This window comes from Pinus tabuliformis, chromosome 7 (assembly GCF_031772625.1).
Source record: "Pinus tabuliformis cultivar Carrire ecotype Pingquan chromosome 7, CPIR1, whole genome shotgun sequence".
Classification (NCBI taxonomy): Eukaryota; Viridiplantae; Streptophyta; class Pinopsida; order Pinales; family Pinaceae; genus Pinus; species Pinus tabuliformis.
In genome coordinates, this window is record NC_142293.1 from 1,613,345,148 (window position 1) to 1,613,489,326 (window position 144,179).

The 144,179-nt window shown below is 38.0% G+C and overlaps 1 protein-coding gene across 3 annotated transcripts; it reads right to left on the minus strand.

Annotated features, from left to right (window-relative positions):
- Positions 1-16,876: 16,876 nt before the first annotated feature.
- On the minus strand, positions 16,877-73,026 carry LOC149254375 (uncharacterized). Of its 3 annotated transcripts, XM_089460141.1 has the most exons (4): positions 72,604-72,739; positions 71,640-71,750; positions 19,630-19,688; positions 16,877-18,600 (listed from the first exon to the last, which is right to left on the minus strand). In XM_089460141.1, exons 3-4 carry the CDS (start codon positions 19,659-19,661, stop codon positions 17,205-17,207), a joined length of 1,428 nt encoding a protein of 475 aa, XP_089316267.1. In that variant the 5' UTR covers positions 19,662-19,688; positions 71,640-71,750; positions 72,604-72,739; the 3' UTR covers positions 16,877-17,204. The 3 variants fall into 3 exon arrangements, with proteins under 3 accessions (XP_089316267.1, XP_089316265.1, XP_089316266.1); XM_089460139.1 differs by lacking the exon at positions 71,640-71,750 and having other exon boundaries at positions 72,604-73,026; XM_089460140.1 differs by lacking the exons at positions 71,640-71,750; positions 72,604-72,739 and adding an exon at positions 71,017-71,122.
- Positions 73,027-144,179: the final 71,153 nt, after the last annotated feature.

The window sequence follows — 144,179 nt, forward strand, 5'->3', positions numbered from 1 at the left end:
AACTTTTGAATATCTGATTTAAGGCCCTCCCCAAAAAATTCCTTCTTAACCCTGTGGTAATTTTTTAAAAATCCTGAGTGCCCTTCTAAGAGAGAAGTGTGCAATTCCCTAAGAATCTTTTGTTTTAGCTGGGAATTCTTACAGAGGTATAAGCGATCTTTGTACCATAATGAATCATTTTGCCAGCTAAATGTATCAGACGTACTGGAGTCTTGTTGTAACTTTCGAATAAGTGCCCACACTTCTTCGTTGTTCTTTCATTCCTCCCTTGCTTCGTTTATCCAATCTGGTTGGATAATAGAAATGGCGCACAACGATGCTTCCACATCCTCATCCTTTCTTGAGAGTGCATCTGCCACCACATTTTGCTTCCCTTTTTTGTAGATGATTTCAAATTCATAACCCAACATCTTTGTGACCCATTTCTATATATATTTTTCCTGACATTTACAAATGTTGACAAACTTTCTTACATTACACCTATACATCTCCCCGATACATTACACCTACACATCTCCCTTATACTAGGTTGTAAAGTGTCTTTGGGCATAATCACCTAGGTATGGTGTTGATCCAATACCCAACATGAATCAGAATTTGAGAACCATGGATCCGTTTTGAACTAGACAATTTAGATTGCTCAACAGCGAATGTTTGAAGGTCATTGAAAACAGTTTTATTTGCATCTCAAGATATTTGATCCCTCTACGCACTGGTAAATCGGGATTTAATATGGATCTAAACTTATTTAATTATTAATTATAATTATAATTATTAATTTTATATTTTTTACTTCATTTTATTTTATTTTATTTTATTTTTAGTTTTTTATATAAATTGGCGTCAAATTGTTTTTTTTAAACAAAAATGAGAAAGTTTTTATAAAATTTGGGAAGAATACATTGGATACAAAGATGTTGTCTATAACGAGTATATCCTTGATGAGGATTCAAAAAAGTGCCACCAACCAAAATGGCATTTACATGGCGCTATCATGGATCAATGTGGTGGATGGATAAACAACTTATTTGTTCTCATAGTTTTGTGATCCATCTTAGTTTTTCAACAAACTTTCGGATTAATCACATTACCAATGTTTGATGTTCAATGCGTTGAACCTTCTAATGAGGTTCATCCTCAAGACCAAGGTGAACCTCATTAGAAGGACCATCGGACCATCAAACATTGGTATTGTGATTAATCTGAAAGTTTGTTAATATCATAGACATCTTGTCAGATGGTCCATCCTCCATCTGGCGCACTGCTAGTTGTGTTGTGATCCTCGTCTTCGTTCCTCTAAGCTTGCAAATCTGCAAAGTGACGACATAACCATTCCAGTTCATCTGTTAGTTGAGCTATCTATGCTTTATGTTTCAAGAACTCTTCATGGAGAAAGAGAATGTTATTGGCATGTTGGTTCATCTTCTGCTTGATTTCAATTATCTCTTAGTTTCCAACTATTGGGGGATGGGGACAGAGAGGGCATTGGAATCAACCCTCAGAGCTTGAGGAGGGAACGTCTCGGCTAGTCATTATGTCCCAGCGAACGATCAGCCCTTCGCACTATGTAACCAACAAAGGGATAATCGTTGTGACGTGATGCTTTCGATCTGCATGAGTGCTCAACTTGGTGGGGGCTCGGACTTTTCCCCAGGGGACGAGTTTTCTCATAGGAGAATTTTGTGAAGAGCCAAAGAAAATTAGGGGAGGACAGCCTTCACCTGTGGTGGAAAGAGACAAAATTACAAACTCACCGCACTGAATTTCCTTTCCAACAACTGCGGATCCAATCCCCAGGGCAAGCTTGATTTCCTTAAGGTCGAGAGTTTACACATCTCGAGCTTAGGGGAGCGAAATCATAGCGCCTTCAAATTCTGAAGAGGCGAGAGCCACTTGCCTCATCTAGAGCCACCATCCTAGGATCGAAAGGGAGGCACACCACATAATTCTGATGCCAAAACTTTGATTACTACAACGACTTTTCATAATGCCTGTGAATTTAACATAAGCGCTCTCCTTCTCGAAAAAATTTCTCGGATAAGCCCAATGCCATGTATCTGATCTTTCCATTAATGATGACTCCGTGTAGATCATTGATATCTTTTGATTCCTCTTGAGATGGCAGTGGACAGTGTAGACTACCATAGATTACTAGCAACTTCATGGGAGAGGATTAGGGGCTAAATTGTATTTGTCCTTGTGACATGAGTGCCCTCATCCTTCAAGTGCCCGGACTTCAACCATTTTGTCATCCTATGCCATCAACCTGAGGAGGTAATGAACACGAGATGGATTGTAGTCAATAGATACAAGCGGTGCATAAGTGTCCTATAACCTTGATTCCATACATCCCTTTGGGAGAAAGGGATCGAACAAGTTTTATTAACTTCTTCATGGAATAACAAGTTGTTCAATTGACCCATTCATCTCCCATTGTCTAGCATCTAGTTGGCATCCCTGATTAGCTTGCAAGTCAGCCTCTTTATTTTGTCCTCTCAGAACATGGAAATAAGACTTGGAGGAGAAATCATTCAATAAGTCCTGGATTCTGCAAAGAAGTGAGATTTGGTTATTCATCAGGTTAGAACCTTTGAAGAGGTGTTGGATAGCAGTGAGAGAGTTGCCAATAATTAAGATCAAGGAGATCCTCTTATTTTTGGCTATCTGGAGCCCGCCATATAGTGCATACAACTCTGCAAGATTGTTGGTTCTTTGCCCTAGCCCCCAAGCATACTTGACTTCTAATTTTCCTTAGAGATTGAGAAGAATCCCTCTCCCTCTTACCACCCTGACCAAGTCAAATTGCTTTATTATTAATAATAATTATAATTATTGATAATTATAATATTAATTGATAGTTTTTTATTTTATTCTATTTTGACCCAATCAAAATGGGACATTACAACATCTCTACTATACTGGGCTAGAAAGCGTCTCTCAGCGCACTAGCCACGACGGATCCATACATGTCAAAAGATTTGTCAAGTTGCCTACTATCTGGCACTCAACTACAACCCACCACTTACTAGTCATGTCGCTTCCTGCAACAACTTCTGCAACAATAAATGTTTGTAGATCCTCTATATTGACAGTATCAGTCGGGGAATTCTCAGTGAATAAAAGAAGGAACATTTTCATACTTTCTAAAGCTCATTTGTGGATTTTCTACAACGTAGTGTGAAGCTGATGGCTCTTCCCCTGGAACCATTGTTTATTTTTTTACAAACGCTTATTTGCCTATGTTTTGGGGATTGGGAGCTTCGTTATTAAATCTCTGGATGCCTTGTCTCTTCTGTGAAATAAGTAATAAACTTCTTAGCATTTCAATCTTCATGCCATGGCTCCATTAAATGGAGTAATCCAAATTGGATCCATGAAAATTATCAGAGTTCTATGATTGTATCAAATCATGACAGACTTCAAAAACTTGTGAACAATAAGCTATCAAGAAAGACCTCTGGATAGTGGCAGTTTGTCACTGGCACGGAACGACGAGGACCTTGGTCAAAGCACGCTGACCGAGGCCCATGGAGACTGCGCAGTGGCGCAAACTGGCAATTGCGAAGTCCAAATCAGAGAACAGAGGCCATTTCTGATGCGCAATTAGCGCAAACGCTGGGCAAAACCCCTCGAAATGGAATAGCCCCGAGCGCACAGTCACAAGGGAAGCCGGAGAACCGTGGGAAAATCACTAAAACCAAAGGCGAGTCCCACGCTCCAAAACCCGCAGGATATTGGAGGCGTTTCGGGCGGTAAGCGGGTTTTTCAGGAGAACAAGCGGTTCCATACATTGGACGACGCGTGTCCAGCGAATGAGAGAGAAAACCGCTCTCATCGCGGGCTAATATCCGAACAAGTCAATCATGCGATAAGAGCGATAACTGTAGGATCTGGAGGCCCCAGATCTAACGGCGGAGATTGCACCCGATGGGAAACCGGATTTGGAGGAGAGAATAAGCCAAGGCATATAAAAGTTTGAAGTCCGATTTGACCGCTGACCTGGCGGATGAATCATTTCACAGAGTAACCGAAATAACGAACCGTTGAGGAAGAGTTGGCACTCAGTTCGTGAGAGGACAAGTGGCCACCTCCCTGTGAAACGTTACACAGTGGCGATGACGCAGAGGCAGGGAATTCCAAGCGGACAACAGCAGGCGATCCGAAGAGACGAAAGAGGAAGCGAACAGTCAAGGGATGGATTGGATTTAAGCCTTGAACAGACAAAGAACAGAGAACAATGGGAGGAGAAGAGACAGAGAGACAGAAGCAGAGAAACGAGCTAACCTGCAGAACTAAGGCAGCATCGAGCAGACATAACTAGGCTTGAGAGGTTCAAGCAATCCCTGTGAGGATATCTGTCATGGAACTGAGTACCAAATTGGACTCATCCCATTAAGACCAGTGGAGGTCGAGACTTGGTAAGGGGGAGTCTGTGCACTCTAGTGGCTTGGGGAATCCAAGAACCACCCTACTAAGAATCATCTGTTTCAGGAGACTCAAATGGAGCTCCTCATTGTAAAAAAAAAACTCTGCTTAAAGACACAATAAAAGAATGCCACCATTGAAATTTGGACCGGAGACATAACCCAGGAGGATTGGGTGAACTCCTTATTAAATTTTGTTGTGTTCTATTTTGTTCGCTATGTTTCTCTTGTTGTTTTCCAGTGTCTGTGTATTTTGCAATCTTATCGATCTGTTGCCTAAGGGAACATAGACACACACCAGCACATGAATCTGTGATACCTTCATTAATTTAATTAACTGAGATCACTCGAGTGATTTTCAGATCAAGTGGTATCAAAGCTCTAGGCTGTTAAAGTTAGACAAGCTTGTGTTGGATTTAGCTGTTGAATGCTAACTAGGTCAAAGCTCAAATTAGGAGAAGGAGAGTTGGTCAAAACTAATCCTGAAATTGGGAGAGTCTATCCTTAGAAGACCATGTCAGAGGAAGGTTCTGTGGGGCCAGACCCTCAATTCATAGATAGTTTCCTAGCCATAAGGTCCATGGTAGAGGAAATGTATAAGGATTTTAGAAAACACAAGGATGAAGATGCATCAGGCTCCAAACAAGATAAAGGAGAGGAAGAGCCTTTCCTCCATGACCACTCAAAAGGCAAAGGGAAAGAAGAAAGCTTTCTCACACCTCCTAATAGCCCTGAACATAAAAAGAAGGCATCGTTGATTAAGCTAGATGTTAAATTTGATTTACCTATATATGATGGAGAGTTGAATGCAGAAAAGTTGAACAATTGGATCAGACAAATTGATGTTTATTGCAGAGTGCAGAGTATCGATTCAGACAAGAGCAAGATTCAGCTGGCAAGCCTACGCCTTGAAGGCACTGCCTTGGTTTGGTGGGAATGCAAAACCCAAGCTAACATGAAGAGACATGGTAAGACTATTTCTGTCTAGAGTGAATTTGTTTCTGCAATCAAAAAGTAGTTCTATCCATTCGCCTACATGCAGCAAGCCATGATGAGCTGACAAACTCTTCGACAGTTGAAAGGGCAAAGTGTACAAGGATACACCCAAGAATTTAGGAAAATAGCATTGATTCTAGGAATCTCATTAGACTCACCTGAGACTCTGTTGAAGTACATCGATGATCTACACAGCTACATGAGGCACATTATCCTCATGTTTATTCCACTAGTATAGATGAGGTATATGTTCAAGCTACTCATCTAGAAGCTAGAGGAAAGAATGGAAATCCAGAAGTTGGGGGATCATCCCAACCCACTGCAAGCAAAAATAAGGAGCAGAAAACAGGAATGGAAAGCAAGGAAGGCTAACACTGCACAGAAAAGCAGGTCTTCATGCACTCACTGTAAGAAGGATGGGCATGATGATGAGCATTGTTGGATTCTGCATCTAGCGTTGAGACCTAAGAAATTTGAGGGCAAGAAAAAGAAGAAGATTGTTGCCGCTATTCAGAAAGATTTGGGGTCAAACTCAGGAGATGAAACAACTATTGCAGCCACAGGTATAAAAGGTAAGAATTTTGAAGCATCTACTAGTAATTTTGCACAATCTACTATTGATGAAGAAAATGAGAGAAAAAAACGTGAGCTTTTCCATATTCGAGTTATTTCCAAACATCACAAGATTGATACTTTGTTTGATAGTGGCTCACAAGTAAATTTAATTTTTGAAGCAATTGTAAAGAAGTTGGGATCACTGATTACACCTCACAAGAAACCATACCCATTAAGATGGTTAAATGATAAAGCACAACTACAAGTGACTAGACAATGCAAACTCAAGTTTTCTTTTGGGTCAGTGTTTGTAGATGAGGTTGAGTTAGACATAATTCCTTTGGATATATGTGGAATTGTATTAGGAAATCTTTACTTGTATGACAGAAAAGCTATCTTCTATAGAGCTGAGAACAAGTATCCACTCGTTAAAAATGGAATCGAATACTTTGTAAGAGCTCATAAGCTCAAGAATTATTATACTCTCATAAACTCAGGGTAGATGAAACGAATGATAAATTCATGCAAACAATTCTTACTGATGGTTGTAAAGGAAAAGAAACCTGATAACACCAATGTATTTGAAGGTTGTGATGCTAAACAGCAAGCTGATTTAGAAAAAGTTGTTTCAGAGTATGATATCTTGTTTCAAGAACCTAAAGGTCTGCCACCCAAAAAGGAAATAGTGCATGAAATTAATTTGCAGCAAGATGCTCCATTGCCTAACATTGGAATGTACAAGGTGTCCGCTTTAGAGAACGTTGAAATCAAGAAGCAGGTGCAGGAGTTGCTCGAGAAGGAGTTTATCAGAGCTAGCACATCACCATGTGGATCTCCAATTGTTTTGGTGAGAAAGAAAGATGGTTCATGGAGAATGTGCATTGATTACCGAGCATTGAATAAGATAACAATCAAAAATCATTACCCCCTTCCTCGCATAGATGATTTCTTAGATCAATTGAAAGAAGTTGTTTATTTTTTCACGTTAGACTTGCATAGTGGATATCATCGGGTCAGAGTTGTAGAACAAGATGCATGGAAGACTGCTTTCAAAACAAAGCAGGGATTGTATGAGTGGCTAGTTATGCCTTTTGGCTTAACTAATGCTCCTGCTACTTTCATGAGAATAATGAATGATGTTCTCAGACCTTTTCTTGATGATTTTGTTATTGTATATCTGGATGACATTCTAATATTTAGCAAAACATGGGAAGAACATTTAAAGCATGTTAAGCAAACACTAGATGTTTTGAAAAAAGAAAAACTTTATGTTAAACTCTCAAAATGTGAATTTGGCAAAACATCTTTGAATTATTTGGGACATATAGTAGGGGGTGGTGAATTGAAGATAGATCCCTCTAAGGTGGCAGTCATTGTAAACTAGCCTAAACCCAAATCTGCGACAGAAGTTAGGAGCTTCTTAGGAGCAGCACAATATTGGAGAAAGTTCATTTCTAACTTTTCCTTAATTGCAGCTCCCTTACGTGCTTTAACAGGATTGAACAAAGTGTTTCAGTGGGGAGACAAACAGCGAAAAGCCTTCGACACCTTGAAAGAAAATATTAGTACAGCACCAATACTAGCACTGTCTGATCTTCAAAGACAATTTGAGATCCAAACAGATGCCAGTGACTATGCCATGGGAGCAGTGTTGACACAGCACGGTAAACCCATATGTTATCATTTTGAGACTTTTAATTCTGCAGTAGTTAACTATCCTACATATGATAAAGAATTGTATGCATTAGTACAGAGTGTGAAAAAGTGGAAACATTGTTTAATGGGCAAAGGGACAGTAATACATACTGATCATCAACCACTTCAATATCTACACTCCCAAACTAAGTTGCAGCAATCAAAACACTATAGATGGATGGGTTTTCTACAACAGTTTCATTTAGTCATTAGATATAAAAAGGGCATACACAGTAAAGTTGCAGACATGTTATCTAGACCCATTATAAATGCATCTACTATACTTGAGCATAATTCTGTGTTACATGAGAACTACATTGAAAAATATGCTCAAGATATAGACTTTAAATGTATATGCAACTTTGAGTCAAGGCAAACGAATAGAAGAATTGGATTATCATGTAAAGGACCGACTCCTATATCATTGTGGGAAGCTATGCATTCCACAAACTAAAAGAGTAAAGATAATTCGAGAAGCACACACTTCTCTAATATCATGTCACTTTGGGGTAAGTAAAACAGTGGCACAGCTGCAAAGATTTTGTTATTGGCCAAAAATGAACGAGACAGTTTCTAGATATGTAAGAGGTGTACTATGTGTGCTAAAAGCAAGCCCAGCAATAGAAAACTAGGCTTGTACACTCCATTACAAGTTCCCTCTCATCCTTGGGAAAGTGTTTCCATGGACTTTGTTGGAGGACTGCCTAAATCTAGAAAAAATCATTATTATCTATATGTTGTTGTGGATAGGTTCAGCAAAATGAGTATTTTGATACCTTGTAGTAAACAGATTACAGCGGAAGAAACTGCAAAACTGTTCTTTCAACATGTATGGGTTCATTTTGAATTACCCACTTCCATTGTATCTAATTGAGACACCCGATTTGTGTGGAAGTTTTGGTCAAATCTGTGGGAACTAATGGACACCAAACTGAAGAAAAGCACAACTTTCCATCCACAAACTGATGGCCAGACAGAATTAGTCAACAGGACAGTGATCCAGTTGCTCAGAAGATATTGCAGTAAGCATCCTAGGCTTTGGGATGAACATTTGTGTTATGTGCAGCGTGCTTACAACCGAGCAAAACATTCTTCTACACAGAGATCTCCTTTTGAGACCTGTTTCGGTTTCACACCAAGGTCTCCTTTGGATTTTGTCTTTGGTAAGGACACAACAGTTGAGGGACACAGTGATGTGGACAGGGCAATTAAGTTCATTGAACAAATCCAAGAGATCCACCAGGCAGTACAGGAACAACTGAAAAAGAGCCAGACCAAATACAAGGCAAGGCATGACAAGCATCGGAGGGAGCATAGTTTCCAAGTTGGTGATCAAGTCTAGCTGTAAATCAGCAAGGACAGGATGCAAGGTGAAGGTAAAAAGCTAAAACCTATCAGGTATGGACCCTTCAAGATACTTGAGCAAATTAGTGAGAATGTTTTTCGCCTTGATCTACCAGCTTACATGCACATCTACTCAGTCGTAAATGCAGATAGCTTAAGATTATTTGAGCCTTCACTAATTGAGGATCCCGAAGAGCAGAGTCAATTGCCTTCTATTGATGACCTGCTACCTGAATATCTTAATGAATTGCAGGCAGACACAGTTCTGGACAGGAAGGTGCGAATGACACGCAAGGGAGATGTTGAGTACCTCATAATTGGGCTAAGGGGTTGAAAGTCAAGCAATGCAAAATGGATAGAGATTGGACAGGTGAGAAAGTTGTATCCTCACTTAGTCGATGCTTGAAAACCAACTTTTGGTGGTCCAAAAACTTTTTCAGTGAGAAGGTTGTGATCCGAATTGGGTCCATGAAAATTATCAGAGTTCTATGACTGTATCAAATCATGACAGACTTCAAAAAATTATGAACAATGAGCTATCAAGAAAGACCTTTGGACAGTGGCAGTTTGTAGCCGGCACGAAACGACGAGGACCTTGGTCAAAGCGCGCTGACTGAGGCCCATGGAGACTGCGCAGTGGTGCAAACTGGCAATTGGGAAGTCTAGATCAGAAAACAAAGGTTGTTTCTGATGCGCAATCGCATTTTCGCTGGGCAAAACCCCTCGAGAAGGAAAAGCCTCGAGCGCATGGTCACAAGGGAAGCCGGAGAACCGTGGGAAAAGCGCTAAAACCGAAGGCGGGTCCCGCACTCCAAACCAGCAGGATATCGGAAGCGTTTTGGGCGGTAAACAAGTTTGTCAGGAGAACGAGCGATTCTATACATTGGACGACGCGTGTCAGGGGGATGAGAGAGAAAACCGCTCTCATTGCGGGCTAACATCCGAACAAGTCAACCGCACGATAAGAGTGATAGCCGTAGGATCTAAAGGCCCCAGATCTAACGGCGAAGATTGCACCTGATGGGAAACCGCATTTGGAGGAGAGAATAAGCTAAAGCATATAAAAGTTTGAAGTCCAATTTGACCGCTGACCTGGGGGATGAATCATTTCACAGAGTAACCGAAATAACGAACCGTTGAGGAAGAGCTGGCGCTCAGTTCGTGAGAGGACAAGTGGTCATCTCCCTATGAAACGTTACACAGTGGCGATGATGCAGAGGCAGGGAATTCCAAGCGGACAGCAGCAGGCGATCTGAAGAGACGGAAGAGGAAGCGAACAGTCAAGGGATGGATTGGCTTTAAGCCATGAACAGACAGAGAATAGTGAGAGGAGAAGAGACAGTGAGACAGAGAGACAAACGCAGAGAAGCGATCTGACCTGCAAAACTAAGGCAGCATCGAGCAGACAGAGCCAGGCTTGAGAGGTTCAAGCAATTCTTGTGAGGATATCTGTCATGGAACTGAGTACCAAATTGGACTCATCCCATTAAGACCAGCTGAGGTCGAGACTTGGTAAGGGGGAGTCTGTGCACTCTAGTGGCTTGGGGAATCCAAGAACCGCCCTACTAAGCATCATCTATTTCAGAAGACTCAAATGGAGCTCCTTATTGTAAAAAAAAAACTCTGCTTAAAGACACAATTGTTGACACCTAATCCTTGTGATTGGGTGAATTATTGTAAATAGATAAATAGGAAATATGAACAGTCATCGGGAGACGAACTGAACAGTGTCTCCCTCATGTATATAATGAAGACCTACCTGATGGAATAATACAGTGAAATTATTTCTGCCTTATGGAGTTAATTATTGAATTAAGGCTTCTGTGATCCATAATAGTTGTAAGAAGAACTTCGGCGTAAATCACATGAGGAAAGACCTTTGTCGACGCGTTTCGAACCAACTAGTGTGGTTCATCGTGGAGTTACTGCCTGGCCTAACATGGTATCAGAGCCAGCGCCTTTTTTAGCTCTTGTGCCTTGTAACTCCCTTGTCGGCTCTTCTGCTCTCCATATAATTCAGTGACTGAGTGTTGTAAGCCTGTCTGATACTGCCTGCGTTCTGCCATATTCTATTTATAAGACCTGCGCCCTGTTCATCTGAATACATTTAGAATCCATACGTTTCATAATTTTTGAACGTTGTCTATCAGTCACATAAATTTTCCATAATTTTTGAGTGTCTGCCATTACCTGCGCTCTGCTCCATACGTTTGCTGTAATTATGACTATTGGTTTGTTGTAATTATGTTGCGTTTGCTGTAATTATGAATGGTCCATGAAAAGCGTATGCATTGGCTCCGTTGATTGCTGGAGGAAAAAATCGTTGTCACATTGAACGCTGGAGGAAAAGAACGTTGTCACATTGAGCGTGGTCCTGTTTGGAGTCTGGTGAAAACACTGCTCCATTTTTTCAATGAAAATGCCATTCAGTTGAACGCTGCTCCTGATTTGAATGCTGCTCCATATAGTTGAACGCTGGTTACAGTTAATACGCATATAGTTGAACGCTGCTCCTGAGTTGAATGGTAACCCTGTATTGAATGCTGCTCCGTTCTGAAGAACACTGGTATATTTATGTTGAATATGTTTTGGCTATACGCTGTCTTTTGGCATATGCGTTAAATACACCGCCCATTCTACCTACGGATCTTGGTATTTGCTGTTATTACCTGCGGTTTTGATATTAATACAGTCACAATTTTATTAATATGCATATAGTGTTCTCATCTGCCCCGAAAGCTTCCATATGTTCTGCCGCTCCTGCGCGTGAATATTTAGGGAGACAGCATGGCTATGCGTGGATATGGACGGGATACACGCTTTGCTTTGGCCATATTTCCGTAATTTTTCACCACAGTTTTTATGATTGTATCAACGCAGAAGGTTAAAGGAGTAATAGTTTATTTTTGTGTGGTAGATGTTAAGACTGTGAAGGTGTTTGCAGTATCTTGGTAAACGCTGATATATACGCCGTTGACATAACGCTGGTCTGTTGTTTTATGAGGATGAGTTGTGCCAAGCCGTAGCTCAAAATACACTCCGCTGAACAGAAACGTATTTTGTTTCAAGGGCCTTAGTGCTTCTCACTCCTTGTGAGAGTTTCTTTTGTATATTTACAAGCATAGACAACAAATTCTCTTTGTTAGCATTTTATACATAGATTGTATTCTATGGTAAGCCGAGATTTTGCTATAACTATAGTTTTTGGCTGCTAAAGTAATAAGACTGCTCTCTATATTGACTAACTAGATTGCGCCTTTTCTGACGGCCTGAGCTAGAATGCGGCGAACAAAAAGGTCTTTTCATCTGATCAATCTATTGTCCGAACTTTAAATGAAGACATGAATCATTCCTTCATCGAAAAAAAAAAAGGCTTTTAATTTAGTCAATCTGTTGGTCAAACTGCAAAAGAAGCCATGACTCATTCCTACATCGCAGTTTTGAATGGATGAAGTTGTATGAAATGATGGCATTAGGGCTTATGTTGTTTGTTGATGACATGAAATATATTGCAGTTGATTCCATTTTTTGGAAAGTCATAGCAAATTATTGTTAGTGTTTTGCTACGAATACTGTAATTATTTTTGGGCTCAGTTCAAATTTTTATAATGGAGAAGTTTGTTGAAAAAGTGAAGGGTTTGGAAAAGAAGACAACTCTTCTTGCACATAGAGAGGATAATCTTGATCAAGATTCTTCCAGAGCAAGAGGTAGAAGAGATTTTAGAGGCAGGGGGGGCAGAGACTCTCAAGGAGAAAAGGCATATTTGCACTGCATACGCTGCAAAAGAAATGGATCACATGATGTCTCTACATGCAAGCTACCATTGGACAAAATTGAGCAGAAAAGAAACCAACAGAAAGGTAAAACTGATGATACAGACAAAGGTAAAGCCCCTGAATCCGCTTACTATGTTGTGGCACAATGTAACATGAGTTGTTTGGCAGTTGCGGATTGACCTGAAAGCGGGCATAAGGCATACTGGGGATGGAGAAGAAAAAGTGACTGGATGGACAATGCGTTACATACGTTAATTCACCTGTTGAGGATCATACTCACCCATCAGAATGAGTGAGTGACTCCGTCCCTCTCCTTAACAGTGGAGGAGTAAATGAAGATTTATTTAATGCTTCACTTGCTTCCTGGAAAAATGATTGATTGCTTAATTCAGGAGCAACCTGCCACATGACTCATAGAAAAGATTTTTTTGAAGATTTCACTGACAATGTTGATGGAGCAGTATACTTTGCAGATCAATCAAAAATCAAGTCATCAGGGCATGGCACAATCAGGCTTAAACTGCCTGGTCTTCCAAACTTTCTTCTAGATCATGTTCTATATCTCCCACAACTCAAAAGAAACTTGTTGTCCTTGGTCCACATCCGCCAGCAAGGTCACTCCATTCATATGTTTGATGGCAAGCTTGAAGTAAGAAAAGCATCTGACCACTCACTTGTCATGAGGGGAATAGAAGAAAGGCTTCTCAAACTGCAAGGAACCTCTGCTCATGCACAACATTTCTCATACAATTCTCATCATGAACAAGGTACACTTCCATCAAGTTTATTATGGCATGCTAGATTTGGACATTTGAACTATGACAGTCTCCGTTTATTGAAGAAAAATGGTGTCGCTGGTTTGCCTACAATTCCTAGGAAACTTAAGCAATGTGATGCTTGCATTCTAGGAAAGCATAGCAAATAGTCTTTTCATGATTCACATTCAAGAGCACATAGGAAACTTGAACTCATTCATTCAGATTTATGTGATCCAATGCCTATTCCTTCCGCAAATGGAAATAAATATATCATGACATTTATTGATAACTACACAAGAATGTGTTGGGTTTATTTATTGAAGAACAAATCTGATGCTTTTCAAACATTCAAGAATTTTCATAAATGGATTGAAAATGATGCACAATCTCATATTGGGTCTATTCGCACTGATAATGGAAAAGAATACACATCAAATGAATTTGAAAACTATCTTCGTCAACTTGGGATCAAACATCAAATAATTGTGCCTTATAATCCCCAACAGAATGGTGTAGCTGAAAGAATGAATAGGACAATCTTAAATATGTTACGATCCATGCTCTTCTTCAAAAATGTAAAGATAATGTTTTGGGCTAATACTGTTTTATGTGTTGCATATATAAAGAATAGATGTCCATCAGCGTCTTTGGTTCCACCTGTTATGCCTTGATACCAAAGGTACATAGAAACAAACTTGGTGCTAGAAGTCGTAAGTGTATCTTTCTGGGGGTGTTCAAACACCTCCAAAGCATACCGTCTCTATGATGAAGTAAATAAGAAGTTTGGTGTATCTAGAGATGTAATTTTTCTTGAATCATCCAAAACTGACAATGTTGTTGAGCGGCAACTTGATCGCTTGGATAGATTCGCAAAAGCAAAATCATTTCAAGAATTTGATAATCAGATTCCACATCTTGAAGGGGGGATTCCTATTCTAGATCAACATGTGGAATCTTATTCTGAAGAACACTCTCCCCCGCATGAAACTCCAACAATGGATGATGTTTTAAGTGATGTAATTGATAGAATTGGGAGACTCAATCTTGATTCAGTCCCAACTCAATCAACGGAGCAGCGTGGACCATCTAAGAAAGGTCCCCCAAAGTGGCTGACAAAGACACTTGAAAGTGTTCATCCTGATGAAGTTGGAAAGACAGGGACCATAAATTCAAACCGGCAAAATGGAAGTGATGTAGATGACTCTAATTCACCTGTTGATATGGATGTTTCTTATGATTGTGAATTGAACTTGTCTTCAGATTTTGAACCAACTTCCTTCAAAGAAGCTTCTTCTCATGACGAATGGAAAGAAGTGATGCAAAAGGAGTATGATGCTCTCATAAAGAACGGCACTTAGAAGCTGGTTGATCCTCCATTAGGAACCAAACCAATTGGCTGCAAGTGGGTCTACAAGAACAAGTATAAAGCTGATGGCTCACTTGACAAGCACAAAGCTAGGCTTGTGGCAAAAGGTTTTGCATAGAAGGAAGGGGTCGATTATAAGGAGACTTTTGCCCCCACAGCAAAATGGGCTACCATCCAGACACTCTTTGCACTAGCAGCTCAGAACGGTTGGAAAGTCCATCAAATGGATGTAAAAATTGTTTTCTTGAATGGTGATCTAAAAGAGAATGTTTTTATGTCCCAGCCTGAAGGATTTGTTGTGAAAGGACATGAATATAAAGCATGCAAACTTGTGAAGTCTTTGTATGGCCTCAAACAAGCACCGCGAGCCTGGTATGAAAAACTAACTGAGCTTCTTCTGAAACTCAGTTTCAAACATTTTGATCTTGATGATGCAACTTTATTTGTCAAAAAAGTTGGCAAAACAGTTGTATATCTTGTGGTGTATGTAGATGATCTTTTGATGACATGGAACGATGAAAGCTACATTGCATCCATAAAGAAGAAATTGGGGAAAAGTTTTGAAATGACTGATTTGGGCTATGTTCATTACTATCTTGGCATTTAAGTAACCCAACATTCAAAGTCCATATTTCTTTCTCAAAAGAAATACATTGGAGATTTGTTGAACAAGTTTGGCATGACAGAGTGCGATCTTCTTGCTACTCCAATGGAACAAAACTTAAAGCTCACATCTATTGAAGGAAAATAATTTGAAGATGCAACAAAGTATAGACCACTTGTAGGAAGTCTCAACTACCTAACTACTACTAGACCAGACATTTCGTTTGTTGTTGGAATCCTCTCCAGGTTTATGCAAAAGCCTTGTGAGAGACATTGGTATGCTGCAAAAAGAATTCTAGTTTGATTGGATACTCTGATTCATACTTCAATGGAGACAAAGAAACTGGAGTATCAACTTTAGGATATGCTATGAGTCTTGGATCAGGAGCTGTCTCCTGGAGATCACGCAAACAATCAGTTCCAGCAGATTCCACAACAGAAGCAGAATATGTGGCAGCTGCTGAAACAACAAAAGAAATTGTGTGGCTCAGGCAAATTCTTGAAGATTTGCAGATAAAACAAGTACAATCAACTCCATTCATGATTGACAATACCTCTGCAATAAAGTTGGCCAAGAACCCAAAGTTCCATGATCGAACGAAGCACATCAATACTAAATATCCTCTGATTCGACATCATGTTGAGGCCAAAACAATCCATCTCCGTCATTGTTCCACAAATGAGCAAATTGCAGACATCTTCACCAAAGCACTTGGAAGGGAAAAGCTTGAACGATTCAAAATGATGCTTGGACTCACCAACATTCCTTCAGATTAAGGGGGGGAATGTTGACACCTAATCCTTGTGATTGGGTGAATTATTGTAAATAGATAAATAGGAAATATGAACAGTGATCGGGAGACAAACTGAACAGTGTCTCCCTCATGTATATAATGAAGACCTACCTGATGGAATAATACAATGAAATTATTTCTTCCTTATGGAGTTACTCCCTGGCCTGACAACAATAAAAGAAGGCCACCACTGAAAGCTGGACCGGAGATGTAGCCCAGGAGGATTGGGTGAATTCCTTATTAAATTTTGTTGTGTTTTGTTTTGTTTGTTGTGTTTCTCTTACTATTTTCCAGTCTGTGTGTATTTTGCAATCTTATTGATCCATTGCCTAAGGTACCATAGACACATACCAGCACATGAGTCTGTAATACCTTCATTAATTTAATTAGCTGAGATCACTCACAAGTGATTTTCAGATCATGGAGTCACTTGGCTTAGGATCATTTTAGAGATTATAGCATGGCATTTCATGAAAAACAAATAAAAACCACAGTAACATATGTAAATACTAAATATTAATGAAATTTGTGTTTTGTTTCTAATCCAAAAGGGTACTCGAGATATATCTTTAAATTTTGAAACTTCATTTGCATGAATGTGCTCCAATTCGACCATGGAAGAGAAGACATTCCTATTCACCCTGCTTCTCCCTGATCCTAAGCTCATATACAGTGTTAGAGCTAACTATGAGAAATAAAGTTATAACGAATAACAATCGAATGGATGAATTTTGCACGGTACATGGGAATGTTTTAGAGAAGATAACATGATAAAAAATTTGACCCAATCCATGTACTAAAGCATTTTATTAGACCCAAAAATAGATATTCATAGCAATGTACATGAATGAGCCAGAAAAGATCTATGCGCCACAAAATTTTGCACATGGTGTTAAGAAGGCCCTGACCAGCTTCCATAGCCATGGCCTCCAAAATTTGGTCTGCCACCACCCCATCCATAACTAGCTCCAGCATCCATATGCACAGGCATATTGTGATACGTTCTATGATTGGGTAAAGGGGAAGGCATTTCTGGACCATGCGCAGGATCCTGGAAATGTGAAGACTGATCAAAACCAATTCCCATACCCTGTGGTACCAATTGCATGGGCATGCCGGCTGGAACCTGCCCTAAATCACCTTGAAAGTGAGAAAATGGGCCTGGCCTATTTGGATGCATATACACTTCCTGTGGCCCTGCAATTACAGATGTGCCCTCATTGGATACAACTGCATTTCCTGCATGCTGGGTCATCTGGCAACCATCTTGCATTTGTGGAATAAATGGTGACTGCATTGGCATTCTTTGATTATTTTCTTGCACATTTTGCATACTAGCTTGAACAGCCACCTCATCGACAGGAGGGCCAGATCTTGTTGGGTCAAACTGAGGAGTGCTCTGTTGAGGTTGTACTTCTGGTGGCATAGGATAAGACATGTGATATGGGTAATTTGGGAATGGAGGTATCCCTGGTTGATTTGCAGACACAAGCATTGGTGGCCTCTGTGGTAACACCTGATATGCTGGATTATGCTGATAAAGTCCATCCGTTTGTTGCTTTTCTTGCTTCTGAATATATTGTTGTCCTGAATGCGGGCTTTGATACAGCTCTGAATTTGTATGATGCCTTTCTCCATGCAAATGTCTTTGATAGTAATCTCGAGGAGACTGATTGGGCTGTTTTTCAGAAACTTGAGGCATCACCTGATTTTGCTGCTGTGGACTAACACTAGTGTTTCCGTGATTATCAAACTGTTGCTGGTAACCTGTCTGTTTATGCTCTGATTTTTGTTCTTGAAAATTTGCTCCAGAAGATGACCCGATAGACTGATTAAATTGAAACTGTTTTTCAGGTGGAGATGTTACTGGTGTCCCAGTAAACCCTGTAGACTGATTCAGTTGGGGCTGCTTTTCAGGTGGAGATGTTACTGGTGACATTGACACGCTATTGGGTTGAGGCCGGAAAGATGAAGATTCTGCTGCATGTGGAACTTGTTGCGAAGGATGAAGAGAAGGGGCTGACACAGAGCGGCTTAGTACTTGAGACTCCACATGCAATGGTTGTTGCTTATATTGGGTCTCTGATACACTTGGCTTAGCTGTTGAAACATCCTTCTGTTGCACTTCTTTTTCAGATTCCGGCATAAGTAAATCAAAATGCACATCCTTTAGATGCTGTTCAAAATCATATTTCTTCAAGAATGACCGCAAACAATGTGGAGCCCCGCAAATGAATATTCCGTCGAGCATTTTTATTGTTTGTATCTTTTGAATCCTTTCATCACACCTGAAATAAAGTGAAAATACCAATTAATTATATTTGCTGGGATAAAAATGCTTTTGCATGATACTAATGTACCTTTTAAGAGCTAATTGATATAAAGCATTAATGCATTTAATTATACTGATTTACTTATCGCCTTATTAGCTAGGTGTGAAAAGCTGCAAGGATAACAAAGAACAGGCAAATTAGAGAGGCAATCAAAATGCCATCCCAGTATTCTGGAATCTATACAAAAGCGATTAATAAATAATATAATACAACCAGCTGCTCTTGAAGAAACATGACTCCTTTCAAGGAGGCCTGACCCTTATCTTAAGATGAAGTTCGCATATACACCAGCCCAGATCCATCTTAACTCCGGATCTACCAAGCACTGAGAGAGATCAAATCTATTTTCACTCTAAAAAAAGTTTGCATCTCAAGAGATTTGATTCCTCTCTACACTTGGTAGATCCGAAATTAAGATGGATCGAGGCTGGTTTAATTATTAATTATAATTCTAATTATCATTATAAGTATAATTATTAATTTTATGTTTTTTATTTTATTTTATTTTATTTTTATGTAATGTTAAACAGGATATTACATTACAACATCTCTACCATACTGCGCTGGAGAACACCTCTCTGCGCTATCAGCTGACCAGAATGTTGCAAATATCTAAATTGGAAAAATCCATAACAAGTGTTGTGATTTAGACATAATTTGAAACCAATCTGAAATTACCTTATTTGAAATATTCCAAAAACAACAAAACCAACAATATGTAAAGCCCTATCAAATCAGCACTAACAGATTTAATGTTACTAATTACTTGTCTAATTTCAAGACTTAAATTTGTAACTTTCATCGAGTCAAGAACCATGGCTTATTCAAGGCTGCAGCTATTTGTTATTCTATAATCAAGCAATGATTTTCTTTGAATTTAATTTCCAATTTCCAGTAACAGAAGAGGTCATACTTCCTTAAAAGCAAGATAACTCTGACCTATCTATGTATTGGCACTACAAAAAGAAAAGGATTTGAACTTACAGATAACAGCTTGGCTCACTCCTCGCACACATTAAGCAAAAGGCATGCTCACAGGGGCTCTGTCAAAGAACAAACAAAGATATTAATCCTCATATGCAAAATATATTTGGTAACAACGAGGAGATACTAGCACTAAACATACACACCAATATGAATTGTTCTCTAAATGAATTCATAGCTCATAAACTGGTGAGACATACCAGCAGGCTGTTTATTTCTTCTCTTTGCTCGGTGATTATCATAGTTCACTCGACATTGAAAATATTTATTTTTGTCTAATATCCTGTGTTTGATACAAATTATAGTTATAGTTTATATTGTCTACATGCCACCTATATTAAGAAGAAGTTACAATTGAAGCATTTGAGCAATCTTCCAGCATATCCATAGTAACTAGTCCTATCACATTGATCTTGGCTTGCTGGGCCTATCAGGCCCTGACCATTAGCCATAAGAGGATGGGCAGTATGCATTTCCATCCCCCAATAACACCACTAAGCTGTCTCAAGGAGCCATTGCTGTGAGCAACCATGGTACCACAGAAGAACCCTGTTATGTTGAATGTGGCACCCTAAACCTGAACTTCATATCTTGATGTTGAATAAAATGATCCGGAATTTGATAATCTTTGTGGGCAGTTCTGTCAAGGATCCCTGCTAAAGTATTTTGTAAAGTATTCATCATTGGATTCGGGTAACTGGGATTACTATGGTTGGTATTATACTGAGGCTCATAACCTCACCAAAAGCTTTTTCCTATTCTAATTTGCAGATGCAAACAATGCTAAGACTTGTTCTGTATGATGATCCCTAAATTTGCAAAACTACATCCCTGATTGTGGAAGCCTGGACTACAGAATTTTAAAATGATAAAGAGGCTATAATAACACGTCCTGCCTGAAGTGAGTTCTTCAATCAACCAATGTAATTCTAGCCCAAACTTCATCACATTGCTGCCCCGTAGGGGAGGTTATCTGCCTAAAACTGGACAGATTATTCAACCCTAGGCAACAACTGTAACACACCCCCTACTAACCCTAGCCCGATTAAGGACAGGAGACAGTTACAAAGCTGACCCAACCATCTCTAATTTTTTTCGATCTTTTTCAACCATCTCAGAACTTAAGCTGGATAGCATCGTTGTGTTTGTCTCGTCGGACCTTTCCAATGATATAAACTTTGCACCAATCTGGCTCCCGGATCAAAAAATATGGCTGATTAAAGTCTTGGCCAATCAGATTGTACCACGTCATCAAGCCTGCCCCATTGCGCCCACATGGTCCCCACGTTCCACCTCATAGGCTGCACGCAAGCTGCCAACCAGTTCATGTGTGGGGTTGATATATATATATATATATATATATATATGCTTCTGGTCCCCAAGTTCCACCTCATAGGCTGCACGCAAGCTGCCAACCAGTTCATGTGTGGGGTTGATATATATATATATGCTTCTCTCAGTGGGTTTCAGAGCATAAGGATTACAAAACTCTGCCTTTCCATATTTTATGGGGAATCTGGAGATCTAGGAATGCAAAGATCTTTGCTCAGTCACATTTGGACATGAGGGGAACCTGCATAAAAATATCAGCATTTTATTTGGAGAAAGGACCCATTATTTAAAGGAATCCAAAAATAAGTTATGCTTTATAAAATATATGGAACAGTTTCCCAGTAGGTTTTTTGACAGTGCATTGTCAACAGATTGATGTGGAAATGGTATGATATTAGTCTTGAGACCTGGAGATTATTACAAATTTAGATGGTCCAGCGGCAGTGGCACAAACACAAGAGCGGAATTACTTGCTCTATGGGGCATTCTCTATTGTGCCAAGTGGTTGGACTTAGCTGAGCTCGATGTTTTCGGAGATTCTAAAGTGATTGTTGATTGGGCAAATATGAAACATTCATTAGAGGTCCCAGAACTCACAAACTGGATGGAGCGTACAAGGTCACTGATCTCGAATTTCAATAGGATTTCTATGCAACATATCTTCAGAGAACAGAATATGGAGGCTGACTTTTTGTCAAAAGAAGGATGCAACCATACTCTGGGCAGAATTAGTTACTCCTCTTTTTCAGGTGGTACCTTCCAGAGGTCAGGGTTCATAGAGATCTGAGGGTAGTTTTTTATCCTTTTGACAGATTTCAATTTCTGTGTTTTTTGCTAGAATGCACTATTTGAGCTTTCCGGACTTAGTCTTTCTTCTGTTTATGTAATCACGGGTTTCATTTTAGATTTTAGTTTCTACAGAACAGTCTAATAAGGATTTTGACGTTTGTATACACGTTGCAATGGACTTAATCAGAAGAAATTTGTGTTGGGTTGGGATAATTTAATATCTGTTTTGGGGGAGGGATAAATCTGGACAAAATCTATGTAAATGAAAACCTCTTTTATAATAGAAAGAGAGTTTGTCTTTTTTTCTTTCAGAAAAAAATATATGCTGTTGACCTGCTCATACTCGTTAAACCTCTTTAGCAAGTCCCATTACATAATACATATAGATCATGGGCGTAGTACACAGTGTGGGCCCCTCTCCATGCCACCTCATCCCAAAGATTACATCTCAGGAATATCATGGGCAGTCTCTCAGAGTTCTTTCAGGGTACAAATTTCCAGGATTGTGTGGAAATTTGTGGACCCCGCTGCTAAAGTGGCCCAATACCTCCACACAACTCCAGCCTTTCACCTCGCGTTATGTATGATGGCCCACTATGCCACATCTGCCCAGAAATAAAATCCCAGAAGTTCTGGTAAGAATTTGGGGCCTGACTCATACATATGATTTCATGAAAACCCTTGGCCTGCAGCCCATAAAACATACACATATATATGTATATTATATACAGAGATACAAACAAGTGCTATCTCTCCTGAGCTTAAATGCACCTCAGTCTGGCCTGTTTTTACACCACATTTACATGCTGGTATAAGCAAACTTATCAACACAGTAATCAGAGATTTCAAACATTTCAATGCAAGTAATACTAATTAGTCATAGATAGAGATTACCCATCTCTTCAAACTCAGGAAACTGAGGTTAATTTTCAAGCCCAGAAATATTCAAAGGGAATGAAAGATTCCTTTTAAATCTTTACATAAGACATTGACATCCTCATTCATGGAGGAAACAACACTCCTCAACATTAGCTTGGCATTCATTCAGTACAATAAACAGAGACATGATAATCACAAGCAAAAGCTTAAGAGAATACTTATCTTATAAGAGATCTGGCAACTAAGAGTGGGACTCTAACTCTCTACCCAACCATAGACAAGCTATACCCACAGTTACTTGTAGTTGTCACCCCTAAGCCAAATTTAAATGCTTGAGGTGGAGTGCTCTAAAAGGAATTTAATCAACATATCAGCTGAAACGGGATGCCACAAGGCCACACTGCCTTCATCCACCAACTCCACAAGCCTTCACTTAACTTTTCTAGACTTTATAGACATGATGTCATTCATGCCAAGATATTGCAATATAGAGATTTATAGCTCACTTTCGGGAGAATAGAGTCCACATCAAGGGAAGGTTCATCAGTGGATAAGCTACTAATGAGTAAACAGATCACCACTCCAAGTAGTTCATCAGTGAGTCAAGCACCAAAGCTTTAGCCCCAAGGCAAACTCCTAGTGGTTCATCAACCCTCACAAGTACCTGAGTGACTCTTCCCAATCCAATAGGTTCATCAATCCACAAGCTTCCAATGGTTTCTTTAGCCTTACAGGCAAGCCACTACTCTCTATAGTGTTTTGACCCAACAAGCCTCTCTGAAGGTTATTCAGCCAGTTTACTTTCTCTAGAGCTTGATTATTGCAAACTTTGATCGTTGCTCTCTCTGTGTTTTCACCTCCACCCTTGCAGGAGGTTTTCTTGTGGTACCCTTCACAACTTTCTTCCACTGCATATGCACGAGAGACCGAGTCCTCCGCTTCATTGTGTATGCACTCTTAATGCATGTTTTTTACTACTAGTATTGCGTGCTCCAATGAGAGTGTGTTCTTTGTCTTCTCTCTCAACTTGGTTTCATGCCCCTACCAGATCAACCATCTATCATTTTCCAAGGTTCCACACAATCAACTGCCTTAACAGCACAACCCATTCCTTCCTTAATGTTTTTGTCCTCTATTGCTTGTTGTTAGAGCCAACAGACACATGGGCATGTCCTTGCCTTTTCAGTTAAATTTATTGCCCAATCAACCCATTAACTTCTCAGCCAACCCATGACTGATACATTTAAATTAACCATTTCCTCAAGCAATCTCCCTGCCCAAGCAACTAGAATTCATGTCCCTTTCTCTTAGCCTTTTAAATAATTACAATTATTCACAATGAGGGAATATTACCCAGGGGATGTCACAGTCCCCACCCCCTTGGATGGAACATCGTCCTCAGTGTTCAATAACCATACACAACCAAAACATGCTTTGGACCAGGCATTGTTGATTTGGAGCTTTATATACAGAGCTTTGTACAACATTTACACTATATTTACATTTGCGTTATTCAGCGAATAAGAAAGGATATGTTGCCCACGCCTTGTTATCCATTTCCCACATGGCTTCCTCGAGCCCTAAATTCCTCCACTGCACTTTCACTTGCCCTATTACTCGATTCCAGAGCGTGAGCTGCCTCCAATCCAAGATGCATAGGCGTTCCAATTGGAACTCTCCCTCTGGTTCTACCTGTAACACAGACCAATCAAATACATGATTAGCATCTTGTACATATCTTTTAAGCAATGAAACATGAAAGACACCATGAATTCTTATTGATGGAGGCAAGGGCAACCTATAGGCCACTGGCCCTATCCTTTCGAGCACTTCAAATGGCCCACAAAACCGTGATGCCAACTTGGCACATGACCCAATTTTCAAGGAGCTCTTCTTGGGTCTAACTCACAGGAAAACATGTTCCTCAACTTGAAACTCCATGTGAACCCTACCCTATGTTGGTCCGCATAGCCCTTTTGCCTCTCTTGTGCTACTTTTAAAATTCTGCTAATAGTTTGCATCTCTTATTCCATCCCCTTCAACATATCAAGCCCAATAAAAACTCTATTCATTGGATCATTCCAGTTGATAAGAATATTAGAAACCCTCCCATAAAGTGCTTCAAATGGGCTCACTCTCAACGACTCTTGATACCCATTGTTATATGCAAATTCAAAAAGTGGAAGGTATCGACTCTTGACAACCATTGTTATATGCAAATTCCACACGTGGAAGGTACTCTTCCCACTTCTTGGTTGGTGCATTACATATTGATATATCCTTAGCACGTCCTCAAGAATTTTGTTTGTCCTCTTTGTTTGCCCATCAACTTGAAGATGATACGTTGTGCTAATTCTAGCTCAATTCCCAAACTAGAAAATAGTTTTCTCCAGAACTTTGAAGTGAACTTGGCATCTCTATCCGAGATAACCTTCTTGGGAACTCCATGCAATCTTACAATCTCCTTTATGAAAATTTCAGCCACCTCAATAGCTAAATTTGTAGACTTAACAGCTACGAAGTGAGCCACTTTGCTCAACTTGTCAACCACTACCATGATTGCATTATGTTGCTTAGGAGTCTTTGGCAGCCATATGATAAAGTCCATGGAAATCACTTCCCACTTCCATTTTGGAATCGGAATAGGCTGCAATAAGCCAGTTGGATGCTTGCACTCAATGTTTACTTGTTGGCACTCTATGCACTTGGAGATGAAATCTGCCACTTCCTTTTTTAGATCAGGCTAAAAATAGAATTTATTGATGTTTGTAAGAGTCTTTTGATAACCTGGATGACCAGAGTATGGCTTTGCATGAAACTCTTTTAGTATGAGTTTCTTCAAGTCGTTGTCATTTGGCACATAGATTCGTTTTGAATCTAATAAGCTCATCATTTGTAAGGCAGTATTCCTTATCCTTTTCACCTTCACATGCTTGCTACAATTTCTCTTTCAGTTGTTGATATTTTTCATCCTGCTACCTAGCATTTATTATCATTTCTTCAAAGATCAATTCCATAAGAACTTATGGTTATTGTATGATGTATTTGCACTCGCTTGTTCAGTGCATCAGCCACTCTGTTCTCCTTTCCCTTTATATATTTGATTTTGAAATCAAATTCATTGAGTGTGGCCAGCCCTCTAGCTTGCCTTGCATTTAACTTGGGTTGTTAAAATAATATCTCAGAGCTCCATGATCAGTGGTTAGAGTAATCTTCTGCCAAGGAGGTAGTGCCTCCACATTTTCAATGCATGGATGATGGAAACCAATTCCAAATCACGAGTTACATAGATTTGCTCATGTTCATTTAATTTTCAAGATTCGTAAAAACCACTTGGCCTTCCTGCATCAAGACTCCGACAAGTCCCTCCTTGCAGGCACCTATGCAAACCGCAAAATCTTTTTCGAGGTCTACAATTCTTAGTATTAGTTCATTTGTTAAAAATTGCTTTAGCTGATCAAAGCTTGTTGCACAAACAATTGTCCATTCGAACCTCTTCCCTTTCTTTTGCAGAGCAGTAATTGGGTGGCCAATTTTGGAGAGTTTCTTGATGAATCTCTTGTAATAGCCTGCCAATTCCATGAAGGACATAACTCTAACCACATTTTTAGGTGTACCGTGTTGGCCACTCCATGATGGCCTTAACCTTCTCTAGATCAACTGCTACTCCCTCTTTTGAGACAATGTACCCCAAATAGTGCATCTATGATTGGAAGAATTCACATTTATTAAGCTTTGCATAAAGCTTATGCTCTCTTAGCAATTGTAGTATTGTGGCCAAATGCTCTTCATGTTCCTCATTGGTCTTTGAATAGACCAAAATGTCATCAACAAAAACCACTACAAATATGTCCAAGTAGGGGCGCAACACACTATTCATCAAGCACATGAAAGTTACAGGGGCATTAGTAAGCCCAAAGAGCACTACCACAAACTCGTAATGCCCATATCTCATTTTGAAGGTTTTTTTATGGATATCCTTGTCCTTAATGCTCACCAGATGATAGCATGATCTCAGATCAATCTTGGAGAAAATTGTTGCTCCTCTTAATTTATCGAACAAATCATCAATGCATGGTAAGGGATATCTATTCTTGATGGTCACCTTGTTCAGTTTTCTATAGTCAATGCATAGCCTCAATGTGCCATCTTTTTTCTTCAAGAACAAAATTGGTGCTCCCCATAGAGACGCACTTGGCCTTACATAGCCCTTGCCCAGCGTCTCCTTGAGTTGTAGCTGCAACTCAACTAATTACGGAGTGCTCATTCTATATGGTGCATTTGATGTTGGAGTTGCTACTAGCAATAATTCAATAGAGTAATTGTTGATTTCTCCACGGCACTTCAGAATCAAGTCTATGTCTAAAACACGATCACAAACACACTAAAATGCCACAACAAAAGCACTTTTCACAATGGAAAATGTACAACAATGAATCAATGTAGTACACGTGGATTTTTCAACCCAAAACTTGTTAAACTACCATGGGTCATGGCCTTTACAATTAGCCCTGATACAAGGAAAACTACGGCTTGAAGTCAACAACACATGACCACCAATCTACCCTTGAACAAGGCACACTTGACTTGTTGAAGAAGCGCTTACACCAACCCTTTCTGTCCACTCGCCTTGAACACTTGGAAGGTCCTTTGCCACTTCTTTTGTTGCTCACAAGTACTTCTGCTACTTCAAAATTGCTAGTATGTTAAGTTGTTCAAAACACCTTCTATCAATGTCATTGTCGCTCCAATGACATTGAACTTAGGTTACCCTCTAACAATGTCTAGTTGCTCCTTAGATCATTGTTCATAGGGTCTTCTCAAGCTGCCCACTTACAGACTTCTTACTGCTCCACAAAGTCTAAACCTAGGGCTTCCATAAGTAGCCCTCTAACTCACCTTTTGCTACTCCAAATTGACAGTGCTTAGGGAACCAACCAAACTGCACTCCAGCAATGACAAGACACCCCTCTTGTTGCTCCAAGAATGCCCACTCTTAGAGTCTTCAACCAACTTCCCTCACACACCAACTTTGCTCCACCAAAGTCAGTGCTCTTAGGGTCTCCAAATCTACCCTCTAACAATGGGATTGCATCTTCAATAGTCATCATATTTAGGGGTTTTACACACAACCCTTTTATCACGGATTTGCTACACCAAATCTCTAAACTAGGGCATAATAAGTATGCCCTCAAACTATCCCTTTGTTGCTCCAAAGATGACAGCTAAGTAACCGGATTCGTCCAAACCCCTATGCGAATCCGAATCCTGCGAATCGGATACAATTCGCTAGGAATTTGAATCCTAGAACAGGATTCGACGTGTCCATACGAGATTCGTATGAATCCCGTACGGACACATCAAATCCCGATTCTAGGATTCGAATCCCCTAAATATGCCTTCCGCAGACTTAAAAACGCGTTGTTCTTTTTTGTTTTCACCTTATTTCTCATTCACTTTTGCATAGTTTGAGCTATGGGCAAGCAGCTAAGGTTTGGAGCATTGGTGACCATGATGATGAGGACATTGATGCTGATTCTGATGATGACTCTGAGGATTGATGACTACCTATTGCCTTGAGGCTTGTATACCTGTAGTTGTTTTATATTTTCTATTTCTATTTGCCATTGGCATTGCACCAGCACTACCTATGTAACACATTTTGATTTGATGACTTAATGAGAAAACTACAGTTGTCAGTGTCTTTATCTTACTATCTTGTAGTTGTAAGTTGTCTTTCATTTATGAATTATGAATCATGATTTATGTGACCAGTACCACTGACATGTATTTGAATTTTGTATGTACTATGCATGTTATAGATGAAGACTACCTATTGCCTTGAGGCTTGTATACCTGTAGTTGTTTTATATTTTCTATTTCTATTTGCCATTGGCATTGCACCAGCACTACCTATGTAACACATTTTGATTTGATGACTTAATAAGAAAACTACAGTTGTCAGTGTCTTTATCTTACTATCTTGTAGTTGTAAGTTGCCTTTCATTTATGAATTATGAATCATGATTTATGTGACCAGTACCACTGACATGTAATTGAATTTTGTATGTACTATGCATGCTATAGATGAAGATCTATGTTTGAAATCAATGAATGTGTATCATTAATTAGAATTTGTGTAAGAAATATCTAATTTTTAATATATATATATATATAATAAAATAATATATAATGAATCCTACGTGTCCTGTTCCTAGGGTCAACGTGTTCGAATCCGACACTCGAATCCCCAAATCCTACGAATCCTGAATCCCCATGTCAGGTGACTTAGGATGACAGAACTTAGGGCTTCTAGGACAACCCACACAACAACCTTCCAACCACTATGAGTGACTGCGCTTAGGGCATGCAACACTCTGTCCTAATCCTCCACATAGGACAGACTTCTCATACCCCACTTCCAACAATCTCCTGCACTAATCTACTCCTTAACACTTCACACTATGATATGCCCTACTTCGTACCCCTGTCCACACTTGCAGACAAACTTCGGCCATTTCTGGATTCCTAAAACAGCGTGCATAAACAAGGACCCTGTAACCCTTAATAGAGTGGCATGACAGAACTTTTTGTCACCTTCCTTAGGGTCTCGGCCCTCTCCCACAAGCTCAGAAATAAAGGCAGATTATCACAGCCTTTTAGACAAACTTTCAAGGCGGAACTTGGTTGATATTACATGCACAAAAGCAACCCTAATCTAGGGCACGAACCAGAGAAATAGACCTCCAAAACCCTCGCTTAGCAGACCTACAGATGACACAAAAAATAAGACCTAACATGTCTTCATACCCAATCATAACTATGCCTTCAATTCAGACTTGAGATAGCCATACTTGCTCCAAACTCTTCCTTCTTTAGGTCATGCGGTTACCTGAGGCTAATTCATACTTCTTGAGGCAGATTCACATGAGAAGAGATGACTCGGTTGATTTCAAGCAAACTCCTCTTTCATCCTTCTTACATTGTTCCTTAATGGTGTCTTTTCTCACCAAGGACCATGACATATAACTAAGCCGACCTAAGCCTTCTTGCTTGAACACCATTTCTTTAAGGAATAAAATTCATTTCATTTGACCTTTGCCTCCATCATTGAAGCCCTAGGTGCCCCTTAGCGCTTAAAACTACCAATTTTCCACCTTGGTCTTGTGACCAGAACTTTGGGTAAAAAACCCACTGCTTGGATACATTGCCCACAAAACCATATATTTTTGGGTCAACTCCACACAAACTCGGTACCCCGAAGATTGTGGGAATACCTCCCAAGCTACACATTTCAATACTCCCTCTTGGAGAGGGAGGTACTTCCACAGCTTGGAGGTATCTCATCATCGTCTACGACACTAGCCTAATCACTGAGGTTCACCACTGCAACATATCCTATAGAATGAACCACACTATCCTCGGTAGTGTCCCTGCAACCAAAAGCTTCTTGCTACTTCTTCTCTTGAAATGCTTTCAGGTCATTCCATGGTTCCTTCTTGCCAAGAGAAGTCTCCTTACTCCCCACTGACCATGTGCTCTTGGGTTGTGGATTCTCCCTCTGAACTTGCATACTCCCGCTCAAAATTGACTCCCTCTGAATCTCAAGAACTTGCTTCTTTCCTTGATCTACAAGTTTGCTCGTCAGCTGATATAGACGTGTTCCCTAACTCCAATGGTAGCTCCAACAGAGTTAGAGCCTCTGGGCTTGAGTTTCACTTTCCCGTAGTGGAAAATCACCCAAAAACCCTTTGCCTCGATCACTGAGACAAAGAGCACGCTACATAAAAGCTTCGATACCCACAATACATCTTGAACTCGTAACAGCGCACCTGACTCCATCTTGAATAGCACAACACCTCACTCTCTAACAACGTTCTGACTCTTGTTGCCAAACTCCATGTGCAACTTCGAGTCCCATTCAGTTATAGTCTCAAAAACTTCACGCCAACCTATCAAATGCTTCGACACTCCATTATCCACGTACCATGCAATCTCATCGATGGCACCCTCGGAGCAATGAGAGGCTAGAGCAAAGTCCTCCTCGAAACTCCTTGATAAGTAATCCAACTCATCAAAGGATGTAGCAGCCCCAACTACCTCCTTCCCTTCCTTTTCTCGTTCTCTCCCTTCTTCTTTCGCGAACATTTGTTCGCATAATGACCATATTCGTATAACACTCCAGCTTGCTCAAGTCCTTTGCCTTGGCCTTCAACTTCCCTGCAAGAGCCATGTTATCATCAAAACACTTCTTCCTATGAAGGTCCTCGTCTCGGAGTTCTTCCGAGCCGCATTATCATCAGAACACTTCTTCTTATGAAGGTCCTCGTCTCAGAGTTCTTCTTGGATGAAGTCATCCCATAACCTATACCAATCTGGCAGCTTTTCTTGAGCAATGATCCCTTGATAGATGTCTTTTGTTCCTTGGAAAAGCCCTTCAAAGCAGTCCTCACCAGCTCAGACTCTGGAACACTTTCACCGATGGCACCAAGCTCATCTTGAACTTGAGAAATTCTCATCAGATATGGAGCCACACCTTCACCATCCAACATCTTGGTGCTCTTCAACTTCTCTCTCAATACTAAGAACCGCTTCTCGTTCTTATTCTCGAACAAATCCTGAAGAGCTTTCCACATCTCAACGGCAGTGTTCTTCCCACTCAAATGAGGTATCAAGTGATATTTGACACCGTCTAGGATGATAAGCTTCACCTTCACATCCAATTCCTCATAAACTTCAAACTCCTTACAGTCTGTAGGTTTCTTAATCTCCTTGTCAGCGAACTCTCGTATCTTGTTCGCCAACAAGATCAGCTTGATCCTTTCTTTCCAAGGACTATAGTTGAACAAGCCATCCAATCTATCTTCGTACCTCAGACTCATGACCAACTTCACCATGTTGATATTCCTTCAACAATAAGGCAACCAACTCCCTCTTGAGTTGTACACTCTGCACACTCAGATTCAGTTGTCCCTTCAAAGTAGCTCTAATACCATGTTGATTTTTCCTCGGCACTTCAAAATCAATTCTATGCCTAAAAGACAAGCACAAACACACTAAAATGTCAAAGCACAATCACTTTGCACAGCGGAAAATGTACAGTTGTGAATCAATGTAGTACACAATTGGTCATCGTCCTTACAATTAGCCCTGATACAAGAAAATCTAGGGCTTGATGTCAACAACACATGACCAAAAATCTACCCTTGAACAAGAAACAATTGACTTGTTGAAGAAGCGCTTATACCAGCTCTTTCAATCCACTTGCCTTGAACACTTGGCAGGTCCTTTGCCACCTCTTATGTTGCTCACAATTACTTAGGCTGCTCCAGAATCGCTATTATCTTCAGCTGCTCAAAACACCTTTATCAATGGCATCGCTGCTCCAGTGACACTAAACTTAGGCTACCCTCTAAGACCATTGTTCATAGGGTCTTCTCAAGCTGCCCACTTATAGACTTCTTACTACTCCAGGAAGTCTAAAACTAGGGCTTCTACAAACAACCCTCTAACTCTCTCCTTTTGCTACTCCAAATTAATAGTGCCTAGGGTGCCAACCAAACTTCCCTCCAACAATGACATTCCTGCTCTTAGGGTCTTCAACAAACTGCCCTCACACACCAACTTTGCTCCACCAAAGTCACAGCTCTTAGGGTCTGCATCTCTGCCCTCTAACAATGGGATTGCATCTTCAATACTCATTCTACTTCAAGTCTTTACACATTGTTGACACCTAATCTTTGGGATTAGGAAAACTTATGTAAATATTGTAAATAGTAAAAATAAAAGAAGTTAGAAGACGAAGAGACATTGGGAGATGAAACCCAATAGTCTCCCTCTCCTTATATATATTCATATCCTCTCTTAATGCAAAACAACAATTTCATTCTTGGAGTTACTCTTGGCCTAACATTGTATCAGAGCCAACTCCCAAAATTAGTTACTTTGCTCCTGTAACTCCTATCCACTGCTAGATTCCCTGCTCTGATCTCTGTCCACTAAATGCGTAGACTCTTGAAGCGTTGATGAAAATGAACGCTGTGTGATTTGTGAGTTAAGTGTTGTGTTAAACATTGTTAAATTATATATCTCGCGTTTGGAATGTCATGCGATGTGAGATGGTGATGGCGCATATATATTTTAAACACTGTTTTTTGGTGAGGCTACACACCTGTAGAACGTCGATTATGTCACCATATAGCAGAGGACGAGATTAATTGTTTAAGGGTCAAAATTGCATCTTATCTACCTAACATTCCACGAAGCACCAAGGCCGCAAACGCCCTGCAGTGTCCACACTCGCTTCAGTAGTAAGAGAAATCTTGCTTTGATATCTCTCCTGGTGCATTGGTCGTTTTGGTCGTTGCCAGAAATTGTGTTTCTGCATTGAAGAACCTCCAGCAACACTGTGCATGTCGAACACCTCTGCAAATTGAGTTTTTTAAGATAGTGCATTGGCATCCAGAACTCCCGTCTTTGAAGGTCGTGACTCCCATTTTGTTGTGCGTTATATGGTTCTCCATGCCATTTTTTGCTATTAGTTTGAGGTATGCAAATTCAAATACATGTTGACTCGCTGTTTTTCTAAAGACAGTGCATTTGTGTTGGTCCTTTTAAAAGGTCGTGATATATGATATACCATTCAATTCTTATGTGCATTAAAAGGCATTTTATTTGGCATGTTGAAAGTTTTATGGCACGTAATGGGTAATTATTATTGAATCCATATACAAGAAAAGGAGTACCATGCGTTATATAATAAATAATAAAGGGAGGACCATAAAGGGAGTTCCATATGAATATGATGGGATATAATTCAAAAGGGGCATATATATGGTATGCAGTAATATGAGTATGTATGGAGTGATATATTATGAGTGGCGAGTGGTGAAATATTAGGAGAGGTGATATTCTAAATGCTTGGAATATATACCTACATTAAAAGTTTTTCTTTTTATATGTTAAATCAATTTCTTGCCTAATCAAGAAGGCAGAAAATAAGGCTGTAATTATTTTAGAAACCAAAAGCAAACTTTTTTTTTTGATGATGCATTCTCACTCATCTCCATAGTGGGAGTAGTTCCCACTGGCAGAGACATCTACCATGAGTGGCCCAGGAAAATAAATCACACCCTCATTTTCAATGAACTTTGGAAAGGAATTTGTGAAGGAGGAGACAATGCACCGGAAAAGCCTACTTTGGACAAGGAGTTTGCCATCCAGGAAAACAAGAACAGCAAGGGCTATGCCTTGATTACAGCGTCAGTAAACGAAGAGGTGAGTCATCATATTTTGCCATTTTCAAATGCTTTTGAAGCCTTAAAGAAGTTGAAGGAATTATATGACTCACTCTGAACTTGAAGTTGTTCAATCGATGGTCAAAGTGTTCAATCTTGAGTTGAAAAATCTGGGAAGCGAAGCATCTTGGAAGTGTCTACTATATATATATATATATATATATATATATATATATATATATATTGCATTCATATTCAAAAAAACATCCCAAATACCAAATTGGTTGTAGAAGACATGAAAACATGCATATTTTTACATTAATCAAGGTAGATATGGCATCCATGATTCCATTGTACATCAATGATTAATTATTCGAGCATCAACCATCTAGATTCTAGCAATTACAAACATACACCAAATTTTTAAGCATGTTATAAAACATATAACATTTAGAACATAAAATCATCAAACATTCAAGTAACTTATCTAGAAAGTGAGCAACTGTCAACATTAGTCATGTCCAAAATTCAAATAATAATGTTTACAAAGTAGGCCACTTGGCCACTACCAAGAATCAAGTACACACTAAACTAGGAAGAGTCAAACAAAAAAGTTCAAATTCACAACAAGCCTACAAGTCTAATCTATGACAAAAGTACTAAATTGTAAATATAACTACTAATCTCTCTTCCTTCCACCACAAAAAGTACGTGGCGATGGGCCTCCATGTGGTCGCAATGAAAAAGATGGTGGTTGTAGAAGTTGTCGCACTGAAACTAATGACGATGAAGCCCTTGTCGTTGTTGTTGAAGCATGGAACCTAGGAACCAAGTGACCAGATGGGGTTGGCATCTCAACTCTATAGTCATCATCCTGGATAAGAGCATCCTCTAATTGCTCTAATCGCAACACTCCATCCTCCAAATTTGGATCCTCTAGATTTCTATCCCAAACCTTAAGATCTTTTTTTTTCACAATAATGGGACAACAATTGCAAGTTGTAGTGAACATAAACCAAGCTCTTTGCCCGGTCTAAATTTAACCTGTTCCTTTTAACACTGGATGAAAGAATAAGAGCTCCAACACCTCTCTGCTGAAGAAGTGTTTACCACCTGTGATAGCACCCACAATGCCAAAGTCTGCAGAACTAGAGTAGAACCTCCATGCATGTTCCACAACTCAAGAGAAGAAAAAGTCTCTCGGTCTCTAATTGCAAGCATGCTCCCAAATGGACCAGTGTTAAGTGTATAGTTGCTCAGTTGTTTTTGTGCCATGTCACCCTCTTCATCAAGGACTAATTTATCCAATGCTCTCATATAACTAGATAGAACCTCTAGATCTAGGTGTGGTTTTCTCCTGCCCCCGCCCCCTCTGCCCCCTGCAGGTCCTGGTTTTGAAAGCCATGATGGATGATAGTATTTAGGTGTTAGAACATATGCTAAGGCATGCAATGGAACGTTTAGCATATCCCATCATTTTTCCACCTTTGCACGAATATATTGTACAAGGTGATATCTCTAGGCTCAACAATGTCTTTAATATGCCCCAACATGTTATCCATTTGCTCATACTCAATGTTAATTTCCTCCCATGATTCATAGGTCACCATATTAGTTAAATCTTGCCTCACCTTCACTAGCTGCCTAAAGGTGAGGTGATAACTTGCAAATCTTGTTTTTGCAAGTTTAAGCAACCGCAACTTGGATTAAGTGCCATAAAAGTAGTTTACCCTTGTATGCCCTGTGATAAATTTAATGTGTTGCTTCCCTCTCATGTAAATCTCATTAATCCATCCACATTCTTTATGCTTCATAATATCATGCATCAAAAGGTTCAATGTGTGCACCAAGCACCCAGAGCAAAAGATGTGTGGATGAGTAAACTCAATAACTTTTCATGTTATTTTACAATTTGTTGCATTATCAGTGATCACTTGAACAACATTATTAGGACCAACATCTTTGATTGACTGCAATAGGAAATCTGCAACATTTAGGGGAGTTGCATTGACGGAGGAGTCATAACATGTAATAAATACTGCACCACTAGCAAAAACACCAACAACATTTATCAAATGTTGGTTTCTAATATTTGTCCTCCCATCTGATACAATGGATACCCCACAATCCACCCACTCATTTGTAAAACGTGTCAAAGCTCTTTGAACCTTTGTTTTTTCTCTAATAACATTGTTCTAGCTTTCTCATACTTGGGGCTCTTGTATCCTTTAGGGGCTTTGTTGATGGGCTTAACCATATCATGCCAATAGGGAGAAAGAAACACATTGAATGGTACACCGCAAGCACAAAGAAATCGGACTATCTTTCCATCCACATCATCCCTCCCAGCAACATTTAGGAAATCCCCTATTGCCTTACCTCTAAAGGTTGCAGAAGTACCATGAGGAGATGAGCTACCAAATCTAGAGATTGCACTTGATTCAGACTGAGTTTTTTGTTTCTTGTTTTTTTGTTGTGCACCCTCCTCTTGGATGTATTTTCTTCTTTGTTCAATTGAAACATTTGGGCAAATTTGTATCCCCACAGCGCCCTTTTTCTCATCACTATCCAACACCCCACAAAGACGCCTCCTCACTCTGGTATATGAACCCACTATATGGTTTTCCTCCATGACAACCATGAGCGCACAAAATCTTGTAGCTTCCACCACTATTTCCCCCTTCAAGTTTGGTCACATAGTTCCACAAGGGTGTCAATGCAGCTTTCCCCTCTAATGATTCAAATTAAGTTTTTTGTTTCTTGTTTTTTTGTTGTTCACCCTCGTCTATTTGGATGTATTTTCTTCTTTGTTCAGTTGAAACGTTTGGGCAAATTTGTATCCCCACGGCACCCTTTTTCTCATCACTATCCAACACCCCTCAAAGATGCCTCCTCACAGGAGTATATGAACCACTATATGGTTTTCCTCCATGACAACCATGAGAGCACAAAAACTTGTAGCTTCCACCACCGTTTCCCCTTTCAATTTTGGTCACATAGTTCCACAAGGGTGTCAATGCAGCTTTCCCCTCTCGTGTTTCAATGTTCTCTTCTGGTTCATCCCCTTCCTCTTCAAACCCATCCTCCTCATCATACATTGGGTCACTCATATGGGGACCACTATCCTCTTGTTCTTTTTCCCTTTTATTCCTACTCACCCTTGCCATCATGAAAAGCAAAAGTGGAATGATACATAGAAGCCGAAAGAACACCATCTTGGAATATGAATATAGGTGGTGGACAAGCTGCAATTAAATGAGCAAGAAGAAAGAATAGGAAAGAGTAGGAGAGGTAGGAGAAAAATTACAAAAAACAATGATAGAAAAAGGAGGGAGTTTGAGGTTTGCACTTACCTCTTTAGCTCTTATAGATGGAAGCCCTTCTTTACTCCTCCAAGCTCCTCCTCCTTCAATGCTCCTCCTTCACTCCTCCAAGCTCCTCCTCCTTCAATGCTCCTCCTTCACTCCTCCAAGCTCTCCTCAAGTCTCTCTTCTCCAAGCTCTCTTCTCCTCTCTTTCTCCTCTCTTCTCCGAACTCTCTTCTCCGAGCTCTCCAAAAATACAAGAGTGAGGAAGTGAGAGAAGGAATAGAGTTGTATTCCCTTCATTTTTTTCCCTACCCCAAGTTAAACCCACCCCCAACCACAATGAAATTAAAAAAAACGAGTATTGGGTCCGCCCGACGGAACCGGACGGCAACCCACGGAACCGATCGGGATCCGCCTAGAGTGATCCAACCCCGAAATCGCGTCTCGAGCATACAGAAACGTGTATCGGTCCGGACGGTTCCCACAAACCAGGGACCATTTTTTTCTAGCCCGATCTGCATTCCTGGATTTCTAAGATGCAATTCTAGCGCTGGATCACCCACGGATCCGTACAAGTCTCGAATCTGGGTTTTGATCTGAGGGGGCATTTCGTGCAACATTGGGTAAAACACCTGGTAAAAGGAAAAGAAAAGCAGTCGAGTCCACTCATTATGTTGTGGCCACATTGCCACATTGGAGTAATTGAAGGCTTATTCAATGCTTCACTTGCTTCATGGAAAGATGCTTGGTTGCTTGATTCAGGAGCAACTTGCCACATGACTTTCAGAAGAGATTTCTTTGAAGAATTCACTCACAATGTTGATGAAGCAGTCTACTTTGCAGACAAGTCAAAACTCAAGCCATCAAGGCTTGGCACCATTAGGCTCAAACTGCCTAGTCTTCCAGACTTTCTTCTAAATGATGTTTTATACCTCCCAGAGTTGAGGAGAAACTTCTTGTCTTTGGTCCACATCTGTTAGCAAGGACACTCCATTCATATATTTGATGGCATGGTTGAGGTCAAAAAAGCATCAGATCACTCACTTGTCATCATTGGGATAGAAGAAAAAGGGACTTCTGAAGCTACAAAGAACCTTTGCTCATGCACAAAACTTTTCATACAGTTCTCACTATAATGAAGGTACACTTCAATCAAGTCTTGTATGGCATGCTAGATTTGGGCACTTGAACTATGACAGCCTTCATTTGTTGAAGAAAAAATTGGTTTACCAACTATTCCTAGGAAACTTAAGCAATGTGATGCTTGTATCTTAGAAAAGCACAACAAACAGTTTTTTCATGATTCTCATTCCATAGCACATAGAAAACTTGAACTCATTCTTTCTGATTTATGTGGCACAAGGCATGTTCCTTCTGCAAATGGTAATAAATATAAGATGACATTTATTGATGACTACAACAGAATGTGTTGGGTTTATCTATTGAAGAACAAATTTGAAGCTTTTGAAACATTCAAGAACTTTCATACATGGATTGAAAATGATGCACAATCTCATATTGACTCTATTCGTACTGATAATGGAAAAGAATATACTTCAAATGAATTTGAAAACTATCTTTTCCAGCATGGGATCAAACATCAAACAACTGTGCCTTATAATCCCTAACAAAACAGAGTAGTTGAAAGAATGAACAAGACAATCTTAAATATGGTACGCTCAATGATGTTTTCCAAGAATGTTACGCTAATGTTTTGGGCTGATGCAATTCTATGTGCTATGTATATAAAGAATAGGTGTCCATCTCATGTTATTAAAAACAAGACTCCCTATGAAATGTGGCATGGTCACATTCCTTCAGTGAGTCATCTTAGGGTTTTTGGTTCCACCTGTTACGCCTTATACCTAAGGAACACTCGGTGTAAGGAGTCGCAAATGTATCTTCTTAGGTTACTCAAATACCTCCAAAGCATACCCTGTCCATGATGAAGTGAATAAGAATTTATAATATCAAGAGATGTGATGTTTCTTGAATCTTCCAAGACTAACAATGTTGTTGAGCAGCAACATGATCACTTGGATAGATTCGAACATGCAAAATTTTTTCAAGAGTTTGATAATGAGATTCCACATCTTGAAGGGGGGATCCCTATACTGGATTCATCTATGGAATCTCATTTTGAAGCACTCTGTCCCCCGCATGAAACTCCAGCCACTGATCAAGATGACACTTTGAGTGATGTGATTGACAGAATTGGGAGGCTAAATCTTGATTCAGCGCCATCTCAATCAATTGAGCAGCCTGGGCCATCTCAGAAAGGTCCTCCAAAATGGCTGACAAAGACACTTGAAAGTGTTTGTCCTAACCAGACAAAATGGAGGTGATGTAGATGATTTTAATTCACCTATTGATATGGATGTTTCTTATGATTGTGAACTAAATTTGTCTACATATTTTGAACCAACTTCCTTCAAAGAAGTTGCTTCTCATGATGAATGGAAAGAAGCAATGCAGAAAGAATATGATGCTTTGATAAAGAATGGCACTTGGAAGTTGGTTGATCCTCCATTGGGAACCAAACCAATTGGCTGCAAGTGGGTCTTCAAGAACAAGTATAAAGCAGATGGCTCACTTGAAAAGCATAAAGCTAGGCTTGTGGCAAAAGGTTTTGCAACAAGAGAAGGGGTCGATTAAGAGGAGACTTTTGGCCCCATAGCAAAATGGGCTACCATCCGGACAATTTTTTCCTTGACAACTCAGAACAATTGGAAAGTCCATCAAATGGATGTAAAAACTCTTTTCTTGAAAGGAGATTTGAAAGAGACATTTTATGTCCCAACCAAAAGGATTTGTTGTGAAGGGTCAGGAACACAAAGTATGCAAGCTTGTCAAATCCTTCTATGGCTTCAAGCAAGCACCACAAGACTGGTACAAGAAGTTAACTGCGCATCTTCTGAAACTCAATTTCAAACATTATGATCTTGATAACGCAACTTTGTTTGTCAAAAAATTTGGCAAAAGTTAAAACGGTATTATATCTTGCGGTGTATGTAGATGATCTTTTGATGACAGGGAACAACGAGAACTACATTGCATCCATAAAGAAAAAAACTGAGGAAAGGTTTCAAAATGACAGATTTGGGCTATGTTCACTACCATCTTAGTATTGAAGTAACCAAGCATCCGAAGTTCATATTCCTCTCTCAGAAGAAGTACATTGGATTTTTTTGAAAAAATTTGGCATGGCTGAGTGCAATCCTTTGACTACTCCAATGGAACAAAATTTAAAGCTCACATCCACTTAAGGAAAAGAATTTGAGGATGCAACAAAGTACAGACAGCTCGTAGAAGTCTCAACTACCTAACTACTACTAGACCAAACATTTCATTTGCTCTTGGAATCCTTTCCAGGTTTATGCAAAAGCCTTGTGAGGGTCATTAGTCTACTGCAAAAATAGTTATAAAGCACTTGAAGGGAACTCAAGACTTTGGACTCAAGTATACACAGGTGGATGACTTCAGCTTGATTGGATACTTTGATTCAGATTTTGATGGAGATAAAGAAACTGGAGTGTCTACTTTAGGTTATGTTATGAGTCCTAGATCAGGAGTTGTCTCCTAGAGGTCACGCAGCAGTCAGTTCGAGCAGATTCCACAACTGAGGTAGAATATGTGGGAGCAGCAAAAGCAGCATAGGAAATTGTGTGGCTCAAGAAAATATTGGAGGATTTGCAAGAGAAACAATTGCATTCACTCCTCTTTTGATTGATAACATTTATGCAATAAAGTTGGCCAAGAACCCAAAGTTCCATGATCGAACAAAGGAAATCAATACAAAATACCATCTAATTTGACATCATGTTGAGGACAAAACAATCCACCTACAACATTGTTCCAAATGAGAAGGATTGCAGACATCTTCACCGAAGTGCTTGGAAGGGAAAATTTTGAAAGATTCACAATGATGCTTGGACTCACCAACATCCCTTCAGATTAAGGGGGGGAATGTTGACACCTAATCCTTGGAATTAGGAAAACTTATGTAAATATTGTAAATAGTAAAAATAAAGGAAGTTAGAAAATGAAGAGACATTGGGAGATGAAACCCGACAATCCCTTTCTCCTTGTATATATTCATATCCTCTCTTAATGCAAAAAAACAATTTCATTTGTGGAGTTACTCCTGGCCTAACACACACAACCCTCTTATCACTAATTTGCTACACCAAATCTTTGAACTAGGGCACAATAAGTTTGCCCTCAAACTACCTCTTTATTGCTTTGAAGATGACATAACTTGGGGCTTCTTGGACAATTCACACAACAACCCTCCAACCACAATGAGTGACTGCTCTTAAGGCATACAACACTATGTCCTAATCCTCCACGTATAATAGACTTCTCATACTCCACTTTCAACACTCTCCTCCACGAATTTGCTCCTTAACACTGGACACTATGACATCCCCTTCACATTTGCCCTACTTCGTACCCCTGTCCACACTTGAAGACACACTTCAACACTTTTTGGACTCTTGAAACAACTTGCATAACACAACGACCCTGTGGCCCTCGATATAGTGACAAGACAAACCTCTTTGTCACCTTCCTTAGGGTCCCAACCCTCTCCAACAACCTTACAAATCAAGGCGAATTAGCACAGCCTTTTGGACAAACTTTTAGAGCAGAACTTAGCCAATTGTACATGCACATAAGCAACCCTAATCTAGGGCACGAACCATCGAAATAAGCCTCCAAAACCCTCACTCAACAGACCTACACAAGGCACAAAATCTCATACCTAACACACCTTCATAACTCGACCTTCGATTTAGACTTGAAACAACCACACTTGCTCCAAACTCATCCTTCTTTAGGTCATGTGGCTACCTGAGGCTAATTCCCAATTCTTGAGGGCAGATTCACATGAGAAGAGGTGCTTGGATTGATTTCAAACAAGCTCCTCTTTCATTCTTCTTATATTGTTCCTTGGTGGTGCTTTTTCTCACCAAAGGCCATGACATATAACCAAGCCGACCTAAGCCATCTTGCTTGAAAACCATTTCTTTCACGAATAAAATTCATTTCGTCCAGCCTTTGCCTCCATCATTTAAGCAGTAGGGTGCCCCTTAGCCCTTCAAGGGTGCCCCTCATGCATCCAATGAATAAACTATCAATTTTCCACCTTGGTCTTGCACCCACAACTTTGGGCACAAAACCAACTGCTTGGGTACATTACCCACAAAACCACATATTTATGGGTCAACTCTACACAAACCCAGTACCCCAGGGGTTTGTGAGAATACCTCCAAAGATACACATTTCAACACTCCCTATTAGCGAGAGAGGTACTGCCACTGCTCAAAAGCATCTCGACATCGTCAACGACACAAGCCCAATCTCCAGCGTTCACCACTGCAGCATACCCTATAGAACGAACCACACCATCCTCGGTAATGTCCCTACAAACAGAAGCTTCCTGCTTCTTCTTCTCCTGAAAATATTTCAGGCCATTCCAAGGTTCCTTCTTGCCAGCAAAAGTCTACTAAAGAATCTAGGACAATTAGATATAGTAGGATTCTTCAATACTTGATAACAATTTGTGACGCACTTTTTCAATTTAAGTTGTTAGCTTGATCTTCTCTTGTTATTATTGTATGTGTTTACTTCATCAAACTGCTACCAAAACACAAGAAACAAGAACACAAGATATTGGCTCTCTACCAGGGCAAAACCTCTCTCTTAGAGAGGAAACCCCTTTCGTAAATTTCTCTTATTGAAGCTTCTATTGATCAATGCCAAACCCTAGACCCTTGACAAGAATAACCTCCAAGCACAAGTCAAGTCCTTCCTTCTTTCGGCACTTCATTTCCCGACACTTCGTCCTCCTCCTTCCGGCACTTCGTTCTTCTGGCAACTGGTGATAGTCCTTGTTATGCTAGCTCTAGAAGAGATACTTATCTTTGATCCTTAGTGAAGTCTTTCACCTATAAGGATACCTTCCTTCTCTTGTCCAACCAAGCTCCTTCTTGATGTGTAGTTGCAGACTTGTTATGACTGTAGTGCAACCCTAGTTTCTCACACGTGTGGGAGGATTCCTTCAAGATTCTTATGCTAGAGTCTTCCTTTCTTCCTCGCTTGAGTGAGCTTCTTCTTCGCTTGAGAGAGAGGCCTTATAGGCCTACTTTGATAGCCCAAACAATGAGAGATATGTGACTGTGATAGTGTTGTTGTAATGACCGCAGATAGCCCTCCTTTTCTCGCACGTGTGACTGTAGTTCACCCTTAGAACATACTTCCAAGGCTTGGTGTTTCTTCCTCTTTCTTCGTTGCACTAGAGGCTTCTTTTCTTCGCTTTCCCTTCACCCTTAACTCGTATTCCTTCTCACTGATTTCAAAGGTGATTGTGTCTTTTCGTTGGAGGAGTGGACAGCCTTTATATATAGAGGTGTGTCCCTCCTTTAGGCCGACTTGACTTTTCTTCTTCGTTTTTGCTTCTTTAGTGATGTCGTTGCTTGGAGAGGACTTGTGACTTTGCTTGGAGGGATATCTTTGACTCTTATACAAATATATACATAGTGTAACATGCCCTTAAGGGTCTTCAACATTTCCTTTGACTCTTTGACTTACCTATAGCACTTTGACATGTGCTAGACCTATTTCAATGAGCAAGAAACTCATTGATAAATATAACAAAAATAATATTTCTTTTCTTTTATAAATACAAATATCAAAAGTACATTTATGAAGACCGAACCTAGTTACACTTTCTTCAACAAAGTCTCCTTACTCCCCACTAAACATGCACTCTTCTTGGATTGTCGATTCTCCCTCTGAACCTACATGCTCCCGCTCGAACTTGACTCCCTCTGTCTCAGGAACCTGCTTTTTTCCTTGATCTATAGGCTTGCTCGTCAACCAATATAGACCATGCACCCAAACTCCAATGATAGCTCCAGCAGGTTTAGAGCCTATGGGCCAGAGTTTCACTTTCCCATCCTAGAAAATCACCTCAAACGCATGTGCCTCGATCACTAAGATAGACAACATGCAGTGTCTGAGCTACGGTACCACAGTACATCTTAAACTCGTAACAGCCCACATGACTCCATCTTGAATGGCACAACACCTCACCTTCTGACAGCCTTTTGAGTCTTATCGCCAACCTCCATGTGCAACTTCAAATCCCATTCAATTAGAGTGTCAAAAACTTCACACAAACTTGTCATATGCTTCGATGCTCCATTATCCACGTACCATGTAGTCTCATCAATGGCACCCTAGAAGAAATGAGAGACTAGAGCAAAGTCTTCCTCGAAACTCCTTGAGAAGTCATCCATCTCACAAAGGATGTAGCAGCCCTAGCTACCTCCTCCCCATTCCTTTTCTCATTCTCTCCCTTGTTTTACGGACATTTCCTCGCATAATGACAATATTTGCCACAGGTATAACACTTCAGCTTGCTCAAGTCCTTTGCCTAGGCCTTCATCTTCCTTATAGGAGCCATGTTATCATCAATAGTCTTCTTCTTCTTATGAAGGTCATCGTCTAACAAATCTTCCCGGATGAAGTCATCCCATAACCTGTTCCAATCTGGCAGCTTTTCTCGAGCGACGATCCCTTTGATAAACGACTTCCATTCCTCGGAAATGCCCTTCAAAGCAATCCTCACCAGCTCAAACTCTGGAACATTTTCACCAATGGCAGCAAGGTCATCTTAAACTTGAGAAAGTCTCGTTAGATACGAAGCCACACCTTCACCTTCAAACATCTTGGTGCTCTTCAACTTCTCTCTCAATACCAACAACTGATTCTCATTCTTATACTGGAACAAGTCCTGAAGAGCTTTCCACATCTCATGGGCAGTGTTCTTCCTGGCCAAAAGAGGTATCAAGTGATATTTGACACCGTCTAGGGTGATAAGCTTCGCCTTCGCATACAACTCCTCATAAACTTTCAACCCTTATGGTTTGTAGGCTTCTTAATCCCCTTGTCGGGAAACTCCCATATCTTGTTCACCAACAAGACCAATTCGATCCTTTCTTTCCAAGGACTATACTTGGACAAGCCATCCAATCTATCTTCGTACCTCAGACTCATGAAAAACTTCGATATGCTACTAGTCCAACAACAAGGCAACCAACCCCCTCTTGAGTTGTACATTGTGCACACTCTAATTCAGTTGTCCTTCAAAGTAGCTCTGCTACCATGTTGATTATTCCTCCGCACTTCAAAATCGAGTCTATGTCTAAATCACAAGCACAAGCACACTAAAATGTACAGAAGTGAATCAATGTACAACGAAAAATGTACAGCAGTGAATCAATGCATAGCGAAAAATGTACAACAATGAATCAATGTAGTACACGAGAATTTTTCAACCCAAAACTTGTTATATTACAATCTTTAATGCAACAAACATAGGGCTACTGTACCAAGGATCATGGCCATTACAATTAGCCCTGATACAAGGAAAACACGGGCTTGATGTCAACAACACATGACCATCAATCTGCCCTTGAACAAGGCACACTTGACTTACTTGTTGAAGTAGTGCGTACACCAGCCCTTTTAGTCCACTTGTTTTGAACACCTGGCAGGTCCTTTGGCATGGGGGGTACTTCCATTGCTCGGAAGTATCTCGTCATCATCAACAACACTAGCCCAATCTCTGACGTTCACCAGTGCAACATACCATGTAGAATGAACCACACTATCCACTGTAGTGTCCTTGCAACTAGAAGCTTTTCGCTTCTTATTCTCCTAAAATGCTTTCAAGCCATTCCACGATTCCTTCTTGCCAGCAAAAGTCTCCTTACTCCCCACTAACCATGCGCTCTTCTTTGATTGCAGATTCTCCCTCTTAACCCGCTTACTCCTGCTCGAAATTGACTCCCTTTCATTCTCAGGAACCTGCTTCTTTCCTTGATCTATAGACTTGCTTGTCAACCAATATAGACCATGCTCCCTAACTCCAATGATAGTTCCAACAGAGTTAGAACCTTTGGGCGTGAATTTTGCTTTCCCGTCCGGAAAAACCACCTCAAACCCCTTTAACTTGATCACTGAGACAGATAACATGTTGTATCTAGCTTCAGTAGCCACATTACAACTTGAACTCGTAACAACCCACTTGACTCCATCTCGAATGGCATGACACCTGACCCTCTGACATCCTTCTGACTCATGTCACAAACCTCCATGTGCAACGTAGAGTCCCATTCAGTTAGAGTCTCAAAAACTTCATGCGAACATGTCATATGCCTCAACAATCCGCTATCCACATACCATGTGGTCTCATCAATGGCACCCTCGGAGAAATGACAGACTCAAGCAAAGTCCTCCTTGGAACTCCTTGAGAAGTTATCCAGCTCACCGGAAGATGTAGCAGCCCGAGCTACCTCCTTCCCCTTCCTTTTCTCACTCTCCCTTCTTCCCCAGTCAATTGTTCGCATAATTACCATATTCGCCACAAGTATAATACTTCAGCTTGCTCAAGTCCTTCTTTGCCTTGGCCTTCATCTTCCCTGCAAGAGCCATGTTATCATCAAAAGTCTTCTTCTTCTTATGATGATCCTCATTTCGAAATTCTTCTTGGGTGAAATCATAGCGTAACCTGTTCCAATCTGACAGCTTTTCTCAAGCTACGATCCCTTTGATAAAGGGCTTCCATTCCTCAGAAAAGCCCTTCAAAGCAGTCCTCGCCATCCAACATCTTGGTGCTCTTCAACTTCTCTCTCAATACCAAGAATTGATTCGCGTTCTTATCCTAGAACAAGTCCTGAAGAGCTTTCCACATCTCATGGGCAGTGCTCTTCCTAGTCAAATGAGTGATCAAGTGATCTTAGAGTCTCAAAAACTTCATGCGAACATGTCATATGCCTCAACAATCCGCTATCCACATACCATGTGGTCTCATCAATGGCACCCTCGGAGAAATGACAGACTCGAGCAAAGTCCTCCTTGGAACTCCTTGAGAAGTTATCCAGCTCACCGGAAGATGTAGCAGCCCGAGCTACCTCCTTCCCCTTCCTTTTCTCACTCTCCCTTCTTCCCCAGTCAATTGTTCGCATAATTACCATATTCGCCACAAGTATAATACTTCAGCTTGCTCAAGTCCTTCTTTGCCTTGGCCTTCATCTTCCCTGCAAGAGCCATGTTATCATCAAAAGTCTTCTTCTTCTTATGATGATCCTCATTTCGAAATTCTTCTTGGGTGAAATCATAGCGTAACCTGTTCCAATCTGACAGCTTTTCTCAAGCTACGATCCCTTTGATAAAGGGCTTCCATTCCTCAGAAAAGCCCTTCAAAGCAGTCCTCGCCATCCAACATCTTGGTGCTCTTCAACTTCTCTCTCAATACCAAGAATTGATTCGCGTTCTTATCCTAGAACAAGTCCTGAAGAGCTTTCCACATCTCATGGGCAGTGCTCTTCCTAGTCAAATGAGTGATCAAGTGATCTTTGACATCATCTAAGAGGATAAGCTTCGTCTTCACATACAACTCCTTATAAACTTCCCATTCCTTAGGGTTTGTTGGTTTCTTAATCTCCTTGTTGGCAAACTCCCCTATCTTGTTCACCATCTAGACCAACTTGATCCTTTCTTTCCAAGGACTATACTTGGACAAGCCATCCAATCTATCTTTGTACATCAAACTCGTGACCAACTTCGCCATGTGACTAGTCCTTCAACAACAAGGCACCCAACTACCACTTGAATTGTACGTTGTGCACAATCTCATTCAGTTGTCCCTTCAAAGTAGCTCTCATACCATGTTGATTTTTCCTCGTCACTTCAGAATCAAAGCTATGTCTAAAACACAATCACAAACACACTAAAATTCCACAACACAAGCACTTTGCACAGCGGAAAATGTACAACAGTGAATCAATGTAGTACACAAGAGATTTTTTCAACCCAAAACATTTTATATTACAATCTTTAATACAACAAACATAGGGCTCCTGTACCAGGGATCATGGCCCTTACAATTAGCCCTGATACAAGGAAAAATACAGCTTGATGTCAACAACACATGACCATCAATCTTCCCTTGAACAAGACAAACTTAACATACTTTCTGAAGAAGCGCTTACACTAGCCTTTTCAATCCACTTGCCTTGAACACTTAGCAGGTCCTTTGCCACCTCTTTTGTTGCTCACAAGTACGTCTACTGCTCCATAATTGCTAATAACTTTTGTTGCTCAAAACACCTCCTATCAATGGCATTGTTGCTCCAATGGCACTGAACTTAGGTTTCCCTCTAACAATGTCTAGTTGCTCCTAAGATCACTGTTCATAGGATCTTCTAAAGCTACCCACTTATGGACTTCTTACTACTCCAAGAAGTCTGAACATAGGGATTCTACAAAGAGCCCTCTAACTGTCCTTTTTCTACTCCAAATTGATAATGCTTAGGGCACCAACCAAACTGCCCTCCAATAATGACAAGGCACCCCTCTTGCTACTCCAAGAATGCCTACTCTTAGGGTCTTCAACTAGCTACCCTCACACACCAACTTTGCTCCATCAAAGTCACTGCTCTTAAGGTGTGCAAATTTTCCCTCCATCAATGGGATTTCATCTCTAATATTCATCGTACTTAGGGTCTTTACACAAAACCCTCTTATCACTGATTTGCCATACCAAATCTCTGAACTAGGGCACAATAAGTTTACCCTCAAACTATCTCTTTGTTGCTCCAAAGATGACAAAACTTGGGGCTTCCTGGACAACCCACACAATAACCTCCCAACCACTATGAGTGATTGCTCTTAGGGCATACAACACTTTGTCCTAATCCTCCACGTAACACAAACTTCACATACTCCACTTCCAACACTCTCCTCCACGAATCTACTCCATAACACTTCACACTATGACAGACCCTTCACATTTGCCCTACTTTGTACCCTTGTCCACACTTGGCTTACCAGGGTTGAGCCTCCCAACTCCTTCGAGCCCTAATCTTCCAACCCCCGGCATATACGATATATGTGAATATTTGGGCCTTTCCACCCTCAGAACTCAGTCACGATTGTTCTATTACACAAGGGCATATTGCATCTTAGTGCCCAAGCCCTTAGATTATCAAGACTCAACCCCTGCTTGATGCATATGCACATAGATACACATAAGGCTTGAACCCTATGATTTTTCGAAGGACTTAGTCCAAGTCTTCATTGTGGTGGCTCTGGTAAGAATTTGGGGCCTGCCTCATACATATGATTTCATAAAACACCTCGGCCTGCATCCTACAAAACACACACACACACATATATTATATACAAAGATACAAACAAGTGTTATCTCCCCTGAGCTTAAATGCGCCTCAGCGTTGCTTAGTTTTACACATTTACATGCTGGTACAAGCAGACTTATCAACACAATGGCCAAAGATTTCAAACATCTCAGTGCAAGTAATTAGTCATAGATAGAGATTACCAATCTCTTCAAACTTAGGCAACTAAGGTTAATTTTCAAGCCCATAAATATTCACAGGGAATGAGCCAATCCTTTAAAAATCATTACATAAGACATTGACATCCTCATTCATGCAGGAAACAACACTCCTCAACATTAGCTTGGCATTCATTCAGTACAATAAACATAGACATGATAACAAGCCCAAACTTAGGAGAATACTTATCTTATAATAGATATGGCAATGGAGAGTGGGACTCTAACTCTCCACCCAACCATAGACAAGTTACAACCACAGTTACTTGTGGTTGTCGCCCCCGACATAGATTCTAATGCTTGAGGTGGAGTAATTTAAGAGGAAATTTAACCAACAGAACCATTGAAACAAGATGCCACAAGGCCATATTGCCTTCATCCACCAGCCACACAAGCCTTCGCTTAACTTTTCCAGACATTACAGACATGATGTCATTCATGCCAGGATATTGCAATACAAAGATTTATAGCTCACTTTCAGGAGTAGAGAACCCACATCAAGGGAAGGTTTATCAGTGGACAAGCTACTGATGGGTAAAGAGATCACCTCTCCAGGTAGTTCATTAGTGAGTCAAGCACCAGAGCTTCAACCCCAAGCCAAACTCCCGGTGGCTCATCGGCCCTCGTAAGTACCTAAGTGACTCTTCTTATTCCAATAGGTTCATCGATTGATCCGAATTGGATCCATGAAGAATAATCAAAGCACCATGACTGTATCAAAACAGGACAAAACTTCGAATTCAAGAGCACAGAGCGATCAGGAGGACCTCTGAACAGTGGCAGTTGGCAACCACCAAGGAACAACGAGGACCTCGGTCAAAGCGCGCTGACCGAGGCCCATGGAGACCGCGCGGGAGGCGAAACCGGCCATTGGGAAACCCAGATCGGGAAACAGAGGGCATCGCTAGGAAAAACCCCTCGAAAAGGAAAGCCCCGAAGGGCTCGGTCGCATGGAAGCCGGGAAAACCATGGGGAAAGCGCTAAAGGCTAAAGGCGGGACCCGCGCTCCAAAACGGCAATATTTATCGGGGGCACCCTTGGGCGGTAAGCGGAATTGAAGAAAAGTGAGTGATTCCATTCAGCGCCCGACGCGTGGCAAGCAAAGCAGAGAGAAAACCGCCGCTCATCGCGCGCTAATGGTCGAGCAAGTCAACCGCATGAAATGAGCGAATGGCGTCAAATCTCGAGGCTCCAGATCTAATGGCTGAGATCGCGCCCGATGAAAGAACTGGATTTAACAGGGGATTAAGCCGCGATATATAAGGATTTGAGGTCCGATTTGACCGCTGAGATGGCGGATGACTCATTCCACAGTGTAACTGGAAAACCGAACCGACGAGGAAGAGCTGGCGCAGTTCACAAGAGGACAAGTGGCCACTCCCTGTGAGTCGTTGATGATGACGCAGAGGACAGGGAATTCCAAGTGAACAGCAGCAGGCGATCCGACGGAGGAAGGAAGCGGAATCAAGCAGTCATGAGATCGTTTGGCGTTAAAGCCATGAACAAAACAAAAGAAAAACGGAGAACCGAAGGAAGAGAGGAAGAGACAGTGAAGCAAAGAGCAGAAAGACAGAGAGCCGAGCTGACCTGCAGCATAAGGTAGCATCGAGCCATCCCTGAGAGGATCTGTCAGGGAACTGAGCACCACATTGGGCTCCTTCCATTAAAGACCAGAAAGGTCAAGAGTTAGTAAGGAAAAGAGTATGTGCACTCTAGTGGCTTGGGGAATCCAAGAACCACCTTGCCAAGCAATTATGTTCAGGAGACTCAGTTTGAGCTCCTCATGACACAATAAAATAAGGCCACCACTGAAAGCTAGACCGGAGACGTAGCCCTGGAGGATAGGGTGAACTCCTTATTAATTTGTTGTGTTCTTGTATTTGCTTACTGTGTTTCTCTGCTGTTTTCCATATTTCCAGTCTCTGTGTATTTTGCAATCTGATCGATCCGTTGCCTAAAATAACATAGACACACACCAGCACATGAGTCTGTAACACCTTCATTCAATAAGTAATTAACTGAGGTCACTCAACAGTGATTTTCAGATCAAGTGGTATCAGAGCTCAAGGCTGTTAAAGTTAGACAAGCTTGTGTTGGTTTAGCTGTTGAATGCTAACTAGATCAAAGCTCTAATTAGGAGAAGGAGAGTTGGTCAAAACTAATCCTGAAATTGGGAGAGTCTATCCTCGGAAGATAATGTTAGAAGAAGGTTCTGTGGGGCTAGACCCTCAACTCATAGAAAGTTTCCTAGCCATAAAGTCCATGCTAGAAGAAATGTATAGGGACTTTAGAAAACACAAGGATGAAGATTCATCAGGCTCTAAACAGGACAAAGGAGAAGATGAGTCACATTTCCATGACCACTCAAAGGGCAAAGGGAAAGAAGAAAGCTTTCTCACACCTCCTAATAACCCTGTACATAACAAGAAGGCATCTTTGATTAAGCTAGATGTTAAATTTGATTTTCTTATATATGATGGAGAGTTGAATGCAAAAAAGCTGGACAATTGGATTAGACAAATTGATGTTTATTACAAAGTGCGGAGTATTGATTCAAACAAGAGCAAGATTCAGCGAGCAAGCCTATGCCTTGGAGGCATTGCCTTGGTTTGGTGGGAAGGCAAAACCCAAGCTAATATGAAAAGACACGGTAAGACTATCTTTGTCTGGAGTGAATTTGTTTCTGCAATCAAAAAGCAGTTCTATCCATTGGCCTACATGCAGCAAGCCATGATGAGTTGGCAAACTCTTCGACAGTTGAAAGGGCAAAGTGTGCAAGAGTACACTCAAGAATTTAGGAAGAGAGCATTGATTCTAGGAATCTCATTAGACCCACCTGAAACTCTTTTGAAATACATTGGTGGTCTACACAACTACATGAGGCATACCATCCTCATGTTTAATCCCACTAGTATAGATGAGGTATCTGTACAAGCTACTCATCTAAACCCTAGAGGAAAGAATGGAAATCCAGAAGTTGGGGGACCATCCCAACCCACTACAAGCAAGAACAAGGAGAAAAGAAAGCAGAAATGGAAAGCACGGAAGGCTAATACTGCACAGAAGAGCAAGGCTTCATGCACTCACTGTAAAAAGGATGGGCATGATGATGAGCACTATCGGATTCTGCATCCAGAAATGAGACCTAAGAAGTTTGAGGGCAAGAAGAAGAAGACTGTTGCAGCTATTCAGAAAGATTTGGGGTCAGACTCAGGAGATGAAACAACTATTGCAGCCACAGGTATAAAAGGTAAGAATTCTGAAGCATCTACTAGTAATTCTGCTCAATCTATTATTGATGAAGAAAATGAGAGAAAAAGACATGAGATTTTCCATATTCGAGTTGTTTCCAAATATCAAAAGATTGATACTTTGTTTGATAGTGGCTCACAAGTAAATTTGATTTCTGAAGCAATTGTAAAGAAGTTCGGATTAGTAACTACACCTCACAAGAAACCATATCCATTAGGATGGTTGAATGATAAAGCACAATTACAAGTGACTAGACAGTGCAAACTCAAGTTTTCTTTTGGGTCAGCATTTGTAGATGAGGTTGAGTTACACATAATTCCTTTGGATATATGTGGAATTGTTTTAGGAAGCCCTTACTTGTATGACAGAAAAGCTATTTTCTATAGAGCTGAGAACAAGTATCTACTTGTTAAAGATGGAATTGAATACTTTGTAAGAGCTCATAAGCTCAAGAATAATTATATTCTCATAAACTCAGAGCAGATGAAAAGAACGATAAATTCATGCAAACAATTCTTACTAATGGTTGTAAAGGAAAAGAAACCTGATAAAACCAATGTATTTGAGGGCTGTAATGCTGAACAGCAAGCTGATTTAAAAAAGGTTGTTTTAGAGTATGACATCTTGTTTCAAGAACCTAAAGGTCTGCCACCCAAAAAGGAAATAGTACATGATATTATTTTGCAGCAAGATGCTCCATTGCCTAACATTGGAATGTACAGGTTGTCTGCTTTAGAGAATGTTGAAATCAAGAAGCAGGTGCAGGAGTTGCTTGAGAAAGGATTCATTAGGCCTAGCACATCACCATGTGGGTCACCAACCGTTTTGGTGAGAAAGAAAGATGGTTCGTGGAGAATGTGCATTGATTACCGAGCACTAAATAAAATAACAATCAAACATCGTTATCCCCTTCCTCGCATAGATGATCTTTTGGATCAATTGAAAGAAGCTGTTTATTTTTCCAAGCTAGACTTGCACAGTGGATACCATCAGGTCAAAGTTGCAGAACAAGATGCATGGAAGACTGCTTTCAAAACAAAACAGGGATTGTATGAATGGTTGGTTATGCCTTTTGGCTTAACTAATGCTCCTGCTACTTTCATGAGATTAATGAATGATGTACTCAGACCTTTTCTTGATGATTTTGTTATTGTGTATCTGGATGACATTCTGATTTTTAGCAAAACATGGGAAGAACACTTAAAGCATGTTAAGCAAACACTAGATGTTTTGAAAAGAGAAAAACTTTATGTTAAACTCTCAAAATGTGAATTTGGCAAAACATCTCTGAATTATTTGGGTCATATAGTAGGGGGTGATAGATCCCTCTAAAGTGGCAGTCATTGTAAACTGGTCTAAACCCAAATCTGCTACAGAAGTTAGAAGCTTCTTAGGGGCAGCACAATATTGGAGAAAGTTTATTTCTAACTTTTCCCTAATTGCAGCTCCCTTACATGCTTTAACAGGATTGAACAAGGTGTTTCAGTGGGGAGGCAAACAGCAAAAAGCCTTCGACACCTTGAAAGAGAAGATTAGTACAGCACCTGTACTAGCACTACCTGATCTTCAGGGACCATTTCAGATCCAAACAGATGCCAGTGACTATGCCATGGGAGCAGTGTTGACACAGCACGGTAAACCCATATGTTATCATTCTGAGACTTTTAATCCTACAGTAGTTAACTATCCTACATATGATAAAGAATTGTATGCATTAGTTCAGAGTGTGAAAAAGTGGAAACATTACTTAATGGGCAAAGAGACAGTAATACATACTGATCATCAACCACTTCAATATCTACACTCCCAAACTAAGTTGCAACAATCAAGACACTACAGATGGATGGGTTTTCTACAACAGTTTCATTTAGTCATCAGATATAAAAAGGGCATACATAACAAAGTTGCAGACATGTTATCTAGACCCATTATAAATGCATCTACTAAAGCATAATTTTGTGTTACATGAAAGCTACATTGAACATATAATATGCTCAAGATATAGACTTTAAAGATGTATATGCAACTTTAAGTCAAGGCAAACGAGTAGAAGAATTGGATTATCAGGTAAAGGACAGACTCGTATACCATTGTGGGACGTTATGCATTCCACAAACTGAAAGAGTAAAGATAATTAGAGAAGCACACACTTCTCCGATATCAAGTCACTTTGGGGTAAGTAAAACAGTTGCATAGCTGCAAAGATTTTGTTATTGGCCAAAAATGAATGAGACAGTTTCTAGATATGTAAGAGGGTGTACTATGTGTGCTAAAAGCAAGCCCAGTAATAGAAAACTAGGCTTGTACACTCCATTACCAGTTCCTTCTCACCCTTGGGAAAGTATTTCCATGGATTTTGTTAGAGGACTGCCTAAATCTAGGAAAGGTCATGATTATCTATATGTTGTTGTGGATAGGTTCAGCAAAATGTGTATTTTGATACCTTATAATAAGCAGATTACAGCTGAACAAACAGCAAAATTGTTCTTTGAACATGTATGAGTTCATTTTGGATTATCGACTTCCATTGTATCTGATTGAGACACCCGATTTGTGGGGAAGTTTTGATCAAGTCTGTGGGAACTGATGGACACCAAACTGAAGAAAAGCACAGATTTTCATCCACAAACCGAACGCAGACAGAAGTAGTTAACAGGACAGTGATCCAGTTACTCAGAGGATATTGCAACAAACATCCTAAGCTTTGGGATGAACATTTGTGTTATGTGCAGCATGCTTACAACAGAGCAAAACATTCTTCTACATAGAGATCTCCTTTTGAGACTTGTTTTGGTTTCACACCAAGGTCTCCTTTGGATTTTGTCTTTGGTAAAGATACCACATTTGAGGGACACAGTGATGTGGACAAGGCAACTAGGTTCATTGAACAAATCCAAGAGATCCACCAGGCAGTACAAGAACAGCTGGAAAAGAGCCAAGCCAAATACAAGGCAAGGCATGACAAGCATCGGATGGAGCATAGTTTTCAAGTTGGTGACCAAGTCTGGCTGTACATCAGCAAGGACAGGATGCAAGGTGAAGGTAAAAAGCTAAAGCCTATCAGGTATGGACCTTTCAAGATACTTGAGAAGATTGGGGAAAATGCTTTTCGCCTTGATCTACCAGCTTACATGCACATCTACTCAGTCGTAAATGCAGATTGCTTGAGATTGTTTGAACCTTCACTGATTGAGGATCCTGAAGAGCAGAGTCAGTTGCCTTCTATTGATGACCTGCTACCTGAATATCTTAATGAATTGCAAGAGGACACAGTTCTGGACAGGAAGGTGAGGACAACGCGCAGAGGAGATGTTGAGTACCTCAGAATTGGGCTCAAAGGTTCAAAGCCGAGTAGTGCAAAGTGGATAGAGATTGGACAAGTGAGACAGTTGTACCCTCACTTAGTCGATGCTTGAAAACCAACTTTTGGTGGTCCAAAAGCTTTTTCAGTGGGAAGGTCATGATCTGAATTGGATCCATGAAGAATAATCAAAGCACCATGACTGTATCAAATAAGGACAAAACTTTGAATTCAAGAGCATAGAGCGATTAGGAGGACCTCTGAACAGTGACAGTTGGCAGCCACCGAGGAACGACAAGGACCTCAGTCAAAGCGTGCTGACCGAGGCCCATGGAGACCGCGCGGGAGGCGAAACTAGCCATTGGGAAGCTCGGATCGGGAAACAGAGGGCATTTCTGATGCGCGATTAGCGCTTAGCGCTGGGCAAAACTCCTCGAGAAGGAAAGCCCCGAAGCGCTTGATCGCATGGAAGCCACGAAAACCGTGGGGAAAGTGCTAAAGGCTAAAGGCGGGACTCGCGCTCCAAAACTGGCGATATTTATTAGGGGCACCCTTGGGCGGTAAGCGGAATTGAAGAAAAATGAGCGATTCCATTCAACGCCCGACGCGTGGCAAGCGGAAGAGAGAGAAAACCGCCACTCATCGTGCGCTAACGGTCAAGCAAGTCAACCACAAGAAATGAGCGAATGGCATCAGATCTGGAGGCTCTAGATCTAACAGTTAAGATCGCGCCCGATGAAAGAACTGGATTTAACAAGGGATTAAGCCACGATATATAAGGATGAGGTCCGATTTAACCGCTGAGATGGCGGATGACTCATTCCACAGTGTAACTGGAAAACTGAACCGACGAGGAAGAGCTAGCGCAGTTCACAAGAGGACAAGTGGCCACTCCCTGTGAGTCGTTGATGATGACGCAGAGGATAGGGAATTCCAAGTGAACAGCAGCAGGCGATCTGACGGAGGAAGGAAGCGGAATCGAGCAGTCATGAGATCGTTTGGCGTTAAAGCCATGAACAAAACAAAAGGAGAATGGAGAACCGGAGGAAGAGAGGAAGAGACAATGAAGCAAATAGTAGGAAGACAGAGAGTCGAGCTAACCTGCAGCATAACGTAGCATCGAGCCATCCCTGAGAGGTTCTGTCAAGGAATTGAGCACCACATTGGGCTCCTTCCATTAAAGACCAGAAAGGTCAAGAGCTGGTAAGGAAAAGAGTCTGTGCACTCTAGTGGCTTGGGGAATCCAAGAACCACCTTGCCAAGCAATTCTGTTCAGGAGACTCAGTTTGAGCTCCTCATTGTAATTCTCTGCTTTAAAGACACAATAAAAGAAGGACACCACTGAAAGCTGGACCGGAGACGTAGTCGTGGAGGATAAGGTGAACTCCTTATTAATTTGTTGTGTTCTTGTATTTGCTTACTGTGTTTCTCTGTTGTTTTCCATATTTCTAGTGTCTGTGTATTTTGCAATCTGATCGATTTTTTGCCTAAAATAACATAGACACACACCAGCACATGAGTCTGTAATACCTTCATTCAATAATTAATTAACTGAGGTCACTCGAGAGTGATTTTCAGATCATCGATCCACAAGCTTCCAATGGTTGTTTCAGCCTTACAGGGAAGCCACTGCTCTCTATAGTGTTTTCACCCAGCAAGCCTCTATGAGGGTTCTTCAGTTGGTTTACTTTCTCCAGAGCTTCATTATTGCGAATTTTGATCGATGCTCTCTTTGTGTTTCACCTCCGCCCTTGGAGGAGTTTTTCTTGCAATGCCTTTCACAATTTTCTTCCACTACATATGCGCGAGGACTGAGAGTCCTTCGTTTCACTGCGTATGCACTCTCAATGCGTGTTTTTTTCCTATTTTTCTTGTGTGCCCCAATGAGATTGTGCTCTCTGCCTTCTCTCTCGACTTGGTTTCGTGCCCCTAACAGATCAACCATCTGTCGTTTTCCAAGGTTCCACACAGTCAACTGCCTAGATAGTGTAACCCATTCCTTCCTTAATGTTTTTGTCCTTTCATGCTTGTTATTAGAGCCAACATACACATGGGTTTGTCCTTGCCTTTTCAATTAAATTTATTGCCCAATTAGCCCATTAACTTCTCATCCAACCCATGGCAGATACATTTAAAATAACCATTTCCTCGAGCAAGATCCCTCCCCAAGCAACTGGAATCCATGTCTCTTTCTCTCATCCTTTTAAATAATTACAATTATTCACAATGAGGGAATATTACCCAGGGGATGTCACAAGAACCTCAAGTCTGTGTTAGGATTAGCTTAATCCAAGACCTCAAGGAGTTTTCGGCTATTCAGATCAAATGAAGAATGTCTGACAACATGTCCATTGTGTCAACCTAACCAACACCTTCTTTCATCATCAAACCCCAGCCACCACATCCACTAATGCCTGTTTATGGCCCCAACTCACCTACTTGATAATCATGTTGCCCCCACCGACCCTCAAGGCTAAGAATGCTAACAAAGGTGCATGCACAGAAGTGTAGAAAAAAAAGTGTCAAACTAATGTTTCACCAAGTAAAGCTCCACCTGTGGACACAATTGTAACCCATCAAACCTTGACCCTTTCAACCCAAACACCGACCCAAGTATCTCTTTGAAACCCGCGACACCTAGCTTGTCACATGTTGCCATGCTAACCCTAGCAAGAACTTGGTAATCACCTCCTTGTTAGGTAGTGGGGTTACACGGTCTTGCTCGCCCACTTCTAAATCTTCATCCTATCAAGATACCTTGCTTGGTGTAGACAACCCATAGAGACCAAATCAAATATTTCTCGACAACTTCTTTAATGGTGTTAATCCTTTTGGTGCACTCCAAAACCTCAAAGGGAATGAAGTAGAGATGAAAGATGCACAAGGTTCGCGATGCAAGTGACCTCGTGGAATGTTCAAGGCTTGAACAACCCTACAAGAAAATATACTCTCTACCAAATGTCCCCTTGGTGGGAGAGACGTGCTTTGTTTGCAAGAAGTCAAAGTTGTCGGGCTTATGTTGCACACAACCTTATCCGTTATATAGCCTGAAACCAAGTATTTCTAATCATTATGATGGAAAAGGAGCAGTTGTTATTCTAGTCTCTTCTAAGTTAGTAGATTCAATAATCGAATGGCGTGTTGATCCCTCGCATCCTCTTGTATGCATTAAGCTTAATCTAAATATTTGTCTCCTTGGGCTGGCCAATCTTTATGCCTCTAAAAATTACAAAGAGAGGAAAACCTTCTGGCGTTGGATCATCGATGAACTTCCTAACATGCCATGGCTTCTTTGAGGAGATTTTAACATGGTAGAATTTTTGAAGACAAAGAGGAAGTGTTATTGGTTTGCTTTCACTATGGTGTGAAATAAGCTTAGATGGCTCTTAAAGCTCGCCATTGGCTCTATGATCCCAATCAAAACTACGAGCATGATTCTACGAAACCTAGAGACCACCCTTCACAACAATGTTGATAGAATTTATCAACAACTTGATAGAGCTCTTCTCTTTCAGTAGAATCCCATCTATTTTGATGTGAATGGATGTCATTCGTGTGTGGCTTCCATGGTCACTATCTTTAACCATCAATTAATTTGGTTCTCTCTTTCCCAGGATGGAAAAAAAATGCAATTATCAATAACTCACTACATTCTCAATGTAACCCATCTCCAAAGTCCTAGCCATATTATATCAAATTTGGTCCCTCGACCACTTTGAGTCCCAAGCTAGATCCTTTGGTGGGAAGATATCATTTCATGCACAATGGCCTTTCTCAAGGATAAACACTGTCAAATAGCCAAAACTAGAAGGCAACATAATAAGGCTATACAAGAATAACTAGAAGGGATACAAAAGGAGCTACTTTGGTCTCCTTATGATGAGGATAAGCAAATGTTTGTAGCAAAATCATGACATTTACTCTGGGCGTATGATGTTTGCTAAGCAAAAGGTCACAAATTCATGCACAATTCCAATAGATCAGAAGAAGGGATTCACCTAATAAACCTATCTCCAAAGCGTTGACCTCCAAAGAGGTGAGTGAGCGCATCTCAATACTTGAAACAACTCATGGTTTTACCATAGATGTTGAAGCCATTGAAGCCAAGTTTGTTGAGCACTATAGAGCGATCTTTCAAGCCTGAGAGAAGTAGATATTTAAAAGTTTCTTAACCTTACTCCTTGCAAAGTTTCAAACGATCAATAGCAAGCATGGGATGTGTCATTGTCAATTGATGAGCTCAAAACCACCTTGCATTTTCATGTGAATTTTTATGAAGCTAATTGAGAGTTTATGGGACCAAACCTACCCAAAGTCTATCATTAAGCTCTAGCATCTCAATACCTGGTGACCACATTAAACTAGTGTCTCATCGAATCCATCCCCAAGCTTGGTGACTTGGAACTCATTACCTTGCTCAACCTATCATACCAAAATTTTGGCCAAAGTCAAAACATTAATTTTGAGGATCAAAAATTCATTGCCAAAAATTATTCAAACATAAGCAAACAAACTTCATTAAAGGGCTCTACATTTTGGACAACATCATTATTGTGTGAGAGGATATGGAGTGAGCTAGATTATCCATACTAAATAGGTTGATCAGTAAAATTGACTTTGAGAAAGCTTATAACAAGGCTAGTGGCCCTTTACTTTGGTCATGCTAAAAGCATTAGGGTTTGGGCCTACATTATTTGTAGCGTGGAAAATCTTTTTGTTGACGCCTCGAGTTGTCTTCCCATCAATCATGGCAAATTTGAAGCAATCAACCTATTCTGCTCTATCAAGCAAGGTTGCCCATTGGCCCCAACCCTCTATGTGTTTGTTGTTGATGGTCTAGTCCATTTATTCAACCATAGAGTTAGTCTCCATATGGTAAGCAGAATTCACCTATCAAAGCCAAATGTTGGCCACTTAGTCAATGGGCACTCTGCTAATGATTCATTTTATTTTACCATCCTTGAACATTAAATCTCTTGGGCCAACAATATGGATTGTCTTAAAACTTTTTGATTTGCTTCGTGCTCAAATATTCAATGGGCCAAGACACATTATTATCAACAAAAGCAGAGCCTACTACCTGACTAGCTCTCAAACCAAAACTAGAGATGGATTCAAAAAGAGAAAATCTTCAAATTCTTGAATAAATTTCAACCCCCACTCCAGTTATCAGTTTTCCTTATCATTCCATGCATTTAGTTCTAAATCCAAGCATGATAAAAATTCTAAAATCTGGAAATGACAATATTTTTCTGAAAACACAAATTTAGAGATTTCACAACTGCTGAAATTTGTAGAAATAAAACATAGCAAAATTATGACAGCCACACACAGAAAATAACAATGATTTTTTATCAATGTGACCCTCGAAAAACCCCCTACAACTCTTGGGGAAAACTAGTTTGAGAGCTCTTCTTTATTTCTAAAATGCATTTACAGAGAAATTGAAATACACAGTAAAAATTCCAAAAACCACAAATTACAACTTATCTCAATTTTTGCACTTGAACTTTGCCTCAAAAATCGTGCCAATCAGCAAACGGCTAAAACAAAAAAAAATCCAACAATAAAACAACATTAAATGTTGTACAACCTGCCTCGAAAAATGTGCCCAAAACTTGTACAAATTGTACGAACAATACGGAATTCAACAGTACAGCTGCCTCGATATTTGTGCCCAAATCTACCTCAAAATTTGTGTTGTTGTTGTTGTCCCTCTTCCTCAATTTTTGTGATGCCCCTCTTTCTAAATTTATGTGCCTTGGGATGTGTGTCTTTCTCCTGCTATATGATTTTGCCTTAGGATGCGTGCCAATAAATGTTGCTGCCCAGATTTGCCAAAATGTCTTCTTGCTGCTCTCCTTCACTTCCTCACTATTCAAAAATTTTCTCTTTGCTCTCTCTTCTCTTTCTCTCAAATGTTCATGAAAGAATGAATTGATCTTTTCCTCTTCTCTTCTCCTTTTATTCTCTAAATGACCTCTTAGGTTACCTTAAGATCTAATGGCTGAGATTCATTTAGATCTAGGGATGAGAATAAATGTGCATTTAATTCTCACTTTCTATTTTTTAACTCACCCACTTAAATAAAGACCCACTTAGCCTTTTATTTCCATAGTCACTTTTTCACTTTCTAATTCTTCATTGACTTTAATAAAGTCACCTTTAAATTAGAATGTAACTTTACAACTTATAAAGTCACTTTTAAATTAGAATGTAACTTTACCACTTATAAAGTCACTTTAGATGAAAAGTAAAAATAAATTTGGACACTTTTCCCTAGGCCAAAGATCAAAGCCTTAGGGAACCACATGTCCTCTGATACCCAAATTTTAACACTCCCTCTTACCGAGGAAAGTGTTCCTCACCACTCCCATCTTGTCTCTGAAGTAGACGTGCTTGCCCCATGGTAAGGCTTTGGTGAAAATGTCTGCTACTTGCTCATTTGTGGAAATGTACTCAAGCTTGACAGCTCCCTTTTGGACATAGTCTCTAATGAAGTGATACTTGATCTCAATATGCTTTGACTTGTCATGAAAAAATGGATTCTCCGTGAGTTTTATAAAACTCTGATTATCACAGTAAATTATTTAAGGTCTCAATGCCTGACCAAATAGACCAAACAACATCTTACAAATCCATATGGCCTCACAACTAGCCAAACTAGCAGCCATATACTCTACCTCAGCTGAGCTCAATGCAACTGACTGTTGTTTTTGGCTTATCCACAACACAACTGCCAAACCCAACCCAAAACAACACCCGGAAGTACTCTTCCTATCTGAAGCACAACCTGCCCAATCTGAATCCGTGTACCCTGCCAATCTCACTCCATCACCCTGTCTATAATCCAAACCAAAATCCATTGTCCCCTGCAAGTAACAAAGAATGTGTTTTGCAGCCACCCAGTGCACTCTCCTGGGCTCACACATAAACTGCCTCATAGTGTTAACTACAAAACATATATCTAGCGAGTGTTGACCAAATACATCAAACAACCAATCAATTGTTTGTATAAAGTAGGATCCACCAACTCGGAATCAGAAGCGTGAAGCTTCTTCCAGATAGTGATCATAGGTGTAGACATGAGTTTGCAGTCCTCGATGTGAAATCTGCTAAGAATATCCACAATGTACTTCCCTTGTCCTAAGAAGAAATGCCCCTCCTCCTACCACACCTCCAATCCCAAAAAATAATGCATCAAGCTGATATCCTTCATCTCAAACTCTAAAGCAAGATCTCTCTTGCAGCCCTCAATGAATCTCTCTGCACCAATGATGATCAAGTCATCAACATAGAACACCAGAATAAGAGGCTCCTCACCCACCACAATGAAGTATAAGTTCGGATCAGCCTCACTCTTTGTGAAACCCAACTGCTGCAAGTATGTATCAATCCTAGAGTACCAAGCTCTAAGAGTTTGCTTCAGGCCATAGAGTGCCTTTTTCAATCTGCATACATGGGACTCCTTCCCATGCACCTCAAAGCCCTGTGGCTGCTTAATATAAACCTGAAATGCAGTCTTCACATCCATCTGGTGGATCTTCCAACCCATCTTTGTTGCAATCGATATAATGGAGCGAATAGATGTATACCGAGCTACGGGAGCGAAGGTCTCCTCATAGTCAACTCCCTCTACCTGTGAGAACCCTCTCGCCACAAATCGAGCCTTGAACTTCTCAATGTTGCCATCTGCAGCATGCTTTATCTTGTAGAGCCATCTAGAAGTAACAAATGATATACCTTCAAGCCTCGGCACTACCTCCCAAACATCGTTCTTCATAATAGAAGAATACTCCACCATGGCCTCTCTCCAGACCTGTTGGCTAGCTGCCTCCTCATAACTAGAAGGCTCGGAGTCAACAATGCTTATTACCAATGCCATGTAACTACAAAATTGCTCAGGTGGTTTACTCTCTCTAACCTGTCTCTTTGGCCCAACAATTGATGTGGCCTCGCACAAGGTATCTTGAAGCCACTTGGGCTTCCTCTTCCCTGAGCACACTTCTCCCACTGGAGTGAAAGAATCCTCATCATCATTAGAAGCATGAACTCCTGAAGGCCTGCCAACTAACCTCATGCCTAAATCTGTGCCTGTAGATGTTTTAGTACCGTGCGAACTGTCCATTAGTGGACTACCCTGCATGTTGCCCGAAGAACCACCCACCTAACTCTGAAAGCCACTGCTCACTGATGGACCTGACACTGTAATCAATGTACCTCCTCATCCCTGACCACTGGATCCCTATGACTGACTCAGTTGCTCCTGAGGGTCTGGTAACTATGGATACTCTAACTCCCGTGACCTCCTGAAAGCTCTCTCCTCCTCAAACTTCACATCCCACCTGACAACCACTTTCCTATGTGCAGGAATATAAATCTGATAAGCTTTCAAGGTCTAGCTATAAGCCCTTGTCTGCAATAGGCTCTAGCTTGGTCCTGTTCTCCTTGGAGACATAGGAATATGTAAGGCACCCAAAGATACGAAAGTGCCCAACTGCAACATCAGGCTTCTTCCCAGAAAAAGCCTCCCTCCCCCAAAGTCACATTCCCCAAGGCACGATGTGGGCTCCTGTTCTGCAAGTACATAGCAGTGTTGAAAGCCTCTGCCCACAAAAATAAAGGTAACCCCTAAACATGAAACATGGCTTTGGCAGCCCCTGCAATGGATCTGTTCTTCCTCTCCACAACCCCATTCTGTTGGGGGTAGTAAGGAACTGTGAACTCCCTTCTAATGCCTGCCTCAGCACAAAAATCAACAAACTCGCCAAGGGTATACTCCCCTCCATTGTCCGACCTGAGGACCTTGATCTTCCTACCTGTCTGGGTCTCCATAAGAGCTTTGAACTCTTGAAGCCACTTGAAGACCTACTCTTGGTCTTCAAGAAATAAATCCAGGTCTTCCTGGAGTGGTCATCAATGAATAAAACATAGTATTCACAGCCACTCAAGGATACATGAGACATCCGACCACTCACATCGGTATGAATCAAGTCAAGGATCTCGGTTGCTCTGCTGTCACAGCTGGGAAAAGGGGATCTGGCAAACTTCCCCATAGCACATCCTCTGCATACATCAAGGTGATCAAAACTGAAATCTAGCACACCAGTGGTGATCTCCTGCAATGTACTCAAGGCCCCATGATACATGTGCCCCATCCTGCGGTGCCAAATCTCACAAAACTCTAAACTGCTAGATCTGTTGTCGTTCTTGTCTCGAGTGCTACTACTCAATGCCATCAAGGGCTGGAATGAGAACTTGTACACCTTGGCATGGTGCACACCAATCTCTCTAGCTAAAGAAGCTAGAGTTCCCCTAGGATATATAAGCACCTGCCCACTCCTGAACAACACATCATACCCTTTGTCCTCAAGTGCTGAGACGGATATTAGGTTCTTCATTGCAGGCACATATAGAACATTTGACACTTTCAAGGGAGGTTTGGGTCCCCTATCAAATGTCAATGTCCCCACACCGATTGCTCTAACAATGTTGTCATCACCAAGTAGTACCTCCATATCAGTATCACCCTCTGAAAGCTCTAAGAAGTACTCTTTGACTCTTGTCATGTGGCGGGAAGCGCCACTGTCAACATACCAAATGCTAGAAGATGCTTTGCTAGTAGCGGAGAATGCACACTCCCTCTGAACCTGCATAGCAGGTGATCCTGCACTAGTGGCCTCACAAGCTATGAACCCAAACTCCCGATCAAAGCTCTCTGAGAAGCTCTCTATCTCTGCAGAAGCTACCATGGGTTTGTCTTTCCCTTTCTTGTTCTTTTTCTTCGGACACACAACAGCGTAGTGTCTCAACTTTTGACAATTCCAACATTTGACTTTGGAATAGTCCTCCTTGTTTTGCTGCTTCCCTTTACCTTTGCCTTTGCCTCCACTATTGGAAGCTTGCTTCTTTGCTCTGCCCTTCTTGCCTCTTGCTAACAATGCCACATTGTCATCCTCCTCCACCTGTTTGGCTACCCCAAGATGGTTCTTTCTGATCTCATTCTGAATGCAATCATCCCACAACCTCTCCCAATCAGGAAGGTTTTCCCGTGCAACAATGCCATTGACAAAATTCTCCCAAATCTTGGAAGACCATTCAAAGCAATCCTCACCAACTCAGTGGGTGCAATGATCTCACCTACGGCTGCCAACTCACCTCTCACTGAGTGATCTTTGTGAGGTATGTTGTAGCACTGTCAGTCTTAGCCATTTTAATGGCTTTCTGTTTCTCCTTTAGGAACATTTTTCTGTTTTCATTTAAGCTATGGTAAAAACTTGTCAAGGTTGTCCACATCTCATGTGCATAAGTCTTTCCTCTCACATGAGAAATGACATGGTCTTTGATTCCTTCCAAAATCAATCTTTTTGCCTTAGCATTCTTTTTGTTAAATTATGCCAACTGTACAGGGTCAGCAGGTACTACTACTGGGTTTTGTGTGGTATTTACCATAATGCCCCAGACTTCTACTTCCTCAAAGATGCTCTGGTTTCTCTCCTTCCATGCACTGTAGTTGTTCTGCCCATCCAACCTGTCTTCAACTCTCAAACCCGAAGACATGATTCACTGTCCTACCAAACTGAAAATTTCAAATCTGTGGTAAAGGTTTCTGTTTTCTGTGTAAAAATCAGCTTGTTGTAATTTTCACTTTGTTGTCCCAAACTGCACTTTTCAGCCAACCAAGCTCTGATACCATGAATAAATTTCAACCCCCACTCCGGTTATCAGTTTTCCTTATCACTCCATGCATTTAGTTTTAAATCCAAGCATGATAAAAATTCTAAGATCTGGAAATGACAATATTTTTCTGAAAACACGAATTTAGAAATTTCACAACTGCTGAAATTGCAGAAATAAAACACAACAAAATTATGACAACCACAAAGAAAATAACATAGTTATTTTGGTCAATGTGACCCTGGAAAAAAACCCCTACAACTCTTGGGGAAAACCAATTTGAGAGCTCTTCTTTATCTCTGAAAATGCTTTTACAGAGAAACTGAAATACACAGTAAAAATTCCAGCAACCACAAATTACAACTTATCTTGAGTTTCGTGCTTGAACTCTGCCTCGAAAATCGTGCCAATCAGCGAACAGCCAAAACAAAGATTTTTCCAGCAATAAAATAGCATTAAATGTTGTACGACCTACCTCGAAAAATGTGCCCATAACTTGTTGTACAGACCATACAAGTTTTAGCAGTACGACTGCCTCGAAATTTGTGCCCTTGCTTTTGTCCCTCTTCCTCGATTTTTGTGCTGTCCATCTTCCTCGATTTTTGTGCTGCCCCTCTTCCTCGATTTTTGTGCCTTTCTCCTGCTGTACGATTTTGCCTTGGGGTGCGTGCCAATAAATGTTGCTGTCCAAATTTGCTGAAATGTCTTCTTGTTGCTCTCCTTCACTTCCTCACTGCTCAGAAATTTTCTCCTTGCTTTCTCTTCTCTTTCTCTCAAATGCTCATAAAAGAATGAATTAATCTTTTCCTCTTCTCTTCTCCTTCTATTCTCTAAATGGCCTCTTGGGTTACCCTGAGATCTAATGGTTGAGATTCATTTAGATCTAAGGATGAAAATAAATGTGCATTTAATTCTCACTTTCTATTTTTTAACTCACCCACTTAAATAAAGGCCCACTTAGCCTTTTATTTCCACAATCACTTTTTCACTTTCTAATTCTTCATTGACTTCAATAAAGTCACCTTTAAATTAGAATGTAACTTTAAAGGTTATAAAGTCACTTTTAAATTAGAATGTAACTTTACAACTTATAAAGTCACTTTTAAATTAGAATGTAACTTTACAACTTATAAAGTCACTTTTAAATTAAATTGACTTTACCACTTATAAAGTCACTTTAGGAGAAAAGTAAAAATAAATTTGGACACTTTTCCTTAGGCCAAAGATCAAAGCCTTAGGGAACCACTTGTCCTCTGGTACCCAAATTTTAACAATTCTTAGCTTCCCCCAAGGACCTCTAGGATATTGTAATCCAATGGATTGAAAATAATATTGTAATCAAAAAAATATTGAAAGAAATATTGTAATCATTGTTTTCACTTGTGGACCACTCTTGATTAAAAAAATCATTTCTGAAAAATCCCATTGTGCTTTAAAGCTTGGCCTCCCTATGTCAAGAGCATGGTTTAGGGACTAGAAATGGGACAAGGTCACAACTTTCATGAAATGCATGCCAACATGAGTTATAAGCTATTGAAAGCTACATTTAAGTTATATAAATAGGCTCTAGACATTGAAATCCAAATAGAAGCCTTTATTAGAACCTAAAGAAGCATTCTTCGCCCGATATCTTGCAGTCGGTGGCTCTCCTTAGATAAAATATTAACTTACCTAGGAATACATAACTCGTGATGCCCTCACTACAAAAAACGTAAAATTTTGAAGCATGTGTTCTAGCTTTGTGCACTAATCAAATATGCCTAGGCATAGGTGGAGTGTCTCTACCAACAATACCTTCTAGCTTCTTTATCCTACCAAGTTTGCCTTCCTTAGGAGCCAACTACCATAGGCTCTAGATTTGCATTCTACTTTTTCTTGGTAGGGATGACACATTACTTTGATTGTGGAAAGAACAATGATGGTGTATTTAATCATGTTGCCACATTAGACTTCTCTTAATATGATCACAAACTTATTTCTCTCAACTTATCCTCGTTTATTGAGTTGCAAATCATGCAAGGTGCAATTGGAAATGGAGCATTTGTACTAGCTTTTGGATTACTAGCATGGGCCCCCTACACTATGAGCCATGTGCCTCCTGGTCCGAAACCTACTCCTACCTATGCACCCTCTTATCCTACCTTTGCAAGCCCTTCAAGGGGAAAACCTAAGCACCACACCTAAGTTGCATGATACAAAGAAACGCGTATGTGTTTATGAAATAAAAACGGGCTAGAAACATGACCCCCAAATAATTGGAAATAGGGAAACTCAATGTGTTATTTTCTAAATAGCGCATTATATTGAAACTTCGAATGAAAGCATCACAAATAAATGAGCAAGAACAATTAATTGACAACTGTAAATATCAAATAATTTTCCACTATCAATTATATTGTGATCATCATCATTAGTATCACCCTTTGCATCTACCTCAATCCTCTAGGGACATCAATCAACACCACCAATTTTGATGAAACTAACTAATCCAACCTATAAAATATGGTAGAAAGAACATAACATGCCTAATCAATGATTTTAGCTTGAGTGAAGGGTACATTTTTGCTAAGGCCACGAAAGAGGAGTCCAACAATCAATAACATCAACGTCAAGCTACATAAATACATAAAGGGCTTGGTGCGAGTCCAACAATCAATAACATCAATGTCAAGTTACATAAAGGGCTTTGCCCTTGATTGCCAATCCCACACAACCCAAGCATTACACGAAGTAACCATCTTCCTTACCCAGGCTGTAGAACGCCTTGTTTCGCTCCACACAATTAATATGAACAATAGATGTACATGGCTTTTTATGCAAAATAAAACAGGCCACTTCAGCAGCAACCTCAAGCACAAACAAAATATGGCAGGGTTACAACCAAAAACAGCCTGCATCATAACTCTGGCCCCCTTGGACACACATAGCAGACCATATGTGTGAACATAAAGATCAGTAAACAAAGTTTGAGTACCCACAACATAAAATGTAAAGCTGAATGTTAAAGAACCTTGTACATATTAATCTTGGCTACCACATTAACTCCCGCCAATATCACGAAGTTTTGCAACTGAAAAAAAGTGTAAATTTTCAACAAAGAAGTTGTGATTTGCAACTTAGGGTGGTCAATTGTTCTAAAGTAGGTCTGATACACAGAAAACTGGTATTCTTAACCAAACTAGGTACTTCAGAACAAAGCCAAAGTTAGCATAGATTCACAGAGATCCCATAGTTGCAAGAATTTGCAAGCACCCACAACATAAATTGCAGAGCTGTAGGTTGGACAGCCTTGTATATATAACTCTTCAATACCAAGTCAATGCCCATATCACATGGCACAAAATTTCGTGATTAAAAAGAATGTGAAGGTTCAAAATTGAGTAGTTCCAACTTGACACACAAACTTCGCCTCTTTGATGAGTTTAAAGGACAACTTTGCAGCATACACTAAGACTATAAAATGCTAAGTGGACTTTTGGTTAGGTGTTCTTACACAGAGCATTTCAACAGTACATTAATGATGCATAAATATTGCATCCTATACACGGTAAATGGACATGGAGTAACATATACTGCACATATAAAATGGATACGGTTTTTACCAGTGTAATCATGCTTTATAAATATTCATACTGTAAATGCACAATAAATTTATGGGGTTAGATTAGTTAGTTTATTTTCAGTAGAGATAGACGTACACTCAGATCAGTAAAAAGAGCTATACAAATGCAAATGCAAAAAAAAATAAAGTTAGGATACTAGGAAAAGCTGAATCGGTTTCAACTTTTATATTTATTGACCAATTTTAAAATAATTTTTGTATTGTGATCAGCATGCATAGATCCATATTAATCCCACGTCTATTAAGTTCCAAAAGGGATAAAAAATGTTGAGGTGATCTTAATATATGTGGTCCATATTAATCCCACGTATATTAAGTTCCAAAAGGGATAAAAAAACGTTGAGGTGATCTTAATATATGTGACGTAAGTTCCAAAAGGGATAAAAAAACGTTGAGGTGATCAGAGATCTTAATATATGTGACGTGTTTACTTCAGTCCCGCAGAGCTTTGTCTAGTGCATGAATACTCTGATAATCTTACAGTAGGGTTTCATTTGCATCATATATCTGGTGTTTAGCATAACGAGTGAGAAACAAATATGTGCATGAGTACTCTGATAATCTTACATTAGGGTTTCATTTGCATCATATATCTGGTGTTTAGCATAACGAGTGAGAAACAAATTTCCAATCCAGCTTTGACAGCAACAGATGACAGATCTATACTTCTAGAAAAACAATATTTCATTTTTCTGCATAAAAGGAAAAAAAAAACATCCATTAGGATCACGAATCCCCGAAGACTTCTCGAGTATTCAATTCCAGAAACTTAAAAGATTTCTAGGCTCCAAACCTGCTTTTGGTATTATGGGTACTTCTGGGAAGAAATCGAGAAAACTAAATGAAAACCTGCTTCTGGATCTCTAGGTACTTCTGGAGAGAAATAGACAAAACCAAGTTGTGGATGGATATCCTGAAGTCACACTAAAATATTAGTCACCTAGTAAGAGAGGAGCTTACCATTGAACTATAAATGATTCAGTCTTTAAGTTCCTTTGGGTTCATTATTTTTTAGACTCGAGTATTTAGAGAGAAATGGAGAAAACTATGTTGTGAATGGATATCCTGAAGTCACATTAAAATATTAGACACCTAGTAAGAAAGGAGCTTACCTTTGAACCCTTTGACTCACTGAGCAAAAAATAAAGAACCCAAAGGAACAGAAAGACTGAAGTATTTACAGTCCATACCTGCCCCAGACTAGAAGCGGCACCAGGCACTCCAACAACCAGCAAAACATCTGCACATTCTTAGCCCACATAACATCGGTGCCCATAGCATCTATGTGACATTTGCTGACCCTGAAAAAAAAAACGTTCACTCTGCTCAAGGAGCCTTCCAACCCACAGAATGCTTTCATCTTTAGCGATCGAGGGTTTCAAAGAAACACTATTTAATGCCCTAATTTGCATTTAATTGGCTTTTTCCCGCTAGAGGTACTTCCTGAAACATTCCCTGAGGAGCATCCAAGGCCATGATCTAGTAATAAGGCAGAGCATTTTCAGTAGCGATGACAAAGATTCGATCCTCCCTGGGCTTCCCTCCTTGCATTAATGCAGGCTAGCAATAATACGTGGAAAGCAGATGAGGCCAGGTGAGGCCTGGGTGAATTTATTATTTGACAGCATAGAAGCCCCTACAAAGCAGCTGCTAAGCCAAAGCCTCGAAGGTTAATAGTGCATAGTCTACGTATTTGTGCAGGTAACTTTTCACTGCATATAAAAGCATTTGATAAGGATCCACACCGCAAAGAATCGACTTTCCTTGGCATCGATCGTGGGTCTGAGGGGTATCTATTCAGCCAACGCTGCCTATTATAACTTATGCGATGCAGGTGGGGCAGAGCACAGAAGAAATAAAACACTGGTGTATGGCTTAACACGCCGTGGACATCGACGTCTTCATAGCTAGGTCGACTGATTAGAGAAAACAATGTTATTATTTACGGTGGCACATCCTTTGACGAGGATCTCGTTCCCCGTTAATATGACTATGACTTATCCATCTTGTGGCAATTTAGGGTTTTGCAATTTGTTGCCCTAATTTACATTTGATTGTTCGAAAACAGATGCGCATTGAAAACTCAATCGTATTGTGCTGGACAAAATATAAAGAATAGACAAAAGCATGGAGGGTGATGGGGGGCTGGCTTACCAGTCGGCCATAGATGGCAATGGGAAAATCACAGATCACGCAAATATGGACCTTATCTCCCTGCCTTCTCCTGCGCTTCCGCCCGACGGTTTTAACACCCTTAACATTGAGATTAAGATTAGAAGGAGAGGCCAGACCTTTGGCCACCGGGAGATCGGCCAATACCAGATGGTCTGGACAGGATACGGTCACATTGTCGGAACCGGAGATCTTAGGTGTACCAGTACCCCCTTCGCTTCCAAGGGCCCCCTTGCTCAGCCGTATCTGCAGCATCTTCACCTTGCTTACTCTTTGGATTGAAATTTCCTCCTCCTCCTCCTCCTCGCCAAATGCAATGCAGACAAATTTTAAGAGAACACTTGGTAACTTCCCCAATCTGAGTTAGTTATATATATGTTGGGGTAGATATACAGTCAGCGACTGTACTCCACGTCAGCGAAATTTTACACCTATGTATGCTTTTGATGCTTTCTTGAGTTTTCGCGTAATATACTATTCCATTATCTCATCGGGCTAGGCAATGGTGCCGTTTTGTTTCAGTGGATGAAATAATTGTAGAGTAGTTTAATGTTATTTTTTGTTGTGGCTCTTGACCTATAATCTTTATTAATATCCTAATAAATTGTTTTGCAAATGACTGCTTTATTATATAATGCAAAAATTATTATCTGCTCAGCATCTCCAAATTTTCTATGTGCTTTTAAAAAACAACAAAGCCAAGTGAGTGGCGGAAGATGATTGGTTATACACACCAAGCCAGGTCGACCTTGAAATGGGTTGGTTTAGGTCGGATTCGATTGGACTTGGCCAAATCTAGTTTGAGTGAACAGATAAGGATTACTTAGTAAAATAGCCAAATCTAGTTTGAGTGAACAGATAAGGATTACTTACTAAAACTAGACTATCTACTAAATTTAAATTTTGTTGGGCTAAACCTGCTAAGTTCAAGTTAAAAGTAGGAAATTGAATATATAATTTTTTTTTAGTATGATTCAATTTTTTAGAGGTTTTTTAATATTGTGAATATATGATATTAGGAAAGTTTATTATTTAATTTTTAATTATTTTATAAATAGTATAGGTTATATTATGAATGTTGTGAATTTAGTTTATTAGTTATTTTTAATTATTTTATAAATAGTATAGGTTACATTATGAAAGTTGTGAATTTTTATAAATTCTTATAGGAATTTTAAATAATTGATTATATCTATATATAACAATAACTGCTTATTTCTATTAAAATAAGATTTATAGTTAAAAAATAATAGAAATAAGATTTTTATATAATTACACAAAGCATTTGAATATTAAGAAGAATTGAAATATAAAGTTGTTTATGTTTTTATTACTAATAAAAAACAATGAAAATTAGAATATAAAATTATTTATCATTTTTATATAGTAAAATTAAAATATAAAGTTGATTATCATTTTTTATTATTAAATTACAATTATTTTTTTAAATAAATTTTATTTCATCAACTTTATTAATAATATCACAATTTTTTTAAGTTTGCGGGGCATAGAATAGATGGTGATAGGGTATATTGTTAAGGCACTCCATAATGTGAAGGTTATTGGTTCAAAATTCCATGGGTAAAAATCCAATCATGTTAAGAGTTGTTGTGGCCCAAAACGGGTGCGATCTTGGGGTGATTTTGATGGCTTAGATGCCCCTAGTTTGTGGTTTCTCAATCCAAAGATTATGCATGCAGTCATCTTAGGGCCCACACCACTTAAAAAACAAAAAATACAACATTTTTTATTAATGCTATATTTATTAGATACATTTTCTTGGGGGTAGTTCAATTGGTGGTAGCCTTGAAAATGAATCATGTTCCAAGAGGTTCCAAGTTCAAATCCCCTGAGTTTATATGTGGGTCACGTGCTAGGGCGGAATGATTCACCTAGAGGTTATAGTGGTAGCAGTTGGAATCGATCATGCCATGCATGTGTGAGACCAGCTAGTTGCAAATTCCTCTAGTTACAAAAAAAAATGGTATATTCATTAGATATATTTTCAATATTTACTTTCATTAATGATATATTCATCCTAAAAATAATAAAGAATTTTTTGTATCATCTATTTTTAGAATTCAAATTTACCATTTTTTATAATATATAATATTTTTTTCTGTGTTTACTTTAAATGCAAAACATTTTTTTGAAAACTGTGTTTATTTTGTTGTATTTTTTAATTTTTGAATCAATTTTGAAGTGTATTGAGTTGCAAGTTGAGTTTCACCCTTTCACAAAAAACAAATCTGGTGTCATGTTCAATTTTCATTACTTTGTTTTAGGTAACTCAAAAAAATGATATTGTATTATTTGAGATCTCTTTTGTACAACATTGCATTTTGTTTACTTTGACTTCAGATGGAATTAAACCATTGAATTCTACATAAGTATCATACTCATCATTTGAACTCTTAAAGTTGAATATCAATTCATTTTTGGATATCTTCTTTACTATTAAATTCATATATAACACTATCATATGTTTATATCATATGTTATAAATTCACATGAAGGATAGATCTAGATGGATCATAAAATGCTCAAAATTTGGCAGTCTCAAAATTCCTTGTAAGCAGCTTCATCGCATACAACTCAAAATTTCGAATCCAACGCAACTTGAACGGACGAAAAAGGACTTTGTATAACAAAGTTATTGCAGGTCATAGTTCGAGGTTGACATGCAAAAAAAAAAAATTCAAAGGTCAAAGTTGACTGCCATATGGCAATCTGTACAGATGACTAGCAGTACGACCGATGACGTCATCATGTTGACATGGTAGTACGGTGATGACACTAGCACGCTGACATGGCAACACAAGGAGTTACCACGAGTCACTCGGATTTGGATTTTTCAGCGTTTGGTTAGGTCAATAAAATTATGCCACATGGCATATGTACAAATGGCATGGTGCTGACTAGACAAGGTTGAATGGGCGCCACATGACCCGATCAAAAACTACCATGTGACCTTATGACAAACAAACAAGTGGCATTGTACAACAATGATGTGGCAAACAAGTGGAAGAATCAATGTATGACATGGCAGTTGGTGGATGGCAATACAGACAAGACAGGGACTAATCACGTGAGGACACATGGAAATATGACGGTCTAATTGCCAACTGACATCGGTAGGTGACTGAAAGTACGATTTGTGAGATGGATCAATCATAGGTCGCCACGTGGGCCAATTAGAGATGCCACATAGGCCTATGAGAGGTTGCCATGTCACCTAGGAATTTGTGCCAAAATTTTATTAACAGACCGAATGAGCCTCTGCAAGAATTGAACCTCCAACCTTCGGCATACAAATCTACCACCCAATCGTTGGGCCATGGGAATCGTTTATTAAATATGGTTCATTGGTTTTATTTATTATGTATTGGTTCAATAGTTGGGAGTAATGGGTGGGTCAATCGGGCTAGGCCCACGGTATATGTATTGAACGTGACCATAGCGAAGGCGGAGCCGAAGGCGAGGGCTAAGGACAGGCCAATAGCTTGTGGCCATATGGAGCACAACGGAGCCAAGGATTACAGCAAGGGCTATGGCGCAGAGCCAACAACCCCCAGTTATATACATGGTAATGTGACTATGGGCACAACATCTGGGAGGGCTAGCGGCCCATTTAAAATATTATTAAATATTTAAACCATTAACACACAAAGCATGTTAACCCTGCCGGTTCGAACCCGCAACCTACTGGGAATTAATCAAATGCACCACCTTTGGGTTATATGCCCAATTTGTTGATTGTTTTGCAGAGTGTAGGGGATTTGTGGCGCAGTTAACAAAACATATTGGTAAAGGGGGTGTATTTTGGCCATTTGGAAGCCTATTTTAGCACCATCATAGTCGAGATAGAGGTTTTTGGCCCTTTTGAGCATCATGGCGACGTCATAATTGCAGTTTGATGTAACTAATGTGTCATCATGGTTTTGGTGACCAAATGCACTCAACGTTAATTTCCCGCTATTTTTGAGGCAGGGGTTCCTAAGGGAGGCCTAGAGGGACTGAGCAAAACATTGTCGATTTAAACTCAAAACACTTGAAATTTCCTAATGAATTCATCTGCAAATGTCTGTTTTCTCTTTTGAGCAACCAATTTTCAGGCGATCTTCATATTGGGGTTTTGAGAAAAGGCCATAGTGACACTTCATTAGGAAGTAGTCATGTTTATAGCCATTGATCTATGAATTGCGTGACAATTGTGAAAGAGATGAGTATGAGTTGATTCCGAGCAGTGGATTCATGAGGACCTGTTGCCACTGCATGTGAGAGTGTCCTTTTGTTATACTTTCTTTGCTTGTTGAAAGTGAAGGACTCTATGAGTGAGAGTTCTTTGTAGAAGAACGTCCCTTTGTAGGAGAGACGGTGCTACTCAAGGACAAACTCCCTTTCTTGCATTCACAAAGATTTTATGTACTCATTATCTAGCTACTAAGATCAATAAAGTGCCCACCCCGAGATTGAAGCAAGGCCCAAAGACGTAGTCCACACTGGACGAACTCCATTATCATATGGTTGTCATCTTGTTTCTTTTGCTTGCGCGCACTTCTCCATAAGTTTATGTTGAGTATGGCATGCTTGTTTTATATTGTCAAGTTTGTTTAATTTAATTGTTCATACTTGAACATGTAAGAACAACGACATTTTTAAAGACCCAAAATTTTAAACCTTGCAAAGTTGATGATCAATTTTCAGATCAAGGAGTCTTTTAGATTACATGAACCATAAATGCTCCAACTCCAATAAAAAAAACCTTAGGGTCTATATCATCCACATTAATAGTTCCAATGAATCACCTCAAAATTATGGACAAGTAATGGCATAGCATATCCTATGGTTAAAGCACATTTAAGGATTTGTGATAATTGATATGCTTCAATGACCGTTATAGAAGGAAGGGTGAGGGTGTTAATGTGGAACAATATCTAATCATAATGATGGTATACCTTTATAGTAAGATAACATGTGATTTACATCAAATAGATAACAATAAAACAAAGAGGGCCTACAAGGCATGACATTGAAATCGTCAATGATATCAGTCACAAATAGAGGGAGTATGCTAAAATATTAACTTAGGGACTTGCAACCCAAATTATACACATTAGATATCAACATGAACCTTATGACCAATTTCTTTGCAAGTTTTGCATGTATGATATTTTCACTTTGCATTGACCATATGCATCGCTTTGGAAGTTAGTGTGTGGGTTTTATAGTGCATTGAGTATACATAACCCAATCACTAACAATGTAAATTTTATCTTATCCATCCTAGTGATGGTTCACAATACCTTTAGAGTCCCCTATCTTCATCTAAATGCATGATCACAGTTTTCCCATCTAATGTTTAATGCCATGGCAAAGTCCACCTTTTGTCTTTATCCTCTTTGGTTGCATGTTTAACTATGATAAGTATTTTCATTGACTTATTTCAATCCCTCTAATATTTTAGATATATTTCAGCCTTCGTGCATTAATTGGGGTCTTCATTGGTTATGAGGCCTCCCTTGGGGTCCCAAAATGGTCCTAATGTGTGAGGACACATTGTTTTGAGTCACTCACTTAGTCAAACTTTACTATGACTTAAGTGGTTTAACACATGTATTGAACTGTTAATTTATTTGATCGTATTGTGCATGTTTTCCATAATTAATTGATCTCTACAATATTATAGGTCCTTTTTAGAATTATTTGCGATATGGCCCACATGCCTTTGGTACAAGAGTTGTATTATGATTTTCCCAATATGATTTAAATTATAAGGGGCTTTATACTTCAAAGTTTTTTTTTTTTTTTTTTTTTTTTTTTGGCGAGAAGAAAAAAACATTGATTTTTTTATATGTGAAAAAAATCAGTACATATATCATAATTTTGTTTGTTATCCCCTTCAAGACCATATAGGATATATTGTCAAAGTATTCATATGTGAAAAAAACAAAAACAAAAGAATGACATAATCCTCCCCCAGGATAAATAAATCAAAGAAAAACCTTATAACATACATGTGTCAAGTAAGGCCATATAGCAAACGTGAAAACCAAAACATATATCTAAAACATTATTCGATGATCATATTGCCTTCTTCCCGCACCGCACCATCTTCAGCACAACAAAAATGCATATAACCATCAGGGGCAAGTAGACCAAGTTTAGAGAGGCCATCTGCCTCCATATTAGCCTCTCGGAAAATATGTTGAAAGGTAATAGTCTGAAAGTCTTGTCTTAACAACACAATACGATCCATCCAACATTTGAGATGTGATGGGCCAAAATTAGATCTTCCCAGAATGTCATCGATGAGTGACTTGGAATCACCATATATGTGGATGTGATGAATTTGTTTTATTCTTGCGAACCATAGTAACCCCCAGAGGGCCAACACTTCAGCCCTGGTGTTGGAGCCATTACTACCTTGCCATAACAGTTTGTAGTAGGAGAGAAGAGAAAGCCTTATCCAAGCTTCATAGCCACATATACCCGCATGTGTAGCCCCATCGAACAAACCTGCAGGAAAACAAAATAATGGCATGGAAAATTCATGACCTGGACACCTGGTTCATCTGAGATTTGCCAACCAGTGAATCTACCCATGCCAAGATTTTGGAGCATATGCAGACAATGTTGACAGGGTTGTCATTAAAAATCTATGGGTTTCGTGCTTTCCAAAGCTCCCACATAACATAAAAAGGAATGGCTTTTTTGTGTCTCGTATTGGAGATCCACCAATGGAGGCATTGTTCCATAGAGATGAAGACCATATAGGGGACTTTTAAAAACTGGAGGACTTGTCCCCAAACCTGTAAGATACTAAACATTGGAGGAAGAGGTGTAGAACAAATTCACCGGAGCTAGAGCATAATCGACACTAGCCCGGGCCCTGGTGGCCCCTTTTGGACAGGTTATCCCACGCGAGAATCTTGTTGTTCCAAGCCAACCATATGACAAGAATGATCTTAATAGGAATTAATTCTTTCTAGATGTACAGGTTAAAGTTAAAGGCATAATTTTGTTAAATGTAAAAAGGAATGTAATGAACATGTAATTTTCAAAGTCAAATTTAATCAAAGTTTTTGTTATGATCCTTAGCCCTTAAAATTGAATCGCAAATAATATATTAAAAATGCTCATACTCGTACTTGATTTGATATCAAAACCCTCGAGGTAGGATAGCACCATGTAATGATCCTTTTATGAAAATATTCATTATTGGCCACTTATCTCTTTGAGAGGGCAACCTCTCAAAGCTAAGCTTCAATACAATATACTCCAAAGCATGGGCCAAAAGGAGGACACCATCATTATTTATAAATAGCTAGAAAACCCTAATCATAACCAAATGTTAACTACCAAGTAAGATATTCTTTTATTAGGCTACATCACATTACATTTATTCAAGGCCACATACTTTAATGAGACCAAATTACATTACATTGCATTTATTCAAGGTTACATTACTTAACGAGACCACATTACCTTACACTTATTTAGAGCTATCTAGCTAGTGGACTTTATTTAATAATAACAAACATAGTGAACCTAGTCTTACATATAGTAAAGGGTCACCATACCTACATTGTTATCAACTCAAGCGAGCTCTCAACTCCCTTTAGACCCATAGTAAGGATCCCACCATTCGACCACACTTTGAGAAGTGTTTCCCCCAATATTTATAGCGATGATGTACACCCATAAACCAAGGTTCATAAAATTTTGTACTTATCCTCACTCTCTCTCGTTCTTAAGACATGAAATTACCCATGCTTTCTCTTTTGTGCTATATGGGGTATTTGGTCCATAACAGTTGACTTTGTCAACATGTCACAAAAAAAACAATAAACAGACAATTAAGTTCAAGAAGGATGGATCTTAAAATTGGTCACATTTTATGTTATGGTTCACCCTAATCCTTCTTCCCCAACTCTCTCTCTCTCTCTCTCTCACACACACACACACACACACACAAACACACACATATTTTCATGGCATATTTTTTCTCCATTTATGTATTGTGTCTAATGGTTTTAACAAATGTTCCTTACACATGCAAAGTTAGTTCCTTAGAGAAGGTTCATGGAGGATCAATTGATTAATCTCTTCCTCTCTTTTGCATTCAAGACTCTAGGAACTCATCCCTTAAAATCTAGACCATTTATATAAAACTAAAATACCACTCCTTGGGAATGAGGGCTCAATGCACACTTTTTGGATTCAATGATTTGCAAGATCCTTTTAGCATGCTCAAAATCCATTTGAGGGCCAGTTGATGCCTCGAAATTCGCTACAACAACATTGGGGATGCCCACCCGGTCCGAACCTTAAAACAACTCATTTTATGTTTAGAATAGTGGTTACTACTTGTTTAACTAGGTCTAGTTACCTTCTCTCCATCTCTAATGGCTTACAATATGACTTTCATCTACCAATGGAAAAGAGACATCAAATCAACCCTCTTGCTTATGAGGCAAGAAAGTGATCCTTAAGCTGATCTTGGGCTCAGCCAAGCCACAACTAAAGTTTGCCTCTTTGGGAAGAGGACTTCTAGGAATGTAGAATTAATCTAAATGCAAAATTATTTTAAAATGCAAGCAAAAGGAACTAAACCCTAATCCTATCTCAATTAGGCAGATATAGATCTAACCCAACAAGGGCAAAATATTTAAACGACTGAGATTTACATATGTCTGGCTTATAATGAATATCAAGCTAATGAAGTAGTTCAATTAACTAACATTATGAATACCAAAACGCATTCTATTCAGAGACCTCTTAACTGAAATAATCAACCGACAACATTTAGGAAGTAGTTCACAAAATGATATTGATTGCTAAATGAGTAATTCGAATAATTAAACAATAATATGAGGAAATAGTTCACAACATATCACTATTTGTTAAATTGGTATTAAAAGACAGATTTATGAGTAAATAGTTACTCAAAAATCAGAATTCAACCCATAAGAGTAAAGATAAATAATAACATATAATTGAGACAAATTATTGATATCGACAATAGTGCACAAATATGAATAAAATGACACATTCATGTCATCATAAAATGAAACTAGTATTTAAAAAAAAAAGTATTAGAAATACCAATTTATTGAATCCATTTCTCTGGCTCTGGTCTCCAACAATCCTCTGCAATATTTGAACTTATGTTGTTATAACAAGAGCTGCAGTGGTGCAAGTTGTGTTCTCCATACATAATTCAAAATGCAAAAGAAAAATCTTTAATAATCCCCAAATCCGAGATTTTCTCTCCTCTCACCTACAACTCTAAATCCCTATTACAATAGTGCTTTTAAGAATTCCAGAATTGCAGAGGAAAGCAGCCTTCAATACATTCTACAACCTGCTATTTATAATATTTACAAAAGAATTCTCAACAAAAAAGTTTGTTAAAAATAAATCTACTCCGTCAATTTTCATTTGCCAAGAATTCCACTCTTATATTGTTGGAGCATTCTCATTGATTAAGATCTTCTTCTCCTCAGCTCTTCAACTTTTTCCTGCAAAAACAAATCAAAACAAAATTAAAATTCAAAAATAAAATCAAAAAGCCAAATCTGGGATTAAAACATATACAATCAAAACTTAATTAAATAATTAATGAAAATGAATCAAACATTTCTATTGATGTTTGTGATGATCTAATTGGTCAAAGAGAACATAGGTGAATGGATATGCACTCATAAGAAGTTGTAGGCAAACGAAAATGCAAAAAATTAAACTCAGAATTTAGTTTTGTTAAAAAATTTAGAGCTTAATCTTCTGCTAGATTTTAGGCCCAATAAATGATCAAATTTGGAAATGAAACTATTTCATAAATATTCTCCATAGTTTTATATTTCCAATGAGCCATCATGGGCTTCATTTGGCCAAGTAAAATTCCATTTACGAGCTTCCAAAGTTGGTATATTAAAATTGTCATAATTATGGAATTTCTATTGCTTAGGTTAAAAATCAAATTTTCCTAATTAAAATCTAATTCTAAATTAAGCTACAATTATTAATTAATTAATGCTAATTAATTACATGTACATTATTAAACTTAAATAATTATTAACAACAATTAATTAATAAAAATGATTAACAATTAATTAGAATATAATTATATTATATTAAAATTATAATAATAATAATAATATATTATAATATAAATGTAATATATTTATTACAAATTATATTAATAAAATTAAAACTCAAATTAATATATAAACAAAACTCCTTATTCTTATTGTAAGTGTGAGGGTTATGGAGGACTAGCGACAGTGATGGAGTTATAAGGAGTGGAGGGTATGGATGGATAACATAAGTCAACAAAAGGATAAGGGTTAAGGTGAGGTGGAAGGAAAGTGATGTGAGGGTGAGGTAAGCGAGTTATAAGGTGGAGAGAAACTTTATGTTAAAAAATTTAACCCCAAGCATAAAACCAAATTGCAATTGCATGATCGAAATCTTAAAACAAGTGACAAATAAAATTGCGATATGTGATATCGCAATTGCAAATTTTTATCGCTCTTTTTTTAGATCGCATTTTTTTGGAAGGAAAAGAAGGAATGTGAAGTGGGCCCATGTGAATTAATAATCCTACAAATTGGACTTTAATTGTTTTGCAATTTTAGGGTTTTGGGTTTGGTAATTTGTTTTAAATAACAAATTGGAGTAAATTACCAAGATCTTGAAACTTTTTTCAACTAACTTACAATTTAGCTAGGTAATTTGTAGGACTGTTAATGAAAAATGAAAAAATATTAGTAAAAATTAACTAAGAGTTAATATTTACTATGAATGACTATTTATCTTAATTAGTTACAAAAAATGGAAATATTATACATTTATTTATATTTTTTTGCCCAGGCAAGAAAATGATCAAACTTCAAAAGAGTGTTATTTAAAAATCGGTTGACCAAATGAGGCGAAACACGTATCGATGGAAAGCAGGTGAAAAGTCGAATTCAATGAAACAATCAAAATATAAATCCGATGAAAACGAAAAAATGACAAAATTGTAAGACAATTAACTTAAATGAAAATCATAAAAGATGCTTAGCCAAAAATTAATGGAAAGGGTCTCCATTATTTGAAGTAATGGGGGGTGTTGGGTTTTCCCTACAACATGGCCATATACTGCAAACATACAAGGAGATCCACATGCATTAAAAAGGTTTCTCAATCCTTAAACCTCCATTTTCCATTATGAAGGCACCTTCTATGGATCTCTCTATATCCCTTCCCTTGAAATTGTCTCAATATCTTCACATGTTTTCTATGCTACCTGCAATAGTTCCAAAACCTCTATAATAACCCACACTACACAATAAACCTTCAACATCTTTCGTGGCCCTTTACACTTCATCAACTAATACATGTTCAAGTTTTTCTTAGTGGTGGGATACTCAAGATAACCACAATCTCGTGGACTTGTAGTCGACACAAAATTTTCTTTACAACTTGAATTTCTCCCAAATTTGTTTCAATGCCTAAATTAATGCAATATGCCTTACCTCATATGTAAGGCTTGGCCAACCTACACCTACTACAACCAAATTATGCCTCTTCACTTAAGGCTTACCCATAACTTTTCCTTAAGCTATATTCTAGCGAACACAACTAAGTCCTACTCAACCAAGTTCATTCAATAGCAAGCATGCATCCAAATATGACCTTTAAAACATCTATAACACCCCACCCCACATTCACCCAATTTTACAAGCTCACAAGGTAAACATGAGCTGAGAGTCACTATGCATGACCTAACCTCCAAGATTCAATTATGGAAATGGGTTTGTTGCAAAGTTAATGAAACCATATGGAGACACATGATCACATTGTTATCAACCTAACTTAACCCAACACTATTTCCTTTCAGTTTCATTTCCTTAAATTTAACACCACTTTCTATTTTTGGCAATTTTTAAGGTCCTAAACTTCTGAGGCCATTTGGGGGCCTAAATGACATTTTCAGGGAAATTGGAGAGACTAGAAAAGTGCAAAAAAAAAACTATTTCACATATGTTCTCTTTGGCCTTCTCATGGACATCTTCGAAACGAGGTATTATGATAGTCAAACGAAGATTGTATGCCAAAGTTATGACCACAGGAAGTTAGCAATCCAAATTAGTCATTTATACAAACACTTTGTGACTATGGTACCTGTAGGTCATGAATGCATAGTTTGTTCAATTTTTCATTAGTTCATCAAATATTCATCAAGAAGGCTTGCTACCCTCTAACACTAGCTGCACTAAATCATAGATTAGCACATGCATTCATATAAATCAACCATGAGCCATCAAACAATGAATTAGATCTAGATCAAGAGCACATCATATAACAAGAAATATATCATGCATGTAACCAACATTTAACCAGAATGAATCCATGACAAACCAGTCATATAAACAACAATAAATCGACACTTAAGTTCATTGATCATCAATAAACAATAACACATATTAACATATACATAGTACCAACCAAGTTAGGGACTTTCATGTACCACTCGACCATATATTGGGTTGAATTGAGTCTCTCTTTTAGCCAATCACCCCTATGCCATATTCCAAGCATGAATATGGGATCACATGGGATAAACAAATAGACCAACCAGGTCTTCTAGAGGCTAAACCCCCTCAACCCTCAACCACAATGTTTCACCTAAACTGGTCCAGAAAACACCAAAACCAAACAAGGTTGGATCAAACTTGCTTCACCATACCCAGAGGAGATTTCCTATTTCCACCCACCTGTTAAGAGTTCCAAGAGAAAACCATCTCCACCCTCAACCCTTGGGAATTTGATTGAAACCACTTCAACCAAGATCCAAAATATATCGGCAATCCAAAGCTTAACCAAAATAGGGAACCCACTACATCATGCCTATCCATGAAATGGCAAAGGCAAGGTTGTACACCACTGCAATTCAACAACTATTTTTTGCCCTTGCTTGTTGTTGTCCAAACTTCTCTTGTGCTACCTTTCTTGTTATTTGCTTGCCTGCTTGAGTCCTCCTTGTATCCAAGTGCTTGTTCTCCCTCTCTTGTTGTTCTCTAAATGAATGCTAGAATGTCCAAGAGTGTGTGTGAATGTTCTCTCTTCTTTTTCTTTTCTTTTTCCTTTAGTTTTCCTTTGTTTTCCCTTGCATGCATATTATTGTCCCTTCATCTTCCTTTTCTCCTATTTTCCTTTATTTCTTATATTAACTTCCAATGCCAATGCCAATTTCCATAGCCAATAATAAATCATAAGTGATTCCCAATGTAATATTTTTTTCCCTCCATTCAACTTGGAATGCATGTCCCATGAGCTTGGTTTCATTTTATTTACATAGAAACTTAACCTGGGTTGTTACAACATCTCAACAATACTAGAACACTTAGCCAATATTTCAACACAAAGCAAGGCAAGGAACAATAGTATCCAACAACCATAGAGAGTCGATAATACACATGTATTGGTGACACCCAAGGTAGGTTCCTTAATTCTATTATATGAAGAATGACACACATATATAACAAGGGAGTTGCAACCTCCTACATGCAACTCTATTACATGTGTACAATGAAGACAAGTCAAATAACCTTCTACTTACTACCCAACAAACTTGCATAATCCAACCCCTACATCAACCACAAGTCTGACTCCTACAAGTCCTATCTTCTTCTTGTAACTTATCCAGTACAGTTCACCCCACTATTCCTAACCCTAAACTTAGCACAATCATAGAGCTCCTCTACAATCCTTATGGATAACCTTTCACTTCCTAATTTACAACTTTTGAGGTGCCCTCCTTTTACATGAGACTTGCCTTGCACATTGCAAGCTCCTTCATTCTAAGGTGAACCCAAATGTCATCTAACAAATTGCTTCCCTTTGATGACTTGCCTACTAACCATCCACATCTAACAAGTGCACCTAATAAATCCAATTATGTTATATTTGTCACAAAACATCTCAAATTGTCCCAAGTCTACCTAATTGATTCTTCCATCTTAACCTAGTTGATTGAAGTTCATCCAACTCAACCTAAGTTTTCCCATTTCATTCGAGTTCACCCATGTGTATCAAGTATATCCAGTTCATCATATGTCCACCAAGTTCATACAAGTCCACCCAAGTTTGTATAAGTCTCTCTAACTCATCCCACTCTATTTGACTCCGTCCAACTCGACCCAAATTAATCCAAATCAATCCATGTCCATTGAAATCTACCTAACTATTTCCAAGTTCATCTTATTTTTCCCAATTATACCCAAGTCCATTTGAGTTTGCCTAATTACAAATAAGTCCATTTGATTCCACCTCAGTTGTTCCCAAGTGCACCCAACAATATGCCCAAGTGCATATGATGGATATGTTCCCCATGAATGTGTGCCTAGTGGATGTGCATCCCATAATTGTGCCTTGCAAATACTTATACCCAAAGGTACTTTTTTCATTTATCGCAACTTCCAAGTGTAGGCTTCCTAACTCTTCTAGTCTACATGTAATCCAAGAATCTAATCCAATCAATCTCTCTACAATAATTTTATTTATCATGCATAGTTCATAGAAGCATATGAGGTTACCCATGACAACCCTCATTGCCTTTCCTTGCTAAATTCCTTTCCAAGATTCTATTGGTGCATATAACTAATGTCAGTTTCCAAGGTCTACCATGCACCCAACCTAAACAATGACACCTAATGTTCATGGTGTGCCTCTCCAATAAGCTAAGGCACTCCAAAACCAACTTTTTGAGACATTAAATATTTCATCGTGTCCATCCATGTTGGTCAATGACCACAACGGTGATCATGATGCAGAGGGGCCTAAAGTCGTTCAATGTTAGGGCCTTACATCATCCTCTAGTAAAAGTCATTGTTGTTCTTAACAACATCCTCAAGAACTTGTTGTCCTCTAAGTTTTTTTGCGCAAACTCACACATCCCTTAATAATTGACTTCTTAAAATACTATGCATTTCCCGTGCCATAATTGTTATGTAACTACCCACTATTTAATTCTTCCTTTGAACTTGTACTTTTGCCAACAATGTTTCTTCAATATTTTTGTTGCGACTACAACCTTCTACCATGAATGCAACCTAAGTCCAACACTATTGTGGTTACTTACTACTGCTACAACCCAACTTGCACCAAGAGGATCATTAACATGTCCAAATGTTGCACCATCCAAATCTACCAATGCATCATTTATTTGACCAAATTTTCCATGCTTTTATACATTGAGCTCTCCCATGACTATTGCAACCTATTTATCCCCAAATCAACTCCATAAGAGTGCAATTGTTCATGTTTATAACAATCACTTCCTTTTGCACTTCAATTTGCTTGTACAATGCTACTAGACCGAGGCAAGAACATTACCTTTGTCTTCAAACTACAAAGTCATCTTCTGCAACCCAACACTCTAAATTTTGCATTAAACTTGGCCCCTTTTATTGGTGCCCTCATGATCCACTACTGACTCCTAAGCAATAGATCATGTAAGCTCTATAATCAAGAAGAGGGTAGCAAATGGTCATCATGCCCACTACATTCAAACACTCCAACAATGTGTCCAAAATCTCATAAGTGAGATATGAGTCAACAAAAAGACCTTCACACCTCTTGCTTAAGAGAGACACATCCACAACAATACTTTTGTCACCTTCAACCAATGATCTCAAGATCTCAAGATCATCCTAGAAATCATCCTCAAACTTACCAAAGAGGCTCTTTCTCATCCTAGATCCCCATTTACAAAGGTGGGTAAGAAAATTCCTTGTCAACTTGGTTTAGTTTCCTATTTAAACCATCCAAGTTGAAAGCACACATTTATTAGTCAACTCCTTCATTGTCACCATCTGTCCACTTATAATTGAAATGCCCTGCTCCTCATTCATGAATTAGTGCCTCTTTGTCTGTTTTCCTACTTCTTAGACAACAAACTTCCTAAATCAATGTCAATGTGGAGAAGAGGATGCTTGCTTCTATTACAAGTTTCATGCTTCTAAAAAAATGGCTCTTCGTATGTCTTCCTTTCACTAAACTTGGAACCTTTACAAGTGCCTTAGGCTCAACTATTTACTCCTAAGAAATGAGCCACATGTGGCTTTGATCAATGAATGAAAGATGGTAGGTGGATATTAAGGCCACCTCCAACATCTACAACAATGCACTACCCAATATTTACTACGGGATTCACCTTAGAAGACTATTATTCTTGACCTTCATCCAAGGTCATGCTCAAACATGTTGTCAAGGCAATGAAAACATCTGATGTTGCCTTTGAAGTCTATTACACTTAGGTTACTCCCAAGATTACTTGTTTTCCCTTCAAGATTGGTAGCATTTGGACTTCTTCCAAGTCTTCCAACCTATTCTTCAAGGACATCCCATTGTAAAATGATTTTGGTAACTAAGAGAAACAACATTCTTATCTCTAGACTTAAGCAATTTCAATGGCTTCCTTATTAAACTTCATAAGTAATTATCAATAATAGGAATTAAGTTTTAGACTTCATTATACTTGGTTTCTCAACATGGTATGAGAACTAAGGTGAAGGAAGGAAGCTTGAAGACCACAATTTGTTGGCATACTTGATTGAAGACACCCTTGTAGCAACTCTTTCTCACTCCCAAGTAAGTACTCTTATATTCTCTGTCTAATACTTCCAATCAAATGACATCTATCTACAAGGAAGGCGCAAATCTTGAAGGAACATCCAATTTGAAAGCTTGGAAGATGGGGATTGATCTAGTCCTTATAGAAAATGAAGTCATGCAATTTGTTGAAGGAATTTTTCCACTACCAGATAAAAGAAATGCTCGAGGAGTGGCCAAATATAATCAGGGTCATGTAAGAGCACAAATGATTCTCTTTGAATCCATCAAAGACCATATCATTTCTTTTGTTTCATATTTGTGTACATCCAAGGAAGTTTATGAAACTTTGGTGAAATTATACTCCATCAACACAACCAATCATAAGATATATTTGAGGAATCAAATTTATGGAACAAGGATGGAAAAAGATGATAATGTGGCTTCATATTTTATGAAGATATAAAAAATCAAAGAACAACTTCAAAGGCTTGGTGAATCTATATCTGACTTTGAATTGATCACCTGCATAATCGATGCTTTACCTGAAACTTGGGATGGCTTTGCTGGAGGCATTTATGCTAGAAAGAAAACTCCTACTTTTGAAGAATTATGGGATGCTTGTATTTTAGAGGAATAAAGGCTAAACGCTAAAAGCAATACTCAACCTAATAATGAAGATTCTCAAGCTTTTGCAGCTAGATCAAGAAGGAAGTTTGGAAATAAGAAATTTGGATCTCAAAACAAAAATGTTGGTAGCCGCGAGGGTTAGCTCAATTGGTCAAGTTCTCGTTGCTAAAGCACCTCGCTAATGGGAGGTCACGAGGTCAATTCTCCTCGACACCCTTGGGGTTAAGCTCTGATAATAAGTTGGTGGGATGTGATCCCTTTAGGTGTATCTGCCTAGATATTTCCTCGAAAAAAATGTTGGTAAAAAATCTCAAGGAAATATGAATATGTCTGAAGTTCAACGTTATGGATGTCATGAATATGGAAATTATAAGAGAGATTGCCCCAAAAACCCTAAGAACAATAAGAGGAAGGAAATACATGAAGCATCAATAATTGAAGATGAAGAAGCTCCAAAGAAACCCAAGGATGAAAATAACAAGGGTCTCTATTATTAAAGTTAATGAAGAATATGGCATCTGTACATAGCTCTACAATCTACTTTTGTACCAGGTTTACAGTAAAGTCCGATTTCTATTTATTGCTTAGAATATAATAGATAGAATAGTATTTTTTCTATCGTAAGACAATTATACGACCTATGGGAGATAGCATAAAAGACAAGTGGGATTCGTGAAGGAAAATTGTATAAACTTATAAGTATTTTTCAAGGAGATTGAAATTAAGAGAGAGCTCATATTCATTTACAATGAAGTAGCTGAAATAAAGAATCGTTTTACTGAAGTATGTTCCAAAGTTTTTATGAAGAAAAGTCTCCTGAACCATTGTCTACATAGAATCCTTCACAAAACTCTAGAAGAAACATTTAGTTGCATATGAGAAGACCAAAGATGTTCCCACATAATGTAGAAAGACTCGTGTCTCCAAAATTTCATCATGAAGATCCAGAGGAAGCTAACATTTTTCTCTAAGAAGTAAGGACTATAGGATGGCAGTCAAGACTTTGAAAGAACAAAACAAAGAGAGAGTTAAGAAGCCTATCAATGGAAGTCAATATCTAGCTTTCAACATGTTAAAGATTCTTCCAGCCAGAAAGAGTTAACATTCGCTTCAAATTCCAATAAAGAACCTATACATCAATGAATGAGCGAGCGATATTACTATAATATATAGACAATGAACAATGCAGAGCATTTCAAAAACAAAATTTTCTCAAAATATATTACTATAATTTGACAAGTAGATGAAAGAATTGGAAGGACATAGCAAAGCATATTCCTACAGGAGGACCATGCAGTTTGAATTATGCATTAAAGAAGTCAAGACTTAGCATTAGATGGCAGCATGGAATCAAAACTTGAGAATGTTCTCCTAGTAAAACGAAGAATTTTAAAAATAAGACACTTGCCTCATTTGGAAAGGTTACTCATGATTCTTAAAAGATATGAAAAAGGAGCCTCATGATTAAAGAAGACCTTGTACTTTGGGATCGATTGAATGATTAAGAAGGACTCATGAGTTAAATAAAATGATTGCCTTCAAAGGGAGTTGGAAGCAGAAGGATCTTGGATTGATACATTACCACTTGAGGTTTGGCAAAAAACCAAGAGTAACTTGTGATAAAGACCCTCTAGAAGTTTGGATGATGGATTATAGACCTATGGCAACATCTATTAGCAGAAGTTGGAGAATCTTGATATTGATGATCCATCGTTGTACCAATAATTGTTGTATTGATTTTGATTGGGCTAGTTGTGTTGTTAACGTGAAAACGATGCTAATAGTTTCCGCTTAAGTTTGGTTATGGTTCCTTTAGCGAGCATGAAGCAAAATTGTGTTGCATTGGACATTGCAAAAGATATGACAATTGTGGAGTGAGTTTGGATCTGTTTGATGGAATATTTGGTGGCATGTTGGATTCGACTATGATACTTTGTTTTGATCAAAGTTGTATGAAGATTGTTAGAGAACCCGAAAGGTAGAAGCACATTATGATTCAAGATATGATGCAGATAGGAGCCAAGTAGCTACAATAAATCTCCACAGATGAACATGTAGCTAATGTAAGTGAAGCTTGAATAGTTTCGAGATTATAATGCCTCGTAATAATAAAAATAAATAAATAAATAAAATAATGTTAATATATAAGTAAATAAAATAATAAATAATAAAAAAATAATAGTAAATAAATATAAAAATGAAGAAAATATAATAATAGTAAATAAATAAAATAGTAAATTAAAGTTCTAAATAAATATATATAAAAATAAATTATAAAAATAGTAAGAATATAAAAATAAATTATAAAAATAGTAAGAATAAGTAAAATTAACAAAAAGGTAAAAATGAATAAAATAAGAAAGAGTTAAATTAAGAAAAATATTGAATTAAGTAAAACTTAAAACAAATAAATAAAAATTGGCATGCTGACACATGAATTGTGTGCATGCAAATCCATTTCCATTTTTGGAAAAATTTGTTCTATTTAATGGATGAAAAGAGTGATGAGAAACATTATTCATTCCTTTGGAAGGAAAGTGTTGTTAGACAAAGGGTTCCTTGGTAGTAGTAGCTGATTTAGGGCTCGAGAGTGACCGACTATCAAAATATTATGTGTAGCTGAGTCTATGGTTGGGTGGAGAGTTGTTCCCAAAACTTTGTTGCGATTAGCAGGTATTGAATAACGTCACAACTCTAAAATCACAAGTAAGATATATCATTGCTACAGGTAAGTCTTTTCTCGTGGTTTTTAAAAAATTATATGCCATTTAATTGAACAATTATGTGTTGATTGTTAATCACATAAATTGATGAAATTAGTTATATTTTTAATTCCAAATTGTTACATATAATATCAAAGTAAGTTTCTAATACTAAAATCTTTTAGATTCTTTAATTAAATATTTATACTTTATATTTGAAAATCATAATAATTTGTAATCTTTAAAAAACATAATTAAAATATATATATAAACATTGCAACCTTACAACATAAATACTATATATATACATATAGACATTGCAACCTTACAACATAAATACTATATACTGGTAAAATTAAAGAAAACCAAAGACATTTATTTTTTCTCTTTTACATGAGTACTATGTATTGGTAAAATAAAGGAATTTTTCTCTCTCATACATAATATATATATATGTGTTTTTTCTTTAATAAAAGTACCATGTATTGGTGTAATTAGGGAGAACCAAAAGCATATACATATATATGTTTTTCCTTTAATCTTTTCCAAAAGAATATCCAAAAATATTATAAATTATTTTGTAAATACATGAATTGATTATATATTACATGTATAATAAGTTATATATTTTATGTTGTTGTTTTTTTTTTTTGTTTTTTTTGTTGTTTTTAATTATATATGATAGGTTCAATGTAACCTTGTATTAAAAGAGATTTGATGATTTCAGGGTTTAGTTTGAGTTAACATTTTTTTTAACAAGGTTGGGTAGTTGATATATTACCAAAAGCTTTGATGGAGCAAGCTCCTATTATGATCGAGTGTAACATGAAAAACATCTAAGCCATGAGATAGGAACGCAGTCTCTTCTCCTAAGCTTGTGTTCAAAACTTCATGTATTTTTATGAGAATTCTAGTATACTACCTAACAAACTGACCTACTAGAAAGAGAAATTTACATGTCATGGATTCTCTGACAGATTTTCATGGCTTGTAGACTGATTGCTCCTGAGTTCAGTTCCATTTGATTTGTTTGCTTGTTCTTCCTTTGTCTCTGCTTATTGCTCCTTGTTTTGTTGTGCTTCCTGGATTTTGTTTTGCCTGAGATACTTCTTCTTCTGCTGATGTTAAGCACTTTCCTTTTGTCGTACACAGGAACCGTTGGATATCGGAGATCAATGGATGAGATTGTCAAATGAATAACAACCAAGATTAAATCGCATAGATTGGAGTCAATGGATGAACGGTGGATATTAACCAGAAGTGCTGGAGGAAGAGGAATCTAGAGGAGCGGTTGCAATCGTCGATGGTTAAAATCTACGGTCATCGGGCGCGAACAAGTCCGAACGTTAACCAAAAGTAAAAGCGATTTATATGCGGAAGTGGTATTTCGGGCGAGGTAGAAACCATAAGTGGTAAAAGGGAGTGGTTGCCCGATTCCACTAACCGAGCGACACGTAGCAGCGAAGGAGAGTGAGAAAACCACTTTTCGAGCAAGTATTCTTCGTGCTTGATATCAACCCGAAATCGATGTGAATCGTCAGATCCATTGAGTACAGATCGACAGTGGAGGATTATCATGCAAGTTTGATTAATCAGGCTAAGCAACCACCGTCGGATCGAGCGCCAGATCAACGGTCCTGATTTGATCGGGGGTCGGAGAAAGGAAGGAGTAGCGCAGTGGAAATGGCTTGGGAGTGCGGATCCGTCAATAATTATAGTTGCAGGTGAATGATTTCTTGAAGTCTGGTTTAAGCATTTGGTCGGGTTTTTCCCGTGTATTCCGATAGAGTTGAAGTCCCTTTGGACGACATAATTGAAGGAAGACCAAAATCTGGTTATAACAGTCAGGGAGGAGGGTTGAGATAATGGGAGGGGCAAATGGAGGGCGTGGATGCTCCGAAGGGATTTGCGCTACAATGTATTGTTGAGTGGAGGGAGTGGAGGGAGTGAAGGGAATGAAGGGATACGAGGTGAGCACACTGGGTGAGAAGAAAGGTGGGGGCTAAAGATGAAGTTTGTACGCTGAACAGAGAAAACACTGCGGGCTATTAGAGAAGATAGGGAGGGGCTTTGAAACCAAAGTAACACTATACTAACACGGAAAATGAAGCTTTCTTCGCTGAGATTGCTGCTGCAATTTTTGTGACTGCACCTTTTATTCTTGTAGTGCTTTAACGCGGCTCGAGACCTGCCTTCGATGAGATAGATTGCAACGTGGTTCTTGTGACCAGGATTGCAATCGTCCTTCCTGCTATTGTTCATACAGGAGTCTAAAGTTTCATGATTTTTCCTTTGCATTCCCATGATTTCCTGGATATTACTGTATTGATATGTCCTTTGTTGTTTTTTTACTGTTGTTTTTTGATTTATTGCTTTTATCATTGTGATTTTTCCCTTGGTTTTGATGAGCTTTCTGCTTGTGATTTTTGTTGATTATTAAGGAACAGAGTTGTGATATTCCTCCTAGTTTTCATGAACATGCCCTTCATTTTTTCCCACTACTTGGTTTGCAAAATAATCCACCTGTTGATTGTGAATTCCCAAGACATGTCTAAAGATTACTTCGCCAGAGCCTTCCAAGTTCTTCCTAATTCTTCTAAAAATTATGTTCATGAACCCATTGCTTGGATTTTTGTTTCTTGCCATTGCCTCTATTATTATGGCCGAGTCTCCTATTATGACAGGATTTTGAATTTCTCTTTTTTTTATTAGTCTTGTTCCCATCAACAAGTTGTATGCTTCTGCCTTATTATTTGAGATTTGTCCCAATCCCCATTCATATGTGACATTTTCTTTCCCATCAAGATTGAGGATTATTCCCCCTGCCCCCGCCTTTCCCGGATTATGCTTTGAGGCCCCATCAAAGTATAGACAGTATCTATTCGGATTTTTCCTCCAGTTTGTCAGTTCCTCTTCACTCATTCTTATTTTCCATATATTTCCTGAGTTTATCTTCCTCTGTCCTTTTTGTCCATTATCATTTATTATGGCTTTTCTAAGCCAATCTCGCTCTTCCTGTTGAAGAGTGTTATAATTTGTTGGTGTTGTTCCTTTGATGTAGAGGATTTTAGAATTTAATCCCCACGTTTTTGAGAGGGTCTTCCATATCCGTGGAAGTTGATTTTTGAAAATGCACTTGTTTCGTGTCAACCAAATTTTCCAACATAGGACTATTGGAATGCACTTCCATATTTTTTGAATTGTGAATTTCTTATTTGTTGTGTATGGGTAGGCCTTCTCAAAGGTCTGAAGAAAATTCGACAAGGGATTTTCAAATTTTATTGATATTTCCAATGGACTTATCAGCTACTGCCAACATTCTTTGGCATAAGTGCGTTCTTGGAATAAATGTTGTATATTTTCTTCAGCCTACATGAATAATGGGCATCAAGTTGGGCCTTGAAAGCCTTTTTTTAAAAGTTTTCACTGGTTAATATTCTCCCTTTTAAAAGAGTCTAGATGAACATTTTGATCTTAGGCAGACTTTTTGACTTCCATGCTATTTTCCAAGAATCCCAGTCTTTTTGATTTGGTTGTTCTTGAAGGATTTTATATCCAGTCCTAACTGTGTAATGTCCACGGCTTGGGTCCTAGAGATAATCATCTTCCTCATCATGGTGGATTGGCGTTGCCCCTTTTAGGAGTTGCTTGATTTTGCTCCATTTCCCTTCCAGATCTGCCATAATTGTTGAGATTTTCCAGTCTTGCCACTCCTTTTGGTTCCATTGAGAGATTGAGTGTAAAGTATTGAAATCTTTACCTTTCATCCACTCTTGTATGTCTTCAATTTCTAGATGAGTCTGTAGTGGTTCTTTTCCCATGATTCTGTCCTCCCAAATTGAAATTGTTTTTCCATTGCCTGGGATTTTAGAGATGTATCTACTCATTAATGGAATTGTTTTTTTAACCAGCTTCCATACTTGGGTGCATTGTCTTATTGGGATATTTCAATTAAGTAGTCTTTTCCTAGTGCCATCCATGTATTTTTATATAAGAGTCTTTTTCCACCAACTCTCTCTTCCTGTAATTAGTCTCCATACTATTTTCATTCCCAGTGCTGCATGCATGAGTCCAAGTATTTGTATTGATAGGCCTCCTTGTTCATAAGGTAGTACTACTTGCTCCCACCTCACCAGGCTAAATTTTTTGTTTTCTTGCTCCCCCTCTACCATGAAAAGCTTCTTAAGATTAACTCCATTTGTTTGTGGGCACTTGCTGGGGCCATGATTATTGCATATTGGTAGATAGGTAGTGTTGCAAGGAGTGCTTTGATTAGTATTACCCTTCCTGCCATATTCAGCCACATCATACCCCAGCTTTGTATTTTGTTTTTCATTTTTTCAATTTGTTTAGTCCATATTTCTGCCTTCATGTTCTCTTTTGAGATTGGAAGTCCCAGGTAAAAGAAATGTGTCCATTTTTCCTATACAGGGATGTCTAAGATTTGTGAGATCCTTTGCATAGTTCTGGGAGGGGTATTCCATCCATATATCCTGCATTTTGTATTGTTTAATAGCCCACCTGAAACCTGCAAAAAAATCATCTAGAACTTTTTTGAACATCCTTGCTATTATTGTTGATGCCCCTCTCAGCAGCAATGTGTCATCAGCAAAGAGTGAGCGATTTATTGTTTTTACTCCTTTTGCTATTTTGATCCCTGTGATATTTCTTTCCTTTCTTTGTTTTTCCAGAGCCCTACTTAATGTTTCCACCATTATAATATATAGGAAGGGAGAGAGAGGACAACCTTGCCTAAGGCCTCTTGTGCTTTGAAATAAGTCACTGGGCCTTCCATTTATGAGGAGGGCAATCCATGGAGTAGAAATGCATTCCTGTATGACTTCCATTATTTCTCTTGAGAAACCAAGTTTCTGAAGGACAACCATTAGATATGGGTGGCTAACCCTGTCAAATGCATTTGCCATATCTAGTTTGATTATGAGGCCTTTTTCTTGCCTTAGCATACTAGAGTGTATAACTTCCTGTACAATAATTACATTATCTATGATTTGCCTATTGGGCATGAATCCTCCTTGATTTTCAAATATGATTATTGAAAGCACTTCCTTGATTCTATTTGCAATTATTTTTTTTATTATATTATAAGATGAATTGCAAAGAGAGATAGGGAGAAACTTGTTGAAGGTTGAGGGGTTTGTTTCCTTTGGGATTAGAGCAAGATAGGAGGATTTTGTGTTGCCTCCTATTTTCTTTTTTTTGAAGACATTCTTCACCATTCTTAAGAAATCCTTTCTGATGGTATACCAATGAAACCTATAGAATGCTATTGTGAAACCATCTAGCCCTGGGGCTTTGTTCGAATGTAAGCTCCATATGGCCGCCACTACCTTTTCTTCTGTGGGATCCTTGCACATTGCTACATTTTGATCCTTTTTTTTGTGTGTGCTTTAAGAAATCTTCACTTTCACCCATTTCTTCGTTGGCTGATAATAATTTTTTAAAGTGCTGATAGGCTGCTTTTTTTAGTTCCTTCGCACCTTTGACCTCTTGGCTGTCGAATTGTATTTTTTCTATTTGGTTTCTTGCTATTTTTATCTTCATTGTGTTGTGGAAAAATGATGTGTTTTTGTCCCCTGCCTTGAGCCACAAACTTCTGGATTTCAATCTTGCCTCTTCTTCTCCTTTCCTGTTTTACCTATATATTTCCCAAAAGATTTCCTTTTCTCTTAGATAATCTTGCTTTCCTTCTTATTTGCTTTCTTTTTCAATTTGCATGCTGTCCATTTTCTATTGTAAATCTTTCTTTCTTTTTTTTTTCTCTTGCCCATTCCTTTAATTTGGTTCTTACAGTTTTTAATTTTGTTTCCCAAATATACTGTGGTTATCCTGTTACTCTTGGCTCCCATGCTTCCTTGACTAAGTCATTGATTTCTATGTTGTTGTCCCAAATTGAGTTGTATCTAAATGGGAGCGGTCCCTGGTTTTCCATTTTGCCCATGACTATTGTCACCAGTTTATGGTCAGATGCTGTAGTGTGTAAATTTTTTGATTTTATGGAGTTGTGCACTGCTACTATGTTTTCTTGTATCGGAATTCTATCCAACCTTTCTTTTATATTACTTTTGCCCACTCTTTTATTGCTCCAGGTGTATTTCCCGTTGCTTGGCGGGATGTCTATTAAATTGTGTTGTTCCATTATTTCTTCTAGAATATCCCTGGATGGGTCTGTGTGGTATGTTCCTCCAAACTTTTCTTATATGCTTATTACCAAATTTAAATCTCCTCCTAGTATTATTTTCCCAGCGCGCATTTCTTTTAGTGCTTCTTTTATGGTGGCCCAACATTACTCTTTTTCCTTGTAGTGATTTGGGACATATATATTTATGACAATGTACTTCTCTTTTGTATTGATGTGCATTAGATCCATTTGGATCCAGTTCTAATCTTTTTTGTATTTTATTAATTCCCAGGTTTTTTTTTTCAATATTGTGCAAATACCTCCTGACACTCCTGTTGCCTGTATTGCTTCCCCTTCATAATTTCTGATTTTTTTGTTTGATATTTTCAGTTTCTTGGCTGTTTGTTTTTGTCTCCTGAATCATAAGGATGTCTGGGTTTTCTTTTGCCAGAATGTCTCTTGTGGCATTTTCTTTGACGGATGATCCCATTCCTCTGCAATTCCAGGAGACCACTATCATTATTTGCTTGTTGGGTGGTGCATGGCTCCTTTCCCTCTTTGCTGGCTTTTTTCATTGTTTCCTATGCTCCTTCCTAAGAAGGTTTCCATAGGTTGCTGCATTCCTAATGCCATTTCCTTTGTTGCTGCTTCATCCCTGAGTTCTTTGTTTGTCTTTCTTCCTACTTTTTTTTTTATATTCTACATTTGGGGGTGCTTCCTTTGACTGCTTTCTGGTTAGGATTCTATCTACTGAGGGGGGGGGAGGGGTATGGGTGTTTGATGCCAGAGGGGATGCAGGGGGGTTGGGGGTATGTTGTGGGGATCTGAATCTGGATCTGGATCTTGGTCCAGGGGATGGGGGGCTGAAGGATCCAGAGGCTCAAAAGGGTTAGGGCTAGCAAGAGGATTATTATCTTCCTTTGGTGATGGGGTGTGGAGATCAGAGGATGTGGAGGGTTGCGAGGGAGATAGATTTGGTTGTTTGTGGACTATCTTCTTTCTTTTAACCTGTTCCCATTTGTTTTCCGGATCTTCACTCTTTTCATTTTTCATTTTCATTTTTTTTTTGTACATCTATTTGCAAAATGACCATATTTGTGACATACCTTGCATTTGAATGGGATTTGTTCATAGTCCAGCTATTGTATGTGCGTCCACTGGTCCACTTTGATTTTGATGGCTTCTAGTAGCCCTTTCCCAAGATCCACTTCTACACAGATTCTGGTGCATGCATGCATATTTTCCTTTGGCTCGCACCTGTCTATATATTTCCCAACTGCATTTCCTATGGCTTTGACCGAATCATCCCCCCAATAGTGAAGGGGAAGGTGTGGCAGCCTACCCAAACGGGGATGACATTGGGTACATCCATTTCTGGATCGAAATCCGACGTCCATCTGTTTAGATACAATCCCCTTGTATCCATGAAATAAGGTCCATTCCTAAAAATTAGATCTCGATCCTCCTTGGTTTCAAAGTGAAAGGTGTAGTAACCTCTTCCACAAAACCTAATTGAGATTTTCCCATCTATTGACGTCGTCCAATTCCTTTCTACCCATTTTCGCACAGTTTTGGGCGATGGCCATAACCCAGTGAACTGCCCCACTAATCCACGCTCTGCCAGAGAAAGTGTTGCTCTACTGGGAAGGGCAGGAGGGAGTGAGATTTCAGGAATGTCTTCCAATCTTTTAACAAACTTAGTGATTGATGGTCTGTTCTTTGTCGTGCCCATTGCAGAAATGAGAGAGGTGAAAGCTTTAGTTGTTCCTTCATTTTCTTGTTGTTGATCTGAGAGAGGCTCTTTGTCCTCTGATGCGTCTATAGTGCTTAGACCCCAACAGCAGGAGGCCGCTGAGGGGAAACTGTGTGCAGCGGCGAGCTTCTTACTGTGTTTGCTGGCTAGGGCTGCATAGCTCCTTCAACAAGCAGCGCGATACATTCTAGATTTATGTGTTATGCTTTACTTCTACTATGTGGGAAATGATATAGTTAACATTTATGATATAAATAAATTTATTTATTTAAAAAGATTTATTGTTTCATTTGATATATATATATATATATATATATATATATATATATATATATATATATATATAGACAAAACTAGTGTTGAAAGATAAATGAGGATATTGAGATGCAATTTTTTTGGGAGATGAACTGATACGTGCTTGAATTTAGCATTAAATTATATAGTACACAATTTTTATTTTTTTTTTTAATTTAATGCTATAATTAAGGGATTTATATATTTATATTTTTTCAATATTGAGCTGAATCAAACATGTAATTTCTTACCTAGCAAGATGGAGGGTACGAGGTATTGGAAGTTAATATCCGTTTTAGAAGAAGAAAAAAAATGATTCTAATGCATGACTTTGCACGTTGACTTAGAGAGGCAATAAAATATGTCATTAATAAATATGACTTTTAATTTTTCATTGAGTCCTAATTTGTATGTTGGATTCTTAGTTTGGACTCCTAGTTTGTTGAGTGATATTATCTGGGCGTGAACTATGGGCTAGCAACATCCCTATTTCAAAACGGAAACAAATTGAGAAAATCCAAAAACGCTTGATCATGAGCAAGTTCAAAATAAAAAAGTTTGATTCCTTATGTGATAATGTTGAGTTAAACATGAGCAACCCGCGTCGAAGCAATTGTTATGGTATGTCTTATAATGTATCAAAAAAGAATTGAGCAAATGAGAGTAAGTAGATGGCCAAAAGTTATCTTCAATGAAGGCACGAGTGAAATGATGTAGGAGCATGAGGCTTGAAGACAAAAGGCTTCGAATTTATTCCAAAAATACAAAAAAAGTTTACAAGCAAAGGAGTGGGATCCTTTAGCTGTCAATTTATAAAGTTTTCTAGATAGGATTTGAGCCAGGATTTAGGGATTAAGTGATTTTATAATTAATTCAAGCTGTTTAGATGCAGTTGAGATTCTCAAGGAGAATATCAACCAGATTAGATATTATCTAAGACTAGGCAAATTCGATCCATGGATTAAGAATCTGATTGTTAGAATGAAATGGTATTTATGTAAGTTCTGAATGATTGTGAAGGGATTTTGATTGATTTGGCTTGATTAGGCGGTGTAAGATTAAGTTACAGAAACTGTATCTCTGTGTATATGTGTATAATTGGTCAATCTCGGAGGTGTTGTATTCCTTCAAAATATCTCTGAGTTCTGTTGATTTGCAGTTTGGCTTTTGAATTAGAGTGTGAAAAACCTATATTATATCACCAATATATAATTTTTCCATGTTTTGAAATAATTTGGTTATATGATTGAAACTGGAAAATTTTTCTATGAAATTCAAAGGGTAAGAACCATGTAGATGGCCCGTCAGAATCGAATAAATACATTTGGATGAATAAGAAACTCCACAAGGTATCTCACATAGGGCTTTGGAGAAGGAGGAGGGAATGAAGCTAGGGTTTAGAATAAGGAGCAACAGGAGGAGCGAGCTGGTAACAATGGAGGGGCCAGGAGGAGGGAGTTCCACTCCCTCCTACAGCAACGTTGTATCAAATAGAAGCAGGGAAACAAGTTTGAACGGATTCAGGAAACCCTTGGAGGCCGGAAAAAAGAAGACAGACTCAAAAGAACTGGAAAGCAGCAAAGTTGATGAACAGGAAGAAACTCGCGGGGTGGTCAAAAGGGAGGAGAGACCAAAGGACAACAGTTAGAAAAATGTGTACAAATCTGCAGCAAGACCCTGTAAGCCCAAGTCAAACATCAAACCTCGGGTGGTTCTGAATGATCCTGCACTGCAGGTGCACAGAGATCACATGGTGACTTATGCTATTATATGTAAGTTTATGGGTATATGACCCACAGAGAGGAATCTGTACACATGGATAAGAAACAATTGGAAACCAAAGGGAGGTATAACTCTGCAGCTAGGGTCCAAGGGTTTCTTCACAGTGGTTTTCACTAGCCAAGAGGACAAAGACAGAGTGTTTGAAGGAGGACCCTATTTCTATGCTGCTGCAGGACTATATATGCGACCCTGGGTAACAAACTTTGTCTCGGAGCGAGAAACGTTCACATCAGTCTCGGTATAGATAAGACTTTACTCCCTACCTCTAGATTATTGGTTGCCTGAATCCTTAAAAGCTATAGGAAATAAATTAGGACATTTTCTAAAAGTATCAGAGGCAACTCTGTGAGGAAAATATACCTCCTTCGCACGAATATGTGTGGAAATGGATCTATCGAGATCACCCCCGGATGAAGTTGTCATAGAAGTTCATGATGAGGAATGGGTACAGGCAGTGGACTATGAACATGTCCCTTTTAGGTGTCGGAAATGTCATGAACATGGGCACCTATTTAGAGACTGCCCACAAAACAAAAGGGAGGATAATCCGAGAACCAACACAGGCAAAGATCCTGAAGGATTCACCAAGATGGGAGGCAGAGGGAAAGGAGGGGGAAGAAAGTACCAGAAAAAATAGAGTGAAAACAAGCTATCAAGTCGCAACAGTTTTGAAATTTTAGAAGAAGAAGGGGGGAACATTGGAAAGGTCGTTACACTAGACAACCATCCTACAGAGAAGGAAAAGGAGGACAACATGGAAATAATACAGGAAAACAACGAACAACAGGAAACCATACCAAGCAACATGGAACTAAGCAGGGACCAGGAGATGACCCCAAGTGAAGTTGGGACAGAGGACCAAGAACTACATGAGATTCTTGAGAGGGAGAATCTTGATCTAGAAAAATTCTTAAACCAGGGAACCAACAAAGGGATAGACTCCCTACCATAAGAGGAGTTTGACAGAGTACAACAACTCTTCCTCTGGAGATCTCAGACAAAAGCCTCAGGAATCAAAAGAAGCCATGAAAGCCAGGACCATAGAGGGGTCAAATCAATGGAGGAAATATCAGGACACTTGGCCAAAAACCCAGGCAGGAAAAGAGGAAGAAAAAGACAAAATGAGCTGCTAACAGAGTGTGGAAAGCTCATGATCAACTCAGGTAAGATGAAAGATCTCACCAGTTACTCATTCAAAAACCCATCATTATGAAGCTCACAACCTGGAATATCAGGGGTCTAGGAAGTAAAAGGAAACAGAGGAATCTCAACAACAGATTAAAAGAAGAAAACCCAGATATGGTGTTCATACAGGAAACAAAATGTTCCATAGATAAAGTCTGGGAGATACATAACAAATGGCTCAGTAAATATGAGCACCTAGAAGTCAAAGCCAATAACACAGTGGGTGGGATTCTTACTCTTTGGAATCCTCAGAAATTTGGCATTCTGGATGCGGAAGCATCCAGGAACTACCTTTCAATGGTTATCCAACCTTTGGGTGACAAGGAAATCTATATGGTCACAAATGTCTATGGTCCTCAAAAATCTGAAGACAAACTCAAGCTTCTCACCTCACTAGAGGAGCTAAGGGAGAGACACCCAGTAATGCCCTAGATTCTGGGTGGAGATTTCAACATGATCAAATCTCTCACGGAAAAAAAAAAGGAGGAACTAGAGTAATAGGCAGAGACTCTATTGCTTTCCAGAACTTCCTTATCAACTTGAGGCTAGTGGACTTAGAAACAACAAATGGAACCTTCACATGGAACAATAAGAGGGGAGGAGCTTCCCAAGTTGCCTCAAAACTAGATAGATTCATCATCTCAGAGAACTTCTTCCTCTCTGGACTTAACTTGAATGCTTTTATCCTTCCTTTTGGAGGGTCGGACCACTGGTTGATTTAGCTAGAAGCTTCTTTTATTGGCACTCCAAGGAATAGACCTTTCAGGTTCGAAAATGTTTGGCTCACTCACCCTAACTTCATATACAATATTGATAAGTGGTGGAAGGAAGATTTACCCTTTTAAGGCACGAAAACGTTCATTCTACAACAGAGACTCAAACACATTAAAGTCAAACTCAAAGATTGGAACAAAAGTGAGTTTCGCAATATTTTTAAAGCCAAAAGGGAAGTGGAACAAAAGTTATAGAAAATTAGCCAAATTCTTATCAAGGAAGGCTTTACTGAGGATAGGAAATTGCAAGCTGACTCTCTCCAACAGGAATGGGACATCAGATGTCAGCAGGAATAAATCTTCTGGAAGCAGAAATCAAGAGTGCAATGGCTTAAAGAAGGAGAAAGAAATACAAGGTTTTTCCATAAATCAACCATGGAACATCGGGCTCATAATCGAATCACAAAGCTCATAGATCCTCAAGGGAAAGAGATAAGTACTCACAAAGATATGGAATCCATTCTGGTACAACCTTTTCAAAATATAGCAGAGGAGCCTATCTTAGACAAATCGCTAGCTATTAAAAAATTTACGTAGCATATTCCAAAACTGGTGACCAGGGAAGATAATTATAATCTCAATATACCAGTGATAGAAGAGGAGGTAAAAGAAGTAATAAATTAGATGCACAATGGGAAAGCTCATGGACCGGATGGTTTCAATGTTGACTTCTTCAAGGCAAGATGGGAAATAGTCAAACAGGACATATTGGAGGTGGTGGAGGATTCAAGAATTTCAAAAACAATCCTAAAAGCACTAAATACCTCCTTCATAGCCCTAATTCCTAAACAGGATAAAGCAATGACTCCATATCGATTCAGACCCATAGCCCTCTGTAATGTAATATACAAAATCATCTCCAAAGTTATTGCAAACAGGCTCAAGCCCCCCCTTCCAACTCTTGTGTCGGAGGAGCAAACTGGATATGTGGAAGGAAGACAAATTCTCAATAACATCATTCAAGCTCATGAAATAGTGCACTCTCTTAAGAATAATAAGCAAGCAGGGATGATCATACAACTGGACCTAGCGAAAGCTTATGACAAGCTAAGCTGGTTATACATCAAAGAAGTTCTAAAAGCATATGGATTTGACCAGAATTGGATAAGATGGGTTATGGCTTTGGTAACATCTACTAGCTTTTCTATCCTTCTCAATGGTTCTCCTTCCAGATCCTTTCGGCCCTTGAGAGGTCTCAGGCAAGGTGATTCGCTCTCTCCGTTTCTCTTTATCCTTATGATGGAAGGATTAGTCAAAGCGATCATTTCTGCCAAAAGGGAAGGCACCATCCAGGGTCTCAAGCACACCCAGGACGAAGACTCTCTGACTCATCAACAATTTGTAGATGACACCATGTTACAGGGCATACCAACGGTCAAAGAAGCCAAATCTCACAAACAAATTCTACAAGATTTTGCTTTGGCAGTTGGTACAGAGGTAAGTCTCTCAAAATCTAAAGTTTTTTTTTTCAATACAAATATTGCCATTCAGAGAAACCTCTCCAGAATTCTCGGCTTTCAGAGAGACCATCTTCCCTCCAAATATCTGGGAATACCTCTCACTGACAAACCTCTGAGCAAGGAAGTTTGGGAGCCATTGACTAATAAATTGAAGGACAAAATCAGCAAATGGACAAGTAGATCTTTAAATCTAGCTGGCAGGCTCGTTCTCACAAAGGTGGTCCTGCAATCTATTCCAATATATATGTTTTCGGCTCTTCCTGTCCCTAGAGGAGTAGCTCAACAAATCAGGAACATGCAAAGAGATTTTCTTTGGGGAAAAGGGGAGGAAAAAAAGAAATGGGCTCTGGTAGCTTGGGACAAACTTTGCAAACCCAAACCTCATGGGGGTCTAGGTCTCCATGACCCGGAAACTCTCAAAAAAGTTTTGGGGGCCAAACTTTGGTGGAGATGGCTGAAGGAATCAAGCAACCCTTGGGCCAAGATCTGGAAACAGAAATATGCAAAGGCCTGGCAAGATTGGGACCTGATCAGAATGACCAAACATATCTGAGGCTCCCATATTTGGAACAATTCCTGGTAGAACAGAGCTTTAGTTCAGAAACATAACTTCTAGGAGATTGGAAATGGGAACCTTCCCTGGTTTTGGGAGGATAATTGGCAGCAGGAACCCAACTTAAGTAGGGAAGGACTGGATATTCTCAAAGAGGAAACTGTCAACAAAGGACTAAAAAAGGTCAGTGACTTTTGGGATAAGACAAGGAACAATGACAAATGGAGAACATGGAAAGTACCAGTTTACAGTGAAGAGACTCCTCTGAAGACCTAGGCTGAAGCTCTTGCTACAATCCTGGAAAAGAGGAAAATTTTGATCTCTACTTTCATAGATCAACTTAGATGGGGAAGAAGCAGCGAGGGCAACTTCAACCTCAAAGAAGCCAAAGAAATTTCCACTGGTTACAATTTTTCAAACCCGGATAAAATTTGGAAGGACATATGGAAGCACCCTCACTGGATGAAAATCAAGTTGTTTATGTGGATGGTTCATCACAAAAAGATTATGACTTGGGAAAATCTTAGAAAGAAAGGTTTTGCGGGACCATCCAGATGCCAGTTATGTGGTATCCAGGAAGAAATGAGGGATCACCTTCTCAACCTTTGTACCTTCACCTCAACCTTATGGAACTAGGTTGCCTCTATCTTCAAGCAAACTGACAAGGATGAAAACGACATCTCCAAAACCTTAAAGAATTGGAGGAAAAAACTTTCTGAGAATGAGACAATCAACATAGCCTGGAATTTGATACCAGGCTTTTTAATCTGGAAAGAATGCAATAACATAATTTTCAATGATAAATCTAGCCCACCCCAAAACATAATAGCTCAGCTCCTAAGGCAACTCAAAGAAACTATAAATACCATTCAGAAGCAACCTCTTGAGAATCCTCCATCACACTAGGAGGCTCGCATTCTTTTGCTTTTGGGCCTTCAGAAGCTTGTCCCCCAGGGCATAATCCGGATTGCAACTCACTCTACAATGAGGCAGGATTACTGGCAACCACCCCCCTGGCTACTTGAAATTTAATACAGACGGAGCCTCGAAAGGAAACCCAGGGGTTGCAGGTTATGGAGGAACTATAAGAGATGACAAGGGGAATATAATAGTAATCTTCCACAGTCATTTAGGGAATGCTACCAACAACATGGCAGAACTAATGGCCGTAAAGCAATGCTTAGAGATTATGAGAGATCTCAATATGACGAACTCTATAATAGAAGCTGACTCTGAATTAACAATTAATTCAATAAAAAAATAGCAAATGGTGTTGCACCAAAGAAAGTCTCGAACCACTGGCAACTTTTGCAGGTCTATCATCGTATTCAATTGCATCTAAGAATCCCGAGAACCCTAAGTTTTGTTCATATGCGTAGAAATGCCAACAAATTAGCGAACCGACTGGCAAATGAAGGGGTGCTCTGTAAAAATGATCACAGTATTTATAGGCGGGAGCTAACACCCATAGGGAATTTGCGAGAGGAATGCCACAGTCTGGCGTGCGCAGACAATGAGCATTATTACAGTATGAAGGAGACGCAACAATTGGGAAACTAAGTGAATGGAGGACAAGGGTTTATCAAGCAAAAGACCTCAGCATCGACGCGACAAAAGCTTTCTAATGGATGGAAGGATGTAGAGAAAGAGCGGTTTCCTTTCTCAAAGAAAACAGAGGTCAAGCAATTTAGTGGTTTATTGGGCGCCCCCAAGATCCCAAGCAATTTTTCATGGTTTGCCCTCGATGCCATTCATTAATCACCATGTGGTGGCGGGCGGAGAGAGAAAACTGCCTATATCGGGTGGGTTTTCCTCGAGCTTCTTCTCCGCCCGATATTCTCCTCAACCGTCGGATTCGGCGGGTGAAGATCTACGGCCATAGTTCATCGAGCTTGTTGGTTGCGTTATCCTCCGATCTTATTGTGATCATTGTGGTGGCTCGTGGGTTTCGGATGTCAAAGTAGCACGAGATTTATCTCCCTAGACGGACCCGATAGAACCCTTGAATTGGGTTTAATTTCCTTTCATGTCCGTGGTTTTTGTCAATTTGTAGGCATTTTGAGTTGTCGTTTTCACCCCCCAACCGTGTGTTCTTTAGATTAAGATCCTACGGCCGTAGGTGTTCACAGAGTTTTGTGGGACTAAGGCTTGACTTTTGAGGCTTGGCGGTCTCTGGCTGCTCCCGTTGACTTTTGGGCTGGGACTTGTAACATAGTTTTGTAACTTTTGAGCCATTGAATGAGAAGGAAACACTCTTGCTTTACCAAAAAAATAAAATAAATATTTTGGTTATGTTCTAAAAACATTGGAGAATATGGTTTGAGACAAGTTAAATGTAGTGGAGGCGTCAAGTTTGGCAGAACAGAGAAAATAAACCTTGACAAAATAGTGTTAACCCAAAGGAGTCTAGAACCATCCGATCTACAGATCCAATAGATCTAATGGTCATCGCGCATCAATAAGCTCATGCATTTAGTCAAGGAAGAAAGGCAGTTTTATCAGTGAAGTTGTTTATCGAGTGAAGAAAAAGTGGTAAGCGGTCTTTCGAAATTCCAAGTGATTCCATTTATTGACCGACACGTAGCACTCAGGTGGAGAGAGAAAACCACTTTATCGGGTGGGTAAACATTGTGCAAGATCCTCGTCTGATATTGCTGTTAACCGTTGGATCAAGTGTGTTTTGATCAACGGTGGAGGATCGCCGATTAGTTTTGTTGATCGGGTGAACCAACAACCGTCAGATTGAAGGGTAAGATCAACGATGGAGAATTAATGCGATAATGTTTGTGAAAGGCGGAAGCTATAAGGAATTAACCAAAAGTTTGAATTCCTTTTGATTCCATGGTAATTGAAAGGTTGTCATATTGCGATTAAATTTTAAGCGATTCTGCTAATTTAGCAGAATAGCCAAGTTTGGAGGTAGATGACTGATACTCCAAAGGAAAACCAAGAAGAAGTTCCACCTGAACTTGCAAAAATCGTTTCTGGATTTGAATGATTGTTCATTACACCTGCACCTAGGCCACCATGAAAGAAAGAAATCATGGATGAGGCAAAACAACAAGTGGATGCAAAAATGGAATATTTACCTCAATGCATGTCCTACAAATAGCAAGGAGTTAAAGAATTTTGTTAGGGAGAAGTTCCGTAAGCATATATGGGGAAAAGAGTTGGGTAGAAAGAAGAAGTACTATGTTAAGGAATTCAACCCCACTTGTGATCTCCAAAAAAAATAGGACATTGGAGCTAGCATTTCGTGGAGAGCAAAGATTATTATTGCTCAATTAAGAACTAACTCACATCCACTTCGGTGTGAAATGGAACGGTGGAAGAGACCTAAAGAATCTTGGGAAGAACGGGTGTGTATTTTTTGCACTTCTGGGGCAATGGAGTCAGAAAAACATTTCATTTTGGAATATGACACTTTCAGAGACATCAGGGACAGTTATGGCAGTATGTTAGCATCAATTCCTTGGTATTGTCTTTTCAGTGAGGGGACTGTTAGAAAGTTGGGTCAGCGCATCATCAATTTTAGTAAGAAAATGATTAAATTACAAAAAGCAAAAAACAAAAAAACAAATAATCTCATAGACTATTTTTAATCTCAATCCATTCATTCATTAGACAACCTAATTTAAAATTTATTCATTCATCAAACAACCTAATTTAAAATAAAAAATAATTTTATTATTTTTATAAAACACACATGGGCGAATACAGGAAAAAAAAATGAATGTTAGGATATTGATGTTTGTTTCCATCAAAATATTTGGCACATGCATCATTGTTGTTTGTGAAAATCGAATCCACATAGCCAAGAGCTCTACGGGTTATGAGAAAGTTCCCGTAAAATAAAAGATGTTGCGAGACCATCGTGTCAAGATGGCTATTTTCTTTTTTTTCGGTGAACCAGAATAGTTCTTATGGATTGCGCCTATCTAAAGACTAATGAAAAAAATACATTATATAAATTAGAAAATATTTGAATTAGAATGCCTAGGAGGTGGTATATTTTATTAGTGTTCGCTCTATTTGTGTGGTTAATTTGGTATAAATATGGTTTTCCAATAAAACTGTTTTTAAATGAACACTATTTGTGTGGTTTGTTAATTTGATATAAATATGGTTTTATTAAATGAATGAACACTATTACACTATTTGTGTGGTTTGTTAATTTGATATAAATATGGTTTTAGAATAAAAGTGTTTTTAAATGAATGAACACTATTTGTGTGGTTTGTTAATTTGGTATAAATATAGTTTTGTAATAAAAATGTTTTTAAATGAATTATATTTATATAATGACTATTACGAAAGCTAACCTAAATATAACTTTTTAGTCAAATTATTAGAAATTATAATATCTTTTTTAATCATATTAAATGTTTTAGGTTTGATTCCTAGTTTTTTGGCACTTGCATTTTCTACATACTATATTATGTGAAATATAAATATGTGTAGGTACTATTATACTTGTTGGAGCATAGTATAACGCATTAGTTTTGCTTTTAACTGGTTGTTGGAGCATAGTATAACGCATTAGTTTTGCTTTTAACTGGTTATTAGTTTGTCTTTGACCAAAAATTTATGATGCTTATCCATAGTTTAACATTAGGAATTCAATTTTTGTTATTTATTATTTATTTATTTGTAAAGTGATTGGTTGAGGCCTTATTATGGGTCGTTTAGTAACTTTCATTTCTATTAGTTGCTAATTTTTTATTTTTTATTATTATATATATATATATATATATATATATATATATATATATATATATATTCATGAATTATAAAAATTTCACAATATTTTCAATTTAAAATGACTTATTATTATATTAAAAACAATTTTAATAAATTTAATTATAAACAATTATATATATTAATACAAATAAAACACACACATAGATATATGTATGTTAATATAAACAATATTAGTTAATCATATTTCTTAATTTTTGGTGATGGCATTCAACAATATTGTTTTATTTTTGTGATGAAATTTTTGTTTTTGTTATTTTTTTGTTTAATTAAGCTATATTTAAACTAAGCAACAAGTTTTAGCTACCATGTATCCCTTGTTATAATAATAATTTTATTTTCATAATACTAATTAGAACACCTTATAATCTTGCACGTTTACATTAAAAAATATATAAGTGACTTTAATTTTATGATATTGGAAAAGTTTTGAATAATTATATAATAATATATTATAGTTATATCATATCCAAAGGGATGTAACTCATGATTCACATATCTTTATATATATCAAATAAATATGATAATTGAGAAAGGTATATAATAGATTTATAGTGAATTCATAAATTATAAATAATTAACGTTATGTAAGTAAATGATGAGTTTTTTACAAAAGTTATTTGGTCACCTTGTTTCAAGGTGGTTGTTGATCAAGAGGGGAAGAATGGTAAGGAAAATGTATTAATTAAGTTAAAATAAAAAATGTCACTTTAATGTTACTTATGTTTATTTTTATGTTAAAATAGTGTGAATAAGTTGTTATTCTAAAAATATTTATTGCATTTATGGATCTCTATTTTCAGTGGCATGATGATTCATGTATATATAGAGACTTAATTATGAACGTTAAGAGGAGACCATCACATATGAAGTAACACACTAGATTGATAATATGCTAAATTGGCCAAGGTAGCATGTTCAAACAAGGAGTGGAAAATCATAATTGAGCAATTGAAAGAAGCATAGGACATTTCCCTAAAAATATACATCAAATGTAGTTGAAGCTATAAGCCATATACTTTAAGATAGTATGCAGACACCCTAAAAGGGAGGTAAACCTATTATTAGAATGCAATAATGGAAAATAATTATACAACAATTATAAGAAAGGAAGGAATGTTTATAAATTTGATTTCCAATATTAACAATATATGTTGATAAAAATACCTTAGTAAGGAAGAGAAAAAGATGAACATGCAAATTTTGATAATAACGAATGTTATTCCTCTTAACCATAACCATATTGGAAGGATGCATATTCTATTTTTCATGACTTTCCTCATCTATTTGATTAAATTGTGTGGTAAACCAGATATGATTGCCTAACTTAGCTTAGATAGATACTTTTATGAAACTTCTAAATCATGTCTTATTGTGTAAATTTTATTGATACATCTAAATCACACACTGTGATTAAAATTATGGTTTCAGTCAATTGTTATGTCAACAAATAAATGTTCAAGTATAATGTTGTGATGATTTTTTCATGATGTAATGGTATGTCGTAATTGGACAACTATGATGAGAGGATAATAATGCACACATGGTTCTTATGATAATGTTGTATGCTCATGATGTGTATGATATGCATAATGTGGCATATAAATTATGATGTTATGATATGAGGTTATATTGATATGTGCATCCATTTATTATGTGATGCCATGGCATATCTTTGGTATAGATATGTTGTTGTTATAACTAATGCATTGCATGCATGTTGAGATGTGGTGATTGATAGGAAATCCATAAATGGGCTGAGAGGGCCCGATTATTTGATGATGTCGTAGGAGCCCATACCTATGAGGGAGAAAATGTAATGCCATATGGGTTGTGTACAGACTCAATCAAAACTACATATGCCAGTGGTTCCTTTGTCTTGTATAACTCTTGATGGATAGCTCTTGAAGGGCTATGGGACCATCTTGAAGAGGTTGAGTACCTGATATTGGATTGGGATGCCAAAGTCCTTAAGGGGGTGTGAGGACTTCAATGCCTGGGGTTGTGCACCTTAGTGAGTGTGGAAGGAGTTGGGCCAGCCTTTCAAGATGCTTGGAGTACTACTGCTTGAAGTACTAAGTTGGGTGCTTGCCTTGGGCAGATGAGGTCTAATCCTTAGGGCCAGCATTGGGCTATAGTATAGACCGATGAGGCTTTATGCATGATTTTGGATGTTGGGAAAAAAACTTAAGGTTCGTTAGGATTTCCTCGGTGATGTGTAAACTTTTGATGCTTGCTAGTATACTAGTGCAACAGAGGGTGTAGAGAAAATGTGAAGTAATAAATAACTACATAACATAAAATAAAATAAAAAAGATAGATGATTCAACTTAACTTCTAGATGAAGTTCCTGAAAGAGGGGGAGTATGTAATGGTTCGTAGTAATAATAATAATAATATTAACATATAAATGAATAAAATAATAAAGAATAAAGAAAATATAATAATAGTAAAAAAATATTTGTAACGAAGAAAAAATAATAATAATAAATAAATAAAATAGTAAACGAAAGTTCTAAATAAATATATATAAAATAAACTATAAAAATAATAAGAATAAGTAAAATTAAAAAAGAAGAAGGTAAAAATGAATAAAATAAGAAAGAGTTAAATTAAGAGAAATATTGAATTAAGTAAAACTTAAAACAAAGAAATAAAAGTTGGCATGTTGACACATGGATTGTGTGCATGTGGATCCCTTTCCATTTTTGGAACCGTTTGTTCTATTTAATGGACAAAAAGGGAGATGAGAAGTATTATTCATTCATGTGGAAGGAAAGTGTTGTGAGATAAACGGTTCCTTGGCAGTAGTAGTTAATTGAGGGCTCGGGGATGGCCAAATGTAGAAAGATTATGTGCAGATGAGCCTACGATTGGGTGGAGTGTCATCCCCGAAAATTTGTTGCGGTTAGCAGGATATGAGTAGCGTCACAACTCCAGAATCACAAGTAAGGTATATCATCGCTATAGGCAAGTCTTTCTTTGCTCGTAGTTTTCAAAAAATTCTATGCCATTTAGTTGAACAATTGTGTGTTGATTATGAATCACATAAATTGATTAAATTAATTGTATATTTTAATTATGGGTTGTTATAGGTACAAGCTTGGAATTGTAGATAATTCCTCCCAAATTGAGAGGGAGTGAGGGTGGACGACTTGTTTCTCATTGTGTCATGTATTGTGATCAATTCTGATTAACACCCTAAGTCAAGTACATGGACCTGGATAGGGAGAATGGTAGATTGGATAAGCACCACAGACTGACATTCTTGAGTCATGTATTATGACTGATTAGGACTAACTACCTAAGTCAAGTACATTGACCCAATTTAAGAATGGTCCAGTGGACTAACATTTCCTTATGTCAAGTATTGTGACACTAAAGTAGGAAATGGTCCTCTGAAGAGCAATATACTTTGGTGAACCTAGGTGGAGTATGTGCCTCGGAGAGGTGGTTGTGTGGTGTCCTATTGAATGCCTTCTAACATTGTGCTCTAATCTAGTGGAGAGATAGAGCTTACTTATCAAGGCCTTGCTCGTTTGAAAATGTTGGTCATGATGATGTTTATAACGATGCTTATCAATTTGGATCCTTTCTTATAAGAATATTTCAACTTGAGATTAACTTGATGAGTCATCATGAATACCTCCCTCGTTAAGAGGAAGTGTTGAAATTGTAACTAGGTTCGGTCTTCATAATGTATATTTATCATTTATATATTTATTATATTTTTTTCAAGCATGTTCTTCATGCTATAGTCAAAAGAAATTTATTTTGAGCCAAAAATAAAAATAAAAAAATTGAGTCATGTCCCATTTGGAAATTTAAAAGAAAGAAAATTTGAAGTTTTTTTTGTCATAAGATGACAAGATGACAAAGTCGGCCTAGCCTTCCAAAGTGACACCTATTAGACCCTCCTGGATAGTTGTATAAAATAGATGGTTTGACCTCTCGGAGATCTCACTCACTCAATACACAAAGAAGCATTTCCAAACCTAGCTAAGAAGAAGAAGAAGTTTATTCGAAGGAGAGAGAAGACCAAGTCAAAACGAGGAGAATCTAGCATCTTGGACCAAATTTTGACTTCTACTAGCTCACACGTGTGAAGGACAAATTTTTGTGAAAGAGGCTGAGATTTTTGAGGTAGCTACAACTCAAATTTTGGCCCCTTGTTGCAGGCATGAATTTCAAAAGTTTGACTAGATTTGGAGCAGTTTGACTAGAGTTTACATTGACTTGTAGAGGTTACTTGGAGTAGGGTTATACTTGGAATCTTGGTGGAAGTTTGGTATTGGTCTTGGCTTGGATATCTCTCAGTTTGATATGATTTTATAAGAAAATGATTGTTGGGTTTTCCCCTTGTGGGTTTTTCCTTGCTCACTAGCTTAATTATTTTTGTCTCTTGTCTCATTGTGATCTCTATATTTTCTTGAAAGATTGAACAATTGTATAATTTTTTGATGAAAAAGTAATAAGAAGACATATAATTTTCATAAGTAATTATCAAGAAGAGGAGTTAAATGTTAGATTTCAATACACTTGGTTTCTTAATAGCCAAATCCTTGGCAACCTTTTCTATGTACTTGCGATCCTTAATAGGAGGCCATGAAAGAACAATTATAACCAAACAAAGGATATAAAGACAAGAGGCTAACTAAGAGTAAAACAGTAACAACAATAATAATCAAGGAAGAGATGTATAAAGTACTTATCTTTTGAGGATTATAGGAAAATGTCATCTCCCTCTTGATATTTCCCTTCTTCCATCCATCTTGTAAATTTATCAACCCCATCCTCATCATTAGCAAGATGTCATTCCTTCCTTGCATGAGCTAGGGTTTCTTATTTCAGTGGAAACATTAATCTAGGTCTAGACTCTAGGGTTTTATCTACAAACCCTAAGGTTTTCACATCCAAGACTTCTAGTCTTCTAAGATTTAAAAACCCTAGTAGCCTATACTTCGTCATGATAAGAACACTTTTATTTTTGTAAGTGATTCATTTTTATCAAGATGAATTTGATCTCCAATATTGATGAGGAAATCAAACTCCTTTCATTTTAAGATTTCCATGTCAAAATTGAAGGTAATATCCACGAAATTTCTTCATGACAACGATCCTTATTCCAAATTTTGACTTCCTTAGAGTGAAATGTACTGATTTTTACAACTAGTGTCAAATTCCAACTTGGGCAACTTAGATGACCGAGATGATGATTTCGTTAAATTCCTCTTTTCGAGAGGACCAAAATCAACCTAAATGTAGAAATTTCCTGTAGATTCACAAGCTCATGCAATTTACTAAAGCACAAGACAAGAATCTACTTCTACTATCAACCAACGGAAGCCAATAGATCGATGAAAACAATAATAGCAAGAGGAAGAACATCAATAGAACATAACACAATAAGTATATGGGGAAAGCCACAACTCAAAACCCCACTATCTATATTGCATTAATCAGAAATCCAAGATGAGATTACAATGCTTGTTCTCTCAAGAACAATCCCAGCACTCAGTATGATCAATCTCCCAGCTCACAAGCAAGCTCAAGCCAAACCTTAGCTTCTTCTCCTACTCTCCAAGCCCCTATTTCCTTGTTCCCTTAGTCAAATAATTTGGATGAATACAATATGATCTACTCAACCTTGAGCTTAACCTGCACAAGTATTTCCTATCCTTCACCTGATGACTTCCTTTGGCCAATACTTAGCCAAATTTCCAATCCTCCAAGATTCTAACTCTTTGCACAATTCTTAAGAGAATTAGCCCGTATTTAAAGGGAATTTCCTCATCCATAATTGCACAATACCTTCTAGGTTCAGTTCCTGATTGCATGCACCATCTATACAACTTAGAAAATCATACAACAAATAGTACAATGTCCCTGCACTCTAGTATCAATTGGCTCTTTCTCAGAATTACTGGAGTAGCACTAGTTGAGTGCACTAATGCATCAATTGACTGATAACTCACTATTAGTTCCTCAAATAGTTTGGAACTAATTTAACAGGACTTAACTCAGTAAACTGAGTTAACTAATTACAACTCATACTTAACTCATCCCGGACCCCTATAATATAGGGAGAACATATACATGACTTCAGTAAGACTTCCAACTCAAAATTCCTAAGTTAACTATGTCAACTCACTCTAGTTAGCTATTACAAGTTGCTATGAGAATAAAATTTGATTTTAATTCTCAGTTTAATTCAAGGACAAATTAAATTGGAATTTCTGGTTTCTATTTTTAACATCTCTTGTTGCTATTTTCAACTTCAACTTCTACTATAATTGGAGTAACACTAGTTAATGCATTTGTGCACTAACTCACTGTTAACTCACTATTAGTCCTCAAACTATTTGGAACTAATTTCACTGGACTTAACTCAGTAAACCGAGTTAACTGATTACAACTCATACTTAACTCATCATGGAACCCTATAATATAGGGAGAACATATACATGACTTCGGAAAGACTTCCAACTCAAAATTCTAAGTTAACTAAGTCAACTCACTCTAGTTAACTATTACAAGTTGTTATGAGAATAGAATTCGATTTTAATTCTCAATTTAATTCAAGGACAAATTAAACTGGAATTTCTGGATTCTATTTTTATCATTTCTTATTGCATGGTCGACATTACCATGGGAGGAATATGGTATCTTGATAGCGGTGCCTCATTCCATATGACGGGGAATATAGAGCTCTTTAGTGATTTTGAGGAGAAATATCTCAAGCAGAGCATAGAGTTTGGAGATGACGAGAGGTAGCTACAGGGATATGTACAGTTACCTTTCAGAGGGAGTCTGGCTCCCCTCTCAGGATCACAGATGTGATGTATGTTCTGTGACTAAAGAAGAATCTTATTTCAGTCACAGTATTGGAAGACCATGGCTATGATGTGGTTTTTAGTAAGGGAAAGGTTTTCCTTAGACACATCACCACGGGACATGTGAAATAGATCGGTGCATGGGTCAAGAACCTATATGCTCTTGAGGTTCAAGATGCATGCAAAGCCTTAAGGAGCAAGGCAAAGGTTAGAGACTTGGTGGTTGAGAGGGAGAGTAAATTACCTCTCAACATGTAGCCCCAAAAGAAGCCTCAGAAGCAGCTTCAGGAATTTGTGGAGCAACCACAACTAGAGAAGCTGAGAGGAGACCGAGTGGAGAGATCCACTCAAGCAAAGAAAAAGCAGTCTTAGAAGCAGTCTCAAACAATTGTAGAGTAGCCACAATTTGAGAAGCTGAGAGGAGACCGAGTGGAAGCGTCCACTCATGCAGAGACCTTCGGTAAGGTGAAATTTTGAGCCAAGTGGGCAGGGGGATTACATGCAGCCATACCTCTAGGTGTGAGGTGGGGCGATTTGAAGTGATAGTCCAAGGAGTGCTGAAATTGGGCAGAGTCCATTGAGTGGTTTTATCTCATGGATTGTACCTTGCTACAGGAGCCCAAAGTACATATTAGCGGGAGGAATCATTGGGATTGATGCAGTTAGAGATCAAAGTGGCAAAGGCTAGATCAGTCAGATACTGAAGAAGCATAGAGAGGGTTGACAACAGTGCAGAAAGGCAGAGTCAACAAAAGCGTAGAGTTTTCAGTCGACAGAGGTAATAACAGTCAGAGACTTTGATGACCGAGGCATCATTCTGATTCAGGTTGGATGTTTTTTTGTTTCTAGAGTTGCTGGAGCAACAACGCTAGAGAGAAGTGTTGCATGCAGAACATTCCAAAGGTTCGGGATTAGGATCGAGTTGAATTCGTTTCTTTTTGAGAGGTAGTGTTGAAAATAGCAACAAGAAATGATAAGAATAGAATCCAGAAAATAACAAAATACAAGAATCTACTTCTACTTCTACTACAACTGGAGTAGCACTAGTTAATGCATTAGTGCACCAACTGATTGTTAACTCACTATTAGTTCCTCAAACAGTTTTGAACTAATTTAACAGGACTTAACTCGGTAAATTGAGTTAACTAATTACAACTCATACTTAACTCATCTTGGACCCCTATAATATAGGGAGAACATATACATGACTTCAGAAAGACTTCCAACTCGAAATTCCTCTTTTCGAGAGGACCAAAATCGACCTAAAGATCACCCTATTTGGACAAGCAAAAGTTGATTTTTGAATTGTTTTATCCACTCATGTATATTGGAATAGGTCAGCCCTAAGTACATGTACAATTGGACAGGTTGGCCTAAACATCAAGTGGACCCTCATGGAAGCCTACAAATAGAAGATACCTCAAGCTCATTTGGAAACAATTTTACCAATCCATCTTCTACTCTCTTCTATTGTCTTGGTTCGTACAGGTCTGACGGAGGAAGTTCGCTCAAGGGTCTAAAATTATAGGGGTGATGCATGCACTGATCTAGGGTTTTTGTTTCTCAGACGCACGCGCGTAATTGATCATTTTCGTCCCCAAACGCACACATAGAGTGGCTAAGGGAGTGTCCAGGAAGTCTCAGACGCTCACATAGAAGCTTGAAGGGAGCATCTAGGGTTTTTGAAACAGATTGAGCAATTTTGTCCTCAGATGCACACACAGAGTGGCTAAGGGAGTGTCCAAGAAGTCTCATATGATCACACATAATCCTGAAGGGAGCGTCCAAGATTTATGAATCAGATCAGACGATGTTTGTCCTCTGATGCACGCATACAATATTCCTGGGAGTGTTTAGGTCAGACACAGACGTTCGCACACAGTAGATAAGGGAGCGTCCAGGAAGTTTTAGTCACTCGCAGTCTGCCTTAATGGGAGCGTCTAGGATTTTTATCTAGGGCTTGACATTTTCATTTCAGTTGGCTTTAGTGGTATGATGGATAATGAGTTTCTCTCTGTTGTTTTGTAGTTCAACAGTCTACTTCTGTTATGTAAATCTCTGCTACAAGTTTATGTATTGGGCTCATTGTACTCTCTGCTGAAAACTTTTTATGATGATCTAATAAATAAGAAGATTTGAAAGGGTTTTCCCCCTTGTGGGGTTTTTTCCTTGGTCTTGGACTAATCTGTTGTCTCTTATGGTTTTGTTGTTGTCTTCTTTGTCATTGCATATATTGTTCTATCTTCAGTTATAGTTTATGATTGATTACATTGCTAATAATTGGATGCATTGTTAAATGAAGAAGTGAATTGGGCTAAAGTAATTTATTCAACATAGAATAATTTGGAAAATTAGCATGGTATCAGAGCCAAGGTGGAAGACAAGCATTGAGGCCATCATTATTGGAAAGAAGATTGTCTAAGTCAATATGTCTTCCTCTACCTTCAAGGAGCATGAAAAATTGGGTGACACATCAAACTTTGCTACATGGAAAGTCAGGTTGGAGATCATAGCTGACAATAATGATGTGTTGGAATATATTCAAGGAAGGATGCCCGAGCCTCCAAAAAATGCTTCCGCTTCCAAAGCAAAGCAAATTATAGTTGATGGTTTACAAGATCATTTACTAGCATATGTTGGGAATTTAAGAAAGTTTAAAGACATGTATGACTAGATAGTCGACATGTATGAAACCAACAATTTGAATGAGATCATCACCTTGAAATATAAACTCAAAGAAACCAAGATGAAAAAAGGAGAAGTCATTCAATCCTACATTGTGAGGATATCTCGCCTTAGAAATCAATTGCAAAGAGTTGGAGAAAATGTGTCTAACAGGGAATTAGTAGTTGTGACTCTTAGAAGTCTCCCTCCTATTTGGGAAACCTTCATTACTACAATAAGCAACAACAATGTCCTCCCATCATTTGATGAAATTATTGGGAAGCTTACTCAAGAAGAATTAAGGATGATAGCAAGAGGAAAGATTCAAAAGCATGAAGAGGGAGATCCTGCTGCATATATCACTTGTAAAAAAAGGGGGGAGAGGAGGTCCATCAAGGAAGCCTCCTTCTCAAAATGTAAAAGGAAGGAATGATAGATCTCTATCTCATATTGAGTGTTATAATTTCCACAAGAAAGTTCACTATGCTTGAGACTATCTCGAGAAGAGAAAAAGGCCAAGTTACAACACCGGAAGCAACAACAATAATAAAAGAAGAAAAGACAATAAAATAAATAATCGCGATAGAAGATATGAAAGAAGAAGAAGAGATTCCTCAAGTAACCATGAAGAAGATCATCCTCCTCAGAAGAAGTCAAGAGTTCCCAGGCATGAAAGTAATGATGTAAATAAATCTGAATACATTCTTATTTATGCCCTTACTAGTTCTTTTCCACTAGATTCGTGGGATAATTGGTTGGTTGATAGTGGAGCCACTCATCATTTATCTGGATACATGGAATTCCTCTATAATCTAGTAGAGAGGGATAGTAAGTTGAAGATCATTCTTGGAGACAACTCCACTCATCCTGTGAAAGGCTTTAGGTCCGTCAAATTTCATTTGAATTCTAAGGAATCAGTTTTGCTACATGATGTTATGTATGTGTTGGGATTAATGAAGAATTTGGTATCTATATCCACATTGGAAGATAAAGGGATGAGGGTTGCCTTCATCAAAGGAAAAGTTCTGACTTGGTCTACTGGTTCACTTATGAGAGATGCATTCACATTAGGATCAAGATTTCAAGGACTATGTATTGTCACTAGAAGGCCACTTCTAGCATTGGTTCATAATACTAATCATCTAAGCGAGTTGTGGCACCGCAGACTGGCTCATCTACACTATGATTCTCTTATGAAATTAAAGAAATTAGTCTCAGGTATTCCCAATGTTAAGGCCATCATGATGGAGTTTGTACAGGTTGTGAGAATGGAAAGAAAATAAGGGGACCATTCCCCTCTAGTGAGAACAAGACAAATGACATCACCCCATCTCATTAATTCCAACATATGTGGTCTGATGCTTGTGCATTCTATTGGTCTCTACTACATCACCTTCATTTACGACTTCTCAAGAAAGACATGGATATACTACCTCAAGCACAAGGATGAAGCCTTTCAAATGTTCAAGGAATTCAAAACCTTGATCGAAAATCAAATAAGGAAGAGAATCAAAGTATTTAGGTCCAACAATGGAGGGGAATACGTGTAAAATGAGTTCATAACATTTTGCAACAAATAAGGGATCATGAAAGAAACAATTGTGCCATATACTCTCGAACAGAATGGTTTAGTGGAAAGGAAGAACAGGTCTATATTAGAACTTGGTCGTGCCACGTTCCATGATCAAAAGGTTCCAAATTTCCTTTGGGCAGAAGCCACACATGCTGTTGTATATGTTCAAAACAGGGTGCCTCATCAAGCATTAGAAAATAATACCCCCAAAGAAATATTCACAGGTGCCAAGCCCAATATTAGCCATCTTTGTGTATTTGGATGCCCCATGTATTTTCATGTGTCAAAGGAAAAAAGGAACAAGTTCAAAGCTACAGGAAGAAAAGGTATGTTTGTGGGTTATTGTGAAAATTCTAAAGCATATAGAATATATATTCTTGGTCAAAGGAAGGTCAAAATTAGCAGGGACATAACATTCGATGAAGATGCAACTCTTGGAAAAGCGAGAGATATTCTTCTGCCTCCTCCTCCCAAGAAGGAGAATGATGACTGGGATATTCTAGATGGTCCTTCCATGCCTGAGTCTGAGAATGATATTGTTGATGATCCCATGGAGCCTATGAATCCTTTAGATCCTCCTCCAAGTGATCCTCCTACTAGGAAGAGACCACTTTGGCTCCACAATACTCTACAGAATGCTGGAAGAAATGTTCCCATTCATAGATCATTTAGAGAAAAGAAGCAACCATGCAGGTATCAGGTATATGTTGCAGCCATGAGCACAATGATTCAAGTCGAACCTTCCTCATTTGAAGAAGCTATAAAATATCAATTTTGGAAAGATTTTATGACCGAGGAATATGAATTGATTGTGAAAAATGATCTATGGGATGTTGTGCCTAGATCGAATGGGAAGTCTGTTGTGACTTCAAAGTGGTTTTTAAAGATAAAACATGGAATTGATGGTAGCATTAGAAATACAAAGCGAGGTTCGTAGCTCGAGGATTCTCTTAGAAAGATGGAGAAGATTGACATATTTTCTCCTATGGCTCGATATACAACCATCCGTTCAATAGTTGCCCTTGCTGCTAGTCAAGGATGGACTCTTCATCAGATGGACATAAAAAGACCACATTCCTTCATGGCATGTTTTAGGAAGAAGTATATGTTGAACAACCATAGGGATTTGAAGGGGACGATCAAAGAAAGCATGTTTGCAGGTTGAAGAAGGAATTGTATGGTCACACATTGACAATTACTTAATGAAGATGGGATTCACTGGAAGCAACGTCGATCCCAACCTCTAATTCAAGGTAGTCCAAGGTATGCTGTTGATTTTGGTTTTATATGTTGACGATCTATTCTTGATAGGTAGTGAGCCTCTGATGATCAAGTGTAAGAGGGAGCTAGCCTCTGAATTCGAGATGAAGGACCTTGGTCTCATGCACTACTTTCTAGGTCTTGAGGTGTGGCAAAGGCTTGGTGATATTTTCCTTTCACAAGGAAAATATGTTGTGAAGCTGTTGGAAATATTTGGAATGACTGAATGCAAATCCATGGCTACATCGATGGAAATGAACTTCAAGAAGTTATGTGGAGAATCTGCAGGACCCGATTTGGAAAATCCATCCGAGTATAGACAACTGATTGGGGCTCTGATGTTCCTTGTAAATACCCTTCTAGACATATGCTATGCAGTAAACACATTGATTCAATTCACTATTGAGCCCCTCCATGCACATTGGATCGCTGCCAAACATGTATTAAGATATTTGCATGGGTCGATCACACTTGGTCTGAGATATTATGCCAGAGATGTTCGATTTCATGGATACACTGATGCTGATTGGGCAAGAAATGTTATCGATAGGAAGAGTACATCTAGATGTCGCTTTATCCTTGGATCTGCCATGATATCCATGATGAGCAGGAAACAAAAGTTGGTAGCATTAAACACTGCCGAAGTAGAATACATTGTCGCTAGCATGGCTAGTTGTGAAGCAGTTTGGTTGAGGAAGCTCTTTGAAGAGCTATTTGAGTAGGTCCTAGACACTACAATGATATATTGTGACAACAAGAATGGGATCCCATTTGGGAGATTATCCCGTGTTTCATGACAAGTCCAAGCATATTGAGATTCAATATCACTTTATTCGAGACATGGTGCAAAGAGGAGTTTTTAGACTCCATCACATATCGAAAAATGAGTAGATTTCAATTATTCTTAACAAGGCATTATCGAAAGGAAAGTTCTTGGTCTTCAGAGAGCCGCTTGGACTGATGGATGTGGCCCCTCTGGATAACGAGCAATGCTGATCGAGGACATTGAGCCAACTCTTCCCACCCTGTTTTAGCTCCCAGTGTGGGAATTGAGATAGAGGGCTCCTGGGTTGAGGGATCTTTGGACAATAGGGTACTCCCTTTCATGTTACCCATAGGGTTGGAGATGTTGCTCCCTTATTTTCATAGGGTCGGAGATGATTCTCCCCTATCTAGTCTATGCAGAGTATACCCCAGTTGGCAGCATACCCTCAAGCAAGGCTTGTTGGGAATACCGTTCGCCGTTTAGCCAACGGGTTGAGAGCATACTTAGGGTGTACAACCAAATTCGATTATGATGTAGGTGTTCTACCACATGACTATTGAGTGCCATTGATGGTAATATCGGTAGGCAATAGGATTGGGTTGAGACTTGCTCCCCTTTTTGAAATTCCGGGTTGAGAATGAGCTCCTTGATGAGATTCCAGGGTCGAAGATGTGATCCTGTTTATGATTAGTTATCCTATTGCTCGGTATGGGTGGAGGTTATTGCTCCCTGATTCTTATTCTTTTAGATTCAAGAATGTTTCAAAAGATAGAGTTGAGCAGAGACAACCAAAGCATGATGACAACATGACAAGATGATGTGATGATCAACAGACAAATATTGGCGGGTGGAATTCTTCCTATTTGAGAGGGAGTTTTAATTTTTGAAAATAGGGTCGAATTCCACCTTGGAAAACTCAGATGATCGATATGATGATTACATTAAATTCCTTTTTTCGATAGGACCACAATTGGCCTAAAGGTCACCCTATTTGGACAAGCAGAAGTTGATTTTTGAATTACTTTATCCACTCATGTATATTGGAATAATTCAACATCAAGTGGACCCTCATGGAACCCTATAAACAGAAGAGATCTCAAGCTCATTTGGAAACAATTTGATCAAGCCATCTTCTACTCTCTTCTATTGTCTTAGTTCGCACAGGTCTAATGAAGGAAGTTCGCTCAAGGGTTTGAAACTACATGGGTGAATCTCATCTAGGTTTTTTGTTTCTCGGACGCACGCACGTAACTGAGCATTTTCATCCTTGACGCACGCACAAAGTGCCTAAGGGAGTGTCCATGAAGCCTCAAACGCTCACACAGAAGCCTGAAGGGAGTGTCCAGGGTTTTTGAAGCAGATCAGGCAGTTTGGTCTTCGGATGCACACACACAATGGCTAAGGGAGCATCCAGGAAGTCTCAGACATTAGCACAGAAGCCCGAAGGGAGGGTCTAGGGTTTCTAAAGTAGATTAGATGGTGTTTGTCCTTGGACACACGCATACAGTCTTCCTAGGATCGTTTGGGTCAGACATAGACGCTCGCACATAATAACTATCACATGAGAGAATTTTTTGGCCGACGCGTTTCGAACCAACAAGTGTGGCTCATCATTAGGACCTGATGAAGAGGCAGACCATGGCAAAGGCTTAAATAGAGAGAAATGTAGAGACATAATTTCAAGTAACGACTATATTTGAACAATAATGTTTAAATTATAATATAACTTTATTAATATATTAAAAACAAATAGTATTAAGTAACGGCTATATTAAACAACTAGTTTTTGAAAAATAATATTTAAATTAATTTATTAAAACCAAATATTACTAGTTCTTGAAAAATAATATTTAAATAATGATATTACTTTATCAATTTATTAAAATATTAATATGCAACGACTATATTAAATGGCTAGTTTTGAAAAAAATATTTTAATAATGATATTATTTCATTAATTTATCAAAAATATTAATAGGTAACGGCTAGTTTTTGAAAAATAATATTTAAATTAATTTATTAAAACCAAATATAATTAGTTCTCGAAAAATAATATTAGTTTATTAAAATATTAATATGTAATCGCTAGTTTTTGAAAAATAATATTTAAATTAATTTATTAAAACCAAATATTATTAGTTTTTGAAAAATAATATTTAAACTGTGATATTAGTTTATTAATTTATTAAAAACAAATATTAATAAGTAACCGCTATATTAAACAACCAATTTTTAAAATAAATAAATAAATAAATAATCTAAGTCAAACTTTAAAGGAGGGGAGTCAAAAATTATAAAAACGAGTGAAGACCCTAATCAAGACAACATCATTTGATAAATAAAATAGCTAATGGAAATAAAATAAAATAAATTAAAAATAATTAATGGAAAAATAAATAAAATAAAACAAAAATATACACATAAATAAATAAATAAATATATATATATATATATATATATATATATATATATATAGCTAATAATAGCTAAGGGATTATCGAGGAAGTTTCAGTCGCTCATAGTATGCCTTACTGGGAGCATCTAGGGTTTTGATCTAGGGCTTGACAGTTGCCTTTCAGTTGGCTTCAGTGGTCTGATGGATAAAGGGTTTCTCTTTGTTGTTATGTAGTTCTGCAATCTGCTTCTATTATGAAATCTCTGCTGCAATTTTATGTGTTGGGCTCATTGTACTCTATGCTGAAATCTTTTTATGACGATCTAATAAAGAAGAATATTTGAAAGGGTTTTCCCCCTTGTGGGGTTTTTTCCCCTGGTCTTGGACCAATCTACTATCTCTTATGGTTGCGTTGTCTTCTTTGTCATTGCATATATTGTTCTATCTTGAGTTACAATTTATGATTGGTTACGTTGCTAATAATTGGATGCATTGTTAAATGAAGAAGTGAATTGGGCTAAAGCAATTGATTCAGCATAGAACAATCTGAAAAATTACCACAATGAATAGTTTCCAGGATTGAACAAAATGGGTCCCATATTTTAGTACCCAAATACCTTAGTATCAACAATCAATATTAACAACTTCAAAATATCTTGTTTCTGAACACATTCTGAAGTACAATGCAACATCTTCATAGGTTCATTATATCTCACTTCAAACATTCAACACATGTATACAAATCACATATTTCCCTAAATTGGCCTTGTCTTGCTCAAGAATTGAATTGTGATTCTTTCATGCAACATATTAGTAAGTGTATCTAACTATATTTCCTTGCATGAGCATAATAAAACTTGATCCATCAGGCAACCTTCAGATTTGCAAGAGTATGAGATTACTTCACACTTATCTATAGAATTTGATCCCAAACTAACCCTTATTTAATATTTGCAGTAACGTTCAATTTTGGTTTGTGAAACATATTTTCTAGATATCAAGTCCTTGCACACTCCTTTGATACAACAATTCAGGGATTAGACTACCCTTAAACTATTTTGAAAATATTATGAACATCAACAATAAGCGGAGAATAGCAAAATCATTCATAGACTCTTCCTTAGCCTTTGGAATCATTGTTGCTCCTTCAACTGTCTTCTTTAAGCTTTTGAACCCTTCTTTTCATAAGGTTGTGACTCTTGGCCTTTTTAGGGATATGACTATCGCATTCCTCTAGTTCAACAACCTTAATCAGATTGACAAATTTGTAACTAATAACAAATTTACATAGGTCGTGTTCTTCAATAGCTTTGAAATAGGTCTTGACTACCATTTCTTTTGGTCTTAGAAGTGTGGCCAGAATAAGTTGACTTTGATTCCCTTTACCAAACTCATTACCCCCTTTTAAAATCTGAAATATCATTGGTTCGTGAAAGTTTGACTTTCAAGAATTCTTGTATTGATCATGGCCATCCTTCCAACACCGATAAATATGTAAAGGGGTCATACATAAATATTGATCTTCATCCACTTTTTCCTTGCTAGCCTTTTGTCAGTCCTTAGGCAACTCTCACAAACCATATTTTTTCTGCTTTTATTGAGGCCTCATTAGCCTTCCTGAGACCAAACTTTCAACCTTTTTCAATTCAATTCACTTGACCTCCTTAGACTTGAGGCTTCTTCATGTGATTCTGTAGTATTGAGCCTATGGCTTTGGCCCTATTTCACATACAAACAAAACTTTTAGCTAATGTTCATGAGATCTCGACCTTTTTGTAACATGTTCTTTATTTAACCATAACAAAGTTCTGATGAGATCACAAAAAGAGTTTGGACTTTTATAAGAGACTCCTTGTTGGATTTTCCACAAAGGTATTTCAAGCTTATTTTAGGGCACATAATTTCTGTGATCCTTTTGAAGCCTTTCAGGCTTCCACAATAAGCCAAATTTGAGGCTTGTTTAGCCTCTTTCAAGGTTTGGACTTCCTTTCTTTGCATAGAACATAACTTGTTATTTAGACAAAATTAGTCTTTCCTCCTTATTTCGGCCAAGGAAAAGCACAGATTATCCATAATAATTCGGCCTAGCTTCTGATAAGACTTGGCCCTCTTCTCATCACAGATCAAACCATAAAATTTTGCTTTCCTTCTAACTACGACTTAACTTTGCCGATAACCATCTTTCTCTTTTGGAATTCTCTTACACCATAGCTCTTATGCCATGTTGATTTTTCATAGGATCTTCTAACTGATAATTACTTCTTATGATTTCTTATGTTAATTTTCTCTTTCATTCAAATTCATAATAAAGCAATTACACAAAATATCTCAACAGTAGAAACAAAATGCCAGTAAGATCATAGAGAGACAGCCAAACAAGAGACACAAGAGTTTACCCTGGGAAATTCCATATGGCGGAAGAACAGAACAACCTTTTCCTTAGAAGTTATTCAATTTAACAAAGATGCATCTAATTCTTCTAGCTAAGAATAAGGTCAAAATAACCAACAATATCACTATCGTCATTATGGTCAAGCATCCCTTAGGTCAAGTCACAAAGATGCCCAATCAACTCGCCCTAGTCTGATTTGTCTATGTTGAAGTTCGACCTCCCAGAATTGCCCAAAAACTCGGCCCTGTTGCTGCCCAAAAATTCAAACCTCCACCTAAAAATTGCTACCCAGAAAACCCTAAAAAGCTCACACGTACGAGGTCAAACAAGAGAGAGAATGTAAGGGATATCTTTGTCCTTCTTGTTGATCCTCCTTATCTTCTTATTCTTCATTTAGATGCCCAAAAATATCTTTTGTTGTAGTGTCCCGACTTACCAACCATCAATAATATAGAGAAGTAGAGGTCACAATAATCACTAATACTTTTTTTTTAAGCATTACCAACTTAGTTATCATGTAATCATGTCCCTTCATCTATTTCAATATAAGAATATCACATAAGAATTCAGGGATAACTTTCTCTTAAAACCAATTCCAAAATATCTTTCCTCTCAAGTTTAAAAGATGATAGCATGTGCTCTTTTCATATTTATACATGAGCTCTACATAAGACTGGAAATAAATTCCACCATAATGTCATACGTGAACATTAAGCTAGATCAACCTATTTTATTTCCTATATTATGCTAAATAAGATCCACCTATTGACTCTTGATATCATAACTACAAAAATATCATGCTTCTATTACAAAAATCACATATAAGTGTATGAGTATTAACCTACCTATAGCAAGGTAATTGAGGGAAGAATATGCCTCTCTTCATCAGTAAATCTAATAAATATGATATGTTTATGAAATGGAATCACAAAATATATTAACCCAACAACATTTCCAAATTCATCATTTAAAAATTCTCAATCTCAATTATTAAGGCAATGCTTCAATCATGATTTGTATAATGAATGTTGCAGCAAGAGCAACTACTGTTACCAATCCAAAAGCATATTATTCTTCAAAAAGTGCCAAGTAAAATAATGGACCTGCATAAATTGGGCACAAGTAGTTGTTTTCTACAATCATTGAAGCATAAGAATTCACCCATGAATACATGCAACTTAGACGAAACTTATTATGCTCACTTGCACAAAATCCTACAGAATTAGTCACTATAAAATTGTTTCCAACAACAACCCCCCCGCCCCCTTTTTTCATGAAATCTTTAGATAATAAAAGTAACAACTATCCCATTCTCTATTCACACTTCAACAATTATTAAATTCATTTTTCACATTCATACCAAAAACTTGCAAACATAGGAAGCTACATCCATTAAATAGTCTAATCATAAATTTCTAGTACATAAAAAAAACTACGATAGTAAAACTTTTACTCTAACAATTTATATGCACAAAAGCTACAACCATTTAGGCCTTTTGACAAACACTTAGCAAACATGCAATCTATAACCATTGAGGCCTTTTGACAAACATTTTGCAAGCATGCAAGCAAAAGCCATTGAGGCATTTTGTCAAACACTTGGCAACAATGAATTTGATATTCTTCTTCAACCTATTTATCTCATAAAATTCAGAAATTGAAACTTCAAATACTAACAACTTGAACTAGGGACTAAATAATTCTTTCATCAAAGACTCGATAACAGGCGCACATAACTAATAAATTTGCAAAATCACCGAGATTAAAAGTGTTTTTTTGGAATCAAATTGGGGGTTACAAGTTCATATGGCATGGATACCCCCTGATGTTGTCTTGAATCAGTATGAAACCACGCATAGATGCATTTTTAAAAACTAGAAAATATGCTGACTCCAGGAAATTCATTACAAATTTTATCAAACAGATGACATGCAAGCTTGAATCTACAACTATCCAAAACAAATAACAACTTATAATCAAATTATAATTTCTTATGTATTGTCTAAATGCCTTTCAAAATCATTTCATCCATTGTAAGTGAATTGAAGGGATTTGAGATTCATCAAGCATTATTTTCATCCAACCATTCCTACAAACCTCGGAACTATTGCAATACATAATGGTTGAAAATTACCTCAATGTTTCTCTTAAAATTCTTGGCTTCCATCTTTCTTTTTTTTAGCATTTTTATTTTAATGACTGATCTAGTGAATCCTCTTGGTATATTTCAGGTATGCATCCATTTCCTTCTCTTGTAGGTTGCAAGTTAACACTTATTCATGCATAATGATTAAAATAAATAATGACATTTCCTATTCGTGGATTTTGTCAAACACTTTGCAAAATATCCTGAAACCATTTCTAAAACATGCCTCTAATTACCTGAAACAAAACCATAACTCATGAAACTCTTTCCGAAGTCTTTTGGAATTTCTTTGTTGCAATTACCTTCAACAATATTGGACTTTCCTTTCTCAAATGCTACAATACCAATGTTAATACAATAGAATACACCAATAATAATTCCATAACATCTTGAGATCTAAACATCTATTCATATAAACCACTCTTAGTCTTCATTTTCAACTAGCCAATAAGATTCCAAATAACATAAGCTTAAACCAAAATTAGATTCTTACAACAATTTAAATTCTACTTTTTATTTTATGCTAAAGCTATATTATAATTTTAAGACAATATAAATTATACTTGAAGAGATATTCAACTCCAATCGATGAGAATATGATCTATATTTGATCCCTTAAACAACTCATTTGAACCATTAGGTTTTCCACCCAACCATATCCAGGGATAACTTCTCCCCCTAGAACCCACGAGTTGTAAGAGCTCACAAACAGTACCAAAATATAGCAGTAGAGAGATATACAAGGCCAACTGGGGAAGATAAGTTTTACGTCCTCTCAATACCACTCATGTTCAACTCCATTGGGTAGAGATACTTAGTAATTTATATTAGCACTTGGCTACTTTCCAAATCTCCCCCTCTAACAATCTTCTTCAAATATCTCAAACTCTTGGTATCACCATGCACCTCCCCCAAGTGAGAATACATGAGACACATATATAGGAGGAGAAAAAAATTATTGTCATAAAGGAGTATATGCGTGCCTTGTATTGAATTTAGAGGAGTGTAACACATGACATTAATAAGAGGTATGCATGCCTTAGTTAAGGAGAGTGTAACATATGCATTAAAGAGAGCGTAAGACGAATATTTTATGACATGTCTTTAATGAGTGTAAGAGGAATATGCCATTCTTTGATGAGTACATAAAATAGAGTGTAATGTATTATTAAAAGAGAGATAGATTTACATAGAGCCATGAGAGTCATCAAGGAGAGGGGTGAAGTGATTGAGGAGATGAAGGTGACATGTAATTCTCTTTTAATAATAATATCATAGTCTCATAAAAGATAATAATAATATTAATAATATTGAAAATTAAGTTGAGATTGAACTATTAGGATTGATTAATGATAAGTGGTTTTCCTTCAACTATACGTGATTGCCCATTGATTGAAGGTGATTTACTATTTTTTGGAAAGTCATATTTGAGATGTTAGAGATGACTTTATATTTTTAGAAAGTCACTCCAGAATTGTCAGAAATGAGATTTTATTAAGGAAATTCATCCTTGGGCTGCCCATGAGTGGTATTTTTCTTCTGGAGAATAGGGATTTTGCACCCCTATTTCATGCACCTCCATGCCTTAGTATATTGAGGACTCCGCGCCTTGATCTACTCTAAAGATCCAAGATTCCACACCCTGATCTTTTTAAATATTCGCCCTAATTTTTATGGCTTCTCATCTACTCCTCTTTGAAACTCCACGCTTCACCTTAAGGTATTGATTGTGATCTCATACCCATCTGATGGTTCATTGGTAAGGCCTTGTTCCAAGACTTGCACACATCACAATCTCATAGATCAAAGGAATCAAATGAATTTCATAATTAACTTATTCACATTTTACCAAAGATTGTGCATGAATTCCATAGTCATTTTGGTTATAGGGAAATGAATTTCACAACCATTTATAATTTGAATATCCTTGTTTGAAAATAACCATGTCCCCTATCACATCCTGCTCAATACAAGATTAAGCATATATAATCATAAAATCCATGTATCATGACTTCCACAGTCATTTATAATTTGAGCATCCTTGTTTGCAAATAACCATGTCCGCCGCCACATCTTGTTCAATACAAGATTAAGCATATATAATCATACAAATCATGTATCATGACTTCCACATTCATTTATAATTTGAGCATCCTTGTTTGCAAATAACCAAGTCCCCTGCCACATCCTACTTAGTACACGATTATGCATATATAATCATACAAATCATATACCATCCATAAATCATAATTAACCATATGTTGCACATAACCATGATCATCCATAGATATATGTATCTCAATCCTGTATCACCATCCATGTCATACACCTATGTCCAAACTAGGATACCAAAAGAGAAAACACCGATAATATTCTCTTAACCAAAATCAGTTCTTATACACACAGCCATAGATATTATCATAAGCACATAACAAACAAATAACCCAAACTAGGTCTATAGCATATAAGAATGTATATTTGTTTGTCATGCATAATCTTATACCATTACATCAAAATTACCCTCTCTGAGTGTCACAAAACTAACTTTTTTTTCCAAAGAAAAAATCGAAGTCGCAAAACTAACCTTGCCAAGGTGGGACACTACATTTGTCTTGTGTGATACAAATTTCCCAAGAGGAGGAGGTTGAATGGCATATATATAGTGATTATGTCTGGATGAATGGATGTCTCTCTGCCTGGGGCTGACTTGACCTTATTTGGAGCCAAAGATTCAAATTTGAAAATTCAAAATTTCTCTTTTAAATCGACATGAAGAACATGTCATTAATTATATTTCAAGGGATAACATAAAAATGACAAGAACAACATGTATGACATAATTCAAAAGCTAAAATATTAATTATGAAGACCAACCATAACTACAAAATTCAAAACATCATTCTTGCGTCTTGGCTACTAGAAGTTTTAGTCATTGCCGAAAGCAGAAATTCCAGTGATTTTGATGTGTTGTTAGAGACATGGCCAATTACTAGAATCTAAAGTTCTAGTAGATATGTCCTAGTAGTTGATGATGTCTACATGTACTATAGGTGCAGGAACTGGTAGATATGGTAATAGAACTGAAAATTTTTGGCACTGGGAAAATTTGCACCTGTACCAGTACTAAAAGTGGAAATATTGTAATGCTTTTTTCCTTCAAAATCTAGAAAAGGACACACTTATGAAATCCTGACACTACTAGTGATCTAAAAAGGTTGAAAGTGGAAATTAACTGCAACAGAAATGAAGAATGGGGGAACTAAGGTCCCAATGGTTGAGACCCAATCTATGTAACAGGTTAGAAACCATAGTTTGGCAGGATCACTTTCCTGCTAAGGGATAGGAACCTTCTCTTTTTAATGTTACACCCCATCAGACCATCTTGTTTACACTTATTTTTATGAAACTATCCTGTGGATTTTTATTGAGCCCAAGATACTTAGTGCTCGCTAGTGTTTTAAATTTAATGAGTTTGAAAAACTTAAAGAAGACTCAAACACTGTGATGTGGATTTTTCTCAAGCTCGGGATGGTTAATGCTTGGCAGTGTTTTCAATTTTATAGAGTTTGAAAACTTAAAGAAAACTCTAGGGGGGTTCCTTTTCCATAAATAGTTTACCAAGACCAGATAAAGAGATAAACATATACATGGTAGATGTCGCTCTCATAGTTTTATGAGCATAAGAAGGAATAGAGTAAGCACAAAATTTCATTAACTAACTACATATATTTTTATTTATTTATTTTCAAACTAAATCAATGATAGGAATATTACCTTGTTTTTTTACCATCTCCATCTCACTTTGCTGAAGCATGTTTGCTACAAACTCTACTTCTTGTAAGAATGGAGAGGTTGCTTGAAGAGGATCTAATGCTACCAATAATTTGTTGATGATCTCTAGAGATGGTCCCTTCACATTCAGTTTTGAAATATATTCTTTAATAAATACCAAAAATGAGGAACCAACTACTTCAAATGATAAAGTGTCAAGGATTGTTGAAGAAGAAAGTGGTGTTTTGATATGATGGTAGCCTGGAACCAACACTCAATATAGTCATGATGCTCTTGCTTCACTTATTTATCTAGATCACTATGTATGTATTCTTTTACCATGCCACGAAGATTTTCTTCTTTCAAATGATTGGTTTCTTGAGTGCACATAGGGTCTATTGATAGGCATGTTAGGAACTCTTCGATATCAGTTTCTAATGGCTTCTCTCCATTGAATACAATCCATGATTCCTCTCTCTCCTTAGTAGATTGGTAAGGAGGATCAAACGAGACTTATATAACTTCTTGTGGATGTGGAGAGGAAAATAAATTCTTGACCACTATCAAGATTTGTTCTTCATGAGAAGCAAAGATCCTAGTTGTTGCTAGGATTTGAGAGAATTCTTTCAAACTCTTGATTATCCTTGAATATTGCTTTGTAGGTTGTTAATCTTTGTCCCGCACATGGATTAGTGTATGGGGTTCTTACAATGCTAGAAAATCCTAAATAAATGGAAATGAAGCATACTTAAAGCAAATACAACCAAACCAATCATGTACTTAAAGTGCCACTGTGCTACTAATACCCCATTGTCACCAAGTTATATGTTCACACAAGTTAGGCTTCTCTTGTTTCATGATTCAAACTAAAAGAAAACACACTTGCACAAAAACATATTAAACCATATGAAGAGGATTTGGTGAAACCCACCAAAGCGAATGCGACATGCTAGGACCCTTTTCAAATATTTTGAAATATGGGTGTCCTTGCATCTTACTATTTCTCCTCCGCCAAGTCGCAAGTGTTAGAAAAATCAAGAAAATAACTAAGCTACCAATGCTCTAATCCCCTTTTAGCACCTCCCCAATAATGGCGCCAAAAATGTTGGTCAAAATTTATGTCTTGTATTTCCAACATATAATTATTGAACCAACAGTTCATGAACTTAGAGGTGCAAGCACATGAGATGTAGGATCAAATCCTATTTTCTCCAATGTATGAAATTATGGAAATAACTAACACTAAGGATTATAACTTGTCACTAGACCATGGGACTCTAATGCTTATTGGGTTTCGAATCACAATCTTTCATTACCAACAAACAATGTTCATGTGGTTTTTCTTATATAGCTTATTAGGTCTTTAGACTTCAACAATTTTAATCATGTAGTGATCTAAGAAATCAAACCATTTAGAAATTAAGTTAACTAACACCATAGGATGTAGCTTAACATTGGATAATAATATCATCTCCCAAGTTATATCTCAATCTTCAATGGTTTATTCCTATAGTGGTTAGTAAGGAAATAAATGCAATAATCAAACTATTCTAGTTCACACAGGGAATTTTTTGATGAACACTTCCAACAACTAAAGTAAAAGCATAATTTCGCCATATGGGGTCTCCAAAATGTCTTCACAATGTCATACGCTTTCACCTTCATTCCCACTTTATTGCCTCATTTTATCACCTTGTCATTACATTAGCCTCCATTTTCATTACCATATGGGTTCATATTTGTATTTTCCAAAGTTATTAGTTTCAAGTATTTAAGTGAATTTATGATTAAAAGTTAGAAAAATAACATGTATTTACTTACGCCTAAAGGTAGAATGAGTTTGGTGACATGTGTAGGTGATTTGGAAGCTTCCAAGGCACTCTTATGTGGCCTCCAAGGTTCAATTTCGAATTCTCTTCAAGATTGGAAGGAGATTTGGAATAGGAGTCAAACATATCTCATGGAGAAAAATCATGGATATGTGTCTAATTGGTTGAGACTTTTATGGATCTAAGGAGAGAATGGTGGATCACCATTAATGAGGTAGTTGTTTAATTTTTGTATAAATAAGAGAACATTCTCCTTTCATGGGAAGGAGGAAGAATTTGTAATGTGAAACTTGTAATATTGGAGAGGTTTAGAATCATGGAAGGAGATGTAAAGTGAGGATGTAATGAGATAAGTTAGTGATAGGCTTGTAGCATAGAGTTTGAGTTGATAGTTGTAGATTCTTCTTTTTGATGTAATTTGTGAATTTATAGAATACATGATGTTCTTTTGATTTTCAATAGAGTGTGCTTTTCCATTCTGCAAGTATGTTTTAGTATAGCATTTCAATTCATGCAAATGTGTGCTTTCAATTCTCGCAAATGATTTTTACTTCCGGAAGTGTGTGGTGTGATTTATTGCTTTCTAGAATAGATTTATTTTTATGTCAATTGTCATTTTTCATTTAATAGATTAAGATTTCTCTTTCGAAATTGGAAACCGATCTCTAGCACATATGGTGCATGTGTGCCTCGCAAGTCCATAGACCCCCGGGTTGACAATTTATGTTAAGGAATTTAAGCAATTAAATTACCTCTACATTTTGGCGTCGTTGCCGGGGAGGCGCACATGGGGATCAACCTTTGATTTCAAATTCTTTTTTTAGAATTTCTTATTCGCTTCAAGTTTTTAATTTAGAATTTCATTTTTCATTTATTTTTTTTACCTGCAATTTCATTTTTCATGCAATTTTAGTTTTCATAGTTAAAATAAAATTTCATTTTTATTTTACACAATTAATTTTTCATTTTTTTCATATTTTTGCAACATAGAATTTTAATTAGTTTTTGTATTAGATTTTGAATCTATATATATAGATTCAACGTTGACAAATTTTTAGTTTTTGAAATTTTTATTTTTCGGTGGTGTTGTACGAGGCACCCCATTTTCTAATAATTTGCAAATAAAGAGAGATGCAAGGTGTTAGATACTTTTCTCGCAGTTTTAACAAAAATACATTTCCATCTCATGTAATGAACAAATAAACTTCAATCACGTTGCGAAAACTTTGTGATTCTACTTGATTTTATGTGAATGGTTTAGATTGATCTAGAAACTGGCCGAGATCTCTGTCTCTGGCAACACCAATAACGTCGTGGAATAAATAAACTTGAGTAATCTTAGTTGGCTGCCCGATCTTTAGCGCAACGAAGGAATCCCAATTTCGTTGTATTGAGCTACTTCTCAGAGGGATTCTCCCTGCTGCAATCCGAATCTACAACCAACTACTTATACCACAACGTGAGAGCTGAGTTTAAGTCATTTTGGTTGTTTTAGCGAAGATCGAGGAAAGATTGTCAAGGGTTCCGGTGAACATTGGCTTTTGTGGTGAGTAACAGAATCTATTTGGAATGCTATATAGTGTTTGAAGTGGTGTAGACAGAAGTCGATGCAACAGAGATATTACTGGCTCAAACCGTTGACCACATTAGAAGATGTCTTTCTCCAAGTTTCTTGAAGCTCTGAAACAATACCTCATTGTTCAATTATTTCTCTGTAGTGCTTCTATTTTGGTTGGTGTTAAACAATCTCTGCTGTGTCGATTGGTTTGGTGTTTTCTCCGGCTAAATCATGAAGACATTCACAGAGCTACTAGCGGCGTTGGGCATCACATTCTTCATCGTCAATTTGCTTCCATTAGGGTGGAAACACGCTCATTCCACTTTCTATGGCGGAACCGATGCTTTAGGAAAACTTGGAGGAGCTTGTGGATATGGAAATTTATACAGTCAAGGGTATGGAACGAACACCGTCGCTCTAAGTAAGCTGCGAAGGGTGCTACGAGATTTGATGCAGGATGAAGGCAGATCCACAGTGGTGCCACCCATGAACTTCTGTCATTGTCATCAACACCAATTTCTACCCACCAAACTACGCTGAAGCCAATGACAATGGTGGGTGGAGCAACCTGCCTTTGAGCCACTTCGACATGGCCATGACAACTTTTGAGCAGATAGCCCAGGTCAAAGTGGATATCGTACCTGTACGCTACAGAAGGGTGTACTGTGAAGAGTGGAGGAATCTGATTCACAATGAATGGACAACATTACTTCATAATGATGATGATGACGAAGACTACAATGTTCGTGAGTATGCTGCTATGCGATTCTCGTCCGAGCATGATACAATGACTACCGTAACTACTGGCTTGAATACATGGAAACCAGATCTTGATTTCGATGGTTATTTCAGTGCCAGCCAAATTTGGTTCGTGAACCAAAATGGACAGAAACTGGAGACCATTGAGGCTGGATGGATGGTGTCTCAACTTAAATATGGTGATTATCGACCAAGGATCTTTGTTTATTGGACGTCCAATAGCTACCTAAATGGTTGCTATGACGATGAATGTCCCAGATAAGTGTCAATCCACCCAGTTATCAGGCCCGATTCATCTTTGCAGCCGATATCAGAGTCTAGAGGGGAGCAATATGGATTTCAATTATCTATTGACAATAAAGTGAGACAAGACGGAGGGGTTGCATGGTATTTATATCTTGAGGAGGTGTTGATCAGGTGCTCAGAATTATGCTAAAAAATTAAAGTGTTAGAATCTTGTCAAAAATCAGCTTCAGATTGAAGAGCTCATTATTTTGAATCTAACGGTGTGAACGAAACTCAAATCTGAGTTCATATGTAGAAGTTAGAGAAAGTCAAAGTTAAAATTTGACTTGCCTACATGGTAGGATTAGGATGATGTGGCAAGGTCTTCAATGAATAAGGAGGTGCCAAGTGGCATCCCACCATTGGCCCTCACAAATCACATATCGCAACGGTAAGTGGTTCGGGTTAAGAATTGGCCCCTAGGCAGAGCCAATTGCAATATCGTATATCGCAATTGCAGGAAAGGATCGACGAACAGATATCGACCCCGGCAAGGTTGGGAGTTGCGATGCGATGCGATGACATATCGAAATCATAGAGGCAACAAGAATCGGCCCCAACGAGAGTTGGGTTTCGAAGCGATATCGGCCCCGATTGCGATGCGGTAAACCATAATTGCATATTGCAATCACACAAGACAACAAAGTCTCGCAGTTTATCACCACCTGAAATCATCGATTGCAATTTGCGATACAGACGACATGATATGGCTGGAAATGCAGCGAAATTCTTGCCCGGTTAGCAGATTTTGGAGCTAATTTTTAGTTTTCTGCTGGTTTTGGAGCGTTTTGTGGAACAAATAGTGGGAGAACTAGATGCAAAAATAGTCTATTATAGCAGTTTTGGGCATTTTGAACTCATTGAGACAGGTTTCAGAGGAATATGAGCATTGTAAACACACTTTTGTTGTAATTTGAGCATAATAGAGAGGTCCAAGCCATTGGAAGCTGGACTAAGGAGATGCAGCCCAGGAGGGGTGAACTCCTTTATCATATGCTTGTTGTGTGTTGCATTTTGATGTTCATTACTATTATATTTCTTCTGTTCAACTTAAGTTTTTATGTTAAATTGTTCATAACATTTACATAAGAAACTCTCATGGGAATCTGTTAATTATGAAAAAGTTTTGAGTCCTTAAGCACTTGAAAAAGCAAATGATAAGCATCTTGGGTTTATTTATGAATGGGGAATTAGCACAGCACTACTAATCTGCTCCAATTCAGATCAAGCGGCAGTAGGTTATTTAATCACTCTTCGGTTCTACGACTCTTGGTCTTGGCGCTGTTAATTTCCAGATTTGAGGTGAAGTTTCTTACATGAATAGATCCGCAAGTGTTATTTTAACAAAGATAGCCATGGGTAGTGGTGCCTATCCTGTTGATGGGTATTGTTATGCCTCATATACAAAGAAAATCCAAATGTATGGTTCCATGGATGGAATTCATCTCACACTACAAACATTTGTAATGAAGCCGAAATGTTATGACATGGCGTATTGAGTCAGTGATCAAAATTGGGAGCGATTCAGAGGATTTCGAACGCAACAAAGTCGTGGTACAAAAAGCTGATGAATTTCCTTTTGCTATTGCCTTAATGGAATCCGAAGTTGTTCTTTTGGCGCAGAAAGAGATGGAATAACTGATTCATTGATAGAGGAACACACGTTCAAAGGGTGGAAGGAAGGAATAGATAGTCAATTGCATTGCAATGGAACAAAAAACAAGCCTACGACATCAACAACTGGAAATCTCTCTGCCATTGTTCAGCGAAAGAAAGTTTACAGGTAAATAAGCAAATCATAAATTCCTTGCCTTTTTAATAAAAGTTTGTTCAATACAATTTTCTCTCTTTCATTAGTCATTTTCCAATAAATAGCCAATAAAACTAGTAGGGTATTTGCTAGTTTTGTGAAATAGGTACGATTTAATTTTAAGAATGGATTGATTATTTGTTCATGAAAAAATGCATAGTTGTGTGTACTTAACTGCCTATTTAGGATTTTAGCTACAGAAACTGTGCACATTCTGCAACTGAAAAACAATTTTGCTGCTTTGTATTAAACTCAATGATCTATCTGTGAACAATGCATTCTAATCAGAAACTCATGATCAACATGCCGTCTATCTACTTCATCTTTCACATCAACATCATGTTGCCCTGTCACACTCACATAATTTCATTGTTTCACCAAAATTTCAAATAAGCGTAACTTTCTCATACGACATCAATTTTCCACGATTTAAATGTTGACAGAAAGATCTCGATGAGATCTACATAATGAGAAAGACTTAATTAGAATTTAAAACAATAAAAGAATGAATAAATTTCCAACAAGACATGACAGGTAAACCAAGGCACTAGTTTCTAAACAGGTAAAAATTCATTCGATTTTCTTTCGGGAATTTGTTTTATTAGTACCAATTCTTATATTTCATTGCAGAAAAAGTACTAAGTATTTTGCAGGTTCCACGAAGATAAATAGATGACCATAAGCAAATAGTGTCTCTCAAAGACCACCTTTATTTCGAAAGAACATGATCAGAGTAAAATCAAAGATGAAATATCCAAGCATGAGTACATGATTTTGGATAAATAATGTCAAATCAAATCCATCACACCATTTGAAAGCCTCTCAAATACTAGTTTTATCATCACATTCCTACTCATTCAGTCAATAAAATCTTCATCTCATTTTCCTTCATAGTCATTATACTTTCCTGCCTCGCTTTCATTAACCTATAACCCAGCAATAAAACCATTCAGCTCCCCTACAAAGCTGATTCATTCCATTTCCCTTTTCATTTTGTCAAATAAACCTTGATCCATTGCAAAAAAATTCATCCATAGTCCTTCAAAATTATTGTTTTATGCTTGTGTTAGATGATGGAGGATTCATTAAGGCCTCCCTTCTAACAAGTCTTGGCCTATCGACATCAACACATTATCTAGGTTCAAGGCTAGAGTCCTTATTAGTACCTTGAGGCTTGTATGCCTTAATGACAAGTTCTCTCGCTGACAATCATGGGAATACATCAATGTCCCTTGATCGTTGGATCTTGCAAGTGGCTCGACATCATCTCATCTATTCGCACTTCGCAAGATGTACTTAGGTACCTTGGCACTCATTGACATTAATGGTGAGTTTGCCTCGCATTGGTTAACGACATTCATTAATGGCTGGTAATCCAATGACTTCTCTTCATGCTCGACAACAACACATTTATTCGCATGACTAGAATTGTACCATCGGGTTTTGTAGCAGGTGAAGACTATATACTTTTCATGACTCCATCAATAGTTGCAGCAGTATGTTTCCAACCATATGAGAGTACCAAAATTCCACTTTTAGACTTCATCTTTTGATTCGTGATCCAACAACGACCACAACTTTTCTACATATGCATAGTTTTTCCACCTCGTAGGTAAGTAAAGGTATGTTATTTTCTAGCCTTTTATCATATAATTCCTTCAATACTAAAATTATAATTTTTGGAAAATACTTCATCATATTCCCTTTCTCATTTCATAAAAACTAAAAATATCTTTAGCAGGGGTGAGGGGATACCGATTCACGTTCATACCTCATATCGCATTCATATTTCATCACCTTTTATATCACATGTCATCCTAACCAACATACTTTTCCAAACAACTACTATTGCATTATGATTCAAAAAGTTATATGTTTTGCAAATGATGATCGAAGAATGAGCACATTAGATGGTTGATTAAATGATTTCAAAAGTATTTTTATGCAACACAAAAATGAGAAAAGTATTGTTACACAAGAACCAATACTAATAAAATTTGGTTGCCACACAAGAACCAACCAAAGTAATATGTTGCAATCAAATGTTTTTCAAAAGAACACTTTGCAAAAGGAACAAAGTTATCAAATGATTATGCAAATTAGAAAGAAGAATCAACATCAGCCAAAGTTCATATAGAAGCAAGACAATTCAAAAGATCAAATCATGATCAATGCAATAGATTGCATGAGGACATGCAATAACTTCAGTTGGGGGGTATGTTGGGTCTCCAAAATGTCTTCACAATGTCATACACTTTCACCTTCATTCCCACTTTATTGCCTCATTTCATCACCTTGTCATTACATTAGCCTCCATTTTCATTACCATATGGGTTCATATTTGTATTTTCCAAAGTTATTAGTTTCAAGTATTTAAAGTGAATTTATGATTAAAAGTTAGAAAAATAACATGTATTTACTTATACCTAAAGATAGAATGAGTTTGACGACATGTGTAGGTGATTTGGAAGCTTCCAAGACACTCTTATGTGGCCTCCAAGGTTCAATTTCGAATTTATTCAAGATTGGAAGGAGATTTGGAATATGAGTCAAACATATCTCATGGAGAAAAATCATGGATATGTGTCTAATTGGTTGAGGCTTTTATGGATCTAAGGAGAGAATGGTGGATCACCATTAATGAGGGAGTTGTTTAATTTTTCTATAAATAAGAGAAAATTCTCCTTTCATGGGAAGGAGGAAGAATTTGTAATGTGAAACTTGTAATATTGGAGAGGTTTAGAATCATGGAAGGAGATGTAAAGTGAGGATGTAATGAAATAAGTTAGTGATAGTCTTGTAGCATAGAGTTTGAGTTGATAGTTGTAGATTCTTCTTTTTTGATGTAATTTGTGAATTTATAGAATACGTGATGTTCTTTTTATT

What these genes read in the sequence shown, in the direction of transcription:
- LOC149254375 (XM_089460139.1), bottom strand. Translation starts at nt 72,876, where the DNA reads ATGCTGCAGATACGGCTGAGCAAGGGGGCCCTTGGAAGCGAAGGGGGT. An exon ending in TTGCCATCTATGGCCGACTG is followed by an intron (nt 19,689 to 72,603) that starts GTAAGCCAGCCC and finishes GTTCTTTGACAG; the next exon opens with AGCCCCTGTGAGCATGCCTT. An exon ending in AGTGAGCCAAGCTGTTATCT is followed by an intron (nt 18,601 to 19,629) that starts GTAAGTTCAAAT and finishes ACTTTATTTCAG; the next exon opens with GTGTGATGAAAGGATTCAAA.